Below are 144,179 nucleotides of genomic sequence, written 5' to 3'. Positions count from 1 at the left end.
AAAAGTCCCACTCTGCGATAGCGCTCGCGTTGACGCAATGCGCTTCAAGTCAGTAAACCTTCTACTTCTCCGTGATTTGCATTTCTTGGTTTCCCGTCTAGGCACGTCATCAGATACTTTCGAGGCGCTGTAGGTTAGAATTGTGTCGTCTCCCGTCTCTGTGCGTCACGATAATAGACGTAAGAAGCAGAAACCAACGGAATTCATGACTAAGCACTCTTTTAGCCATTTCAGAACTTGGAACGATGGACGTCGAATATTACGGCGCATGATGGCAGATAGACGGCCTTCTTTTCTTGAATAATTTCCAGAAATCCCCTCATGTGCTTTAATATCCTTTAGGGTAATGAAGCGGAAGTTGGGGTACAGAATGAACATTCTTATGCAAGAATGTGTGCCTTTTGGCAGATAAGCATTGTGTTGTGATGGAGGCACGCCACAATTATACGAAAATAAATTGGATGACCTAATGTTCGCTTATGCAGGGTAACTGGAAAAAAGACAGCACACAAGAACGTTTTGGCCGTTATAAATACTTTCACGTTAGTGATTGCTGGAAAGCGTATTTCAAAGAGCCTGAAATTTATCGGATTCATTAAGTGATCAGGCTATTTAAAAACATAAGAAAAGGTTGATGGTAAAGCGACAAGTTTAGATGGAAGGCGTTACGTATTGATAGGGTGTTGCGCATGAAGGTATCTGGCGCACATTATTGAATGTCAGGGCGTTATGATGACCTTCACTTGATCGATTCATTTGCGTCTGTGCGATAGTTTATGAGGCACCGTTGTGAAGTTTTGTTCATCTTCATCTCCAATGTAATGGACATTCGTTTATCTTCACCACTTTACCTTTTCCTCTAATTACAACGTTACCCTGAGTAGCTCTTTCGCCCACGCCTGGTTATCGTTCATATCCTATCTCGTTCACTATAGCAATTGTTGAAGCGAGTTTCATACTAACAACGTAGGGGGTATTAAACACTAGAGCAACAGCAAAAGAGTAGCTGGTGTCATCGGGAAATCAACCCATTTCAAATATAACGTCGCGGGGAAAAAACCCCTTGACGAAGCCCAGAGCGTAGCCGAAACGTCGAAATTAAATGTGTTTTGCTTTTGTACGTGCGCCTGCAGCTACCGCAGAAATACTTCCTTCACACACACACACACACACACACACACACACACACACACACACACACACACACACACACACACACACACACACATATATATATATATATATATATATATATATATATGTATATATATATATATATATATATATATATAGTAGGCAAAGAGGGTTTCTTCAGGCTACCTTTCAAACGTAAAGAACTTGAGTGGTGCTACAAGGTAAACAGAACAAGTATTTAATTTCGACAGTTTCGATCGGTGGACCGATCTTCGTCAGGGTTTACAAAAAAATGGCAGTTCGGTCGTGGTAGGGAAGACACCAGACCGGGTATCCGGTCGTTCTTACATACATCAATCCGAGAGGAACAGTTGTGACATTGATTGATTTTCGGCGCCTTGGCAGATTTACAGCGGCCTTTGGCAGCTATGCAGGGCAAGAGGAAGGCGGAGTCACATGTATCTAGAGCAAGGAGGTGTGTGAGGAGGAAAAAAGGAAAAAAAAGGAAAAAGGAAGAGAGAAAGAAAACGGAAAGAAAAAGGAAAAAGCACTCAGGAGGAGGGAGACGTAAGACGGAGAGGGAGGGGGGCGGGAAGTAGCGGCAGCTAGGTTCCCGTGCACCCGAGACAAGGAGGGAGGAAGCGGTCGCTCCGCAGCTCCAGTGCGTGGGCTGCCGTTGTAGCGGGAGCGGGTGGCGGGGGGCACAATAGAGAAGGGGCCCAGAAGGAAGACAGAAGAGCGGCAACTTGTAGAAAGAAACACAGTGTCACAGTACAAATATACAAGGCACGGCCCGTTCCGGCAGCTTTGTGGTCCAGCTACGGTGCGAAAAAAATAAATAAAAATAAAATAAAATAAAAAAAATAGTTCCAAAAAAGAATATATGCATGGGATTCGCAAAGCAAGTGCGCCCATGGGCTTAGATTTAGGGAGTCGAGTTAAATAGCCTCCTTGTGGTCCAATTTTTTAACGTTTAACAGACAACCGACATCAAGTCAGCACGTGCGTATTTCAGGAAGGGCAATAGGTCACTCCGAATGACCACTTCAGTGGCAGGGTCCAGGGAACTGAATTTATTGGTTTTCCACTCGCCCCCTTGAGGCGCATGCGGAGGGGTGAGCAAGCAGTGAATAGCCAGCGTCTCAATTGTAGAGTACATAGAATGTATTCGCGTTTCCCACGCGCTTTCACGGCATATCCCGGAGGCACGTCATCCGCCCCGGACTCTCATTAATTCCTTTAGTGTACGTTCCAAATTTATGGATGAAAAAAGATTCTCTCTGCTCGCGTGCACGGGTGTGTTGGAAACCAGATTGCAAGAGCACAACGCTCACGCGTTCGAAGGAGTGATCTGGCAGCCGAACGTGCCTGGAGAAGGGTAAATTGGGGAGACTTTTCACATGCGCGCGGTGATTGTTAAACCGCAGGCGAAAAGGGGTCTCTGTTTGGCCAATATATTCCTGCTTACACACCTCGCATCGAATTTTGTACACGACGTTACTGGAATCACAGTCAAGATTTTCGGTAATTTTATATACGAAGGGCGAGTTCGATGCTTCAGCCGTGTCTGCTGTTGTCATGTGACGGCATACCTTGCAACGAGGTTTCCCACACGGTCGACAGCCCTTGGGCGTGTTTGACTTCTGTGTCCTCGCCCTGACTAACAAGTCCCTTAAATTTTTGTTTCTTCTATACACAACCCGAGGCGGCTGCTTGAAGATAGTAGCGAGTCGGATGCTCTGTTTCATGATATTAAAATCCGTTTTCTTTCTCTCTTCCTTTTTCCTTTTTTTTTCCTTTTTTCCTCCTCACACACCTCCTTGCTCTAGATACATGTGACTCCGCCTTCCTCTTGCCCTGCATAGCTGCCAAAGGCCGCTGTAAATCTGCCAAGGCGCCGAAAATCAATCAATGTCACAGCTGTTCCTCTCGGATTGATGTATGTAAGAACGACCGGATACCCGGTCTGGTGTCTTCCCTACCACGACCGAACTGCCATTTTTTTGTAAACCCTGACGAAGATCGGTCCACCGATCGAAACTGTCGAAATTAAATACTTGTTCTGTTTACCTTGTAGCACCACTCAAGTTCTATATATATATATATATATATATATATATATATATATATATATATATATATATATATATATATATATATATATATATATATATATATAATAAAATCCCTGTAGAATCGCTTGTCAAAGGTTGCTTCACTTTGAAAGATGTCTTACTCCGTATTCCAGCCTACGTTCCCCCAAATCGCCCGCGAGTAAAATAAACATGCTTTATTAGAGGAGCACGGTCACTCTCATCAATGCAGTGGCAAGGAACTGGCATTTAATCTCGCCTGAAGACCGTGGCCGGCGCTCCACTAGCAGAAGAAATCGCATTAAAGCGGGCAACTTTGCATTCGGCAGAAGAAAGGTTATGCAAAAGAAAGGCTTATAGGAGATGTAGGCTATGTCGATAGTTTAATTCCTTTAATGCGCATGCATGCAATGATCGCTGCATTGTACACCATTGAATATTCAGCATTTTCAGCTCCTAAGAGGTTGTACGATTTTTTGGTCTGTAGCGCATTCAACGTACCCTAGATCGTCGAGCTACCGTCACAAAAGACGAAAATTTAAAAGAACCAAACAGATTATAGATTAATGTTTCGGTGCTGTAGCTGGCAACATATCTAAACTGAAAATTTTGGCGCGAAGCTTAAAATTCAGGGGCTTTGCATGCCAGTACCAGGATCCTTTTATAAGGCGCGTCGGAGTTCGAGACTGTGGTATGACCTGGAGTGATTTCAGTGCAATGAGTGCAGGGTACACGGGTGTCTCTTTCTTTTTTTTTTCACACTTAGCCCGCATCCATATGTGGCAGCTTCGACCGGTATTTCATCACACAATTTCGCGCTTGAGCAAAACGAGAACACGGTGAAATCAGGAGACATCGTCTAGAATTTCAATCTCCCTTATTCCCCGTGTTTTCCGTGAATCTGGCGCTTAGCAACGCAACACCATAAGCGTTAGGCCATCGCGGCGGGCTTGGGTAATCTGGCGTTGCAGTCACACAACCCGTAATCTGGGAATGGCAGGTAGTGCGAACGGATGAGCGAAAATTATACGGCCAGAGATTTCCCGAGTACGGCGACATTTTTTCTCCGCCTTTAAGTGTAGCATGATACTTAGGACTGCAGCCTATACTTAGCATCGCACGCTTCATAGGGGAACAGGTAATTTCAGTTGTAAGTGTTTATACACTACGCATAAATTCTGCTCACTCAGGGAGCTTGTGGACGCAGTGCGTTTGCTCACTGGTGTGTTTGATAGTTCATGTTTTTTTTCACCCATGCGAAATTGATTGACAAAGAAAGCTTGATCTTATGCTGTCGTTCTTTATAGCAGACCTGCGATCTGTGAAATCTGCAAAACATGTCTTTCCGTCTGTGGTGCGCTTTTCATTTTTTTTTACCTTATTCGGCCCTTCTTTTCATCGGCAAATATAGGTATCGACATTTCCAAGTATGCACGTCGGTATATTTCTGAATGGATTCTGGGCAGTGACATGCACCATGGCTGAAAATATTGCAATATTTTAAATATTGTTACGTACCGTACTATAAAGATTTGACTCAGTCATAAACTGCAGAGCGAGTGAGGGAGAACTTTTCAATATATAAACAAAATTGAGATAGCAGTGTTGTCCCGTTGTAGTGACGGTGAAAAATTGGAACACTACACGTGCGTGTTGACAGTTTTATCCTTTAATGTGGGAACCAGGACGCACATAATGACAAGTGGCTGATGCGTAAAACAACAGCACCATGCACGGTACCCTGTGGGGGAACATGAGCACACAGGTCAAGTCCGTCTGATATTTAGGCATGTCTTGCGGTACATTGAAAAAAAAAAACCTGCTGTTGTGCGTGGATCTGAAAGCATGTAGTGCTATTCGCGTAGTGCTCTGAATCTGGTTGAAATAAGTAGAGTTAGTGGAAATGTCGGAAAATCTCAGATAATTGAGGAGTCCTTTGAGTCTGAGGAGATTGCGAGAGCTGTAGGAATATAGTAAAAGCAGATTCAACAGAAAATGAGTTAATTATTGTATTTATACTCAGCTAACTAATAAAATGCATATTAGTAGGCAATTATTTTTCTAACACCTAATTGTTAGCATGAAGTTAGAAAAAATAATATAGCTAAAAAATGTAGCGTGGCAAACGAGGGATTATTCTAATATAAGCGCACTTAAATGGCGTATCGTAGATTGGGACGATTGAGCTCAGGAGGGGATTTCTCTCGTTGCTAGCTACTGAAATAAAGGAAAGAAAATTGTACCGCGCAATGGCAAGCGCTACATTTTACTGGTGACCAATGTAAGTTGGTCATACCAAACACTTAGTAAAAACACTACATCTTTTATTCGAGAGCTGTAGTGTTAAACATAATGAAACAAATGAGAGACGAGACATATTTAAGTGATGTAAGAGATGAGGGAAGTTTGAACTTTCATTCCACTCTATACAGATTGTAGGAATGCCTTTGAAATATCGATCACCGCAGCCAGCCTGTGTAGAAACACCACAGAATTAACCCACCCTTGAGTAAAACATTTTCGGCGTGATTTTCCAGTGCAGGGGCCCTATAACGTAAAACTATTCCAATATGTTTCTATTCCAATTTCCTGACGTCAAATTTGCGTAACCACCGACGCAAGCACCGGGCGGTCACCCGCAAGGTTGTCTGAACAGACCAATCAAACGCTCTCCTCGTTCATAGGAGGTCACTTTTGTTTGCTTGAACAACGAATCACATTGCCCACACTGAGCGGCTTGTCGTATCTAATTGGCTGACAAGAGGCGAGGAGAACGCTCAAGTGGAGAGGGATTCACTGAGGCAGAGCCAGTGCACTGAAAGTCGATAACCGCATAAAGAGGGTGGTGCAGGCGCCTGCGATTGGTCGGCTTTCCCTTACTTAGCTTGTGGTGGCTGGTCGAAAATCGCGGCGGCATACAACGGAAACTTAAGAATGACGCTAAAACTGACCCCCAGCAAAGAAGAGTTGGCAGAATGAGGTAGTAAACGTGCCGAAAGTGCTTGAAAACGTTACACGGTCACACAAGAAGTTTTATTATATGCAAATACACCAATGCACTCCGGCAGGTGCGAGTAGCCAGCGTCTCAGCGATCGGCGGCAGCCTTCTTTTATTCCTTTCGGAACGGGGCAGCCTGTGGCTATTCCGAAAAAAACTCAGTTTTGTGGTGCTATGCAGGATGCCCCGAGTTTCTCGTTCACCCGAGTTTTGCCCGAGTTTGCTCGACGGCAGTCAGTGAACGTAGATAGCGCGGAACGGGCCGAAGGTGCAGGCAAAAAAATATGTAGACAAAAAGTCGCGTATGACAACATGAGCGCACCCTGCGCGGCACGCTGCTTCCACGTTTCAAGCGCAGAAGGCTGCACAACGAAACGCGCCAGCGCCGCGTATTGTTATGAACGGATTATCGCAACTTAGCGATACCGTGACTGTCCCGCTGTCTGTCAGCACACTTGCCGTGAGCCGTTTGCCACGCCTTTACCGGGCGCGTCAAGGGCGTGCCTCATCTTTCGGGCGCTATCTATCTATCCTCCATCGAATGCGAACGGGGTACATGCGGCGCATTCTTGCACCTACAATTTCACTCAAACGAATACGTTAAAGTACGACAAATAAAATAACGCACATTTTTATTTCTTTAGGTATCTGTTTTTCGTTTTCAATGCTAGAAATTTGTGATGACAAACGGAGATCGAGCAAATTATTAAATTTTGCTCTTCTTGCCGTGAGTGGCGACAGGGAGGCGAAAGCTTAGAAGCGGTACATTGAAACGGGTCGCACGCACGAGGGCGTTCATACGGTGATAAGTCGCCTAGGGGCGCTGCAGTGCTATTCTCAATAAAGTCGGTCATGATATATAGTATTCTTACACCGTGGTCATGATCCATGGAGGGTCATGGCCACTCTTTCTCGATTAGGGGAATAGAAACGCAGCGCCGCGGTACGGCTGTTCATCGCAGGCGCTTCACTAGGCTATTAAGGTCCCCGCTTTACCCACTAAAAACGAGACAACAACTGTCGCTGTAAAATGGCGGTATGTTATTTTATAGTGCGTAGTGACGCAGTTCAGTGAAAATGTACCAGTTTATCTTTGTGCGCGAAGCCTCTGCGATACATTGCGAAACGTGCGTGCTTCCCCAGCGACAGAATTCATCGCTTGTCATCGCTTGCCCAGTGAAGGCGCCTCTGAGCGCAGTGTGTTGTGCAATCGAAGGTGCTTGCGGATTACCTCTGCTGGAGCCAGCAGCGATCGCAGATGGATATCGTAACGACACCGCAGCACTCGCATTTTGGCAGGTGAGGGCTCTTGTGTGCAGTTATGAAATCAGATTTCGAACGGAGAGAGGTATTGGAACTGTTGAGTGCGCAGTGCTTGTGATGAAGAAATGCCATTGCACTGGGCCTAGAAGAGCGAGCGATTCTCGGACGCTGATCGTGTTTACGACGTTGTGGCTCCGTTTCATCACCGATGACAGAGCAGCCATCTGAAACGACTGCTTCAATACGCACTCCTCAGCATCGTCGTCCCCCTCGACGCCTCGACGCCTTGCAAGCACCTACAGTGACGTGCCGATAATTATTTACTGTGCGCTACGCGCCGCAATGCAGGCAATGAAACCGTGTTGTGCGGCCATCTCAGCCCGAGATGTATGCCAGCGACAGTCAACGCTTTGTTTTCGATAGTGGTGCTCAGTACATCACCGATGACAGTGCGTTGTGCGTGTTTTATGTCGGCGGTCAAGATTGTTGATGCCTCTCAGCTCGACACCGCGTCGCTGTTGCCGGAAGATAAGTTGGGCGTGGCCCAACTGTAGTGGGTGCGCGCGCAATAGTTACATGCCTCGCGCGGGGCGTGACCTCTGGTTTTGATTGACAGGCGAACTCGTGCTAAACTCGTACATCGCGAAACCCCCTCCGAGTTCAACTCGGGAACATGGCGGCGGCAGCAGCAGCCTATTTCATTGCATCCAGCGGCAGCAAGCGTCACTATGACCGTCCGGACCCGTTCACCTGCATGACCGACGGGGAGTTTCAGCGTCATTTTCGCCTGTCGAAGACATCAGTGTGCTGGCTGTGTGACGAGCTAGGCGAAGACTCTCGTCTGCGGAGACAGCGTGGCGGGCTTCATTCGCTCACCGTCGTAGAGCAAGTCATTTGTGCCCTCCGTTTCTACGGGACTGGGAGTTTTCAGGGAAGCGTCGGCGCCGAGCGTTACATCGGACGCCATCAAACTACTGTTAGCCACTGTGTCAGAGATGTGTCTGACGCGCTTATCGATGCGGCAGTGCTTAAGCGGTGGCTAGCTTTCCAGAATACTGCGGCGGAGCGGGCATATGTAAAAGAATGCGTCCCACTTCGTGGGAACATTACGAACGTAGTCGGGAGTGTCGACGAAACGTACGTAGGAATTAAGGCGCCTTGAATGTCAGCGTTAGTGTGATTAACAGATTTTTCGCTGGTTGATCACTTTTTGTCGATTGTTCTACTTATCTGTCAGGGTGCCTTCCAAATGGCTCACTTTCTTGGGAAAGGGGTTAAGTATAAATAGATAAATGGATATCACTAATTGTGTGAAGTAACCTATCAATCCTAATCTCATAAACAACTTGGGGTTCTTCATTGGTGAAGTTACTAAGCATGCACAATGCTGAATTTTGGCCATGCGTAATCTATCGGCCGCACTATGAAACAGCGAGGGATTGCACAATTTGTTGCAGCGCGAGATGTGGATGTTGCGCCAAGCCGGTTGTGCCTATGCATTTGTGGCGAAATGAAAATGCATTGAGAATCTTAGTGTGTTGGCTTGCATGAAGAAAATACTTCAGACTGTTTGCTCTGTTCACTGTCGATGCATGTGCCAGAGGTTCAGTGCATCTTTTTTTTGGGGGGGGGGCGGCGTTATTCTGGATGGATAAATTGTATATTTTCGTCTCATAATGGGGCTCTAATTCTTAAGCATTAGAACAATGCACATCCAATACTCTGCAGAACTCTCTGTACGTGAAGATGTCATGAACCACCAAGGCATTATTACATATCGGGAGAAATGTAATGCAGATGCCAATGAAAAGTGGGTCTTTAACCTACCATGATAAAAATAAAACTTGCAGAGCAAATAGACCATTTGTACAGCTTTAGAGCAACGATTACACAAAACGTGATATGCACAAACGAGTAAACACTTGCCGCATTGCCAAAGTAGGCTGAGTGACATGCAGCATATATTGGCATTGAACATGTCTCGTAACTGTTATTTTTATTGTAAGCCCTCGCTGTCACACCTTTCCCTCCAGCACTCCCTTTACTGAAACGTGGCACTGTCTTTCCATTGGTGTCATGATGATAATGGTAACGGCAGCAGCAAGGCTGGTTAATGCTTGCCTCTTTGATTCCTGTGGGTTTAGTGGTAAAGAATATGGCACGTTCATACATACAGCTGTGCTGCAAAATTTAACATTTGTGATTTTTCGGAGAACTAATTTGTGCTGGGAAATTTCAAAGATGTGCACCATTGTGGCCTAATAACTAGAGCATTGGTGAGGTTAAAGACGGTGTATTGGTATAGAAGCTTGAAGTTTAATTGCACAACAATTCGACGGGACACAAAGAGAAATACACACAGCAGAATGCTTTGCTGTGTGTGTTACACTTCTTTGTGTGCCGTTGAATTGTTGTGCGATCCAACTTCAATTAGAGCATTGGGCTTCTTTGGTGCAGGACCGAGGAAGTGTGAGCTATTCGACAATATGCCAGTGCCTTGCCACACACTTATGGAAGTCGGAAGGTTTGCAAACAAAGCTTTGCTTTCAAATCCACCTGCTCATGTAATACAAGCGCTGATTGAAAGAACCATCACACAAAAATAATGGTGAAATCAATGGCCTGTGAAAAGTGTAATTTGTATATAGACACTGTTGACATAATAGGTGCCATACCGGTGCCATAATAGGTGCCATACCGGCCTCAAAATTGTACTGGACAGAGCAGTTTGTTTCCTATGTGAAGCTCGAACTCCCATTACATGCTGTGCAAATAACCAAGCTCAGTTTGTTTTGACGTGCTACACAACATTCAGTGTAATCTGTTTTTGATTCTAAAGAAGTGCCAAACACCACCTCTTTTTCAAGGACGTCATGGGAATATTTGGCGAGACCTTTTTCAGCCCCTGATAATGGAAGTGTGGTCAGCCAGCTTTGCTTGGATGCCTTTATAGATGTCTGCTCCTGATCATTGTGTGCTATCAAATTGCAGAAGTCTATGCAACTGGTCCAAGGCATTACGTGTTTCTATAGTCGGATACAACTTTAGGAGGCTGCGGAATCTGCACTTTAAGGCAGGTGAACACAAGCCTTCACCAATGGGCACGCACTCGAGACTGATATCGTGCCGCCAGACAGACTAATATTGCTCGTTGGAGAGGGACTATTTCTTTAGACGTGTAGGCAATCGGCTGCTGCGCTTTGGTCATCTGGGTGGGGCCTCTCCTGTCTTCTGAAGTTTTATCCGACTCTAAAGGATGCTGCTTTTCATACAACACAAAAGGACAAAGTGTACAATTATTTGGCCTATGAAATGGATACATCAGAAGTGTGCTATGCAAAGGCTTAAGATGTGTGAAATATGGTACATGCAATTATAAGACAATGTTAAAGAATATGTGGTATCGAACATGCATGTAGTGGCACATTTGAATCGGGGAGTGTTGCAGTCATATGCACAGTCTATAGATGATAGCATTATTAAGCTCCTGCTGTTTCCTTTCTTCATTGTGAATTACACACATCGTTCATCTTGTGGCTAATGAACACGCACTGTATTCTTGCACATAGAAAGAACAAACAGCATGATGACGTGTATGCTGCATTAGTGTATTTTTTATTTACATGGTCCAAGAGTGGCACAGGTTGTCTTACGTTTTTGCCTATTTTGAAGGGACACAAAGTGCATGTTATAAGTCTCCTAATATGCACAGCACAATGTTTACTGCAATAATTTTATTCATGTTCTTGAATAATAAATAATTAAACTGAAAGCTCCTTTATAAGGTGCCTTCTGTGGGCTCGACAGGAGAGCAGTGAGGACACCGATACTACTGTTGCGGAGCAGCCCTCTGGACCTTTGCCACACTCTCAAGAGCACGTGCCTGGCGCTCGCCTACTGCCACCAGGCGGTTGAGTGGCTCCGGCAGCAGAATGTTTTGCTGCAAAAAAGTGTATTGGAATGAATCAGCCACGTACAAACCATTATTTACAAAGAAAAATGCTCGTTGCACTATTAGTACTAAGTGCCCTTAAATATGGAAGCCTCTAGTGTAGTATGCTTAGTAAAACAATGCGTTGGGACAACATTGCTTTATTTTTCAAAACTGGGTTTTCTTTTTCAGAGCCAATTGTCATGTTTATTAGTGTGCCAGCAGCTGAGGTGGCCCTGCACCTTCACGCGTCTCTACTGTCAGCACCACAAACCTATTTTTGTTCGCTGCAAAACAAATGCCTCACCCTACAATCCCGTCCTATACGAGCTGATTGCATCCTATGCCTACAAACATCATATTCTTGTCCCATTACGCAATTTTCTACCATCCTTGGCTGTAGTTCTCTCTCCTTGACATTCATTCTGTAATGCTTATGTAATCACCTGATATGAATTGGCAACAAGTGATCGAATACGTGCATGGCCTGCCTGCCGATTCCTTTCTTTTTTAATCTCAACTAGCATATCAGTTGCCACGGTTTACTACGCCACTGTCTTCCTGCCTTAATGCTATCTGCAACAATTTTTGTTACTTCGCTTTCTACACAGTCCTTGACATCTCAAGTTTCTTTGTTAACCTCCAGGTTTATGTCCCATATTGCATAACCGGTGGAATGCAATGATTCTAGACTTTTTTCAAGGATATCGGTAACGTGGCGATCACGATTCGGTAATGCCTTCCATGTGCTGTGCAACCCATGAAATTTTTGTATAAGTTTCCTGCTTTATATCAGTACTTGCTATTGATATTTCACTTGGATAAAGATACTCTTCCATAAATTTTCTAGCTTAATGTCACTCATGGATTTCTGTTGCCTCACCAAGTTGGTGAAGGTTACCTTCATCTATTCCATATTTTCGCGGGCCCACTTGCACGTAAAAGCACGAACACTCATTGGTTCTCACTGCCTTCTTTAAACTGCTGGACATTCAGTTCGTTACTACGAAAGTGACTTAATCCGTGCACTCTTATTATGCTAAATATGAAACAGTAGAAATATACTTATCTGCAGTTTGTCGAAGTCTCCTTCTCTGTGTTGGTAGCGAGATCCATCGTCGGTACCACCTCGTCGCATCGTAGCTATATAGGATGTCTACCTTTTGCCCACACTATGTAATGTTCGTGACGCTCGCAGTCACGCAGAGTGGAGGAACTCGGCGCACTCGCAGAAGCAGCCCCGGACAAGTTGTTTCTTCAGCACTTTGCCGTGAACAATAGGTGCGCGTTGCGATCTGTAAAATCGCCGAAGCTATTGGCAGTCATATCGGGTGCACGGGAAGATTGCCCACGGAGGAACAGAACTATCCAAGAAATAGTGGCCTTCGTCGAGCCTGATCACTACGTCGCGCACTGCAAGCTCGTTGTACGGGTTTGTTTACACTGGGCCTCTCTGATGGTTAGCCGCCATGCTTGCCCGGTGAATGGACGTGATGACGCCACTACAGCGCTCCCTCGTGGTATAATGCGAAGCGTACTAAATTACAAATTAGTCTAAGACGCATTCAGTGCACATCTCGTAAGCTTCAAAATGCTTCTAAACCACGTTAAAGTAACTAATAATATTGTACTAAGTGCATTTGTTTTACAACTTGCTTCTGCATGTAATGCACTCGGTGGAACGACAAACAAGTGAAAGAAGGCACGACCATGCACCGACGGTATGATCACGTGAGCCCCAGTTTGTCGACCGCCCAGAAGGCAACGCCCAAGGAATGATAGCCAGCCAGAGTGAATCTAGATAAACCAATGAAACTGGAGGCTTGTCGAAAGATAAACTGTGTCTCGGTACCATTAGTGCTTTCATCTTGGGGTGTCGCCAGAGCTCGTGAAGATCCCGAGTTTCGCGAAACTCGACGCATCCTGCATAGCACCCTTGTTCGGCATATTAATGCATCTTTATCGCGTACACGTCACTTTGACGCGGCCAGCTTGTGCGGTTTTGTGACGTCGCGTGACAGGCAGGAGAAGTGGGGGCAGCCCGAAAACTATTTACCAATAGCCAAGGGCTAATGGCGAAAAGGGGTCGAATCAGAAATAACTGTTTTTCTTTTTTCTTTCAAATCATGCATAATCAGTGTGTACACATCATATCAGATGGGGAGGTATTGCGGTTTTCGTGACGTCGCGTGACAGACAGGTGAAGTGGGGGTGGTCGAAAAAAGTTTTGGACCAATCGCGGAGGACTGATAGCAGAATTGGAATAGAAAAGTTTGGAATAGTTTTACGTTATAGCGCCCCTGAACTGTCAGCAGTGCCAGAAAAAAGTAACAGCGAGAAAGAATTTCGATGGGGAATTCGGCACTACGTCGTTCCAACCACAGATGTTGGAGCCATTTTGTTAGGAAGGCAGAGAAATGAGTCACTAAAGAGCATGTCTTTCGATAACCCATCTGTGTCTAAACATACAAGTTTAAAACCATCAGCTACCGTATGTTCTTTCAAGAACCACGGGGGACGTGCTAGTACGTCACGCAACACGCACTGCTTGGCACGAAGACTCTGAAGCCAACGCGGGTTTGGGGGGCAATGTTCGGGGGACTCGCTGCAGCGCATATCTTTCTTGCCCTTCTTTATTTCTTACCGTGTTTTTTATAGCTTTCTTGTACTGTCGCAGCAGTTGACACTTGTGCCTGTTAGTGCCAGAAAGACATGACGCATGATAGATGCGAAGCACCAGCTCTTTTGTCTCGTAAACAGACTAGCACACCATATCGGTCTTGCTGCAAAGAGCTCTAAAGTTGATACGGAAAAAAAGCACGGTGTTTCGTGCGGCGAAGCGAAGATATAATTGTAAGGAAACGGAGCAGCAAGGCTGCCAGCATAACTTAATTTGACAGCCTGATGCCCTTCGACGTGCGCTTACGTACTTGTATCGGTACACCAGCGTTTTTGCCTTTTGCGCCTGACGTGATGAGTCCACTGTAACCGGGGATCGAGCCCGTGTCCTCGTTACGCAATGTTTTAATGGCTAAGCCCACCACTGTAATTTTGCTATGTGTATCTCTCCGTCTGACCAACCGATCTTTATTTTACGGCGTCGCCGTCAACGCTGGCCTGTTAGGTGCGGTATCGGTAGATGTAAAAATTTGCATATGCGTGCTTAGGAATTTCCTGTTCATAATAAACGGAACTGCTCATCGCGGAGGTACAACGAACGAATGGGGAGATGGCGGGAATGCCGCCTTTCTCGACTCTGTTATTCCACATTTCGCATTTTACCGAATCGTTTTACGAAATTTCCTTGCGATAGCGATTATATGGGCACTCTAGGCACATTTCTGCCGTCACCGTCACCGCGAGGTATCGTTTGAGTGGTAGCTTGTGAGGGTGAGCCGACGAACGCGGTTCAATCTCGCGTGCACGAGTGAGGAACATGGCCCAGATGCGTGCCCTTTCCTGTGGCGCGCGAGGCAGGGAGGTCAGGAGAGGGAGGAAGGGCGTTCTGCTCCGGTGGCTGCTAGGATGCCTCGATGTCCTCCTCGCCAGGCACTCCGTACGGAGTAGAGACAACCGCCACGTGTATTGCGGTGTTGGCCACGCTAATCGCGGATGCCGTAGTAGACGCCTTTGGCGAACGCCGTAGGAACACGTTGCCGGCGCTCGTCTGTCTTGAAAACGATCTGCCACGTGACCGAAGTGCGCCCACCCGCTATTGAAAAACCAATCATGTGGAATCAAGCACTGAAGTAATCGGCCTATCACCTAACAATGTCTCTAACCTGTGGCCTACAGGCGAATAAAGGGTGTGCTAGTCGTTTCTTGTAAATGACCTAAGAAATATCTGGGGCTTGTGTTTGCCTCAATATGATTGTGTAAATACCCAATTTTGTTATTTATTTCCACAGAATATACCTTCAGTTTAAACGTTAAACTTTTGTTATGCATATTTTTGTGTACGTATGTCTTGGTGCCCTGGCTCAGTCATACGTGACGCTGCATACTGTGCATGCTGGGAACGTACACGTAGACATGCTGAGAACGGTGCTGCGTTCGTGCTCTTGGACTGTCGTCGGCGTCGTTCATTTCAGAAACAGTGCGTCATATCATGTGCGTATGCCCCAGGTTTGCGTACGATCCATGGATGCCGACTGTTTCCTTTTTAAATATAGGTGATTGAGTGCCTACTGGGGACGAGCTTGCCCTGGGACCACGACTAAAATGTAAATTCAGTAGAAGGGCGTCACATGCGCTACTTGCATTCCCGTGCTGTAGGGGGCTTGACATGGCTCTTTAAAAATTCCACTAAATAATTTACTCAAGTCTTCTGCCAGAATCATCACCGCATATATTCAGCTTTCACTCCTTCTTATTATTCCGGCTTCGAGCAGCAGGCTTGACGAGTGCAACTCAGGCCAACGTCTTTAAGATTTCCAAAAGTAAATTTCTCCTAAAACTTTGCTTTCAAACGTGAAAGACCTGGAGCCTCCCAAACACGTCGATCCCTGTTTAAAGATATGTGCGTTACATCTATTTAACATGCCACGTCTTGAGTGCAGAGTGCTTGAACGTACAACGATGTGTCTAAAATTTCGGATAAAAAGAAATAGAAAAGCTAACGCGTTGGTAATCGTTCCGAAGAGCTAGGATAACATGCTCATTAGCTGTACTTACAGTGCAATGTATGTGCACGTTGCGTTTGGTAATATCCCGCTATCGGTTGAAAGAAAGCAATATAGCCATGCGTTTCTAGCTGGTACAAAAACGAGAAGTATGCACCATTAAAGAAAACCTGCTTTCACGTGAGGATTCGATCATAAAATATAAAATTTATGATGAGTAGAATGAGGATATTGAAACACTGAAGTGATAGTCACCTTTTCAACAGCCCTCTCCTATTAACGTTACTTTATCGGCTGTAGTTTGTCTATTGGATCGGATGAGAAATACAACATTCCCACGGGACACCATCGATTGCGATTGAGCAGGACACCGGTGAATTGAGTGATCTGCTGAAGCTGTAGAAGAGAGCTAATCGCGACGAACCATTCTAACGCAGATTTGGCTACATCACGCAAAAGTACCACGTGTCCCGTGTAAAAACGCTTCAAAGCCTACAACCATTTCAGTGGATTGTTTGCACCTATACGCGTTACCTAAGCTTTATCGATTGCGAGGTTTGGTATATCACGGAGGTGTGCTTTATGTGAAATTCGTTGGAGAGCACTAGATATAATTATCCTTGAGAACTGCATTGCTCACGGTGCAATAAGCCTTCTGTGTTTGCTAGGAGCCTGGTTTTGTATAAGCAAAAGTGATGACGTCCGCCCACTACACGGTTTAGTATTGCAGATATTCCTGTGAAATATTTTCTGGTTTTTCTGTGGCCTTGACGGGGATTGCACCACGAAAAAGAAGGAACGCATGTTTTGCCTTCTGATTCCATTGGCCAATTGGCTCAGTGTCGCATATAATTCGTGCTTCTTCTGATAGATTTGAAGGTCGGCTCGAGTTCAGTACCCATCCCCGAGTACATAAGAGCATTAATGATGATGATGATTATGATGAAGCCTCAGGTAATGGCACAAAACCACTGAGGGGGATAGGCCACGAATCGGGTGGTAATAGGACTCAATACATAAGATAAAATAAATTGGTTAATAAATAAATAACTCGAAAGTAGAAAGGAAAACAAATAATCCAAGATGTAAAATAAACTATGAATACGTGAGATGAAGTATTGATCAATACTATAGTAAGCCTTGCGTTGATAGTAATGTTAAAAAAAAAGGATATACCTACACTTGAGTAAGTTAGATTATGAATAGTAATAGTAAGATTTGAACTGTGAATTTGTGCTTTTACTTTTTGAATTTTCTAAACTACAGTAGAAATAAATCTAATCTTCAAACTAAAGACTGGTTATGCACGCCTGGTTATGGTCCATCTCTTATCTCGCTCACCATAGAGATTGCTGAAGCGATTTTTGTACTGTTAACGTAGCGGTGGATTAAACACGCCAGCAACAGCAAAAGAGTAGCTCGTGTTTAAAATGATGCAATTTAATATATAACGTCGCGGGGTAAAATCTGCTACCGAATAGCACTTGAAGCTCAAATGATTACGTGTCCGATTTATTTCCCAATACGCTCTCGTGTGACAGAGCCAGCACTAATCCACCGCCAACTGCTTTCTCACGCATTGCTGTTCAGACAGACGCCAGAACTTCTAAACAGATTCTTAACCACAGCAAATACATGTTTGCGGCACCGCGGTAATTTGACGTCTGGTTATCAGAAGTGTTGTTTACGGCACACCTCTACGTGTCTGCTAGTATGCAATTATGTGTAGTTTGGTCAGTTATTCATGTGCGAAGCCATTAGGATGGTTAATCGCAGAGGAATAATCACATTATAAATCATTTTATTGAACATTGGCGGCATAGTTTTGTTCGGATAACCAGCGAACGGGAGAAGAGCCGCAGAGGCCTGCAGACTAAAAATGTGCTATGATAAACACGCATGTAAAGCAGGAATACACGTGTATTTCGGCGTCATGAGTGAGTCAGTGCTTCAACCGAAATGATAGGGCAGTTTAGCAGTGCGAGTCACGCTCAATTTAATAAATAGGTGCAAAAGAAAAAAAAAGTTGCAGGTGTTTATTTCCTCGAAGATGCAAGACATGTTACGAGACGTCAACATCAGTCGTCAGCCCAGCATCCTTCATAAATGAGTACACCAGAGGAGTAAGACTCAGTCCTTTGTGAATTCAGGAGGTAGGTGATGGCGTCGAGAACCATTGCGGTTATCATCATGACCGTGCTACGGTAATTAGCGAGGGTAATTAGCGCTCATGAGAGTGGGGAAGAAAGTGGCGAAAAAAGCAAAAAAAGAAAAAAAAGAAAGAATGCCAACCGGCAGAGAAACCTGTAGAGACGCCGAAAACACACCGGCAGTAACGCCACGAGGTTCGTTTGAAACAAGTGTCATCGACGGCAATCTGCCAGTAGGTCGCCCGTAGTTAAATAGAAGCAAAAGAGTTTTACCGTACCGGCAATCCAGAGCGTCATCAGTAAGCGGCAAAGGGTAAACTTTGTTTCTTGCAAATTTTTCGCACTAGCTGCAATCTATACAGAAGAGCCATGTTCCGTTGCTCGTTTTAGCGAGTACGATGGCAGAAGCCCAGGTGTCATACCTCTGGCAACAGAAGTGAAAATGTGCCAAGTGTAGTTTTTAATGACTTGATAGAATGTGTACTCAATTCGCTTAGATAATAAAGCCATACATAAATGTAGACTGATGTAACCTTCTCTGCACTTGTTCCAGGCTCAAAAACGTAAGGTGTGAGCTGTTGCCAAGGTTCAGATCTGAAAGGAAAGCCAGCTTAAAATGGTCCACGCCACTCATCTCTACTACAGGGGGTGGATAACACATCGAGCACCCTCTACAAAAACCAACATTGCCCCTGAAGTTGGCACTTCATGATTTGGGGCAACAATTCGTCTGCACGAGTTTGTGGCATTTCTTCTTCTAAAATACATGCCTATTGTGCCGCAAACTACCCAAACAGGCCGGAGCAGTTTTTCGATATGATTTACGTAATTTTTTTCGTTCCATTGCTCACAACGTTGCTATATAATTTGCGGGTGCTGGAGACACTGGTAAGTAAGAAAACGCTTTATGTAATAAACACTAACGTAAATGGGTTCAGATTGCCCTGAATGTGTTTACCCAGACATATAGAGACAACATATCCGAAAATGTGAAAAACCACGAAGAAATATTTTTACGGCTACAATATTATATGATCACGCGCACTAGTTAGAGCACCATATGCCTTGCTTCCAGGACAAGTCGCGGCATGACCCCGCTTTTCCACTGGGTTCCGTTACATCCGGCGCGGCGAGCGACATCCAGCTAAACGTATTAGAAATCAGTGGTGCACGCTGTTTTGTGTCCGTTTTAAAGACGCCAACTGAACACACGCTAAACTGTTTCCAAACCAGAAAAACAGAGGGCAAGGGCGCTGAACACAAGGCATGTTAATGTGGCAACTACATGGGGAAAGAAGTACTGTGACAGTAGATTTCCACGAGGCAATGTAGGAGCCAGAAAGTGTGTTGGTTTCTTACAAATGTCCAACGTATATTTAGCATGTCGTTCTTTTTTATCCTCATCTTTTATTTTCTAGTAGAGACAGCTTTGACAACTGTAGAAGAAGCCTTGGAAGCATGAAACACTGCACGAAACCAGCTTCAATATATATAATGTGTCTGCATCACATAATTTCATGGCTGCATGAGTGAGCCTACTGGTTAACACGTAAGAGTGTTTATGATGTTTGACATGCATTACAGACTTTATCTGACGGTCAACTCTATCTTGCCTATCTTGTGAGAGCCGGCTTTTGAGAATGTAGAATGAGGAAACACATTGAAAGACAGAACAAGTTGTTGAGGATTTCAGACCAAGAATCTTCAAACCCTAATCCATTTGGAAGTGTTAATATTCTTCTGAAAGTTGTTGATTGTTACGTTCATATGGCGTCCAAGCCTTGCGGTAACAACTGATCCACTTAGAGTAGATATCATGGATGTGCTTCACATAAGCTGGTGGCTTGTTCCTGCATCTTCAAAAACTGGTTTATTGTTCAATTCAAATGTTCAAATCTTGCGTTGTGTATTAGTTGTTGTGTCCTGTTTTCTTTTTCTAGAGCTTAGTTAAACATCTGGATACTGAACACACCTTGACTTTTTGCTTGATTTTCTAGATTGCATGCCTTTTTTGCAAAACAGTTTAACTTTAAAGCTGCTTGCACTTTACTGAAAGAATCACATTGAAGCAGCCATAAGCACCAATAACGTGCACGACATGATTATGAAAGTTCTGATATTGTTTGTTAATCTACAGGGTGTCCCAACCATCATGCACCAATATTTAGAAATACGTAAATGCTCTGTGACTACGCAGAAACAAATTACTGTTCTTTGCCATCGTTTGGAAAAACACAGATAGTTTTGTTGCATTATGCCTGATAACAAATGTATTCTTAATTAGTTATTATACTTCTCAAATATTCAGATGAATAGTCAGATGAAAAGTGTCAATGAGAAAATTGCAGAGCAACATGAAAACCTCCCGGTACTGCTTCTGTTGTTCACTGTGTGCTACTTAAAACTGTTTTTCCAAGAAAGAAGACAGTGATTATAACTTCACCAACCGGCTTTCGTCATTCAGTTGTTTTTACATGGACGTTGTCATATCATTGTCCCCGTACCATCATCGCACAATCCTATCACCACCTTCACCACTTCAGTAACGGTATTACCTGTCACTGCGCCCATTGTAGTCCCGCCACCATGATCGCTTAATCGATATCAACCCTTCATCGTAATTCTATTCTAATCATGCAGCCTTAATTCAATCGTGATTAGGCCATGGTCTTCTTCTTATCGTCATCATTGTAACGTCGTCACACAGTCGCTAAAAGAATCTTAGAAAGAAAGATAATTTGTGAAATTCGAAGTTTGTTGTTTTTTCGATACAAAAATTATCTTCACAGAAAATCACATTGACAAAGTGATTAACGTGACATTTTCCACAAAACCAGGGAAAGCTAGAAAAAAAAAAGTGGATTCAACTTTGCGCCAAACTAGTTTCAGAGGTTGGTGACACTGACCTCTCACCTTTTCTTGCTGCTTCGCATGTATTAGGCATAGCTTTTTGCGCGGAGCAGCTGGGAATTCTGAAGCGTGGGCTGTGACGTCTCTGCCAGCTGAGAGGCGCCTCTTTGTCAAGACGAAAGCGCAGGCTTTAGTTTTCGGCATGAGCTGTTTTCAGCAGCGCAAATCGCTGCAAGAAATAGCAGCGAAGCGCTTGTTTCTTTGCAGTGCCAAACCTGGCAAGCAGTGCTTTGAAATTAAGCGTCTTCGATGCCTCTACCCTGTCCCGACTTATCTATTCCTACAATGAAACGCTTGATCAAAGCGCGGCAGCAAAAAAAGTCCTATTTTCCTAAATGTAAGAATAACAATCCATTGGTGCCAAGTTGATGTTTTACGTTGACCCGCGATGTGCCTGTCCTAGCACATGTACTGTTCTGAGAGGCACAATCGTGAAGGGTGCAACCCTTCTGAGTGATTTGAGGTTTGGAGCCACGTGACCTTTGCAGATTTCCCGGCAGAAGGTTCGAATGGCAGTGGGATGACTCACTATCTGGCTTTTGAAATCTTTCCAAAGGATTACTCACAAAGCTATGCTTATGAAACGCACCAAAGAAAATAAAAATTCGGTATGCCCAAATGATATGTGTCACAAGAATGTGTCATAACAAACTGTAAACTGGCTTAGAGCAAGGGCGCCTGGTCAACTTCAGTTTGTATCGAGTTGTGTTCACTTGGATTTGAACTCGTTGTACAAATCCGCCTGCTCTCGAGCTGATGAATATTATTCAGTTGTATGTTTTCTTTTTCGCTTGAGAAATCTAACCGGGGTCTTGATGTCAGAAACCACTCTCTATTGTCACTGTGTTGTTCTCGTCATTCGTGCTTTGTGCGTATACGCTTTATACTGACACAGTCGCTAACATATTTGTGGCAGACGTAAATCCAGATCTTGTACCTCTCGAACTGCAGCTACGATTTGTCACTGCATTTTTGCGCCTCAACACAAGAGCGACGCAGCTTAAATGTCAAGGAAGGGAAACATTCCTGTTGGTGCTGACTTAGAACTGTGTGCGTCGTAGTGTTGACGAAATGACTGCGTTTCCGAACTCCACAGCAACTATTTACCTCAAGGTCGTCTTGATGGCGTGGTTGGTATGTGGCATTGCTTGCCATATGGAAGGCTACGATGAATAGGTTTACACATTCTCTCCACTTTTATTGGTGACTGAATTTGTTTCCCAACCCTCACCCACATTGACCTGCCAAAGTATCTGTTCTCGACAGGATAACTTAGTAGCCATTGTCCACAAAGAAACTGAAATTACAAAGAAAAAAATCAGTCCTTCAACGGGGAACTGAACCCGGTCGCGTTGCGTGTAGGGCGAATATTTTTACTTGGCACCACACCAACATCTTTTCCGTATATAGTACAAGAAAGAAAACCATAGCACTTGAAATGTACAGTGAACAAATGAATATGAGGTCAAACTTAAACACATGCAATACACGAAACCAGGCAAGAGATTCACTAAAACGCTGGTATACCCTGCATATTTGAATTATTTCTTCCTGTGAGATGACCTTGGCTGCTCGAAATGGTCATGCATGTCCATCTATCATTCAAGCTTTCAGGGGGCTGTGCGGTACAATAATAAAGAGATCGCGAGAAAGGTTCTACTTTTGCAATATCAAGGTATATGACAGGGCTAACTTCTAATTATTTCTTTTATGTTCACAGTAGAAGATCTAAGAAACCGCGCTGCACTAACCAATGAGTGAATGATTATCAGTTTCTAGATTTTTACAGAATGTAGAATTTGTGTCTCCAGGAACGAGAAAGTCCTTCCTTTTCTGCTAACTGTTCGCAGGAAGCCTCGATATATGAAGATTAAAAGAAATTCTTGTTCCCGGAGAAACACGCATATTCTTAACGCTTTTGAACACGTGAAGCAATGGATGATTGCCAAATGTAGAACGCTATACTGGGATGGGAAAGCACGAGCCAATAAAACACATTATCACGTTGCACTGGCTCCCAGGCACTGTGCCAGAAACAGCGGGCAATAAAGCTAAATAAAAGATTAATATTCTTTTGCCCAGAGTGTAGGACTTGAAGCATATTAATAAATTCGATAGAGAAGAACCCAATGCAGACACAACAAAATGCAAAACACAATGTTGTTATAGAAATGGACAACCCTATTTCACCCTAGGCCTCAGTAGCATACCGAAGGTTTGTACAACACTTAGACCAATCTGATGAACTGTTACGAAATTAATTAATGAGTACACTAACGCAATCCACAACACCTGAATACCAGCGAACACCGGCGAACTGTAATGGAATCACTACCCACTAACCAAAATAGAATCTTCTGTACTTGATATGCCTAAGAGTATCATCAGTGGCTGAACAAAACGACTACGTTAGACACATTACTTCTTCGACACTATACTTATTTGAGCACATAAACGCTACATCGTCCGGTTAAGCGAGAACTTTATACGGATTAAGTTCAACGGTCAATGCGCATCACCGTATTCTGCGAAAGGACGCTGAGATCCAAAGCTCCTAGATAAAGAGCGATAAGTACGGACGAAATGGCAAACCCCTGTCTAACATGGGAGCGAACACACATAAGAACTGAGAGGGTGAAACAAACAATCATGTTATTCCAGCAGTGTTGCACATCCCTAATCTGGTAACCAAGATATTCCTATTACTGGGATGACTCAGCAACTGGAAATCGAAGCCATGGCTCACTTTAAAAATGCATAAGCAAATCAACTTAGGTGACAGTCGGGTCCTGACAGTTGACAGGCACTCAAGAATAGAATGTCCCCTGTGTATACTTGCATGTGTGCTACAACCAGGAATGTCGCATGTCTCATGCTCTCCGGCTATATCACGAATGAAAGTTTGTCGTCTATTAGCTAGTAACTTACCGATACATAAATGATAGTGTATGCTACATAAAGATATCGATCGATACTGGATTACGTCACGTTTAACATAAAAAATTCAATTCCCGGACTAAGAACGTTACGTTTAGACCTGCTGGCTGTTCGACATGTTGGTCTCCGTTTTAGTTGTTCTTTTTCTATCGAGAAGACTATGATCATCTCACATGTGGGCGGTAAAATGATAACATCGAAGGCATAGTTAAAACCTTTCAAGAGAACTGGACACAATGTTTTTTCAAGCTACTTATACCACTAAGTTGTAAACCCTTCTAAATTGGGTAATATGTGCTCTTCAAGATATTTACTGCCACTACAAATTCTTCAAAAGATAAGAGGGTTTATCTGATTCCGTTAGCCTACGCATAAGTTACACGACTCGTGCAACTGCACCGCAGATTCTGGTAGTTATTGGTGTACCAGCAAAGAAAGATGCTCCTCAAATACCTTCAAATTGATGTTCGTATATACAATAATTTTGTCTGCACTTACATTTTCAATATTTCTTTGGAAAGTGCTTGAACCAGCACTGCTTCATCTAGAAGGTTGTCCCCAAAGAAATCGCTTCCCATGGAAAAGAATAAATGCACCTCTGTAATGCTATGTGTTAAAAGCCTGCAAGTGAGCTTGGACCAAACTTATCAACTCTGTGTACGAACCGACCCACTCACACTCTTGGTGAGGCAGTATAATAAGCTCTCCTGCGTAATCTCATTATTATCGTTTCCGTTCGACGGCTAAATAAGACAATTATTTTAGTGCCAGGACATTTCCCTCCTGTTTAATCATGTCCCATGTTCAAAACCTTGCGGGTAAATGTACAAATAAATATATCGTATACGCCATCAACAAAGGCATTACAATGTTGTAGGCTGTGGTTAAATTTCCTAAAGTGCCAATGCACTTCGCTGAAGAGGCGTTCAGGTACCCCTAGAAGTGCCGACACGAGACAGTGATTAGAAATAGTATCGGGCGAACTTGAAAGTTTGTTACATTGCTTGCGAAGAAATCGGACAAATAACTTCTGTGAAGGAGTATATGTTGTTGGGCTAGTCACTTAATACTGCTCAGTAGACCATAAATATGATGAATTTGGCGCAAGCAAGAAAGGAGGAACATGAATGGCCCTCACCTTTTTTCCTTCCACCCTTCCTTGTTTGTGTCAAATCAATCATATTTATGGTCTACTCAGCAAATTCTGTCCAGATAAGATGGAGAGGAGCCCCTGAAGTGGGCGAACCAAAGCTTAGTGCGTTCCTGTTCACTCTCATTAGCAAGTCCACTCTCCTTGATCAGGCGAGGCGACGTCGCGGCGCTGCGATCATGTCGATTCTTACGTGTTCCACGATCAGTGTACAGATACCCTTAGAGTCACCGACTATTACAGCGAAGCTGTATACTTCTGGCGTCCAAGGAAATTTTCGTGTCGTTGTTTAAGCGAAAAAGACTCCCCATACGTAGGCCGATCCTGAAGATAGCGCAATGCCGGGCCGACCTCAGGCGGAGGTTTAGGAGGCGTTAAGAACTGTCCATACGTGGGCCATTCCCGAAGATAGCACAATGCCGAGCCGACCCGCGGCCGAGGTAAAACAGGCGTTAAGCAGTCCCCATACGTGGGCCGATCCCGAAGATAGTGCAATGCTGCGCCGACCCACAGCGGATGCGAAGCAAGTGTGAAGTATTGCCCAAACGTGGGCAATACTTAACCTCTTAGCGATGAAGAGCGGATACTTAGCGGATCAAGTGCAGCCGTGGCGTAGAGGTAGAACACCCGCCTCGCGTGCAAGAGGTCCGTGGTTCGAATCCCGGTGCCGGAAATTTTCCACCGGATTAAAAAAAATGAAATAAAAAATCCGCGGGTTGATAAAATTGTAGAGACAGGCCTGGAGTGTGGCCTGATCCCGGTGACCAGAATCGGTAACGCACTCCCTCACCAGAGCAGGATTGGCCACCCTGGTGGAGTACTTGGCCACAACCACCTATATGAACACAACAAGGGTTCTACTCAAATTGAAGGGTTCTACTGAAATTGAGGACGACACAACGAGCTATGGAAAGAAGAATGATAGGTGTAACGTTAAGGGATAAGAAAAGAGCAGATTGGGTGAGGGAACAAACGAGAGTTTATGACATCTTAGTTGAAATGATGAAAAAGAAATGGGCATGGGCAGGACATGTAACTAGGAGGGAAGATAACTGATGGTCATTAAGGGTTACCGACTAGATGCCAAGGGAAGGGAAGCGTAGCAGTGGGCGGCAGAAAGTTAGGTGGGCGGATGAGATTAAGAAGTTTGCAGGCATGGCATGGCCACAATTAATACATGACTGGGGTTGTTGGAGAGGTATGGGAGAGGCCTTTGCCCTGCAGTGGGCGTAACGAGGCTGATGATTATGATACGTGGGCCGATACCGATGATAGTGCAATGCCGGGCCAACCCGCGGCCGAGATGCAACAAGCGTTATACACTCCCCATCCGTGGGCCGATCCCCAAGATAAGGTTATAACGACCCGACTCGCGGCGGAGGTGAAGCAGGCGTTGAGCACTCGCCATACAATGCAATTAAGGAGTTTTACGTACCAAAACCACTTTCTGATTATGAGGCAGACCGTAGTGGAGGACTGGGGAAATTTGGACCACCTGGGTTTCTTTAACGTGCACCTAAATCAAAGTACACGGGTGTTTTCGCATTTCGCCCCCATCGAACTGCGTCCGCCGTGGCCGAGATTCGATCCCACGACCTCGTGCTCAGCAGCCCAACACCATAGCCACTGAGCAACCACGGCGGGTAGCACTCCCCATACGCGGCCGATCCTGAATATAGTGCAATGCCCTGCTGAACCGCGGCGGATATGAAGCGGGCGTTAAGCGCTCCCCATACGTGGGTCGATTCCGAAGATAGCGAAATGCCGGGTCGACCTGCGGCGGAGGTGCAGTTCGCCATTAATGGGCGAACATACACAGCTTCGCTGGTCATCCTTCTTCACAGAGTAGAAGGGCACTCAGTGTTTTTTAATTTAGATCTGTCTGAGAACAGACATGGTGCAAGTGCATCGAAAATGTGTCTCTGTCTCCTACACACTGTAGTGTTCGGCCCATGCACACATATAACTCAAAATATCAAGGTTGCAAGAGGAAAGCGACAACAAATGAGTCGCCATTTCTCATAAAAAACAGCACAAACGAGTAGTAGCCAATGTTTATACACAGGAACACAAGACATCCAGCCGGCATACCCACGGTTTGGATCAAGCACACTTAAATGGGACACAAGAAGCCAACGCCTTCTAGCGGTAATAATCAGATCAGATCTTAATCTCAGCAACCATGTCAACTTTCTCTTTGTGCATCGGCATTAGCAGCGCCTTTGCCGGCATTTTATAAGACCATGGACGTTCAGTGACGTATTGTGTAGGCGGGTGGATTTGGCCGCTGCTGATGACTAAGAATTTGCGACGAATAAACACCGGACTCTAATCCGGAAGCTTGTTTGGTGGCATAAGCAAGTTGTATGACCTGGTCAGTACACCGACAAGCTGCTTTTCGCTACTTTACATAAGAGACACTTTCTCTGCTGTGTCACCCAAACATCATCATCATTACCACAGTGCTAGCCAACGTCAGAGTCCAGCTCTGCAGAAACTTCCATTTTTTAGAAATTGTAAACTTCCTGAATTTGCTTCTGCTTGCGGGTTTGTACACTGTGTGAATGTTGGGCCTGCTCGCAAATCAACGTAGGTTCCGCTGGACGCTGCGCCGGCATTTCAGTGCGATCTTCCGAGTTCCTATCTGTCAGTGCTTTATCTGGCCATTCCAGGGAATTGCCAGCGCAAAGTTTTGTGCGGATGTCATTTAATATTAGTCAGCACCCAAAATTTCCGCAATATCAAACGGACAGGCTTTATCCAACTCAGATAATCTAAGTAACGCCTCCAGATCCACCCACAACCTCTATTACGTCCGTCGGGAGCGCATCGTTCAATTCTTGTGGTCTTGCACGGCGTAGCTTACTGACCTTAGGGCTAACACAAGCTTCAGTGGCGGGACCATACCGTCTGCACTGTGAACAACACGGGGTCCTGCTTTGACAGCGCACATGCGGAACCCTGTTGCAATACTTGCGTCGCAAACTCAATTTGCCCCTGCCCTGTATGGCAACCAGGGATTTATTCCAGCAGTAGTGTACAACTTCTTCAATAGATTTTTTTTCGTTCGCGTGAGTGCCACGGGGCGGATTCTGGTACCCATCTGGTCCGTGTCGTCACGCAGGCGTTTCTCGTTCATAAATTACGGTACGTTTCAAGATCTCTCTAAAATATCAAGGATGCGCCTGGTCTCTAAATGTGGAAGAAGCCTGAGTACCATAAGCGTGATATGTTTTGAGCTACCATTCACGAGCAGGCATTTGAGTTCCTTCACACAGAGTTCACACGGAGTTCCTTAACACGGAGTTCACACGGTGTTCACTTAACTTATCTTGACTCAGCTTATTGCTGCATGTCATCACACACACGCGGTCATCTGATACCGGCTTACAGCCAAGTCCTTTACGCTAACCTCCTGCTTAAGAGGAAGCTTCAGCTCGAGCCCAACTGCAACGCGGCGTATACAAATACATGCAAAACACAAAAATGTTTTTCTAAGACAACCCCTGGACCAATTTTGGGGAAATTTGTTGAATTTGGTGAAAACAGCTTAATTTTAGTGACTGATTCAAGCGGAATTTAGATTTAGGGCCTGAATTTCGTCACATGAGTTTTGAAAAATTCGAAAGTTCGAAAAAGATAAAAGCATGAAATTTAGAAATTAAGAGTTCTGCATAAAAACAGATATAGCGTTTCTGTACACTGCAGCCTTTAGATCATTCAAAGCAGACAAATTCGATATGTCAACTTATATCTTGCACGAATTTATTACGTTGTGTACAAGGGTTCTTCAAAAGATGTATTTCCATATCACTGCTCTTTCTTTAGATTCATATATAACACATGAGTTTTGTCCGCTTTAGATGTACTATGAGATGCGATTCACAGAATGGGAATACCATTTTTCGTTGCTCAGATAAAGAGCTTTGAACTCGATAGTTTCGTTTTCTAAAATTTCTAGATTTTTGCCCTTTTTTAAATAAAAATTGTCATCAATGGAAAATTTGAAACAAACAGTCGCTAGATTTTAAGTATTTCATTTATGTGCAGCAAACCTCTTCCGATTTTGTGCGGTGGTTGCTGAGGATAGGAGCACCGGAGCAAAAGCTTCCTCTGAAGAGGATAACGGAAATCAGGGGCCAAGTGCGGGTGACCACGGATGTTGGCGTGTAGGAATACCAAGCTTAAAGCGACGTTGCCTGTGGGCAATCGGGAAGTAACGATGCGGCAGTCACTGGAATCGCCATCACAAAGTCCAGTAGACCTCGAGTCAAAGCCTATGCGGTGTTTGCACCGCGTTTCCGCATGACGTGGCGAACCACACTGCTTCTCTTTGCTTCTAGACCATTATCGCACACATCATAGGGTTGTTACAATCCCAGGCCATGATCGCGCACCAAAATTTGGGGAAGGGTCTCGTAGTATGCGCGATTTAGGAGCCTATTAAACCGTATAGTGGACGGACGTCATCACTTGTGCTTATACCAAGGCAGGCTCCTAGCAAACAGAGAAAGCTGATTGCACCGTGAGCAATGCAGTTCTCAAGGATAATTGTATCTAGTGCTTTCCAACGAATTTCACATAAACCACACCTCCGTGATATACGAAAGCTTGCAATCGATAAAGTTTAGCTAACGCGTATAGGTGCAAACAATCCAGTTAAATGGTTTTAGGCTTTGAAGCGTTTCTTCATGGGGCACGTGGTACTTTTGCGTGATTGAGCCCAATCTGCGTTAGAATGACCCATCGCGATTAGCTCTCTTCTACAGCTTCTGCAGAGCAAGTATTTTACCGGTATCCTGCTCAATTGCAATTCAAAGTGTCGCGTGGGAATGGTGTATTACTCCCCCGACCCAATAGCCGATAAAGTAGCGTTATTATGAAAGGGCTGTTCAAAAGGTGACAATCACTTCAATGTTTCAATATCCTCATTTTTCTCATCATAAATTTCATATTTTGTGATCGATTCCTCCCGAAAACGCAGCTTTTCTTTAATGGTGCATACTTTTCGTTTTTGCGCCAGCTAGTGATGCATGGTTATATTGCATTCTTTCGACCGATAACGGGATATTACCAAACCCAGCGCGCACATACATTGCACTGTAAGTACAGCTAATGAACATGTTATCTTAGCCCATCGGAACGATTCTCTACTATTTGGTCGGGAATAAACTCAGAGGGTAATAAGTGATGGCGGCCAAAGAGAAGATAGAAGGGTGAGATGCGGGCACTGTCATGACGCGGTGGGTTGTATGCAAATGTGACGAGCGGAAGGGCAACGTTCCAATCATAGTGATCATCAGAAACGTACATGGGAAGCATGTTGGTCAGGGTACGGTTGAGACGTTCGGTGAATCCATTGGTTTGGTGAGGTTGGTCCATTGGTTGAATCCATTGGTTGTATGAGGTTGTAAAGTTGTGATGAGTAGCACGTGATTGAAGGAGATCGTGAACCACACGAGACACGAAGTACCAACCGCGATCTGTGACTACGTTACGTGGAGCACCATGCTGGAGGAGGAAGTCGCACAGTAGGCAGTCGGCTACGTCCGTGGCGCAGCTGGCTGGCCAGGCTCGGTTAAGTGCATATCTCGTGGCATAATCTGTGGCGACCGCAATCTATTTGTTGCCGATCGCGGAAATTGGAAAGGGGCCGATCAAGTCCAGGCCCATTCAATAAAACGGCTCGGTTTGAATTTAAATTGGCTGAAGTGGAGTACCATGTTGAGTCACAGGTTTCTTGTGGCGCTGACACAGATGGCAAGATGTTGCTTAGTGACAAACGGGACGATAAAGTCCCTCCCAGATGAAACGTCGTATGCGATCATAAGTTCTGGAGACGCCTAAGTGCCCGGAAGTAACGGGGTCATGAAACTGGACTAGGACATCTCTGCGTAAATGACGCGGGACAACTAGAAGGAGTTCTGCGCCATCGGGGTGCATGTTGCGTCCGTAAGGAACGTTATCCTGAAGCAATAACATGTTGAATGAGGAGTCGAGGGTGCCGAATCGCAGACGGTCAACGAGAGAGAGCAACGATGTATTTCTACATTGTTCGTTGGCCCCATTGATGAAGTCTGTGATTGCTAACACCTAGATGTCGAGGTCTATTTTAGTGTAGTCGGATGGTTCAACGGGGTCACGTGATAGGCAGTCGGCGTCAGTGTGTAATTTGCCAGATTTGTGCACAACTGAGAACGTGTTCTAGAGTAATCGTAATGCCCAACGGCCGAGCCTCCCTGTGGGGTCTTTATGTGTGAATAGCCCGTAGAGCGCATGATGCTCTGTTATGACTACGAACGGCAGTGCGTATAGGTACCGACGGTATTTCGTGAATGCACAGACGAGGAGCTAGGCGCTCCCGCTCAGTAATGGCGTAATTCTTTTCTGACTGTGACAGGAGGCGACTACTATGCGTAATCATACTGTTATCTCCGTGATGTGTTTGGCCGAGGGTAGCACCTATGCCATGGCTACTTGCGTCGGTGCGAAGTAATGTTCTAGCAGCTGGGTCAAAATGAGCCAGCACAGGTGGTGACGGGAGGGTACAAATTAGCGATGTAAAGGAAGTGGTATAATTCATGCCTGAAGAAAAGGTCGCATTATTTTTCAAAATGTCCATGAGGGGTTTAGCAATGTCCGCGAATTTGAGAACAAAGAGGCGAAAGTAAGAGCGAAGTTCAAGAAGGCTGCGTACTTAATGCGTGGCCCACGGAAGCGGGAACTCATGGACGACACGGATTTTTTCAGGGTCCGGTTTGCCACCGGTAGCATCAACTAGGTACAAAAATAATTTAATCTGGTTGCGCCCAAAGGTTCACTTAGAGGAATTGACCTGGAGGCCAGCCCGGCGCAATATGTCGAGAATAGCCGAAAGACGAGCGAGATGGCTTTTAAAGCCGGCCGAGGAAACGATGACGTCGTCCAGATAACAAAGACAGGTCGACCACATTGGACCGCGTAGAAAAGTGTCCATCATGGGTTCGAAAGTTGCAAGTGCATTAGGCAACCCTAAAGGCATGACCGTAAATTTGTAGAGGCCATCGGTTGTGATGAAAGCGGCATTCCCGCGGTCGCGATAATCGGCGGCAATTTGCCAGAATCCCGAGTGGAGATCTAGCGATTAGAAATATCTGGCACTATGAAGGCAATGGAAAGTCGAACCTCATTGAGATGGGGATAATCGACGCGAAACCGCCAGGTGTTGTCCTTCTTTTTCACAAGCAGCACAGGGGATGGCCAAGGACTAGACGAAGGCTCTATCACATGTTTGTCAAGCTATTTCTCTACCTTTTTTTGTATGACTTGGCGTTCAGAGTGAGAGACTCGGTAAGGTTCCTTGAGAGGAGGGCAGGCGTCCCCAGTGTCGATGGGGTGGGCAACGCCATGTGGACGGCGAATGGACTCTTCTCAATATCAAAAACATCAAGGTTGGAAAACAGGACAGCACGGAGCACTTCACGTTGGGGAAATAAAAGATCGGGGGATGTCATTTTGTTCAGAAGAGCCTTGGCTGGCGCTGGTATGACAGATTGGGGCACGGTCTGGTCGTCAGCATCGAAAGCGGAAACTGTACAGTATTCCAGTTGCGACATTGCGGCTAGAGAAATTTCTTGTTGAAGAATATCGGCCGATGTAGAAAAGTTGACGACTGGAACCATAGTTCTATTGTTTGCAACAACCACTGCAGTGTGAGGAAGTGCGATGTCAGCGCTTGTCGTAGGAGGCATTGGAGCGTAGAACTCATAAGAGATATTTGGGTGCCAGGTATATATTTTACATATATTTTCTGTGTTGTGCTGCTAAATATGATAATTCACTCGGTTCTTAAAGAACTCCCCACTGTAATGTTATGTGTGCGCCTTGAAGGTTGTCATAAATAATCAGAAAAAATAAAAATAAACTGACACAACGGTAATGAACTCTGATTCGCACTTCAAAAGGAGGGTTCTTCCCTACTTTCCAAAGGTGGTAGTTGGCGCAATACACAAATAGCGGCTTTTGATAAGTCGGCGACTTGTTTATTCTTCTTGAATGCTCAATGAACGGTACACGAGACAGAGTTTCTTCATGCAAACACTGGTACCAACGACCTGCAATCATCTAGCGCGGCCTACGCTTTCGGGCCAATAAAGACCGTGACAGCGTTCTTCGCAGCAGCTACGAATGACACCAGGTTACCTCACATCAGCAGCTTGAAAATTGTCATGCGTTTTAATGCGGGGACCGATGTCAAACGCCTTCCACGAAACAAAGAAAAAAAGAGACACTGTCCTGTCATGTGGGACCTTTCGTATGCTCATTGTTAACATGTGAACCCTCTCCCCTACATTCCATTGTCCGCGACTTTTCTCCCTCGCGGACGCGACTGAATGAGCTTGCGTTCACGCATGGGTTTTTCACGAACTGCCTGCGTGTTCTCTGCATTCCTTTTTTTTTTACATTCCTAGGGTGCGATCTTGTACGCGTTCCAAAATAGAACGGAGGCAATTGTATTCGTCTGATATCCGACGACGCGGAATGGTTGACACCAGATATCACGGCGCAATTGACGTCACGGCATTCATCACGGTTCAAATTGACCAATCGTGTGTGTCTCGGTGGAACGGACCGCCTCCGTTCTATTTTGGAACGCATACAAGATCGCACCCCTAATGCCAATGTGCGCACGCTCATGGTTGCATCTATGTTTTCTTCTTTTTTTCATTGACTTTGACAAGAATGAATGTACGTGTCGGTATTCGTGACGTCAATAAATGCACGTGCATTTGTGGTTATAGGCTAGCTACTACTTCTTTATCTTCAATTTTAAAAATTATGGGGTTTTACGTTCCAAAGCCACATTGTGATTATGGGGCACGCCGTAGTGAAGGACTCCGGAAATTTTTACCACCTGGGGTTCTTTAACGTGCACCTAAATATAAGTACACGGGTGTTTTCGCATTTCGCCCCCATCCAAATGCGGCCGTAGTGGCCGGGATTCGATCCCGCGACCTCGTGCTCTGCAGCCCAACACACTCAAAACTCGTTAAACGAGGTATTATAAAGTTATGTCTCATTGACAGCCTCAATAAATCGTGCCCACACCAGATGCAACATAGTCTTGCTGCTCAGGTTGATCGTCTTTCTTGGGCTGGTTACCCTTTGTACCTAATTTCAGCCATAGCGGAACAGCTTCTGAGGCGCACAAAACGTGATGATCCCGCTCAATCAGGGAACCAGCGGGCTGAAGGACGCAGGTTTGCAGTGCTGCCATATGTGCATGATGTATCCCATAGGCTGAAGAAAATTGGGACACTGCCCGTGCGTGTTGAACGTTTTATTGTTTAGTGTGGGAACAAGGATGCACATAATGACAAGCGACTGATATGTAAAACGCTATCAACAAGCACGGTAGCCAGTGGGGGAACATAAGCACACGGGTCAAGTCCGTCTCTAATTTAGCCATGCCTTGCTGTAAGTTAACAAAAAAAACTTGCTGTTCTTAAATATTCCAGCATGTAGAATGCTATGTAGGCGTCGTGATGGGGATCTTGTTGAACGAGTTGGCGAAAACGTCGAAAAACTTCCAGATAATGAAGCAGTTCTTTGACCCTAACGAGATTACGAGAACTGTAGTAATATAGTAAAGACAGAAGCACCGGAAAATGAGGTAACTAATCTATTTCTATCCAGGTACTAAGGTAATGCTTATTATGAGGCAATTATTTTCCTAGCACATAATTGTTATCATGAAGTTAAAAAAAGATAATAAATCTAAAAAAATTGAGCGCGACTTAAGATTGATGATTCTAATATCGACCTACCTAAATGAAGTATAGGAGATTGGGACGACTGAGCTTGGGAGGCAATTCCTCTCGTTGCTAGCTACTGAAATAAAGGAAGAAAAAAATTGTACCGCCCAATGGCAAGTGCTACATTGTACTGGTGACCAATGTGAGGTGGTCATAGCGAGCACTTAGTAAAAACACTACATGTTTTATTCGAGAGTTGCCATGTTAAACATAATGAAACAAATGAGAGGCGAGACATCTTTAAGCGATGTCAGAGATGAGGAAAATTGAAAGTTTCATTCCACTCAATACAGATTCTAGGAATGCCTTTGAAATATCGATCACCGCAACCAACCTGTGTAGAAACACTACGGATGTAACCCTTCCTTGAGTCAAACATTTTTGGCGTGCTTTTCCAGTGCAGAACAGTCATCAGTGCCCGAGAACATCACAACGAGAAACAATTTCGACCGAGAATTCGGCATTACGTTGTTCCAACCATGGATATTGGAGCCATTTTGATAGGAAGGCAAAGAAATAAAAGACTAAAGAGCATGTCTTTCGAAATACCATCTGTGTCTAAACATAGAAGTTTAAAGCCATCAGCTACCGTACGTGGTATTTCAAAAACCACGGAGGACGCACCACTACGTCACGCAAACGCACTGTGGGATACGAAGACTCTGAAGGCGACGCTGGTTTGGAAGTCTCGAGGAATGTGCTTTGGGAGCAATGTTCGGGTGACTCGCTGCAGCGCATATCTTTCTTGCCCTTCTTTATTTCTTAGCGTGTTTTTATAGCTTTTTTGTACTGTCGCAGCAGTTCACACTTGTGCCTGTTACTCCCAGAAAGACATGACGCATGATAGGTGCGAAGCACCAGCGCTTTTGTCTCGTAAACAGACAAGCCCACCATTTCGGTCTTGCTGCAAAGAGCTCTAAAGTTGATGTGGAAAGAAAGCATGGTGTTTCGTGCGGCGAAACGAAGATATAATTATAAGGAAACGGAGCAGGGAGGCTGACAGCATAACTTAATTTGACAGCCTGATGCTCTTCGACGTGCGCTTAAGTACTTGTATCGGTAGAACAGCGTTATTGCCTTTTGCGCCTGACGTGATGAGTCTGCTGTAACCGGGGATCCAACCCGTGTCCTCGTTAGCGCAGTCTCATAATGGCTAAGCCAACCAATGTAATTTTGCTGTGTCTATTTCTCCGTCTGACCAACCGATCTTTAATTTACGGCATCGCCGTCAACGCTGGCCTGTTAGGCGCTGTATCGCTAGATGCAAAAATCTGCATATGCGTACTTAGGAATTTCCTGTTCATAAGAAACGGAACTGCTCATCGCGGAGGTAGAACGAACGAATGGGGAGATGGCGGGAATGCCGCCTTTCTCGACTCTGTTATTCCACATTTTGCATTTTACCGGGTGGTTTTATGAAATTTTGTTGCGATGGCGATTATATGGACACTCTTGGCACATTTCTGCCGTCACCGTCACCATGAGGTATCGTATGAGTGGAAGCTTGTGCGGGTGAACCGATGAACGCGGTTCAATGTCGCGTGCACGAGTGAGGAACATGGCCCAGAGTCGTGCCCTTTCCTGTGGCGCGCGAGGCAGGGAGCTCAGGAGAGGGAGGACGGGCGTTCTTCTCCGGTGGCTGCTAGGATGCCTCGATGTCCTCCTCGCCAGGCACTCCGTACGGAGTAGAGACAACCGCGACGTCTATAGCGGTGTTGGCCACGCTAATCGCGGATGCCATAGTAGACGCCTTTGGCGGACGCCGTAGGGACACGTTGCCGGCGCTCGTCTGTCTTGAAAACGATCTGCCACGTGACCGAAGTGCGCCCACCCGCTATTGAAAAAGCAATCGCGTGGAATCAAACACTGAAGTCATCGGCCTATCACCTGGAAATGACTCTCGCCTGTGGCCTGCAGGCGAATAAGGAGAGTGCTAGTCGTTTCTTATAAATGATCGAAGAAATAACTAGCGCTTGTGTTTGCCTCAATATGATTGCGTAAATACCCACTTTTGTTATTTAATTCTACAGAATATACCTTCAGTATAAACGTTCAACTTTTGTTATGCATATTTTTGTGTACGTATGTCTTGGTGCCCTGGCTCAGTCATACGTGACGCTGCATGCTGTGCATGCTGGGCACGTACACGTAGACATGCTGAGAACGGTGCTGCGTTCGTGCTCTTGGACTGTCGTCAGCGTGGTTCATTTCAGAAACAGTGCGTCATATCATCTGCGTATGCCCCAGGTTTGCGTACGATCCATAGATGCTGACTGTTTCCCTTTTAAGTATAGGTGATTGAGTGCCAACTGGAGACGAGCTTGCCCTGGGACCATGACTACGATGTAAATTCAGCAGAAGAGCGACACATGCGCTACTTGCATTCCCGCGCTGTAGGGGGCTTGACGTGGCTCTTTAAATATTCCACGAAATAATTTACTCAAGCCTTCTGCCAGAATCATCACCGCCTATATTCCACTTTCACTCCTTCTTATTATTCGGGCATCGAGCACCAGGCTTGACGAGTGAAACTCAGGCCAACGTCTTTGAGATTTCTAAAAGCAAATTTCTCCTAAACATTGCTTTCAAACGTGAACGACCTGGAGACTCCGAAACCCGTGGATCCACGTTTAAAGGGGCACTAAAGCGAAACAATAAATCAGTTTAGACTAATGAAGCATTCTTTCAGAACCCTGCAGGGAGTCATTTAAAAAAATAGTTTGATTATTAGATGATAAAATGAAGGGCCAAGTATCAGTATTTGAATTTTGCGGTGAAACCCCAGAGCCGGTACGTCAGCGTGACGTCAGGGATTCAAAAGTATGTTTTCGCATTTGGGCCGCGTTGGCTGAGTAAGGGTTTCTGAAACTTACTGTGTTTAATATTTGGTTCCTTTAGAACACAATGTAGTCAATATGTACCGCTATATAAAATTAGTAGGCCCTAGAAGACGCCATAAAAATCCATGACGTCACAGCCACCAGGTGCGGGAACCTAAGTAGGCGTCGCCACCCGTATTTCGTTCTTGCGCTTTTTCTAGCTTACCAAACGTCTTATTGTTGTAAGAGTGGTGTTTTTGATGTTGTAGAAAGGCAATTTATTGATGCAGAAGAAATTATTTTTCCCTTTAGTGTCCCTTTAAAGTTATATGCATTACATCTATTGAACATGTCATGTCTTGAGTGCACAGTGCTTTAACGTACAACGATGTGTCTAAAATTTCGGATAAAAAGAAATAGAAAAGCTGATGCGTTGGTAATCGTTCCGAAGGGCTAGGATAATTGTTGATTAGCTGTACCCACAGTGCAATGTATGTGCGCGCTGCGTTTGGTAATATCCCATTATCGGTTGAAAGAAAACAATATAGCCATGCGTTACTAGCTGGCACAAAAACGAGAAGTATGCACCATTAAAGAAAGCCTGCGTTCTCGGGAGGATTCGATCATAAAATATGAAAGTTATGATGAATAGAATGAGGATATTGAAACACTGAAGTGATTGTCCCCTTTTGAACAGCCCTCTCCTATTGACGCTACTTTATCGGCTGTAGTTTGTCTATTGGATCGGCTGAGTAATGCAACATTCCCACGGGACACCGTCTATTGCGATTGAGCAGGATACCGGTAAATTGAGTGCTCTGCTGAAGCTGTAGAAGAGACGTAATCGCGATGATCCATTCTAACGCAGATTTGGGTAAATCACGTGAAAGTACCACGTGCCCCGTGTAAAAACGCTTCAAAGCCTAAAACCATTTAACTGGATTGTTTCCACTTATACACGTTACCTAAACTTTATCGATTGCGAGCTTTCGTATATCACGGAGGTGTGGTTTATGTGAAATTCGTTGGAGAGCACTATAGATATAATTATCCTTGACAACTGCATTGCTCACGGTGCAATAGGGCATCTCTGTCTGCAAGGAGCCTGGTTTTGTATAAGCAAACGTGATGACGTTGGCCACTACACGGTTTAGTATTGCATATATTCCGGTGAAATATTTTCTGGTTTTTCTGCGGCCTTGACGGGGACTGCACTACGGAAAAGAAGGAACGCATATTTCGCCCCCTGATTCCGTTGACCAATTGGCTCAGTGTCGCATATATTTCGTGCTTCTTCTCAAATATTTGAAGGTCGGCTCGAGTTCAGTACCCATCCCCGAGTAAATAAGAGCATTCGCTGGCAACCAGCGCTAGTTGCTCTCATACTTCGTTTTCCTTTTCTTTCCAATGAAAAACTATTCGGGTTTGATTCTGTATATCGGCTCCTAAGTGTCACGTATTACGATACCCTTTCTCAACTTTTGATGCGCGATCGTGGCCTGGGATTGTCACAAGCCTATGATGTGTGCCATAATGGTCTAGGAGGAAGGAGACGTAGTGTAGTTCGCCACGGCAAGCGGAAACGGTGGTGCAAACACCACACATGCTTTGACTCGAGCTTCCACTGGACTTTCTGATGGCATTCCCAGTGATTGCCGTGTCGTGCTTTCCCGATTGCGCGCAGGCAACGTCGTTTTAAGCTTGGTGTTCTTACACGCCAACATATGTAATCGCCCGTACTCGGCCTTCGATTTCCGTGATCCTCTGAAAAGAAAGCTTTTGCTCCGGTGCTCCTATCCAAATGCAGGTAAAATGAGAGCTCGATTACCTCAGCAACCACCGCACCAAATTTGACGGGGTTTGCTGCATTGAAGTGAAAAACTTAAAATGTGGCGTCTGTTCGTTTCAAATTTTTGATTGATGTCAATATTCATAAACAAATTCGGCAGAAATAGGAAAATTTAGAAAACCAAGCTATGAAGTTCACAACTCTTTATCTCAGCAATGAAAAATGATATCCCCATCTGTGAATTGCATCTCATAGTACAACTAAAGCGGACGAAATTCTTGTGTTACATATGAATCTAAAGAAAGAGCATTAATATGGAAATACCGCTTTTGAAGAACCTTGAAGATTTAAGTTGACATATCGAATTTGTCTGCATTGAATGATCTAATGGCTGACGTTTACACAAACGCTATATCTGTTCATATGTAGAACTATTAGTTTGTAAACTTCATGCTTTACCTTTACCGAATTTTTGAATTTTTCCACATTCATGTGACGAAATTTAGGCCCTATATCTAAATTCCGCTTACACCAGTCACTAAAATTTAGCTGTCTTTCACAAATGCAACACATTTTCCCGAAATTGCTGCAAGGGTTGTCTGAGAAAAATATTTTTGCGTTTTATACGTATTTGTATACGCTGCGTTAGAGTTGGGTTCGAGCTGAAGCTTCATCTTAAGCAGGAGGTTAGGCTAAAGGACTTGCTTGCTCTGAGTCAGTATCAGATGACCGCATGCGAGTGATCACATGCGGCATAAGCTGAGTGAAGATAAGTTTGGTGAACTCCCTGTGAACTCCGTGTTAAGGAACTCCGTGTGTTTAAACTCCGTGTGAAGATACTCATATGCCTTGTCGTGAGTGGTACCTTAAAACACATCAGGCTTAAGCTAATCAGGCTTCCTGAACATTTAGAGACCAGGCGCATCCTTGATGTTTTAGAGTGATATTGAAAGGTGGCGTAATTTGTTAACTAAAAATGCCTGCGTGACGGTACGGACAAGACGGGTACCGGAATCCGCCCCGTGGTACTCATGCAAAGGAAAAAAAAAACTATTGAACAAATTGTACACTACTGCAGGAATAAATCCCTGGTTACTATACAGGGCAGCGGCCAACTGAGTTTGCGACGCAAGTATTGCAACAGAGTTCCGCATGTGCGCTGCCAAAGCAGGACCCCGTGTTGTTCACAGTGCAGAAGGTATGGTCCCGCCACTGAAGCTTGCGTTAGCCCTAAGATCAGTAAGCTACGCCTTGCAAGACCAGAAGAATTGAACGATGAACTCCTGACGGACGTAATAGAGGTTGTGGGCGCATCTGGAGCCGTTACTTATTCTCTGAGTTGGAAAAAGCCTGTCCGTTTGATATTACGGAAACTTTGGGTGCTGACTAAAATGAAATGACGTTCACACGAAAACTTGGCGATGGAAATTCTCAGTAACGGCCAGATAAAGCAATGACAGAACAGAACTCGGAAGATTGCACTGAAATTCTGGCTCAGCATCCTGCGGAACCTTTGTTTCTTTCTGTTGGCGTATAGAGAGATAAGTTTATTATGATATAAAATGTCAGAGATCGGCCTGAATCAATGTTCTGACCTGCTACTCGGCGTTGCGGGAAGGGGAATGGGAGTAGAAAGAAAGAATAGAGAATTCAACGTTTTTTGATGTACCTTTCTTTATCATCTTCAGTAGCTATGCTAAGGTTCCGCCTACTGGATAGCAAATTGTTGTGTTTGTAGACTACTTTTAAAATATTCAAATAAAGACCGTGATTGCGTGACCGGGACCATGACTACCTTATGCCTGTGTCTTTTAAGAGAACGCAGTCGTGGGAATTGTTCTAGCATGTTAGATGGATTATTCATATTTTGTTCAAGTGTGGGCTTCAATAAACAAGACTCCATCTGTTAGGATGAAAGGTGTAGTTCACTGCCGATCGAAGACCTTTCAGCATAGTTCACTGCCAGGCAAATCTGTCAACGACGAAATGCTTAGGAATGTCATTGTCTTAAAAACAAAGGTTACAGCGCTACGCACACGAGGAGGAAGTGAGACACAAACGACACATACGGACGCCGTTTGTGTCTTACTTCGTCCTCGTCTGCTTAGCACCGTAACCTTTGTTTTTAAGTCATGAACCAACTAGCTCAGCAACAGCTTTTTCACGTACATCGACATTGATCATGGAAACGTTTATGAATAAGGCGTTTGAAAGCATTGAACTTTGCAGCTTTTGCTGGAACACAGGACGTTTCATAGCTATTTCCACGAAATGTAGAATCAAACCTTCTAAGATTCATGCTGGGTGTTCATCCACACAGGACGACCAGAATTAAACGCTACCTTGACTCTTTGTCAGGGCCTGAAGTGTGTTACGTCCGTACGGTGTTCTGTGGCAAACGAAAACTTTCAAAAGGTGTCACTTGGTATATGAACTTGAATTCGAATGACATATGACTTAAGAGTGAGCTTGTTGGTCAGTGTAGCATTCACGGAGATTACTTCTCACACTCCATGGTAAGTTAATAATGGTGAAAGCAACGTTACGTGAGTTTGTGAAAAAGGTGGCTGTAGACACTCTTGGGTTTAACGTACAGCGAGGCTTCGTTGATGGGCGATTAGGAAAAATGCTCTGCTATAAAGGCCAGCAATAATCAAAGCAAGCAAATTCGTGATACATACATGATGGAGGATGTTGAACAATTTTTGGCAATTGAGAGATGTTTGTTGAGGGCCATTTCTAACTATGAAATATGAAGCAGTAGCATCATCCTTTATGTTTAACAGCAGTTTATTTTGCTACGAGAAGGAATCAATGGTCGAAACTGGATATGCCTTGTCAGCCCATCCTCTTGCCTTGTCCGCTCATGTTTTGTCGTCAGGCCACTTTGTCATCCTGAGCCTATCCATTGCCCCAGCGAGCAAGCGATAAAGAGAGAAAAAGCTGTTTTCTGAAAAAGGTAGTAATGAGTGAGCGCATTTTCTCGTCATTGCTACTCTGCGGTGAATGGGATGAAGCCGGAAGAAAGGCCCAAAAAATAGCGTGCACAAAAATAGAAGAAAAATGAACTCATTGTGCTGCGGTTAAAATCAGTGTGCACAGCAATTTGATGAAATATATTTGCAGCCACCTGAGCTGAGATTTTAGGCCATTGTACATCCTCCCACATGCACTTAGTTCTTACTTTCCTTTTTTTTCTTCTTCGGGGCTGAACCAACATAATCCTGGGTAATCCTTTTGGCGTCGTTTGCAGATACTCAGATTTTCTTTTTTGCATTCCGTGTAATTACGTATTTAGCCCTGATTTATTATTCAACTTCTCAAATATTGTTATTACAAATACTGTAACGAGAAAATTTTCGAACAACATGAAAAACTCCCGACACAGCTTTCTGTTGCGGAATACGTGCTACATAGACGTGTTTTTCCGACGGCGAAGCAAGTCCCACGCCGCGCGGGACTGTTGTCAAGTGCCGTTAAACCAGGCGACGAACCTGCCCGAGACAAGACACAAAAGCGCATGGAAACGCACCTTTAACAAGCAGTCACGTTCCCCTAACAAAAATTAAACCAGTGGGCGTCTTAATGCGAAGCCACCGACTGCATAAACAAAAGTAAAAGCGACAATCCTTTTCTTCGCCTTTAAATGTAAGTTGATACTGAGGACAACAGGCTGAAGGTAATATCGCGAGCTTTACAGGGGAACAGTTAATTTCAGTGTTTAGTTTGTATAAATTACGCGTAAATTCTGTTTACTCGGGGAGCCTGTGGTCGCAATACGTTCGCTCACGGGTGTGATTGAAATTTCATGTTTTTTTTTCACTCGTGCCAAATTTACTGACAAAGAAAGCTTGATCTTTTCCTATTGTTCTTTATAGATGAGCTGCAATTTGTGAAAGACGCAAAATATTTCTTTCTGTCACTCGCGTGCTTTTCATTTTGTATAGCTTATACGGCCCTTCTTTTCATCGGCAACTATAGATATCGACATTTCTCAGTGTGAACGTTGGCATAGATCTGTATTGATTCTGCGCAGCGACACGCACCATAGATGAAAATATCAGGCGTACTCTAAATATATTCATGTACCATGATATAAAAACTTGACTCAGTCATAAACTGCAGAACGAATTAGAGAGAACATATCAATATAAACAAATTTGAGATAGCAGTGTTGTTCCGTTGTAGTGACGGTGAAAAATCGGAATACTGCCTGTGCGTGTTGAACGTTTTATTGTTTAGTGTGGAAACAAGGACGCACATAATGACAAGCGACTGATATGTAAAACGCTAGCACCAAGCACGGTAGCCGGTGGGGGAACATAAGCACACGGGTCAAGTCCGTCTCTAATTTAGCCATGTCTTGCTGTAAGTTAACAAAGAAAAAACTTGCTGTTGGGCTTGAATATTCCAGCATGTAGAATGCTATGTAGGCGTCGTGCTGGGGATCTTGTTGAAAGAGCTGGCGAAAACGTCGAAGAAATTCCAGATAATGAAGCAGTCCTTGGACCATGGCGAGATTACGAGAACAGAATCACCTGAAAATGAGGTAAATAATCTGTTTCTATCCAGGTACTAAGGTAATGCTTATTATGAGGCAATTATTTCCTTAGCACATAAATGTTAGCATGAAGTTAAAAAAAAGATATTAACTCTAAAAAAATTGAGCGCGGCTTAAGAGTGATGATTCTAATATAAACCCACCCAAAATGAGGTGTCGGAGATTGGGACGACTGAGCTTGGGAGGCGATTTCTCTCGTTGCTAGCTACTGAAATAAAGGAAGAAAAAAAAACTGTACCGAACAATGGCAAGTGCTACATTGTACTGGTGACTAATGTGAGAAGGTAGTGGCGAGCACTTAGTAAAAACACTACATGTTTTATGCGAGGGTTGTAGTCTTAAACATAATGAAACAAATGAGAGGCGAGACATCTTTAAGCGATGTCAGAGATGAGGAACCTTGGAAGTTTCATTCCACTCTTTACAGACTATAGGAATGCCTTCGAAATATCGATCACCGCAGGCAACCTGTGTGGAAACACTACCGAATTAACCCATCCTTGAGTCAAACATTTTTGGCAAGCTTTTCCAGTGCAGAACTGTCAACAGTGCCCGAAAAAATCACAACGAGAAACAATTTCGACGGAGAATTCGGCATTACGTTGTTCCAACCATGTATGGAGCCATTTTAATAGGAAGGCAAAGAAATAAAAGACTAAAGAGCATGTCTTTCGAAATACCATCTGTGTCTAAACATACAAGTTTAAAGCCATCAGCTACCGTACGTGGTATTTCGAAAACCGCGGGGGACGCACCACTACGTCACGCAAACGCACTGTGGGATACGAAGACTCTGAAGCCAACGCGCGTTTGAAAAGTCTCGAGGAATGTGCTTTGGGAGCAATGTTCGGGTGACTCGCTGCAGCGTATATCTTTCTTGCCCTTCGTTATTTCTCAGCGCGTTTTTATAGTTTCTTTTGTTCTGTCGCAGCAGCTCACACTTGTGCCTGTTAGTGCCAGAAAGACATGACGCATGATAGATGCGAAGCGCCAGCTCTTTTGTCTCGTAGACAGACTAGCCCACCATATCGGTCTTGCTGCAAAGAGCTCTAAAGTTGATACGGAAAAATGCACGGTGTTTCGTGCGGCGAAACGAAGATATAATTATACGGAAACGGAGTAGCGTGGATGCCAGCATAACTTAATTTGACAGCCCGATGCTCTTCGACATGCGCTTAAGTACTTGTATCGGTACACCAGCGTTATTGCCTGTTGCGCCTGACGTGATGAGTCCGCTGTAATCGGGGATTGAACCCGTGTCCTCGTTAGCGCAATGTCATAATGGCCTAGCCCACCACTGTAATTTTGCTATGTCTATCTCTCCGTCTGACCAACCGATCTTTATTTTACGGCGTCGCCGTCAACGCTGGCTTGCTAGGTGTAGTAACGGTAGATGCAAAAATCTGCATATGCGTGCTTAGGAATTTCCTGTTCATAAGAAACGGAACTGCTCATCGCGGAGGTACAACGAACGAATGGGGAGATGGCGGGAATGCCGCATTTCTCGACTATGGTATTCCACATTTCGCATTTTACCAGATGGTTGTATGAAATTTTGTGGCGATAGCGATTATATGGACACTCTAGGCACATTTCTGCCGTCACCGTCGCGACGATGTATCGTATGAGTGGAAGCTTGTGAGGGTGAGCCGACGAACGCGGTTCAATCTCACGTGCACGAGTGAGGAACATGGCCCAGAGTCATGCCCTCTCCTGTGGCGGGTGAGGCAGGGAGGTCAGGAGAGGGGGGACGGTGTTCTTCTCCGGTGGCTGCTAGGATGCCTCGATGTCCTCCTCGCCCGGCGTTCAGTACGGAGTAGAGACAACCGCAACGTCTATTGCAGTGTTGGCCACGCTAATCGCGGATGCCGTAGTAGGCGCCTTTGGCGGACGCCGTAGGAACACGTTGCCGGCGCTCGTCTGTCTTGAAAACGATCTGCCACGTGACCAAAGTGCGCCCACCCACTATTGAAAAACCAATCATGTGGAATAAAACACTGAAGTCATCGGCCTATCACCTAAAAATGTCTCTAGCCTGTGGCCTACAGGCGAATAAAGAGAGTGCTAGTCGTTTCTTATAAATGATCTAAGAAATAACTTGGGCTTGTGTTTGCCTCAATATGATTGTGTAAATACCCACTTTTGTTATTTAATTCCACAGATTGTACCTTCAGTATAAACTTTTAACTTTTGTTATGCATTTTTTGTGTACGTATGTCTTGGTGCCCAGGCTCAGTCATACGTGACGCTGCATGCTGTGCATGCTGGGCACGTACACGTAGACATGCTAAGAACAGTGCTGCGTTCGTGCTCTTGGACTGTCGTCAGCGTCGTTCATTTCAGAAGCAGTGCGTCATATCATCTGCGTATGCCCCGGGTTTGCGTACGATCTATGGATGCCGACAGTTTCCCTTTTAAATATCGGTGATTGAGTGCCTACTGGAGAGGAGCTTGCCCTGGGACCACGACTAAAATGTAAATTCAGTAGAAGGGCGACGCATGCGCTACTTGCATTCCCGCGCTGTAGGGGGCTTGACGTGGTTCTTTAAAAATTCCCCGAAATAATTTATTCAAGCCTTTTGGCAGAATCATCACAGCCTATATTCCGCTTTCACTCCTTCTTATTATTCCGGCATGGAGCACCAGGCTTGACGAGTGAAATTCAGGCCAACGTCTTTAGGATTTCCAAAAGTAAATTTCTCCTAATTCTTTGCTTTCAAATGTGAAAGACCTGGAGCCTCCGAAACACGTCGATCCACGTTTAAAGTTATGTGCGTTACATCTATTGAACATGCCACGTCTTGAGTGCAGAGTGCTTGAACGTACAACAATGTGCCTAAAATTTTGGATAAAAAGAAATAGAAAAGGTAATGCGTTGGTAATCGTTCCGAAGGGCTAGGATAACATGCTGTACAGTGTACAATGTATGTGTACAATGTATGTGTACGTTGCCTTTGGTAATATCCCGCTATCGGTAGAAAGAAGGCTATATAGCCATGCGTTTCTAGCTGGCACAAAAACGAGAAGTATGCACCATTAAAGAAAACCTGCGTTCTCGGGAGGATTCGATCATAAAATATGCACTTTATGATGATTAGAATGAGGATATTGAAACACTGAAGTGATTGTCCCCTTTTCAGCAGCCCTCTCCTATTAACGCTACTTTATCGGCTGTAGTTTGTCTACTGGATCGGGTGAGAAGTACAACATTCCCACGGGACACTGTCAATTGCGATTGAGCAGGATACCGGTGAATTGAGTGCTCTGCTGAAGCTGTAGAAGAGAGCTAATCGCGATGACCCATTCTAACGCAGATTTGGCTAAATCATGCAAAAGTACTACGCGCCCCGTGTAAAAAACGCTTCAAAGCCTAAAAACCATTTAACTGAAGTGTTTGCACCTATACGCGTTACCTATACTTTATCGATTGCGAGCTTTCGTATATCACGGAGGTGTGGTTTATGTGAAATTCGTTAGAGAGCACTAGATATAATTATCCTTGAGAACTGCATTGCTCACGGTGCAATAAGGCTTCTCTGTTTGCTAGGAGCGTGGTTTCGTATAAGCAAAAGTGATGACGTCCGCCCACTACACATTTTAGTGTTGCAGATATTCCGTTGAAATATTTTGTGGTTTTTCTGTGGCCTTGACGGGGATTGCACCACGAAAAAGAAGGAACGCATGTTTTGCCCCCTGATTCCGTTGACCAATTTGCTCAGTGTCGCATATAACTCGTGCTTCTTCTCAAAGATTTGAAGGTCGCCTCGAGTTCAGGACCCATCCCCGAGTACATAAGAGCATTCGCTGGCAACCAGCGCTAGTTGCACTCATATTTCGTTTTCCTTTTCTTCCCAATGAAAAACAATTCGGATTTGATTCTGTATATCAGCTCCTAAGTGTCACGTATTACGATACCCTTTCTCAACTTTTGATGCGCGATCGTGGCCTGGGATTGTCACAAGCCTATGATGTGTGCCATAATGGTCTAGCAGGAAAGAGACGTAGTGTAGTTCGCCACGGCAAGCGGAAACGGTGGTGCAAACACCACACAGGCTTTGACTCGAGCTTCCAATGGACTTTCTGATGGCATTCCCAGTGATTGCCGTGTCGTGCTTTCCCGATTGCCCACAGGCAACGTCGTTTTAAGCTTGGCGTTCTTACACGCTAACATCCGTGGTCGCCCGCACTCGGCCCCTGGTTTCCGTGATCCTCTGAAAAGGAAGCTTTTGCTCGAGTGCTCCTATCTAAATGGATGTAAAATGAGAACTCGACATCTTCAGCAACCAACGCAACAAATTTGACGAGGTTCGCTGCATTGAAGTGAAAAACTTGAAATGTAGCGACTGTGTGTTTCATGTTTTCGCGTGATGTCAATATTTATAAACCAAATTGGCAGAAATAAAAAAATTTAGAAAACCAAGCTATCAAGTTCACACCTCTTTACCTCAGCAACGAAAAAGGATATCCCCATCTGTGAATTGCATATCATAGTACATCTAAAGCGGACAACATTCTTGTGTTACATATCAATCTAAAGAAAGAGCAGTAATATGGAAATACTGCTTTTGAAGAACCTTTGTACACAACGTAATGCATTCGCGCAAGATATAAGTTGACATGTCGAATTTGTCTGTTTTGAATGATCTAACGGCTGCCATTTACAGAAGCGCTATATCTGTTCTTATGAAGAACTATTAATTTGTAAACTTCATGCTTCTACATTTATCGAATTTTTGAATTTTTCAAAATTCATGTGACAAAATTTAGGCCCTAAATATAAATTCCGCTTACACCAGTCACTAAAATTTTGCTGTCTTTCACGAATGGAACACATTTTCCCCAGATTGGTGCAGGGGTTGTCCGAGAAAACTATGTTTGCGTTTACATGTATTTGTATACGCCGCGTTAGAGTTGGGTTCGAGCTGAAGCTTCATCTTAAGCAGGACGTTAGGCTGAAGGACTTGCTGGCTCTAAGTCAGTATCAGATGACCACGTGTGTGTGTTCACACGCGGTATAAGCTGAGTGAAGACAAGTTTGGTGAACTCCGTGTGAACTCCGTGTGCAGAAACTCCGTGTGAAGAAACTCATATGCCGTGTCGTGAGTGGTACCTTAAAACATATCAGGCTTAAGCTAATCAGGCTTTCTGAACATTTAGAGACCAGACGCATCCTTGATGTTTTAGAGTGATTTTGAAAGGTGGCGTAATTTGGCGAAAGGTGGCGTGATGGTACGGACCATATGGGTACCGGAATCCGCCCTGTGGTACTCATGCGAAGGAAGAAAAAACTATTGAACAAATTGTACACTACTGCAGGAATAAATCCCTGGTTACCTTACAGGGCAGGGGCCAACTGAGTTTGCGACGCAAGTGTTGCAACAGGGTTCCGCATGTGCGCTGCCAAAGCAGGACCCCGTGTTGTTCACAGTGCAGAAGGTATGGTCCCGCCACTGAAGCTTGTGTTAGCCCTAAGACCAGTAAGCTACGCCTTGCAAGACCAGAAGAATTGAACGATGCACTCTTGATGGGCGTAATAGAGGTTGTGGGTGCATCTGGAGCCGTTACTTATTCGCTGGGTTGGAAAAAGCCTGTCCGTTTGATATTTCGGAAACTTTGGGTGCTCACTAAAATGAAATGACATTCTTACGAAAACTTGGCGATGGCAATTTTCAGTAACGGCCAGATAAAGCCCTGACAGAACAGAACTCGGAAGATCGCACTGAAATTCTGGCTCAGCGTCCTGCGGAACCTTTGTTTCTTTCTGTTGGCGTACAGAGAGATAATATAAAATGTCAGAGATCGGCCTGAATCAACGCTCTGACCTGCTACTCGGCATTGGGGGAAGGGGAATGGAGGTAGAAAGAAAGAATAGAGAATACAACATTTTTTGATGTACCCTTTTTTATCATCTTCAGTAGGTATGCTAAGGTTCCGCCTACTGGATAGCAAACTGTTGTGTTTGTAGACTACTTTTAAAATCTTCAAATAATGACCGTGACTGCGTGACCAGGACCATGACTACCCTATGCCTGTGTCTTTTAAGAGAACGCAGTCGTGTGGATTGTTCTAGCATGTTAGGTGGATTATTCATATTTTCTTCAAGCGGGGGCTTCAATAAACAAGACTCCATCTGTTAGGATGAAAGGTGTAGTTCACTGCCGATCGAAGACCTTTCAGCATAGTTCCCTGCCAGGCAAACCTGTCAACGACGAAATGCTTAGAATGTCATTGTCTTAAAAACAAAGGTTACAGCGCTACGCACACGAGGACGAAGTGAGACACGAACGACACATACGGACGCCGTTTGTGTCTTACTTCGTCCTCGTCTGCTTAGCACCGTAACCTTTGTTTTTAAGTCATGAACCAACTAGCTCAGCAACAGCATTTTCACGTACATCGACATTGATCATGGAAACGTTTATGAATAAGGTGTTTGAAAGCACTGAACTTTGCAGCTTTTGCTGGAACACAGGACGTTACATAGCTATTTCCACGAAATGTGGAATCAAACTTTGTAAGATTCATGCTGGGTGTTCATCCAGGCAGGACGACCAGAATTAAACGCCACCTTGATTCTTTGTAAGGGCCTGAAGTATGTGACGCCCGTCTGGTGTTCTGTGGCAAACGAAAACTTTCAAAAGGTGTTGATATAACTGGGTATATGAGCTTGCATTCGAATGACATATAACTTAAGAGTGGGCTTGTTGGTCAGTGTAGCATTCACGGAGATTACTTCTCACACTCCAAGTTAAGTTAATAATGGTGAAAGCAAGGTTACGTGAGTTTGTGAAAAAGGTGGCTGTAGATACTGTTTGGTTTAACGTCCAGCGAGGCTTTGTTGATAGGCGATTAAGAAAAATGCTCTGCTATAAATGCCAGCAACACCAAACCAAGAAAATTTGTGATACATGCATGATGGAGGATGCTGAACAATTGTTGGCAATTGTGAGATGTTTGTTGAGGGTCATTTCTAGCTATGAAATATGAAGCAGTAGCATCATCCTTTATGTTTAACAGCAGTTTATTTTGCCACGAGAGGGGTTCAATGGTCGAAACTGGATATGCCTTGTCAGCCCATCCTCTTGCCTTGTCCGCTCATGTTTTGTCGTCAGGCCACTTTGTCATCCTGAGCCTAACCATTGCCCCAGAAGCAAGCTTTAAAGAGAGAAAGACCTGTTTTCTGAAAAATGTAGTAATGAGTGAGCGCATTTGCTTGTCATTGCTTCTCTGCGGTGAATGGGATGAAGCCGGAAGAAAGGCCCAAAAAGATAGTGTGCACAAAAATAAAAGAAAAATGAGCTCATTGTGCTGCGGTTAAAATCAGTGTGCACAGCAATTTGATAAAATATATTTGCAGCCACCTAAACTGAGATTTTAGGGCATTGTGCATCCTCCCACATGCACTTACTTCTTACTTTCCCTTTTTTCCTCTTCATATTCCCCTTTCCACTACCCACAGTGTAGGGTAGCGAATCGGGTGCTTGCCTGGTTGACCGACCGGCCGATACTGTTTTTGCTCACTCTCTCTGTCTCTTTCGGTGAAACAATGGGCATATGGGAGAGGAGCATCCTAAGCATGGAGCTATTGCGCAATAAGAACGGTGGAAAATATTGAAATGTCTCGCTCTCCACAGAGACTGACAGAATAGCGGCATCTGAGCTTGTATTCTGGAGGGCGAGCTGTAGTGGACGTGGATTACGCATTTGTAACGGATAAAAACGATTTATGACAAGACAGCGTGCCATTTGCCTTTGCCATGCTCGCGAAGGCCGCGTCACCGACCTAAAGAAGGCTTACATGATAATCATGCGTAACCCTTAAACCGGATGCATAAGGCGAAAACATCATCAACAACAACAACTACAGCAACAACCAACAATAGATGAAGCGCTGAGAATGAGGTTTGCTGAAGGAAAACATCGCGAAAAGCATAGATAACATCAGTGCCTACAATGACGTTGCATCGACGACGTCGAGTAGTTTACACAGTAGGTCACAGTATTCTCACGTGCCAAGAGCGCTATACTGCATTAACGCAAATGTACGGTAAAAACGAAATTTCTCTAATCTCGTATAAGGCAGTGCGTCGTTTCACTCATAACATCAGGTAGGGTATAAGTCATGGCTTCAGACAATATATAGTCCCTGGTGGGAACTTCAAAAGGAATTTTCGATCCTTACAAGTGTGAAGCCAATACCGTAGCAAATGTCTCATAATGGGGGTAAACAACTACGTACGTAAAACTGAATTAAAAAAATGGCTGTGGCTTAGCTAAGGTTAAGCCCAGGATGCGAAGCATACTAGCCTTTATTTTAGTTGTTGAACCACTGTTTAGCCTGGTGAACTGCTGTTCCTTGGCTATATTTGGTTCGGCTAGACGAAGAAACAACTCATGCGTTACCCTGCTTCGCCTTCAAGAGTGGAACGCGACAGCGTTCCCGTCGACCCGCCAGCGACTACGCGACCCGCATTGGACGCGGTGAGCGTCGAGCAACGCAGCGTTCGGCGCGGCAACGAAATGTGCGCCTGAGCAAGCGTCGCACGCCTGAGCCTTAGAAACAGCTCGTTTCTAAGGCAACACCGCATTCACTAGAGGCGCTTTTGTACCGCTTTGAAGCATCGTACTCGTGGCTCAGTGGTAGCGTCTCCGTCCCACACTCCGGAGACCCTGGTTCGATTCCCACCCAGCCCGTCTTGCAAGAGTTGAGCCAAAGCCACTTCTCCTCTGTCGTGACGTCACGGTGTCACCTGATTTCATGGTCACCGCCGCGCCTGAGGAGCTGGGTTGAGCCCTCGTAATATGCTTCGCATAAAAGAATGGCGAAAGTGACTTCAGCATTGAAGGATATCTCAAAGTCACGCTGAAGTCTCGGCGGGAACTTAGGTGTTTGGACGTTGTCGTACTGAAGGAAGCAAACAAAGAAGTGTGGCTGTATTTCACAACAAAATATAACTAAACATCAAGCATTATTATAATCCTAATTAGATACAGTGATTAGTTAATTGGTTAAAAACACTACCAAAAAGTAGATTAGTGTAAGCCTCTGGCCAGAATCATAGTCCGATGCTGCCAAAGTTTGTAGATGTAAGCACTCCCCGATTCAACCACTATAATTTGACAGTATGAAGAATAGCGATAAAAGTACATATAGTAATAAGCCGTCATGCGTAAATCATTCGCTTTCATTGTACAGAACAATGCGTCGTCTCGATGTCTCTATAGTGCCCACCGATGGAGCAAAAAGATCAGGTGGCCACCCGCTCCGAGGATGGAGCATCAATTGCTGAGTTCTACGAAACCGAAATCGCACACCGTACCCTACAGTGTCACAGAGAAAAGCACATAGCGTGGATTACCATGAAGAAATTTCAGACTCATTTATCCTCCCTACGTTTTCTGGACTATCGCACAACGTTAGTTACTTTTCATATATATACCTATATGCAGGGTGTCAACTCTATCATGCACAAAGCTTTAAAAATATGAAAATGCCCGTTGCGGGGCTGAACCAACGTAATCCTGGGTAATCCTGTTTGCCATCGTTTGCAGATACTCAGATTATTATTTTTTTGCATTCCGTGTAATTACGTATTTAGCCCTGATTAATTATTCAACCTCTCAAATATTGTTATTACAAACAGTGTAACGAGAAAATTTTCGAACTACATGAAAAACTCCCGACGCAGCTTTCTGTTGCGGAATACGTGCTACATAGAAGTGTTTTTGCAACCGTGAAGAAAGTCCCACGAATACGCGAAAAATTGCTGCTCGGGGCTGTTGTCAAGCGCCGTTTAACCAGGCGACGAACCTGCCCAAGACAAGGACACAAAAGCGCATGGAAACGCGACTTTAACGATGAGTTCCGTTCCCCCAACGAAGATCAAACCAATGGGGGTCTTAATGCGAAGCCACCTACTAGATAAACAAAAGTAAAAGCGGCAATCCTTCAACGTAAGCGCAGACTTTCTGAGTTCGCATTCAGGTTTATTTGCACACTGATATAACTGATGTTTCGTGTGTGATGACGCCGCGGGAGCCCGGTGGAAATGATTGTCGCTAGCATCAGCGGAAAAGTGTCAGCTCGGAGTGATTAATGGCGGCACTTACGTTCGCAATTGTGCGTCGGCGCTTGTTCTTCTTAGAATGCGAGTGTTCAAGAAGAACATGTAGACTTAGTTCTCACCTGCAAACGACGGCGCTGTGGAAAATAAAATATTGCGAAACAGCGTCCATCATCGAACCCTGCAATAACCGCTAAACCCACAAGCAATGTGAATGTAACCCGTTACCTTGTCTGGTTCTTTCATAATTGTACGCCGCTTTTTGAGAAAACTCGGCAACTAGAAAGAAGAGTCGCAAGGAATAGAGAAATTAAGCAGTATACTAAAGGCGAGAGCGAAGGCAAGAGCCAAACAGAAACGAAAAGCGAAAATGAGCAAATTTACCCGTTGTTTGTGAAAATAGTAAGGATCAACATCTTTTTATTTAAAAAGCAAGTAAAGAAAACACCAACCAAAATGGTGAGTGATGCGTCGTGTTTGGAATGACGCTTCCACAGTTATCAGCCGAGCCACTTGAGGAAGCCACCTCGCTGTTGTGCTTATGTGGGTGTTGTTTAACCTCCCGCGTTGGGCGCAGTACGTCTACAACCGCAGCGTCCTGCGTTTTACGCTGTCGTACAGGACTGACGGCCACGCACCATTACGCAACTTCCCAAATAGCAATACGAGTCGGTTTTGGCACTTGGTAGAGCAGTAAACGAGATATCCAAAAGAAAGAACCTGTGATTGGGGCAGAAAATGCATATTTCTCGAGAATAATTCCAGAACTAACTTAAAACATACGCAGCTAGAAATCTTGATTTGACAATTTGGTTTCTTCACGTGTTCTTGGCAGAGTTCTACCTACGCATATTTCCTGCGCGAGTGTATTTCATGTCGTTCCTTGTTTGTCAAGAAAACGAGAGATGTACGCCACAGGCGGACTTTTTCTTTTTAGTTTTTCGGGTTTACGCATCTTTATGTCAAACGGTGGGCATTATTCAAAATTTTACTAGTAAAGGTAATCCCCCCACCCCTATTTTCCATACAAGAGTCACGTTGGGTTAAGCCCCAAGGCTACTTCAGGCTCAACGCAAGTTGAGTCCCAAACCGACGTCAACCCAAGTTGAGGCGGCCTCATAAACCCTTCATCATGAATTTGTTGTCCTACCGCTGTCGTGACTCCACCGTGGTCATTTCCCTTTCATCATTCCATCTTGGTCATCTAATTCTCGCCTTGCCATCTTTCTGACGTCATCTTTTACAGTAGTTATGCAGTCGTCATCATGCCTTTGTATTCAAGAGCTGTAGCCATGCCGCGTTCATTGTTAAATAGACGTCATTCCATTTTTTTCACTCCATCGTTATCATCATGATTCCATTGAGTGGTGATATGATGTTGTTGCACAATCTTGGCCATCACCTCGTCCCATATTGACCGTCGTGCATTCAATGTCAAGGTTTCGTCATGATGCTGTAGAGGTCACCAATTATTGTCATTTTCATGTGATCATCTGATGTTCAGAATTGCCGTCTGACAATCGTGATCATCCCGTTTTTCTAATGCCTTCGTCGTCACTCTGTCGTCGTATACCACCACCATCTTTTCATAATGGTCACTGCGCCATCGTTATACATTCGTCGTCATCCACTGGTTGTCATACCATAGTCACGATGCCTTCGTAGTCGCTGGTATGAATTTCACCATCCATGTTTCCTCATACCCTCGTCATGATACAGATATCGTCATGTCATGGTGGTCATATATACGCTCCTTGATATCCTATTGTACCCATGCAGTCGCTTCTCACGCTTTCATTGCAAGATTCTCAACACTGCATAATTTTCATCCCGATACCGCCAGGGCCCCATTAACCTGCCGCTTCCATCTTCGCGAGCTCGTGCTTATAAGAGGGTATTTTAGTAGCTTAAAGGGGAATGCTATAGATCACTGCACGCGGAAAGGTGATTGAAGAAACAGGATGCTCGGTCCCCCAAATGATTGCACGAGTTCCAGAGGGAGTGAAAACGGCAAGGGCGTTCCATAGCTAAACCCTAAGCTTAGGGTTTAGGTACTCACAACCATACTGCGAGTCCTTTAAAGCGATACCTTTAAAGGCCCACTTACGCAGAAAATCAGGTGTCGTCTTCGTCATTCGTGCGTTGAGCGGGCGTTGGACGGCAGCGAAAACTACCAATGGAAGTAAAGATTTGATAAAATTCCTTAACAGTTAAAGGATTCTTTGCAGTAATGCGAAATTTCACAGGGAGATTCCTGTGAGCAAAAGAAAGTAATTCAGCTGAATGGAACATTAAGGTTCTGGCCTAAATCGAACCCAGGACCTTCGGAAGGTGAAACATCCACGAACGCTCGCTGGTTCAAGTGTGTTAGTGGTGGTCGTAGTGAATGCTTTTTGGTCTTTGGCTTAGTGAAGTGTCCTAAAGTAATATACTGGGGCGTGCAGAGTAACTATGAGTACGGTAATGAAAAACGCGCTAATTAGACTGAAATGAATGTTAGCTTAGGGGTCGTTAATTACACTTATATAAATTAATGCGCATCTATCTGTAAGGTATCGATAATCAGATTGTGTTCTCACTCGTTAATGTTCCTTAGAGGAACGTACTTACGCGTGCATGGTAATTGTGAGTGGGCTAATTAGCACTGAGGCAACCAGATTGAAGTGAATGTGAGTGGTGGCTTAAGGATGAATCACAATAACAATAATCACACAATAATTTTATTGAACATCACCGCCAACGTTTAGTTGGGATAATCAGAGAACGGGACAAGGGCGACAGAGGCGCGTAGAGTCAGAAATTCGCTATGATGAACATGTATGTGCAGCTGGAATACACATGTACTTTGGCGTCGTGAGTGAGCCAGCGTGTCAAGCGAATAGATAGGGTAGTTTAACATTGCGAGTGGTGCTCAATCTTATAAATGGCTGCAAAAGAAAAAAAAGTTGCAGGCGTTCATCTCCTCGAAGCTGAAAGACGTTACGAGACGTCAACAATATGAGCCCAGCATTCCTCATAAATAAGTACACCAGAGGAGTAAGATTCTGTCCTATGTGAACTCATGAGGTAGGCGATGGCGTCGAGAACCATTGCGGTTATCATCATGACCGTGCTACGGTAATTAGCGGGGGTAATTAGCGCTCATGGAAGTAGTGAGGAAAATGGTGAAAACAGAAAAGAACGAAAGAATGCCAACCGGCAGAGAAACCTGAAGGGACGCCGAAAGACACACCGGAAGTAACACCACAAGGTGCGCCTGAAACAACTGTCATCGACGATAATCTGCCAGTAGATCGACCGTAGGTAAATGGAGGAAAAAGAGTTTTCACCGTACCGGTAGTCCAGAGCGTCATCAGTAAGCGGTAAAGGGTAAACGCCCTTTCTTGCTAATTTTTTGCAGTAGCTACAATCTATACAGAAGTGGCACGTTGCATCGCTCGTTTTCATCAGTATGACGGCAGAAGCCCAGGTGTCAGATGTCTGGCAACAGTAGTGAAAATGTACCTACTGTACTTTTTAATAATTTGATAGAATGTCGAGGCAATTCGCTCAGATAAATAAAGCCGTAGAATCAATGCAGGGTAAGGTAACTTTCTCTGCACGCGTTGCAGGTTCAAAAAAGTAAGGCGTGAGCTGTTGCCAAGGTTCAGACCAGAAACGAAAGCCAGTATAAGATTATCCATGCCTCTGATTTCTACTACAGGGGGTGGAGAGCGCATCGAGCACCCTTGGCAGAAACAAACCTTGTTCAGGAAGTTGGGACTTCATGACCTTGCGCCAGCACGTCGTCTGCACGGGTTTGTGACATTCCTTCTCCTAAGATACATGCCTACTGTGCCGTTAACTACGCAAACAGGCCAGATGAGTGTTTCTATAAGATTTCCGTAATTGTTTCATCCCATTGCCTACAGCGTCGGTATATAAGTTGCAAGTACTGGAGACACTGGTAAATGAGAAAACACTTTATTAAGAAAACACTTTCGTATATGGGTTCCGATTGCCGTGAAAGTGCTTACCAGACATATAGAGACAACATATCCCAAAATGTCACAAAACCAGGAAGAAAAATTTTTACGGCAACAATATTATATGATCCCGCGCACTAGTTAGACCACCATATGCCTAGCTTCCAGGGCAAGTCGCTACATGACACCGCTTTGCCACTGGGTTCCCCTTGCATCCAGCACGGCGAGCAACATCCAGCAAAACATATTTGAAACCAGTGGCGCACACAGTTTTGTGTCCGCTTTCACGACGCCAACTGAACACACGGCAAACGGTTTCCAAATCAGAAAGGCAGAGGGCAAGGGCTCTGAACACAAGGCATGTTCAAGTGGCTAGTACAAGGCAAAAGAAGTACTGTGACATAGTAGATATGCTCGAGGCAAGGCAGGAGCCAAGAAGACTGCTGGTTTCTTGCAAATAGCCAACGTATCGTTAGCATGTTGTCATGCTTTTATTATTCTCATCACTTATTTGTTTAGTCAAGGCAGCTTTCACCACTGGAGAAGAAGCCTTAGAAGCATGAAACACTCCACGAAACACAGCTTCAATATATCATATATCTGCATCACATAATTTCATGGCTGCATGAATGAGCCTACTGGTTAACACGTCAAAGCGTTCATGATGTGTTCCATGTATTATAGACTTTCTCTGCAGGTCAACCCTATCTTGCGACTCAAGCTGATGTTCCTTTTAGTGAAATTGTGGCTGCGAGCTTGCTTTCTGAGAGCCGCCTTGTGAGAATAAAGAATGAGCGCAACATATTAAAAGGCAGAACAAGTTATAGAGGATTTCAGTTCGAGAATCTTCTAAGGCCAAACCATTTCGTGGTGTTGATATTCTGCTGAAAAATCTTCATTGTTACATTCATATTGCGCCCAAGCCTTGCGGTAAGAACGGACTTACTTAGAGTAGCTAGCAAGGGTGTACTCCACATAAGCTGGTGGCCTATTGCTGCATTTTCAAAAACTGTTTTCTTGTTCAGTTCAGATTTTCAAATTTTGCGTTGTTTATTAGTTGTTGTGTCCTGATATTTTTCTGCAGCTTATTTAACCATCTGAATAGTGAACACAACTTGATCATTTGCTTGATTTCTAGATTGCATGCCTTTGCTGCAAAACAGTTTATTTCAAAACTGCTTGTACTTTACTGAAATAATCATTTCGAAGCAGGCATACCCACCAATAACGCGCCCGACATAATTATGAAAATTGTGATATTGTTTTTTGATCTACAAGGTGTCCCAACTATCATGCACCGACATTTAGAAATATGTGAATTATCTGTAGCTAGACAGAACCAAAGCGATGTTATTTGACATCGTTTGGACATACACAGACATTTTTCTGCATTCCGCCTAATTTAAATATTTATTTCTAATTAGTCAATAAACTTCTGAAATATAATAGTCAGATGAAAAGTGTCAGTGAGAATATTGTAGAGCAACATGAAAACCTCCCGATGCAGCTTTCTGTTGCTCATTGTGGGCTACTTAAAAGTGTTTTTCCTAGACAAGACGGCGAATATACGTAAAGTGCCTTGAGTGGCCAGTAACAGGGCAATGTTGTGTCGAAAAGCTACGAGTACAAGCTAAAAGGCTTTTTTTAAGAAATAGACAGCTCAGAAAATTATCATTTTTATTCAGCCTGTGAAGAGAAGGCTATGGCCATCAAGAAAAAGGCCGAGGCCATGGGAGTTGAATGCAGAAACCAAGACAAGTTGTTCTTTTAGTGGCCGCGAAAAGGTCCCTTGGGGCGCAAGTCTAATTCGTCGCAACCACCTTTCTCCTGTAGCTTTTCTGCTAATTAGCTAACCATATGGGTCAAATATGGCAAAGAGAAAGGGAATCAACAGCTTCAATCGAAGAACTTCCTCAATCTCAATTCAGTTAAAGTGTGAAGGTTTTCCCTTTGCCAAAAAAAAACAGGAAATAAATAGAAGCCTTCATATGGACATATGTTTCCCGCAAAGAATCAGCAGTGAAAAAAGCAGCTAATGAAGGCTTTAATATCGGTCAGGATGATTTGTCGTAGATAAGGATAATGATTATGAAAGTTTCTGGTGAAGGCAGTAGCGGTAGTAGACTGAATTGTCGAAGACTTTAGATATAGATTACAAGAGAAATTTCAATCGAGTCCCAGAATGTAAATCATCCCAATGGTTCGTGTGTTTATAATCTATGCGTGTCGAGCGACAGTGCGTCCTGCTAAAGTGTTTCTCGCTTATATCGTTCTTATGCTCCATAATTCGCATGTTTAAATTCCCTGTTTGTCCCATACAAGTAAATTTATATTCATTATAAGAAACCCCTTAATTATTTTGGGAAACTTGCTGACGAGATCTGAGGATGGCATGTACCCGAGGCTTGGATACGAGTTCGAGAACCTCGTATTTTGCAAACTCCTGCTAAGGATCTTTGTTATTTGCGATTGCGAATTTGACTAAATTGGGAAAGCATACAACCTAAAACAGGTCAAGTGATATCGCTGACGATGCCTCCACATTCGAACTGAAATAAATAAAAATAATATACCACCAAATTGAAGAACCGTTCGCCTGATGTCATTCTTTCAGTGGAATAAAATCTGTCTCCCGATCTAAATCTAGAATCCTTTATGTATCAGCCCACTAAATACCTCATGAGGTTTGCCGACTCAAGTTTACAGGTTGTATTTAATCCTCATTTTTACTATAAGACACGACAATGCTCAAACAGCACTCAAAGCACTGAGATCACAGTACCTATTACTTCATATTGCTCCAGAAATCACTTTCTCTGCCGACTGCAACATCCCCCACTAAAAATGTTTGACAGCAAATGTGGGACAGAAGGCACATAACACTTAGGATGGTGCTATTCTCTTTGATTACTTGGTAACGAAGATCATAGTGTACGTGTCATGACCCTACGTGTCATTACCTCTAAGCAACAAAAAGGGGGGGGGGTTGCGTTTCGAGAAACTGCATGGAGGTATTTACCTTGTGCAGGTTAAATTAGAAACCTTCACAACTGATACTAAGTGGCCTCTCCACAGCTTTAGGCTACACAGGTGCACTAGTTTACACAGAACACACTCTTCACCTCGTCAAGGCCCAGGTGGCGATTCAGGTTCTTCAAAAGTGTATGATTGTATGGGATGATACACAGTGCTTCACTCATTTGCACAATATTGTCTTTCAATTGTCTCATAAGAGATAAAGTCATTAGAGAGTTTTAACTTGCCCTGAATGTATTACAGCTGTGTACCGGTAAAGTGCAGGCAGCTTGCAGTTCCTACAGCTTGTGGAAACACAATTTCAACTACTATATTATATGTTACTGCTAGAGAAGAGGCATAGGAAACAGTTATTGTTAGGGTACCGTAGTTTCTTTTCCTCTGCAGTATCCATCCCCCCGCAGAAAATAAAGTTTTTCCTCCTCCACTTCTACCAGTTGGTAAGGTGAAGTGGGGTCTTGCATAAACTGAATAGGCATTTCTTCTTGTCTGCGCCACAAATCATTGTTGCTATGACTGTAAAAGCATGGCGCCTATTTACAGCACCCATAGAGAACAGTGTGGGAATCTTTAAATAAAAGTAAACATAATGAATAATGGAATAATTTTCTTTTTTCAAAAAAATTGGCACTCGTTGCCTTCCGCTGTTGTGTTTTTCATAAAGTTGGTACGTCTGCACAAGGTTTGACTGCAGGATGTGATTTTGCATGCAAGAATGCATTTGTGCGCATTCCACCTTGTCGGCAATGTTCTGCTGCATAAAATGTCATGAGGTTTCGTATGCAGCGGTCACCATCTGGCGAACCAGCTGCTGCTTTTTCAGTTCAAATGTAGCATTAATTTAAAGCACATTTGATGTTCTAACAAAAAGAATTGTTCCCTCTGGTCCCCTAGTTCTCCTCACTTGATGCGTAGTGTTGTAAGAGCATGACGACACCGTGAGAGTCAGTGTAGTGTATAATTATTGTGCACATGATGGGGGGGGGGTGTAAAATTATTTCAGCAACTTTACCGGATAACTTGAATCAGTAGTGTGGAATGCTGTTAGTTTCTTTCACTCATTCTTACCAAACTACACTGTGGTTGTGGCAACAAGTACAATGTAGTTTGCTAGCGCTCCGGCCGACATATACAATGTGCAGGCATCTGTGTTGAAAAAGAAAGAACTGCTAATGGTTTGCCAGAAGCTAAGGTCCTTTTAGACCATCAAAATTTGAGCTGTGGCCTGTACATATTACTGCTTAATAAATGCCCACACAGGCGAATAGCGCATACCATTTCCGTTCATTATAGTAATGCTGAAGCTTTGAACTGCATTTGAAATTGGACTTCTTTAAAAATGACCCATTTACTTGCTCATGTAAGACATAAATTCCACAGGAAGATAGAAACTTGAAGCCATAATCAACAGCGTGAACAGAAACAGTGCCCAACGTTTCACACCTGGTTGCAACAACGTTGCACCTGGTTATCATATTGCTCATCCCATTTTTTTCACAGGCTGTTCTGTAGTCTTGTGATCACGCTTAATTTAATTTCGATCTCCTTATCTTTTTATATTTGGTCAATATATTTTTCTTCATCGGCTTTCAACAAAATATGTATTCGCCATATGCGCCTTCATTTACCATTTCCACTGATCTTAACCAGGTGCACCTTGATACAAAATTTATTTTCCTTATTCTTCGTTACATTTTCCAAATATGCAAGCTGATTTATATTGTTCTGCGAATATCCTTTCTTGCCGCTTTCTTTAAGATGGGAATTCACGAATACAATTTCTTTCTCCTAACAGCAGCAAGTTTATTCCTGGAAGTAGCTTTGGGTCAAGGACAACTTTCACGTAGAATAAGTGCAAGACGAGTGATTGAAAAAAGTATAATCGCTTCTGTGATGTAAAAATCTTGAGGACTGAAATAGTGCACCTTATTGCAGATATCTTATGCAATGCATTCATATCACAAAGTGCAAAGTGTTTTATCTTTTCAGTTCGGTCAATGTGTTGGGAAGAAAAGTTTTTCAGTGGTGATCTACTGTTTCGACGTTGAGCTGCCTTCATTACGATTGCACTAAAGGATGTGTACTATCGTGGACTAAAGTCACCTGGAAGTGCGAGCGTCGACCAAATTGCATCTCTGCGTTCGAGACCGTTGGAAACAGTGCTGCACGTAGAGACCTTCCAAACACAGATGTTAGCGCGGTTGATCCCAGCTGATAGTGAACCAATAAGTTCGGTCAGCGCGCGCGTCCTGGGCGTTTCGGCCTCGTTGGTACATTCTCCAAACAATGGATATGCTGTGCAAGACCAAATACGGGATGCACCTGTACCTTAACGGATATAGTACAGATTTAGCCTACAGAGTCTTTTGTTTTCTGAATACAAGAAGCACCTGTATTTTATTGGCTGTAGTTGGTACTCAACATACACTGTGTTCCATTTTCTGAATAAGGGAATCACCTGTACTTGAATGGTTACAGTACAAATTCAGCATACACACTTACGTTTTCTGAATACGATGGCAGTCATATTTTGTATTACGGTCTCTTTTACGTCCATTTGTTCTACGAGAATGGCCGTTCTTTATTTACAGAAATGTGTTCTTTATTTACAGAAATATACTGGTAATGTGTCACACATTACCAGTATATTTGGCGAAAAACCAGGAACATTTTTTTAGATTATAAAATTCACATTGTTTTTACAATACTCAGCGGATAGCTAGCTTAACAAGCGTGAAATATGCCTAAAACCTCTCTGAAGCCGATGCGGAGTAGCACGACTATGATTTTTATTAGAGATATTTCATTAAACATTATTATGCGACAGCCTACGTGCTTCGCAGTCATACTTATCCTACCTACTTGATCATAGAAATAAAGTGGGCATAAAACATAAAATGAAGACCTTTCCTCAGTAATTCATTTCACGCACATTTTTTAAACAGGGATTAACTACCTCAGACAGGCTGGCCAACGTTTCGATAGGTGGACCTATCTTCGTCAAAGGCGGCGTCGTCATCCTCGGCGTGTTAGTTTTAAAGGGTTAGTGCAGTGACGTCACGTGCGGGTGTTGTCGCTGGCGGCTGGTTTTAAAGAGAGAGATTACAAGAGGGAACAGGCGCTGTCGTCCAACGTCTGTGAGCCTCATTCTCAAGACGAGGGGACAAGAGCGTGAGAGTGGGCTCGCGGGAAGGAAAAAAAGAAATAGAAGCAGAAAAAAGGGAAAAAAGGAAAAAAAGGAGGGGGGAGCCAGGGCCGTACCAAGAAACAACAAAGGGGGGGGGTGAAGGAAAAAGAAAGAGAAAAATGAAATCTTTAAGAAATACGGGGGCTTGGGAGCGTGTTGGGGATGCGAAAGGGTAGGAGGTATTCAGGGGGAGTCGTTGGCGGCATGTTTTTGAGGCATTAGAACGGCCGGTCAAGCAATAGGTCGAGTAATTTTGAAAAAGTTAAGGTGGCGACGAGGAGTCTGCGGTGCAATGTGTGGGGTGACTGAAAGGCAGCGGCATGGTCTTTCAAGGGGCACTGCCCCACGCGCTTAACGTAGGTGTCGTTACGGCGGCATCCAGAAGGCGATACTCTGGGTTGAGGTGCCGAAAAAGGCATATTGACTTCGGAATGTGTTGTCGAGGGGGTTTCAAAAAAAAGACTAAAAAAGGGGGCAGGGGGAAGGCGGGGGCGAAATCGGTATAGCAAACAGGAGGGTGAGGCGTGCAGAAGCGGGCGGGGGCAAGTGTACATGGAAGAAGGGGATCGTACAGTTGGTATAGAAGTAAAATCCTGAAAAAGTACATTAAATTGAGTAGTAGGCAGGATTTTTTTTCCCGAAATGGAAGAGTAGGTGAGGCTAAGAATTAAAGTTGGCTGGTGGCCTAATGTGTTTTGTGTATTGGTTGATGATATGAGAGTTTCAGATTTAAGTTACAGCTTTTAAAGATTCTAAGTTGCCGCGTGCCAAATTAATTCCTGTCGGGTGTAGGCAATTAAACTTGTGTATGAGGTATGATTCCGTGTACTTCCTTTGTGTACTTTGTGTACTTCCTTTCCTTTTGTACTTGTCCTTTATTAAGGACAAGTACAGAAAAACTCTTTTAATTTCCACCTCAAATACCACCTCCACCAACTCTGCGGAACGTGCAACCGCGAACAACACAACTGTGACAGACACTTCGAGGACACAGGGAATACAGACAGTGGAATGTGAAGCAAGCCACTGCACAAGTGAAACAGTCAACACAAGAACAGTTGGAACACAGACAGTGGAATGTGAAAAGAACCAGAAGGCACACACACCACCAAAAATGACATCAACCACCATGCAAACAGACACAATGGCAACAGACAACAGAAAATCCACCAGCGAAGTCTACACACAGACCCCCACACGCCTGCCTGCACACACACAAACTCAAACAGAGACCGAGATCGAATTAAGCCAGGCACACGATAATAAACCGGCCGAACGGAAAAACACCCCACGCAAATCTGCCCGCAAGAAGACAAGTAAATGACAGACATCGCAAATCAATAATTCCTCAATGCCACGAAGCACCGAATTCCTACAGGCTAGAAAACTTACCAAAAAACATGTGAGCTACACCTCCCATCTGAAAACCTACACAAGCTGCACCGAGAAAAATATAATTCCTAAAGACCTAACACTCAAGGCTGTACCAGCTCTAGGAACACTCCCACCACACCATCGCGAAAACTGGCAAACAACATTACATAATGCCTCACTTTCACTTTTGAATATCCTCAAAGAACACTGCGAAGAGCAAATCGAAACTTTTAACCACAGACTTAGGAACATAACCCTGACACCAGATGAGAAGAGAGATTTAGAACATTACGGCGAAAAACAATCTAGAAAATTGGTTCAAAAACAAAGGAAAAAAGCAAATTTTAATCAAAAAACAACCTTCCAGCCAAACAGCCACCACACCCAAACAAGAGGGACCTCGAGCTTAGAAGGACCAGACAGTAAGGAAATTTCCACAGAACTAAACCGCTCCAATGTTATAGACATTTCTAAAACATTAAGTCAAAAAGAAATAGCCGTACTCAGCAAGGGCTTAAACTTTTGCCCCACGAACAACACAATAAATGAATTCGAGCTTCACAAGGACCTCTCAGAATTCTCCCGACGAATGCGTACCCGACACTTTTTTGCAGACACACTAGACACCGGGACGACACCACTTAGAGCCCAATCCACTTGGACTCCCGAACCAGAACAAGCCATAGAACTTGACATATACCTTAAAACTATCACTAAAGAAATTATGAGCCAATCCAAGACATCTAAGCGACCTAAAAACATAACTGCGTCGGAGAGTCATATCATTTCAAATCTGAGCTGCCGGAATGACATTGTTATTAAGGAAGCAGATAAGGGTGGAAGTATAGTTACTTGGCCAATAGAAAAATACAAGCACGAGGCTTACAGACAACTAAACAACCCAGAACATTACCGCAAACTAGATAACGATCCGACATTGTCCTATACAGTGACAATTACCAACAGGCTTAAATCACTTTTGGCTGATGAATTGATAACACCATCAGAATACAAATTTCTTAAACCAAGCAACAAAACTGCCGGACGTTTTTACCTCCTTCCGAAAATTCATAAAATTCCATCCGCTGAACTATACACTGCTATTATCCCAGGCCGTCCGATAGTATCAAACAACAACACCCCGACAGAGAGCATCTCCACATTCCTTAACCACTACCTTGGTAACTTGCCGAAAACACTACCGTCATTTGTACAAGATACGCCCCACCTGCTGAGAATTATAGAAGACATTAATACTAAAGGCACACTACCCCACAACACAATTCTCGCAACACTAGACGTCACGGCGCTGTACACCAACATTCCAATCCCTGATGGTTTATCTTCGACAAAACAAACGCTGTCTAAACACAGTGCACAACACTCTACTGAAGTTTACCTGTCTCTCCTTGAATTAGTTCTCACACATAACTACTTCGAATTTGAAGAGAGTTACTACCTACAGATACATGGTACAAGCATGGGTACGCCTTTTGCACCAACCTACGCGAACATATTTATGGGGATTCTAGAAACAGATTTCCTATCGCGTTGCACTACCAAGCCCCACACATACCTACGATACATAGACGACATACTCATAATCTGGGGACATGGCCAAGACAGTCTAGATAAATATGTAGCCTTTCTAAATTCTGTTCACCCAACAATAAAATTCACATCAGAATCCTCAACTGAGCGCATAAACTTTCTGGACACAACAATATACATTGACAATGGTGAACTAAAGACAACGCTGTATAGGAAACCTTTCGACAAACAACAGTACCTAGAATATACCAGCCACCATCCCAGACATTGCAAACAAGGCATCTTTAAAGGCCAAGCCACACGACTACGTCGCATTTGCGTTGAAAACCAAGACTACATAGATAGACTCGATCACCTTAAAGAAACGCTATCAAACAGGAACCACCCAAACAGTGACCTTCAAACAGCTTTCATCGCTGCAACCAAACTTGATCGAGCCGAGGTCCTCAAGCCCCGCCCGAAGATCACAAGAACAACAACGCCTCTTCTTACTACTAAATTCTCAAACGCACTCCCAAACGTGAATAACATCCTAAGTAAATACTACCCGATTCTCACCAGCAACCAGAAACTTAAGAAGATTTTTCCCGACCCTCCCAGAGTGGCCTACAGACGCAACACTAATTTTAAAGATGTTCTTGTGCACGCCAAACTACAGAAAAAGAAGAAGTTGGGAACCAATCCCTGTGGTCGCCCCAGGTGCTCTACATGCAAACACATTCAATCCACTACTACAGTAAAAAGTACAGCGTCGAATTACACACACAAGGTAACTTCGGCTTTCATCTGCACATCAAGCAATGTAGTCTAGTGTCTAGAATGCGCCGCTTGTAGCAAACAATACATAGGTGAAACCGGACAACAAATCAATACAAGACTCAATGGTCACCGCGCGGACACAAAACACAATTTACCCAAAGCAGTAGCCTGCCACTTTAATGAACATGGACATATGTTTGACAAAGCAAGGCTCTATATACTACAAACAAATTTCCGTTCCCCTCGCGAAAGGAAGTACACGGAATCATACCTCATACACAAGTTTAATTGCCTACACCCGACAGGAATTAATTTGGCACGCGGCAACTTAGAATCTTTAAAAGCTGTAACTTAAATCTGAAACTCTCATATCATCAACCAATACACAAAACACATTAGGCCACCAGCCAACTTTAATTCTTAACCTCACCTACTCTTCCATTTCGGGAAAAAAAAATCCTGCCTACTACTCAATTTAATGTACTTTTTCAGGATTTTACTTCTATACCAACTGTACGATCCCCTTCTTCCATGTACACTTGCCCCCGCCCGCTTCTGCACGCCTCACCCTCCTGTTTGCTATACCGATTTCGCCCCCCCCTTCCCCCTGCCCCCTTTTTTAGTATTTCTTTTTTTGAAACCCCCTCGACAACACATTCCGAAGTCAATATGCCTTTTTCGGCACCTCAACCCAGAGTATCGCCTTCTGGATGCCGCCGTAACGACACCTACGTTAAGCGCGTGGGGCAGTGCCCCTTGAAAGACCATGCCGCTGCCTTTCAGTCACCCCACACATTGCACCGCAGACTCCTCGTCGCAACCTTAACTATTTCAAAATTACTCGACCTATTGCTTGACCGGCCGTTCTAATGCCTCAAAAACATGCCGCCAACGACTCCCCCTGAATACCTCCTACCCTTTCGCATCCCCAACACGCTCCCAAGCCCCCGTATTTCTTAAAGATTTCATTTTTCTCTTTCCTTTTCCTTCACCCCCTCTTTGTTGTTTCTTGGTACGGCCCTGGCTCCCCCCTCCTTTTTTTTCCTTTTTTCCCTTTTTTTCTGCTTCTATTTCTTTTCTTTCCTCCCCGCGTGCCCACTCTCACGCTCTTGTCCCCTCGTCTTGAGAATGAGGCTCACAGACGTCGGACGACAGCGCCTGTTCCCTCTTGTAATCTCTCTCTTTGAAACCAGCCGCCAGCGACAACACCCGCACGTGACGTCACTGCACTAACCCTTTAAAACTAACACGCCGAGGATGACGAGGCCGCCTTTGACGAAGATAGGTCCACCTATCGAAACGTTGGCCAGCCTGTCTGAGGTACTTAATCCCTGTTTAAAAAATTTTATACCACAGTGTGCTATTCCATCTGTCAGCCCCTTTCTTGTTTTTGGATTTCACGCACATGGTATGGTTGAAACATTGTCCCTCGGTGTTGTTGCCACAATTATTCACGATGCATTGTCTTATTCTATCGCTTATAATTCGTTAGAATTATTTACTATAGTTATTTTTGTGTTATTCTCCACTGTCATATCTGAAATATATTCAGAGGGTAATAAGTGATGGCGGCCAAAAAGAAAATAGAAGGGTGAGATGCCGGCAGTGTCATGACGTGGTTGGTTGTATGCAAATGTGACGAACGGAAGGGCAACCTCCCAGTCGTAGTGATCATCAGAAACGTACACGGAAAGCATGTCGGTCACGATACGGTTTAGACGTTCGGTGAATTCGTTGTTTTGAGGGTGATATGAGGTTGTGAAGTTGTGATGAGTAGCAGGTGATTCGAGGAGATCGCCAATCACACGAGACAGGAAGTACCAACCGCGATCTGTGAGTAGGTGACGTGGAGTACCATGTTGCAGGATGAGGTCGTACAGTAGGAAGTCGGCTACGTCCGTGGCGCAGCTGGCTGGCAACGCTCAGGTAAGTGCATATCGCGTGGCATAATCTGTGGCGACCACAACCCATTTGTTGCCTGTCGTGAAAATGGGAAAGGGCTGAAGAAGTCCAGGCCCTTCCAATAAAACAGCTCGGTTCGAACTTCAATTGGCTGAAGGACACTACCAGGTTGATTCGCAGGTTTCTTGCGGCAATGACTCAGGTAGCAAGATGTTACGTAGTGGCAGACGGAACGATAAAGTTCCTTCCAGAAGAAACGTTGTATGTGATCATATGTTCTGGAGATGCCTAGTTGCCGGTAGTAACGGCATCATGAAACTGGACTAGGACATCTGTGCGTAGATGACGCGGGTCAACTAGCAGGATTTCTGCGCCGCCTGGGTGCATGTGGCGCCGGTAAGGAACGTTATCCTGAAGCAAGAACATGTTGAGTGAGGAGTCGATGGTGCCAAATCCCAGACGGTCAGCGAGAGAGAGCAACGATGTATCTCTACGTTGTTCGTTGGCCACATCGATGAAGTCGGTGATTGCTAAGGCGTAGGTGTCAAGGTCTATTTTAGTGGAGTCGGATGGTTCAACGGGGTCACGTGATAGGTACTCGGCGCCAGTGTCCTATTTGCCATATTTGTACACAACCGAGAACGTGTACTACCGTAATTGTAATGCCCAACGGCCGAGACTCCTTGTGGGGTCTTTAGGTGTGGATAGCCAGTAGGGCGCATGATGGTCTGTTATGAACACCAACGGCAGCCCATATAGGTACGGGCGGAATTTCATGATAGCGCAGGCGCTCCCGCTCAGTAATGACGTAATTCTTTTCCGACTGTGACAGGAGGCCACTATCATACGTTATCAGCTATGCGCTGTTCATAACAGAAATCGCATTGATGCTGTTAGCGTTTATCCAAAATTACAATACCATGCCTTGCTCTTCTTTTTTTGAGTAATTATCAGATATAAATTATTTACCTTTTTAAATGTAGCTTGAAACGTTCAGGCGTCAATAGGGAAGGTCTGGAGTTCCACAAATATTGCCCAACCCAGGCACTTCCAACGAGATAGACTAAGCGTGGCCATTTTTATCCGGGTAAAACGAAAGACCGCGAAGTTTTAAAAAATACCACGTGACAGCACGCTCTTTGCGCCCGAATGCGCCACGATTACAGCGCTCTCAACCGTGCTTCGTAAAAATGTCGGTCGCTTCGCGCTATTCGTGCTGCCTACGACAAATCTTCGCGTTGTGCTTCTTCGCGAGATAAAAGCCAGTGGGTTCTGGTCGCAGTTAAAACACAGCACGGCTCCCGTTTCTGCGGCGATAATTGCACTCTCATGCTAGCAGAATTTATGCGGAGAAAGAATGACAAGCTCATGAGTTCGAATTTTGGAGCACGCATCATAAGAAACATTATAACAAGCTTGATAGCGTCTTATGAATTACACCGTTTGTCACTAAAGAAATAATTGTAAACTGACACGGAAGGTTGCTTTTTAGCTACTTGTCCATTCGTTGTACAAACGTCGTATGCTTCTTGTCCGTACGTCGTGCAAAAGTTTCAGCCTGAAGGCTCTTTTGATGGTTAACGGCTGTAGAGATATATATGTCTGTCTAAAGTATGTGTTCAAAGAAGTCAAGTAATACTCTTGCTTGGGCTAGTTGGTTCATGCTTGAAGTAGTAAAGGCAAGGCGCAGAAGACTAGGACTCAGGAAGAAGAGCACAAACGACAGGACCGGCGCCACTCACAACTAAGTTTATTTTCGCAACAAGCTTGCCTTATATAGGTTATTCACGCCAAGTCACGCACAAAACTTTAGAAGTAAAAAACACAGCAATCTATCTTCCACTCAAGAAAGTTATCTGGCACATATCAGATGAGCAAACAAGAACCACACGTGGATCAGCATAGGAGGCAATTGATCTAGTATAGATCTAATGCTATATATAGTATATAGATATAGTAGAATATAGTAGATATAGTAAAGAATATAATGCTAGTACGGGATCTAGCATTATTCCCATAGTCGTGCGGGTTTTATCACTGACTGGGCCTTAGGCGTTTGAAGCGTGTCTTCTTGTGGATAGATTGGTTGGTAGTGAAGTGTAGACGGTACGTTTTATGTCTGGTTTTTTGTCCCCATTGGCTTGAAAAAAAGACTATACTAGATCAATTGCCTCCTATGCTGATCCACGTGTGGTTCTTGTTTGGTCACCTGATATGTGCCAGATAACATTCCTGAGTGGAAGATAGATTGCTGTGTTTTTTGCTTCTAAAGTTTTGTGTGTGACTTCGTGTGAATAACCTACATAAGGCAGGCTTGTTGCGAAAATAAACTTACTTGTGAGTGGCGCCAGTCCTGTCGTTTGTGTTCTTCTTCCTGAGTCCTGGTCTTCTGCGCCTTGCCTTTACTACTTCAAACAAGTCACCCTCTGCCATATTCAGGGTTTCAACAGAATAAGCACCAAAAATGACAGCACACAAGAAGAAAACCAGACAGGACAAGGCGCACTTGCAACTGTTTATTGAAATGACAAGTGGCTTATTATATAGCCATGAGGAGAGGAGAATGAAAAAAGAGGGACACTGGATACTTGAATGCGCACGTGCGAGAACACTGAAGATATAGGGAATCACGCTTAATCTAAATAGAAAACTTGTCTAAAAACATGCATTCATTCGTATATATATTCAAAGACGGGGTACTGACACAGTTATCCCCTCTTTTCTTAATCTCGTTGGCCTCCAACAACTCCCGCGCAACAGAATCTTTACTTTTATACATGATTGTCGTATCTTGAAGCCTTGCTTCACATACCCGTTCATCCTCATTTCCACAGGCCTTACAATGCAGCGGCAAGTTAGAACCATATCCATTTTTCAATGATAGCTTATGCTCGTGCAGGCGTTCATTAATACATCGGCCTGTTTGGCCGATATACTCTTTTCCACACTTCAATGGAATGTGGTATACTACCCCTTCTTCACATTTAACAAAAGGGTTCGTATGTTTAATAGAACGCCCTACTTTTTTAGAGTCATCCGGACCAATCAGGCGGCAGAAAGTAGCAAGCTTTCGCGGCGCGGAAAAAAAACAACAGGAATTTTGTATTTCACGGCGACGTAATTCAGATTATGCGCCACTTTATGAGAATATGAAATCACCACCGCTTTATCTTTCTTTTCGACTGATTGACCTTCTTCACTTCTTTTTCTTTCTTTTTTCAGTTTTTTCAATAACGCCTCCGAAACTGCGCTTAAAACCAAGCAAGGAAAGCCAGCCTTCCTCAACTTCAAAATCTGGTCGTCAAAGCTTGCTTGTGCCTTATGACAGCACGATTTTCTCAGCGTGGATTCGAGGCACATAGTAGCCATTGCTCGTTTGACAGTCTTGGACTGTGTAGACTTATACGGCAACACCTCCTTGCGGGCACGGGGTCGGTACATCCAGCAGGAGCCTTCGTCAGTAAGGGTTATGTCAAGATCTAAAAACTGCAAGCTGTTATCCTTGGCTAGTTCGAAAGTAAAATCTAAGCCTTTTCCTTGCTGTTTAAAATCAGTTAAAATGTCCTGCACAGTATGCGAGTAAGTCATGGAAGATCGTTCCGTCAGTAAAATTAAAAAATCGTCAACATACCTAAAAACCTTGAGCACTTTGCCTCCGTCAAACACCTTCGATAGCGCTCTGTCGATGCCCGCAAGGAAAATTTTGCAGAGTACGGGAGCCACGCATGAGCCAATACAAATTCCTTTCCTTTGCACATAAAAGTGGCCTTGAAAACACACAGCTGTTGAGCACAAATAAAACTCCAAGAGTGTCATGAAGTTATCCACGGAAATTCCTGCGGTATTCTGAAAGGATACCTGCCCGTTCATCTCAATGCAACTCAGTATGGCAGCTAACAGTTATTTTTGCGGAATATAATAAAAAAGGTCAACAACATCTATTGAAAACAAGCATCCTATCGAATGGGACTCACGTAAAAAGGCTATGACGTCAAAACTCAGAATATAGGTACGATCTTACGCTCTTAAGCTTGCAGCTCAGAATACGGAATTTCTATGGCGTAAGACTCTACCTGTTCTTCCTAAACGAGGCGAAACCAAGGAAACCAGCAGCCCGGCGCTGCAAGTTGTTGGCTACACCATTGCAGCATTATTCTGTAACTTGCTTCGATCTTTCATTTTTTCGTTTTTTTTTGAAAGAAGCTTGACGATCTAGGGTAAGCTGAATACGTTACAGACGAAAAAAACCCTACAAGCTCGCAGAAGCTGAAAATGATGAATATTCCACGCTGTGTAATGCCGCGATTATTGAATGCGTCCGCTTTAAGCATTTCTTTTCTTTCGCATAAACGTTGTTCAGCCGAATGCAAAGTTGGCCGCTTTAATGTAAATTCTCGTGCTATCGGAGTGCCGGTGATGGCCTTCACGCGAGAATATATGGCTGTTCTTTGTCACTGCATAGATTAGAGTCCTCGTACTACTCTGATAAAGCACGTTTATTTTACTCGCATGCGATTTGCATGGATGTAGGCTGCAATTGGGAGTAAGAAACTCTCCAAATGGGGCAAGGTTTTACAAGCGGCTCAAAAGTGATCTTTGAAAAATTATTCTAAAATATTTATTCCTACGTCACATACATAAAATATATATACAAGGTGTCCCAGCTAACTTGTACCAAGATTTTGAAAAAAACACCTATGCGTTCTTCAGAACACAAATCGTGCGCATGTTGTTAGCGTTTATCCAAACTTACAGTTGAATTTTCAGGCTCGTCTTCTTTTCACTTTTAGCCGGCAATTATTAATTAACTTTTTAAACATCGCTTGAAACGTTGAGACCTCCACAGGAAACTTGTGTAGCTTCACAATTGTTGCCCAGCCCAGGTACTTCCAACAAGACAGACTTAGCCTGGATGTTTTTATTCGGGAAAAACGAAAGCCCGCGGAGGTTGAAAAATGCCACCTGACAGCGCGCTCTGGCGCCGGAATGCGCCGTCATCAGACCTTTTCTCTGATAGGATGAGAACAATATTTTTCCAGCGTTAAAGTCGTTGCCCAATAGAAAAAATACACACAAAACATGAATCATACATCTTGTACATATGCGAGAGAGAGCACCATTTGTTACAACGCCGCTGTTCTTCCAAGCTGTGCAGGCGGCTAGATGCATGCGAGCTCGGCTGTCAATTATGGTCGTGCCACGCAACCGCTTCGAATAATTTCTTGGCAGTGCCTAAAGCATGCCGTACTCAAGTGAGCGGAAGGCCAACATGGTCTTAGCCTTGGGAGCGGTACGGGGCGACAAGAGGAAAGCTGCCAAGGTATACCGAAATTGGCAATGTAGGTGAAGACCTTGCGCGAACAAAATTATGAGGGTTTACGTGACGCTTAAACAGGGAGCTTCAGGAAGACGCGGCACAAAATGGGGACCATCAGTGAAAATGCTAAAGGAGACAAGTTGGCTTTCATGATTGCAAACCCTCATTCCAGCGTGCGTGATCTGAATGGTGAGGTCGGCATTTCAAAGACTTCAGCGTCAAGCATTCTTAAAAAGGCTGAAATGCATTTGTATCACCTCCAACTGCATCAAAAGCTGCAAGAAAGTGGCTGAGGGTTTCAATGGCGGCTTGATTTCTCAAATTGGATCCTTCTGATCAGTGACTAAATACCCGATTTTGTTAACAAAGTGCTCTGGACAGATGAGGCAACCTTCTGCAGAAATTTTCAATTCAACATCCATAATGCGCATTGATACCAACCCGCATTGGGTGATGCCAATGGTCATTCAGTGTATGGTGGGGTATCTTTGACGGAATAAAAATTGGTTTCATATTTTATGAACACAAGCTCACTGCTCAGCGGTACATGAACGACATCTTGGAAGGCCCAGTCAAAGATTTTCGCTGGGATGTCCCTCTTGCGTTTTTAAAGCGAACTTGGTATCAGCACGACGGTAAACCAGATCACAGCAGCAGCCTTGCCCGAGCCTGGCTTGACGAAGCCTTCAAACGCCAGTGGGGTGGGCGTCATGCACCAGTCGCATGACCTGCAAGGTCACCGGACTTGACACCTCTTGACTTCTTCGTGGGGGCACATGTGAAAGACCGAGTGTACCGCAAACCTACAACTACACCAGAAGCGCTAAAGGCAGAGATTGCTGAGGCCCGCAGCGAAATACCACCTTGCGTTTTCAAAAAAGCTACATCCGATTCACTGAAAAGGTGCCAATACTGCATTATGGCAGAGGGTGACTTCTTTGAACACATTCTTTAGACAGACACCACGGCGGAAAAATCTCTACAACCATTATCCATGAAAAGAGCCATCTGTGTGAAACTTTTGTACGACATGTAAAAGGTACGTAAGTAATTTGAAATTACAAATTCTCTGCTGACAACGAATGGCCAGGAAGCTAAAAAGCAACCTACCGTGTCATCTTACAATTCTTCATTTTCTAGCAGCCAGTGTAATTCACAAGATGTTATCAAGCTTGGTATAATGCGTGTTTGCTTGTTGGAGTCTTGCTTCCAAATTCGAACTCATGAGCTTGTCATTTTTCCTTCGCGTACATTCTGCTAGCGTGAGAGTGCAATTATCGCCGCAGAAACAGGAGTCGCGCTGTATTTCAAGTGCCGCCCGAACCCACTGGCGTTTATTTCGGAACCAAGCACAACGCGAAGCTCTGTCGCGGGAAGCACGAAAGGCGCGAAGTGAGCGACGTTTTTTACAAGGAACGGTTGACAGCGCGGTAATTGTGGCTCATTCGAGCGCACAGAGCGTGCTGTCACGTGGTATTTCTTAAACCCCGCGGGCTTTCGTTTTTCCCGGGGAAAAATGGCCACGCTAAGTATATCTCGCTAGAAGTGCCTGGGCTGGGAAATATTTGTGGAGCTCCCCAACTCTTCTATTGACGCCTGAACATTCGAAGCTACATTTAAAAAGGCAATTATTGTACTTCAGCAAATTACTTAAGAAACGACCAGAAAAGATATGGTACTGTAAGTTTCGATAAACGGTAACAGCATCCACGCGATTTCTCTTATGAAGAATGCATAGGTTTTTTTAAAATCTTGGTCTAAGTTAGCTGGGACACCCTGTATATATAATATAATCGAAGTAATTCTTCGGTAGCTGGAGGCGCATGTAGAAGAGCAAAGCACCTTCAATTTCGCCGCTTCGCCTGGTGCCTGGGCTTCAACGAGGTTGCGATTGGAGGGGCACACAAAGTTAAATTCACACATTTTATCCATAACAGTAAAATTGAAAAAAAAACGCCGTGGTTTCTCAGTGGCTATGGTGTTGGGCTGCTGGGCACGAGGTCGCGGGATTGAATCCCGGCCACGACGGCCGCATTTCTATGGGGGCGAAATGCGAAAACACCCGCGTACCTATGTTTAGGTTCACGTTAAAGAACCCCAGGTGGTCAAAATTTCTGGAGTCCTTCACTACGGCGGACCCCATAATCAGAATGTGGTTTTGGCACGTAAAACACCATAATTTTTTAAATTGAAAAAAAAAACAAAGTAGTAGCTAGCCTATAACCACAAATGCACGTGCATTTATTGACGTCACGAATACCGACACGTACATTCATCCTCATCAAAGACAATGAAAAAACGAAGAAAACATAGATGCAACCATGAGCGTGCGCACATTGGCATTAGGAATGTAAAAAAAAGGAATGCAGAGACCACGCAGGCAGTTCGTGAAAAACCCATGCGTGAACGCATGCGCATTCATTTGCGTCCACGAGGGAGGAAAGTCGCGGACGATGGAATGTAGGGGAGAGGGTTCACATGTTAACAATGAGCATACGAAAGGTCCCACTTGGCAGGACAGTGTGTCTTTCTTTCTTTGTTTCGTGCAAGGCCCTTGACACCAGTCCCCGCATTAAAACGTACGACAATTTTCACGCTGCTGATGTGAGGTAACCTGGTGTCATTCGTAGCTGCTGCGAAGAACGCTGTCACGGTCTTTATTGGCCCGAAAGCGTAGGCCGCGCTAAACGGTTGCAGGTCGTTGGTACCAGTGTTTGCATGAAGAAACTCTGTCTCGTGTACCGTCCATTGGGCATTCAAGAAGAATAAACAAGTCGCCGACTGATGAAAAGCCGCTATTTGTGTATTGTGCCAACTACCGCCTTAGGAAAGCCGGGAAGAACCCGCCGTTTGAAGTGCGAATCAGAGTTGATTACCGTTGTGTCAGTTTATTTTTCTTTTTTGCTATTATTTATGACAACCTTCAAGGCGCACACATAATATTACAGTGGGGAGTTCCTTAGGAACCGAGTGAATTTTAATATATAGCAGCACAATACAGAAAGTATATGGTAAATATATACCTGGCGCCCACATATCTCTTATGAGTTCTACGCTCCGACGCCTCCTACGACAAGTGCTGACATCGCACTTCCTCATACTGTAGTGGTTGTTGCAAAGAATAGAACTATGGTTCCAGTCATCAACTTTTCTACATCGGCCCATATTCTTCAACAAGAAATTTTGCTAGCCGCAATGTCGCCGCTAGAATATTGTACAATTTCCCCTTTCGATGCTGACGACCAGACCGTGCCCCAATCTGTCATACCGGCATCAACCAAGGCTCGTCTGAACAAAATGACATCTCCCGACGTATTATTTGCCCAACGTGAAGTGCTCCGTGCTGTCCTGTTTTCCAACCTTGACGTTTTTGATATTGATAAGAGTCCACTTGCCGTCCACACTGCGTTGCCCACCCCATCGACACTGGGGACGCCTGCCCTCCTCACAAGGAACCTTACCGAGTGTCTCACTCTGAACGCCAAGTCATACAAAAGGAGGTAGAGAAATAGCTTGAAAAAGATGTGATAGAGCCTTCGTCTAGTCCTTGGGCATCCCCTGTGGTGCTTGTGAAAAAGAAGGACAACACCTGGCGGTTTCACGTCGATTATCGCCATCTCAATCAGGTTCGACTTTCGATTGTCTTCCCGGTGCCAGATATTTCTAATCGTTAGATAACCACTCGGGATTCTGGCTAATTGCCGTCGATGACCGCGACAATGGGAACGCCCCTTTCATCACACCCGACGGCCTCTACAAATTTACGGTCATGCCTTTAGGGTTGCCTAATGCAGCTGCAGCTTTCGAACCCATGATGGACATCATCTACGCGGTCCAATGAGGTCGACCTGTCTTTGTTATCTGGACGACGTCATCGTTTCCTCGGCCGGCTTTAAAAGCCATTGCGCTCGCCTTTCGGCTATTCTCGACATATTACGCCGGGCTGGCCTCGAGGTCATTTCCTCTATGTGAACCTTTGGGCGCAACCAGATTAAGTTATTTTGTACCTAGTTGATGCTGCCGGTGGCAAACCGGACCCTGAAAAAATCCGTGTCGTCCGTGAGTTCCCGCTTCCGAGGGCCACGCATTAAGTACGCAGCCTTCATGGGCTTGGCTCTTACTTTCGCCTCTTTGTTCTCAAATTCGCGGACATTGCTTAACCCCTCATGGACCTCCTCAAACAGTATGCGACCTTTCCTTCGGGCACGGATTATACCACTTCCTTTACATCGCTAATTTGTACCCTCACGTCACCACCTGTGCTGGCTCATTTTGACCCAGCTGCTAGAACATTACTTCGCACAGACGCAATAGCCATGGCATAGGTGCCAGGCACGTACCCAGGGGGGGGCCCGGGGGGGCCCGGGCCCCCCCCGAAATCAGATGGCATACACCCCCCCCCCCCTCCCCACCCACGCCACCACTCCTCACACTTTCCTAAAGCGCTGCCAGATCAATGTTGAGACTTGGCAGCTATTCATCGGTCAGCATTATGCTGCCTTTTTCACTCCTTTTGGATGGCGGTAGTTATCAGCATCTCTTGGGATGTGAAGGCCAGTTTTCTCATAGATTCGGCGCCCGCGAGATTAACTCGAGATGCGTTCATTTGTCACCATCCATTCAACTGTCACGCGCATAGCTGTTGCTTTTGTTAGTTCAACCTTCTTTGTTTAGGCTCATCCTGGGACCAGGAAAGGGATGCGGCTGTTAGTCAGCTGGTCTGTACTCTCGTGGAACGAGTTGCCGGCGGAGAAAACGCCGATTGCGTTTAACTTTTCCTTTTGCTTCATTATTTCCTTGAATGACAGCTCGTCGCGACGCTGGCAGATGCCCGGAATCATATACAGGTGATATGGGTTAGATAAGGTGGGAAATAAAATAATGTGAAACAGCGTCCATCACGAAAAGCTGCAATAACCCTCAAACCCATAATCAAGATGACTGTCACCCGTTACCTCGTCTGGTTTTTCTTTAATTGTGTAGCACTTTTCGTGCAAAATTGGCAACTGGAAACAAAAATCGCAAGGAGTTGAGAAATCAAGCGATCTACTAAGGGAGAGAGCCAACGCAACAACCAAACGGCAAGGAAAAGCGAATTTAACAACAAATCTAACAAATATAACCGTTGCTTCATAAAAGAGGTATGGATCAACATCTTTTTATTTAAATAGGAAGTAGAGAAAACGCCGTCGGAAGCGGAGAACAATTACGTGTTTTGAATGACGCTTCTACAGTTATCGGTCGAACCGCCTCACGTAGCCACTTCTCTATCGTGCTTATGCGGGTGTTTTTCTAACCTTTCGCGGTGGGCGCAGTACGTCTACAATCGCAGTATCCTGCGCTCTACACGGTTGTATGGGACTGGCGGCCACACAGCGGTACGCAACTTCCCAAATGACAACACGAGTCGTTTTCGCACTTGGAGCAGTAAACGAGGAATCCAAAAGAACTGTGATCGTTCCGCAAATATATATTTCGCTGTAATTCTTCCAGAGCTAATACAAAAAATGCTACTATAGTCGGAGACAACTTAAGTCTACAGTGAAGCCTCGCCCACGCCCTCATTACAACCAGCCACTGTGCCTCCACGAGACTGCAAATAATCCGTACTTCAAACTTTTCCTGTTACCCAAATAAGGCGGTAACCACAGGAAAGTAAAATTATTAGCGCTTAATTTTACACGTTTTCCCTCGCCTATTACAGTGGAATGACGAAAGCCTAATTCTTTATTGAACTGAAATGCTTGCTTCGCTGCAACTATTTATTGTCAAGCTTCACTTCAGTTGGCAGTGAAGTTTCATGAGTAAACCGGCTCAGCAGTGAAAAGAACTGTACCGCAGACTTTTGAAGAGTGAAATATACTCAGACTCCGTACACTCTGTCCATGTCTGTTGCATACCTCATTGGTTCCGCCGATGGAAAAACTCTTCAAGAACAGCGGACGATCCGGAGCTATCAAGCACGACGCCATTTTGATAAGGCCGCATGACGATGATTTTGTTTACTTCTGTGATTAACTGGCGGAGTAATATTGCTACATGGGTGTGGTATTTGTTTGAACGAGGCGCGTGGGTGCCATCACTCCAGAAAAGAGGAGGAAGAACGAACTGGGCTCGCGCGGTGAATCTAACCGGTCAGCGCTGCAAGCGTTGTTGTAAATATAACCTATAAATAGTTTCTCGTCTTACTGACTAGTCTTTCGCGTAAGAATATCTACAGAGGTTCTACAGCTACCTTAATTCTACACAAGAAAAGCAGGGAGATACCTATAGAGAAAGGGGTGAGACAGGGAGACACAATTTCTCCAAAGCTATTCACTGCTTGCTTAGAAGAATTCAAGCTATTAAGCTGGGAAGGCTTAGGAGTAAAGATCGACGGCGAATATCTCAGCAACCTTCGGTTTGCCGATGACATTGTTCTATTCAACAACAATTCAGACGAGTTACAACAAATCATTGGAGACCTTAACAGAGAGAGTGTAAGAGTGGGGTTGAATATTAATATGCAGAAGATAAAGATAATGATAAACAGCCGGGCAAAGGAACAAGAGATCAGGATCACCAGTGGCCCTCTAGAGACTATGAAGGAGCACGCTTACCTAGGTCAATTAATCTCGGGGAACCCTGATTATGAGAAGGAAATTCAGAGAAGAATAAAAATGGGTTGGATCGCATACGGCAGACATTGCCAGCTCCTGACTGGAAGCTTGCCATTATCATAGAAAAGTAAGATGTGCAATCAGTGCATTTCGCCAATGCTGACATATGGGGCAGAGAGTCGGAGACTGACAAAGATGTTTGAGAGCAAGGACCACGCAAAGAGCGATGAAACGAAGATTGCTAGGCATAACATTAAGATACAGAAAGACAGTTGTTTGGATCAGAGAGCAAACGGGTATAGACGATATTCTAATTGACATCAAGAGGAAAACATGGAGCTGGGCAGGTCATGTAATGCGCTGGTTAGATAACCGTTGGACCATTAGGGTTGCAGAATGGGTACCAAGAGAAGGAAAACGCAATCGAGGATGACAAAAGACTAGGTGGAGCGATGAAATTAGGAAATTCGCGGGCGCTAGTTGGAATCGGTTGGCGCAGGACAGGGGTAATTGGAGATCGCAGGGAGAGGCCTTCGTTCTGCAGTGGACTTAAAACAGGCTGATGATGATGATGATGATGACGACGACGACGATGATGATGATGATGATGATGAAGGTGGTGGGCCCCCCCCGAAAAAAAATCCTGGGTACGTGCCTGATAGGTGCTACCCTCGGCCAAACACATAACAGAGATAACCGTGTGATTGCGCATGGTAGTCGCCTCCTGTCATAGTCAGAAAAAAATTACACCATTACTGAGCGGGAGCGCCTAGCTCCTAAAGTCCCTTCCAGATTAAACGCTGTCATATGCGATCATAAGTTCTGGAGACGCCTCAGTGCCCGGAAGTAATGGGCTCATGAAACTGGACTAGGACATCTCTGCGTAGATGACGCGGGACAACTAGAAGGAGTTCTGCGCCGTCGTGGTGCATGTTGCACCAGTAAGGAAGGTTATCCTGAAGGAATAACATGATGAGTGAGGAGTCGAGGGTGCCGAATCGCAGACGGTCGAGAGAGAGCAACGATGTATTTATACATTATTCGTTGGCCACATTGATGATGTCTGTGATTGCTAACACGTAGGTGTCGAGGTCTGGTTTCGTATAGTCGGATGGTTCAATGGGGTCACGTGATAGGTAGTCGGCGTCAGTGTGTAATTTGCCAGATTTGTAAACAACCGAAAACTTGTTCTCCTCACAATTTGAGTAGCCGCAAATGCTACTCAACAATAGACCATATTCACACTATCAATCAGGTGATAGAAAAATGTGCACAATATAACCAACCTTTAGATATAGCTTTCATTGACTACAAGAAAGCGTTTGATTCAGTCGAAACCTCAGCAGTCATGGAGTCATTGCGGAATCATGGTGTAGACGAGCCGTATATAAAAATACTGAAAGATATCGGTAGCGGCTCCACAGCCACCGTAGTCCTCCATAAAGAAAGCAACAAAACCCCAATAAAGAAAGACGTCAGGCAGGGATATACGATCTCTCCAATGCTATTCACAGCGTGTTTACATGAGGTATTCAGAGACCTGGATTGGGAAGAATTGGGGATAAGAGTTAATGGTGAATACCTTAGTAACTTGCGATTCTCTGATGAAAATGCCTTGCTTAGTAACTCAGGGGACCAAATGCAATGCATGCTCACTGACCTGGAGAGGCAAAGCCGAAGGGTGGGACTAAAAATTAATCTGCAGAAAACTAAAATAATGTTTAGCAGTCTCGGAAGAGAACAGCAGTTTACGATAGGTAGTGAGGCACTGGAAGTGGTAAGGGAATACATCTACTTAGGACAGGTAGTGAAGGCGGATCCGGATCATGAGACTGAAATAATCAGAAGAATGAGAATGGGCTGGGGTGCGTTTGGCAGGCATTCTCAGATCATGAACAGCAGATTGCCATTATCCTTCAAGAGAAAAGTTTATAAGAGCTGTGTCTTACCAATACTCACGTACAGGGCAGAAGAGTGGAGGCTTACGAAAAGAGTTCTACTTAAATTGAGGACGACTCAACGAGCTATTGAAAGAAGAATGATAGGTTTAACGTTAAGGGATAAGAGCAGATTGGGTGAGGGAACAAACGCGAGTTAATGATATTTTAGTTGAAATCAAGAAAAAGAAATGGGCATGGGCAGGACACGTAATGAGGAGGAAAGATAACCGATGGTCATTAAGAGTTACGGAAAGGATTCCAAGGGAAGGGAAGCGTAGCACAGGGCGGCAGAAAGTTAGGTGGGTTGATGAGATTAAGAAGTTTGTAGGGACAACATGGCCACAATTAGTACATGGCAGGGTAGTTGGAGAAGCATGGGACAGGCCTTTGCCCTGCAGTGGGCGTAACCAGGCTGATGATGACTATGATGAGAACTTGTTCTACAGTAATCGTAATGCCCAATGGCCGAGCCTCCCTGTGGGGTCTTTATGTGTCCATATCCCGTGGAGCGCATGACGGTCTGTTATGACCACGAACGGCAGTCCGTACAGGCATGGACGGAATTTCGTGAATGCACAGACGAGAGCTAGGCGCTCCTGCTAAGTATTTGTGCAATCCTTTTCTGACTGTGACAGGAGGCGACTAGCATACGCACTCACACGGTTATCTCCTTTCTGTGTTTGGCCGAGGGTAGCACCTATGCCATGGCTACTTGCGTCGGTGCGAAGTAATGCTCTAGCAGCTGGGTCAAAATGAGCCAGCACAGGTGGTGACGTGAGGGTACAAATTAGCGATGCAGAGGAAGTGGTATAATCCGTGCCCGAAGAAAAGGTCGAATTCTTTTTGAGGAGGTCCATGAGGGGTTTAGCAATGTCCGCGAGTTTGAGAACAAAGGGGCGAAAGCAAGAGCAAAGCCTAAGAAGGCTGCGTATTTAATGCGGGGCCTGGGAAGCGGAAACTCACGGACGACACGGATTTTGTCAGAGTTTGGTTTGCCACCGGCAGCATCAACTAAGTACCAAAATAATTTGATCTGGTTGCGCCCAAAGGTTCACTTAGAGGAAGTGATCTGGAGGCCAGCCTGGCGCAATGTGTCGAAAATAGCCGAAAGACGAGGGAGATGGCTTTTATAGCCGGCCGAGGAAACGTTGACATCGTCCAGATAACAAAGACAGGTCGACCACATTGGACAGCGTAGAAGAGTGTCCATCATGGGTTCGAAAGTTGCAGGTGCATTAGGCAACCCTAAAGGCATTACCGTAAATTTGTAGAGGCCATCGCGTGTGATGAAAGCGGCATGCCCGTGGTTGCGGTCATCGACGGCAATTTGCCAGAACCCCGAGTGGAGATCTAGCGATAAGAAATATCTGGCACCATGAAGGCAATCGAAAGTCGAACCTGATTGAGATGGCAATAATTGAAGTGAAACCGCCAGGTGTTGTCCTTCTTTTTCACAAGCACCACAGGGGATCCCCAAGGACCAGATGAAGGCTCTATCTCTACCTCCTTTGGTATAACTTGGCGTTCAGAGTTAGACACTCGGCAAGGTTCCTTGTGTGGAGGGCAGGCGTCCCCAATGTCGATGGGGCAGGCAACGCCATGTGGACGGCAAGTGGACTCTTCTCAATATCAAAAACGTCAAGGTTGGAAAACAGCACAGCACGGAGCGCTTCACGTTGGGAAAATAAGAGGTCGGGGGATATCATTTTGTTCAGGAGCTTTGGTTGACGCCTGTATGACAAATTGGTGCATGGTCTGGTCGTTTGCATTGAAAGCGGAAACTGTACAGTATTCCAGCGGCTACATTGAGGCTAGTGAAATTTCTTGTTGAAGAATATGGGCCGATGTAGAAAAGTTGAGGACTGGAACCATAGTTCTATTGTTTGCAACAACCACTACAGTGTGAGGAAGTGCGATGTCAGATTTTTGTCGTAAGAGGCGTCGGAGCGTAGAACTCATAGAGATATGTAGACGCGAGGTATATATTTTACATATATTTTCTGTATTGTGCTGCTATATATTAAAGTTCACTCGATTCCTAAAGAACTCCCCACTGTAATGTTATGTGTGCGCCTTGAAGGTTGTCATAAATAATAGCAAAAAAGGAAAATAAACTGACACAACGGTAATGAACTCTGATTCGCACTTCAAAAGGAGGGTTCTTCCCGACTTTCCTAAGGCGGTAGTTGGCAAAATACACAAATAGCATCTTTTCATCAGTCGGCAACTTGTTTATTCTTCTTGAATGCTCAAGGGACGGTACACGAGACAGAGTTTCTTCATGAAAACGCTGGTACCAACGACCTGCAATCGTCTAGCGTGGCCTACGCTTTCGGGATAATAACGACCGTGATATCGTTATTCGCAGCAGCCACGAATGACACCAGGTTACCTCACATCAGCAGCTTGAAAATTGTCGTACGTTTTAATGCGGGGTTCGACGTTAAGGGCCTTGCACGAAACAAAGAAAAAAAAGAGACACTGTCCTGTCAAGTGGGACCTTTCGTGTGCTCATTGTTAACATGTGAACCCTCTCCCCTACATTCCATTGTCCGCGACTTTTCTCCCTCGCGGACACGACTGAATGAGCTTGCGTTCACGCATGGGTTTTTCACGAACTGCCTGCGTGTTCTCTGCATTCCTTTTTTTTTTTTACATTCCTAGGGTGCGATCTTGTACGCGTTCCAAAATAGAACGGAGGCCATTGTATTCGTCTGATATCCGACGACGCGGAATGGTTGACAGCAGATATCACGGCACAATTGACGTCATGGCATTCATCACGGTTCAAATTGACCAATCGTGTGTGGCTCGGTGGAACGGACCGCCTCCGTTCTATTTTGGAACGCATACAAGATCGCACCCCTGATGCCTATCTATGTTTTCTTGTTTTTTTCATTGACTTTGACAAGAATGAATGTACGTGTCGGTATTCGTGACGTCAATAAATGCACGTGCATTTGTGGTTATAGGCTAGCTACTACTTCTTTTTCTTTCAATTCAAAAAATTGTGGGGCTTTACGTGCCAAAACCACATTCTGATTATGGGGCACGCAGTAGTGAAGGACTGCGGAAATTCTGACCACCTGGGGCTCTTTAGCGCGCACTTAAATATAAGTACACGGGTGTTTTCGCATTTCGCCCCCTTCGAAATGCGGCCGTCGTGGCCGGGATTCGATCCCGCGACCACGTGCTCAGCAGCCCAACACCATAGCCACTGCGAAACCACGGCGTTTTTTTTTCAATTTTACTGTTATGGATAAAATGTATGAATTTAACTTTGTGTGCCCCTCCAATCTCACCCTAGTTGAAGCCCAGGCACCAGGCGAAGCGGCGAAATTGAAGGTGCTTTGCTTTTCTACATGCGCCTCCAGCTACCGAAGAATTACTTCGATTATATTATATATACAGGGTGTCCCAGCTAAACTGGACCAAGATTTTGAATAAAACCTATGCGTTCTACACAAGAGAAATCGCGTGGATGCTGTTACCGTTTATCGAAACTCACAGTACCATATCTTTTCTGGTCGTTTCTTAAGTAATTTGCTGAAGTACAATAATTGCCTTTTTAAATGTAGCTTCGAATGTTCAGGCGTCAATAGAAGAGTTGGGGAGCTCCACAAATATTTCCCAGCCCAGGCACTTCTAGCGAGATATACTTAGCGTGGCCATTTTTCCCCGGGAAAAACGAAAGCCCACGGAGTTTAAAAAATACCACGTGACAGCACGCTCCGTGCGCTCGAATGAACCACAATTACCGCGCTGTCAACCGTTCCTTGTAAAAAACGTCGTTCACTTCGCGCCTTTCGTGCTTCCCGCGACAGAGCTTCGCGTTGTGCTTTGTTCCGAGATAAACGCCAGTGGGTTCGGGCGGCACTTGAAATACAGCGCGGCTCCTGTTTCTGCGACGATAATTGCACTCTCACGCTAGCAGACTGTATGCGGAGGAAAAATGACAAGCTCATGAGTACCAATTTGGAAGCAAGACTCCAACAAGCAAACGCGCATTATAACAAGCTTGATAACGTCTTGTGAATTACGGTGGTTGCTAGAAAATGAAGAATTGTAACTGCCACGGAAGGTTGCTTTTTAGCTTCGTGGCCATTCGTTGTCTGCACAGAATTTGTAATTTCAAATTACTTACGTACCTTTTACATGTCGTACAAAAGTTTCACACAGATGGCTCTTTTCATGAATGATGGTTGTAGAGATTTTTCGCTGTGATGTCTGTCTAGAGAATGTGTTCAGAGAAGTCACCCTCTGCCATAATGCAGTATTGGCACCTTTTCAGTGCATCCGATGTAGCTTTTTTGAAAACGCAAAATGGTATCTCGCTGCAGGCCTCAGCAATCTCTGCCTGTAGCGCTTCTGGTGTAGTTATAGGTTTGCGGTACATCGGTCTTTCACATGTACCTTCAAGAAGAAGTCAAGAGGTGTCAAGTCCGGTGACCCTGCAGGCCATGCGACTGATGCATGACGCCCACCCCACTGGCGTTTGAAGGGTTCGTCAAGCCAGGCTCGGGTAAGGCTGCTGCTGTGAGCTGGTTTACCGTCGTGCTGATACCAAGTTCGCTTTAAAAACGCAAGAGGGACATCCCAGCGAAAATCTTTGACTGGGCCTTCCAAGATGTCGTTCATGTACCGCTGAGCAGTGAGCCTGTGTTCATAAAATATGAAACCAATTTTTATTCCGTCAAAGATACCCCACCATACACTGAATGACCATTGGCATCACCCAATGCGGGTTGGTATCAATGCGCATTATGGATGTTGAATTGAAAATTTCTGCAGAAGGTTGCCTCATCTGTCCAGAGCACTTTGTTAACAAAATCGGGTGTTTAGTCACTGATCAGAAGGATCAAATTTGAGAAATCAAGCCGCCATTGAAACCCTCAGCCTCTTTCTTGCAGCTTTTGATGCAGTTGGAGGTGATAGGGATGCATTTCAGCCTTTTTAAGAATGCTTGACGCTGAAGTCTCTGAAATGGTGACCTCACCATTAAGATCACGCACGCTGGAATGAGGGTTTGCAGTCATGAAAGCCAAATTGTCTCCTTCAGCATTTTCACTGATGCTCCCTATTTCGTGCCGCGTCTTCATGAAGCTCCATGTTTTAGCGTCACGTAAAAACTCATAATTGTGTTCGCGCTAGGTCTTCCCGTACATTGCCAATTTCGGTATACCTTGGCAGCTTTCGTCTTGTCGCCCCGTGCCGTTCCCAAGGCTAAGACCATGTTGGCCTTCTGCTCACTAGAGTACGGCATGCTTTAGGCACTGCAAACAAATTCTTTGAAGCGGTTGCCTGGCACGACCATAATTGACAGCCAAGCTCGCATGCATCTAGCCGCTGGCACGGCTTGGAAGAACAGCGGCACTGTAACAAATGATGCTCTCTCTCGCATATGTTCAAGATGTATGATTCATGTTTTGTGTGTATTTTTTCAATTCGGCATCGGCTTCAACGCTGGAAAAATATTGTTCTCCTCCGGCCTGTCGGAATAAAGGACTGACGACGGCGCGTTCCTCGGCGACATGTGAGAGCGGCTGTTGACGAAGCGCTATTTCGGAGCGCCCGTCGCCAGCCACTGCCGGTAATGTCAGAGCCGAGCAAAGGTTGAAGCCCCTTCTCGTAAGTGAAGGGAAGGCGCAGTGCTGGCGATGTTTTTACAAATCACTCATGAGAGCGCTGTAAGCGCGGTGCATTTGGGCGCACAGAGCGCGCTGTCAGGTGTCATTTTTTAACCTTCGGGGGCTTTCGTTTTTCCCGAATAAAAACGCCCAGGCTGTCTATCTCATTGGAAGTACCTGGGCTGGGCAAGAATTGTGAAGCTCCGCAAGTTTCCTGTTGAGGTCTGAACGTTTGAAGTGATATCTAAAAAGTTAATTAATTGTTCCCGGCTAATTACTGAAAAGAAGACGAGCCTGAAAATGGAACTGTACAAGTTCCATTTTCAAGGTAGAAGTTAGATGGGATGCCCTGTATATATATTTTATGTATGTGGCGCAGGAATAATTATTTTAGAATAATTTTTCAAAAATCACTCTTGAACCGCTTGTAAAACCTTTCCCCATTCGGAGAGTTTTCTTACTCCTAATTGCAGCGTACATTCATCCAAATCGCATGCGAGTAAAATAAACGTGCTTCATCAGAGGAGTACGAGGACTCTAATCTATTCAGTGACAAAGAACAGGCATTTAATCTCGCCTGAATGCCATCACTGGCACTCCAAAAGCACAATAATATACATTAAAGCGGCCAACTTTGCATTCGGCTGAACAAAGTTTATGCGAAAGAAAAAAGAAATGCTTAAAGCGGGTGCATTCAATGATCGCGGCATTACACAGCATGGAATATTCATCATTTCCAGCTTCTGCGAGCTTGTAGGGATTTTTTTCTCTGTAACGCATTCAGTTTACCCTAGATCATCAGGCTTCTTTCACAAAAGACGAAAAAATCAATGAACGAAGCAAGTTACATATTAATACTGCAGTGGTGTAGCTAACAACATATTTGCACTGAATATGTTGGAGCGAAGCTTAAAATTCAGGGACATTGAGTGCCGGAACGACGATCCTATTATTAGGCGCGTCGTACTTCGAGACTACTGTATGACGTGGGGTTTTCAGTGCAAAAAGTGAAGCGTACACGGGTGTCATTGTTTTTTTTTTGCATTTCGCTCCCATACAAATGCGACCGCCTTGACCGGTACTTCGTCACAAAATCTCGCGCTTAGCAACGCAACACCATAACCACTAGGCCACCGCGGCGGGCCAGGAAAATCTGGCATTGCAATCGTACAGCCCGCAATCTGGAAATGGTAGGTAGGGCGAGCCGCTGAGCGAAAATTATACGGTCAAGGAATTTTCCGAGAACGGTGACATTTTTTCTTCGCCTTTAATTGTAACTCGATACTGAGGACAGCAGCCTGGAGGTAATATCGCGAGCTTTACAGGGGAACAGTTAATTTCAGTTGTTAGTTTGTATAAATTACGCGTAAATTCTGTTTACTCGGGGAGTCCGTGGTCGCAATACGTGCGCTCACGGGTGTGTTTGATATTTCATGGATTTTTTTTCACCCATGCCAAATTTACTGACAAAGAAAGCTTGATCTTCTCCTATTGTTCTTTATAGCTGGCCTGTGCTCTGCGAAAGCTGCCATATATTTCTTTCTGTCACTCTTATTCGGCACGTCTTTTCAACGGCAACTATAGATATCCACACATCTCAGTATGCACGTCGGCATAGATCTGTATTGATTCTGCGCAGTGACACGCACCATAGGTGAAAATATCAGGGGTACTCTAAATATATTTATGTACCATGTTATAAAAACTTGACTCAGTCATAAACAGCAGAGCGAATTAGAGAGAACATATCAATATAAACAAATTTGAGATAGCAGTGTTGTTCCGTTGTAGTGACGGTGAAAAATCGGAACACTGCCCGTGCGGGTTGAACGTTTTATTGTTTAGTGTGGGAACAAGGACGCACATAATGACAAACGACTGATATAAAAACGCTAGCACCAAGCACGGTAGCGGGTGGGGGAACATAAGCACATGGGTCAAGTCCGCCTCTAATTTAGCCATGCCTTGCTGTAAGTTAAAAAAAAAAAACTTGCTGTTGTGCTTGAATATTACAGCATGTAGAATGCTATTTAGGCGTCGTGCTGGGGATCTTGTTGAATGAGTTGGCGAAAACGTCGAAAAACTTCCAGATAATGAAGCAGTCATTTGACCCTGGCGAGATTACGGGAACTGTAGTAATATAGTAAAGACAGAATCACCGGAAAATGAGGTAAATAATCTATTTCTATCCAGGTACTAAGGTAATGCTTATTATGAGGCACTTATTTCCCTAGCACAGAAATGTTAGCATGAAGTTAAAAAAAGATATAAATCCAAAAAATAATCAGCGCGACCTAAGAGTGATGATTCTAATATAACCCCACCTAAATAAGGTATCGGAGATTGTGACGACTGAGCTTGGGAGGCGATTTCTCTCGTTGCTAGCTACTGAAATAAAGGAAGAAAAAAATTGTACCGACCAATGGGAAGTGCTACATTGTACTGGTGACTAATATGAGGTGGTCATAGCGAGCACTTAGTAAAAACACTACATGTTTTATTCGAGAGTTGCAGTGTTAAACATAATTAAACAAATGAGAGGCGAGACATCTTTAAGCGATGTCAGAGATGAGGGAAGTTCGAAGTTTCATTCCACTATATACAGGTTCTAGGAATGCCTTCGAAATATCGATCACCGCAGCCAACCTGTGTAGAAACACTACGGAAGTAACCCATCCATGTGTCAAACATTTTTGGCGTGCTTTTCCAGTGCAGAACTGTCATCAGTGCCCGAAAATATCACAACGAGAAAAAATTTCGACGGAGAATTCGGCATTACGTTGTTACAACCATGGATATTGGAGCCATTTTGATAGGAAGGCAAAGAGATAAAAGACTAAAGAGCATGTCTTTCGAAATACCATCTGTGTCTAAACATACAAGTTCAAAGCAATCAGCTACCGTATGTGGTATTTCAAAAACCACGGAGGACGTACCACTACGTCACGCAAACACACTGTGGGATACGAAGACTGAAGGCAACGCTGGTTTGGAAGTCTCGAGGAATGTGCTTTGGGAGCAATGATCGGGTGACTCGCTGCTGCGCATATCTTTCTTGCCCTTCTTTATTTCTTAGCGTGTTTTTGTAGCTTCATTTGTACTGTCGCAGCAGTTCACACTTGTGCCTGTTAGTGCCAGAAAGAGATGACGCATGATAGATGCGAAGCACCAGCTCTTTTGTCTCGTAAACAGACTAGCCCACCATATCGGTCTTGCTGCAAAGAGCTCGAAAGTTGCTACGGAAAAAAGTACGGTGTTTCGTGCGGCGAAACGAAGACATAATTATATGGGATCGGAGTAGCGGGGGTGCCAGAAAAACCTAATTGGACAGCCCGATGCTGCTTGACGTGCGCTTAACTACTTGTATTGGTACACCAGCGTTTTTGCCGTTTGCGCCTGACGTGACGAGTCCGCTGTAACCGGGGATCGAACCCGTGTCCTCGTTAGCGTAATGTCATAATGGCTAAGCCCACCACTGTAATTCTGCTGTGTCTATCTCTCCGTCTGACCAACCGATCTTTATTTTACGGCATCGCCGTCAACGCTGGCCTGTTAGGTGCGGTATCGGTAGAAGCAAAAATCTGCATATGCGTGCTTAGGAATTTCCTGTTCATAAGAAACGGAACTGCTCATCGCGGAGGTACAACGAACGAATGGGGAGATGGCGGGAATGCCGCCTTTCTCGACTCTGTTATTCCACATTTCTCATTTTACCGGATGGTGTTACGAAATTTTGTTGCGATAGCGATTATATGGACACTCTAGGCACATTTCTGCCGTCAACGCCGCCGTGAGGTATCGTATGAGTGGAAGCTTTTGAGTGTGAACCGATGAACGCGGTTCAATCTCGCGTGCACGAGTGAGGAACACGGCCCAGATGCCTGCCCTCTCCTGTGGCGCGCGACGCAGGGAGGTCAGGAGAGGGAGGACGGGCGTTCTTCTCCGGTGGCTGCTAGGATGCATCGATGTATTCCTCGCCACGCACTCCATACGGAGTAGTGACAACCACGACGTCTATTGCGGTGTTGGCCACGCTAATCGCGGAAGCCGTAGTAGACGCCTTTGGCAGACGCCGTAGGCACACGTTGCCGGCGCTCGTTTGTATTGGAAACGATCTGGCATGTGAGCAAAGTACGCACCCGCTATTGTAAAACAAAGCATGTGGAACAAAACTCTCAACTCATCGGTTTATCACCCAAAATTGTCTCTAGCCTATGGCCTAAAGGGAAATGAAGAGAGTGCTAGTCGTTTCTTATAGATGATCTAAATATAACTAGGGCTTGCGTTTGCCTCAATATGATTGTGTAAATACCCACTTTTTTATTTAATTCCACAGATTATACCTTCAGTATAAGCTTTCAACTTTTGGTATGCGTTTTTTATGTACGTATGTCTTGGTGCCCGGGCACAGTCATACTTGTGCATGCTGGGCACGTACACGTAGACATGCTGAGAACGGTGCTGCGTTCGTGCCCTTGAACTGTCGTCAGCGTGGTTCATTTCAGAAACAGTGCGTCATATCATCTGCGTATGTCCCAGGTTTGCCTTCGATCGACAGACGACGGCCGCTAACCTTTTAAATATAGGTGATTGAGCACCTATTGGAGACGAGCTTGCCCTGGGACCATAAGACGTAAATTCAGTAGAAGAGCGACACATACGCTAACTTGCATTCCCGCGCTGGAAGGGGGTTTGACGTGGCTCTTTAAAAATTCCTCGAAATAATTTACTCAAGCCTTCTGCCAGAATCATCACTGCCTATATTTCGCTTTCACTTTCCCGCCTTTTGAGAATACAGAATGAGCTCAACACTTTAAAAGACAGAACAAGTTGTTGAGGATTTCAGCTCGAGAATCTTCAAAGCCCAATCCATTTCGAAGTGTTAATATCCTTCTGAAAGTTCTTGATCGTTACATTCATATGGCGTCCAAGTCTTGCGGTAACAACTGATTCACTTAGAGCAGATTTCATGAGTGTGCTTCACATAAGCTGGTGGCTTGTTTCTGCATCTACAAAAACTGGTTTCTTGTTCAATTGAAATTTTAAAATTGTGCGTTGTTTATTAGTTATTGTGTCCTGTTTTCTTTTTCTTCAGCTTAGTTAAACGTCTGAATAGTGAACACACCTTGACCTTTTGCTTGATTTTTTAGACTGCATGCCCTTGCTGTAGAACAGTTTAACTTCAAAACTGCTTGCACCTTACTGAAAGAATCAGCTTGAAGCAGCGATAACCACCAATATCCTGCACGACATGATTATGAAAATTGTAACATTGTTTGTTGATCTACAGGGTGTCCCAACTATCATGCACCAATATTTAGAAATATGTAAATGCTCTGTAGCTACGCAGAAACAAATAATGTTCTTTGCCATCGTTTGGAAATACACAGACACTTTTGTTGCATTCTGCTTAATTACATATTTATTCCTAATTAGTTAATAAACTTCTAAAATATAATAGTCAAATGAAAAGTGTCAATGAGAAAATTGTAGAGCAGCATGAAAACCTCCCGATACAACTTTCTGTTGTTCACTGTGTGCTACTTAAAACTGTTTTTCCAAGAAAGAAGACGGCGAATATACGTAAAGTGCCTTGAGTGGCCAGTAACGCGGCAATGTTGTGTCGCAAAGCTACAAATACAACCTAAAGGGGTTTTTTTAGGAAATAGTCTTAGCTCAGAAAATGATCCTTTTCTTATTGAGCCTGTGAAGAGAAGGCTATGACCATCAAGAAAAAGGCCGAGGCCATGGGAGTTGACCGCAGAAACCAAGACAAGTTGTTCCTTTAGTCACCGTGAAAAGGTCGCCTAGGGGACACGTCTACTTCGTCGCAATCACCTTTCTCCTGCAGCTTTTCTGCCTAATTAGCTAACCAGGTGAGCCAAATGTGGCAAAGGGAAAGAGAGTCAACGGCTTCAACCAGAGAACTCCACAAGGTGATTTACGATTGCGAATTTGCCTAAACAGGAAATACAGTTATTCTAAAACATGTCAAGCGATATCGCTGACGAGGCGTACACATTCTAACTGAAGTAAATAAAGATAAATATAGCACCAAATGCGAGAACAATTAGCATGATGCCATTCTTTCAGTGGAATAAAATCTGTCTGCCGATCGAAATCCGGAATCCTTTATAATTCAATCTATTAAATGCCTCATTAGGGTTGCGACATCAAATATACATGTGTATTTAATCGTCATTCTTAGTGTAAGACCTGCTGATGCTTAAACAGCAGTGAATGCACTGAGATCACAGTACTTATTACATTATATTGCTCCAGAAATCCCTTTCTCTGCCGACTGCAATATCCCACACTAACAATATTTGACAACAAATGTGAGACAGAAGGCACATAGCACTTAGAGTGGTGCTATTCGTTTTGACTTTTTGGGAATGAAGGTCATAGTGTACACGTTAAGGCATACGTGTGATTACATCTAAACAAAATAAAGTGGGTGGGGGTTGTGGTACGCAAAACTGCATAGAGGTTTTTACTGAGTGCAGTTTAAATTAGAAACCTTCACAACTGATAATAAATGTCCTCTCCACAGCTTTAAGCTATACAGGTGCACTAGTTTACACAGAACACACTCTTCAGCTCATCACGGCCCAGGTGGCGATTCAGATTCTTCAAAAGTGTTCCATTGTATGGGACGACACATAATGCTTGACTTATTTGCAGAATATTGCCTTCCAATTGTGTCAAAAGCCATAAATACAGTAGAAAGTTTAAACTTGCCCTAAATGTATTACAGATGTGTACCGGTAAACTGCAAGTAGCTTGCAGTAACAACAGCTTGTGGAAATAGAATTGCAACTGTCATACTATATGTAAATGCAAGTGCACATCCATAGGCAACAGCAATGGTTAGGGTACACTATTCCCTGCTACTCAGCAGTATCCATCCTCCCACAGAAAATAATTTTTTTTCCACCTCCTCCTCTGCTAGATGGGAATGCGAAGACAAATCTTGCATAAACTTCATAAGCATTTCTGCTTGTCTGTGCCAGAAATAATTCTTGCTATGACTCTAAAAGTAGGTTCCCTGTTTTCTGCAGCCATAGAAAACAGTCTGGGAATCTTTAACGAACAGTAAACGTAATGAATAATTGAATATTTGTTAATATATATTGTACCCAAATATAGCATTTGTTATGAACCACTTAATTCTTTTGTTTAGTGAAACCAAAACCTTTGCAATAACACACTTATGATTATATAATGTATTTATATTCTTTGTTCGCAAAGACGACCATATGTACTTGCCCTTCCTGTTATAATCCCATAAGGGAGTGACAGTGACAGTGACAAGAACTTTATTGTAGTGTCCTGAGGAACTTGATTAGGGGGCAACCGAAGGCTCCCCGATCAAGTTGGTGGCTCCACCCACGACGGGACAGGGAGATGGTGACTCTCCGCGACGTCGCGGGCCCTCTGGACGGCCTGTAGTTGGCGTGTGAAATCCGAGCTCTTCAGCAAGGCGTCCCACTTGGACTCGTTATGAAAGTCGGAGCCCGCGTTGTACGGGCACAGCCAGAGCATGTGGTCGAAGGAGCAGCACGCGTGACCGCATTTGGAGCACGATTGCGGAAAGTTCGGGTCTATCCAACTAAGCGCTCTCGGGGTGAGGTACGATCTCGTCTGTAAGAGCCTGAAAGTAACAGCCTGAGCCCTGTTCAGTTTCGGACTGGGGGGAGGGAATTTTCTCCTGCTGTGTCTGTAATGTGACTTAATTTCGTGAAAGGTTGTAAGTTTATCTTTGAAGGGGCAATCCTGCGGGAGAGCCGGAATGCTAGCTCTGGCGCGGTTCGTGAATTCACGCGCCAGGCAGTTGGCCCGCTCGTTAGGGTTGCAACCCGCTCGGTTAGTTGCATCGTCCATGTGTGCCGGGAACCATGCTATGTTGATATGACCTGCAGTTGAGTGACAGTGTGTGAAATATATAAAATACATCAATATTTTAGGTTTTTTGAACAAATTGGGCACTCGTTGCCTTCCACTGTGGTGCTTTTTTATGAAGCTGGTACGTCTGCACAAGGTCTGACTGCAGGATGTCATTTTGCATGAAAGAGTGCATTCGTGCGCATAACACGTTGTCGGCAACGTTCTTCTGCGCAGAATGTCGTGAGCTTTCGTATGAATCGGTCACCATCTGACAAAGCAGTTGTTCCTTTGTCACTTGAAATGTAGCCTTAATGTAAAGCACATTTGATGTTCTAGCACCAAGAATTGTTCCCTCTGGTTCCCTAATTCTCCTCACTTGATGCCCAGTGTTGTAAGAGCATGACGACACCATGAGAGTCAGTGTGATGTATACTTATTGTGTGCATGATATGGTGGGGAGGTACAGTAATTTTAGCAACTTTTCCGGATGACTTGAAGCAGTAGTGTGGATTGCTGTTTGCTTCTTTCACTCATTGTTACCAAACTTCACTTTGGTTGTGGCAACAACTATAATGTAGTTTGCTAGCGCTCCTGCCAACACAAATAATGTGCAGGCATCTGTGTTGAAAAAACAAAGAACAGCTAATGGTTTGCCAGAAGCTAAGGTCCTTTTAGACCATAAAATTGTGAGCTTACACCTTTGCATATTACTGCTAAATGAATGCCCACCTGGGAGAATTGCGGATCACATTTTCGTCCATTATAATAATGCTGAAGCTTTGAACTGCGTTTGAAAATAGACTTCTTTAAAACGACCCATTTCCTTGCTCGAGTAAGACAAAGGTTCCACAGGAAGACAGAAACTTGAAGCCATCAGCAGCAGCCTGAATATAAACAGTGCTAAACGTTTCACAATCTTCCACTCGGTTATCATATTGCCCATCCCATTTTTGACAGGCTGTTATTTACAGTTTTGTGGTCATGCCGAATTTAATTTTGATGTCCCTATTTTTAATATTTTGTGAAGATATTTTTTCTTCATCAGCTTTCAACAAAATGTGTATTCACCATATGTGCCTTCATTTACCATTTCCACTGATCTTAACCAGGTGCATCTTGATGCAAAATTTATTTTCCTAATTATTTGTTACATTTTCCAAATATGCAAGCAGCTTATCTTAATTCTTATTTTGATTTCTGGAAGGTCTAGGTCTACTAGATTAATAATTGCTTACATGAGTACATCGTTTCCTGTATCGGTCACCCCTACTCTTTGTAAGAACTGACAGCGGCGCCCCTACCCGCTTCATCACAATTCCCTGTACTAAGCACACCCTTCCTGTGTTTGTTTTAACACTTTGGCTTCTCTTGACCTAATATATAAACTAGCTTCTCCTCTACCATGACGGTAGGGTCTGAGAGCTACGCACAAAAGGAACGCTGCCAAGGAAAACAGTTGCTACCCTGATGACAATCGTCTTTGTTTTAATGTTGGCTACCGCAACATCCCTTGTTCCAACAATGTTGGTCGACGTACATGGTTTCTAACACATAAGTTGCTGTGTTGTGTTCTGTGAATATACGTTTTTGCCGCTTTCTTTAGGATGAAAATTCACGAATACTGTTTGTTTCTCTTAACAGCAGCAAGTTTATCGTTGGAAGTCGTTTGGGGTCAAGAGCAACCTACACAGAGAAAGTGTGCAAGACGAGTCATTGAAAAAAAATATATTGGCTTCTGTTTTGTAAAAAACTTGAGGACTGAAGTTTTGCACCCATTGTATATATGCTATGCAGTGCATTCATATCACAAAGTGCAAAGTGTTTTATCTTTTCAGTTGTGTCAATGTGTTGGCAAGACAAGTTTCTCAGTTGTGACCTGCTGTTTGAACGTTGAATAGTTGCCTTCATGACGATTGCATTAAAGGATGTGTACTATCGTGGAAAAAAGTAGCCTGGAAGTACGAGCGTCGACCAAATTGCATCTCTGCGTTCAAGACCACTGGAAACAGTGGGTCTCGTAGGCACATTCCGAACGCTAATGTTAGCGCAGCTCATCCTAGCTGAACTGAAGTCAGACGAAGCGGACTTTTTCAGGGCCCGGTTGGACCCAAGCAGCACCAACTAGGTGACAAAATAATTTGCTCTGGTGGCGCCCAAAGGTGCACGTAGAAGAACTGACATGGAGGCCAGCCCGGCGATATATTTCGGGAATAGCTGAAAGACTATGGAGGTGGCTTGCAAAGAGGAAACGAGGACGTCGTCCAGATAACAAAGACAAGTCGACCACTTAGGATCGAGTAGAAGGGTGTCCATCATGGTTTCGAAAGTTGCAGGTGCATTACACAACCCGAAAGACGTGGCGCTGAATTGGTAGAGGTCGTTGGGAGTAATGAAAGGGGTCAACTCGTGGGCGCGTTCATCGACTGCAATTTTCCAGTATTACAAACGGGCGCTACATCTTTTATTCGAGAGTTGTACTGTACAACAAATGAAAGGCGAGACATGTTTAAGCGATGTGAGAGATGAGCTACTTTCGAAGTTTCATTCCACTCTATACAGACGGTAGGAATCCCTTTGAAATGTCGATCACCGCAGCCAGCCTGTGTAGAAACACTACATAAGCAACCCATCCTTGAGTAAAGCATTTCTGGCGTGCTTTTCGAGCGCAGAGCTATCGTCAGTGCCAGAAAACAGTCACAGCTAGAAAAAATTTCGACGGGGAATTCGGCATTACGTCGTTTCAACTATGGATATTGGAGCCATTTTAATTGGAAAGCAAAGACATGACTAAAGAGCATGCCTTTTGAATTGGCATCTGTGTCTAAACACACAAGTTTCAAGTCATCAGCTACCATACTTGCTACTTAATAAAACCACGAAGGAGGCGCCAGTGCGTCACGCAACACGCACTGTGTGATACGAAGACTCTGGAGCCAGCGCTGGTTTGAAAGTCTCGAGGAATGTGCTTTGGGGGAAATGTTCGGGCGACTCACTGCAGCGCATATCTTTCTTGCCCTTCGTTATTTCTTACCGTGTCTTTTAGAGCTTTTTTTGTACTGTCGCAGCAGCTCACACTTGTGCCTGTTAGTGCCAGAAAGAGATGACGCATGATAGATGCGAAGCCCCAGCCCTTTTGTCTCGTGAACCGACTAGCCCGCCATATCGGTCTTGCTGCAAAGAGCTGTAAACTTGCTGCGGAAGAAAAGTATGGGTTTTCGTGCGGAGAAACGAAAATATAATTATGAGGAACCGGAGTAGTGGGGATGCCAGCATAATTTAATTTGACAGCCTGATGTTATTTAAGGTGTGCCTAAGTACTCGTATAGGTACACCAGCTTTTTTGCATTTTCTTCCCGTCGTGATGATTCTGCTGCAACCGGGCATCGAACCGGTATCTTCGTTAGCGCAATGGCATGATCACTAGGCCCGCCACTGTAATCTTGCCGTCTCTATTAGTCCGCCTGACCACCCACCCTTTCTTTTATGGAGTCGCAGTCAACCCATCAGGTGTAAAAATCTGCATATGCGTGCTTAGGAATTTCCTGTTCATAAGAAACGGAAGTGCGTATTCGCAGAGTACTGCGAACGATTGGTGAGGTGACGGGAATGCCTCCTTTCTCGTCTCCGTTATCCCACATTTCGCATTTTACCGGCTGGCTTCATGAAACCTTTATTGCGATAGCAATTTTATGGACATTCTAGGCGCATTCCTGCCGTCGGCGTCGCCGTCGTCGTTAGGTTTCGTATGAGTGAAAGCGTGTGAAGGTGAGCCGACGAACGCGCTTAAATCTCGCGTGCACGAGTGAGGAACACGGCCCACATGCGTGCCCTTTCCTGTGGCGCGCGAGGCAGGGAGGTCAGGAGAGGGAGGACGGGCGTTCTTCTCCGGTGGCTGCTAGGACGCCTCGATGTTCTCCTCGCCAGGCACTCCGTACGGAGTAGAGACAACCGCGACGTCTATTGCGGTGTTGGGCACGCAAATCGCGGATACCGTAGTAGACGCCTTTGGCGGACGCCGTAGGGACGCGTTGCCGGTGCTCGTCTGTCTTGAAGGCGATGTCCCACCTGACCGAAGTGCGCGCCCGCTATTGCAAAACTAAGCATGTGGAGCAATACTCTCAACTCACCGGGTTGTCGCCCAAAAGGGTCCCTTGCCTGTGGCCTACAACTCAACTCGTCTGTTTATCACCCGAGAATGTCTCTATCCTGTGGCCTAAAGGCGAACCAAGAGAGCGCTAGTCGCTTCCTAAATGGTCTAAAATGAACTAGGGCTTGCGTTTGCCTCAATATGATTGTGTAAATACCCACTTTTGCTATTTAATTCCACAGATTATATCTTCAGTATAAACTTTCAACTTTTGTTATGCATTCTTTTGTGTACGTATGTCTTGGTGCCCTGGCTCAGTCATACATGACTCTGCATGCTGTGCATGCTGGGCACGTACATATAGACATGCTGAGAACGGTGCTGCGTTCGTGCTCTTTGACTGTCGTCGACGTAGTTCATTTCAGAAACAGTGCGTCATATCATCTGCGTATCTCCCAGGTTTGCGTATGATCGATAGATGCCGACTGTTCCCCTTTCAAATATAGGTGATTGAGCGGCTACTGGAGACAAGCTTGCCCTGGGACCATGACCAAAATGTAAATTCAGTAGAAGAGCGGCACACACGCTACTTGCATTCCCGCGCTGTAGGGGGCTTGACGTGGCTCTTTAAAAAATCCCCGAAAGAATTTATTCAAGCCTTCTGCCAGAACCATCATAGCCTAAATTCCGCTTTCACTCCTTATTATTCCGGTATCGAGCAGCAGGCTTGACGAGTAAAACACAGGCCAACTTCTTTAAGATTTCGCAAAGTAAATTTCCCGTAAAACTTTGCTTTCAAACGTGAAAGACCTGGAGCCTCTGAATCACGTCGATCCATGTTGAAAGTTATGTGCGTTACATCTATTGAACATGCCATGTCTTGAGTGCACAGTGCTTGAACGTACAACGATGTGTTTAAAATTCCGGATAAAAAGAAATAGAAAAACTAATGCGTTGGTAATCGTTCCTAAGGGCGAATATAACAGGTTCATTACCTGTAATTACAGTGCAATATATGGGCGCGCTGCGTTTGGTAATATCCCGTTATCGGTTGAAAAAAAGCAATGTAGCCATATGTTACTACCTGGCACAAAAACGAGAAGTATGCACCCTTAAAGAAACCTGCGTTCTCGTGAGGAATCGATCATGAAATATCAAACCTATCATAACCGGAATCAGGATATGCTTGCCTTTGAATTGAAACACTCAAGTAAGTGTTGCCTTTTGAATAGCCCTCTCATATCGACGTTACTTTATCGGCGTTAGTTTGCGAGACCCTCTCCCAAGTTTGAGTGCGCGATCGCGGCATGGGATTGTCACAAAACTATGATGAGTGCGATAATGGTGTAGGAGCAAAGAGAAATAGTTTTGTTCTCCACGTCATGCAAAAACACGGGTGCAAACACCGCATAGGCTTTGACCGGAGTTTCTACTGGACTTCCTGATGGCGTTTTTAGTGATTGCCGTATCATTATTTCCCGATTTCCCACAGGTAACTTCGTTTTAAACTTGGTATTTCTACACGCCAACAGTAGGGGCGTTCTTCTCCGGCAGCTGCTATGATGCCTCGATGTCCTCCTCGCCCGCCACTCCGTACAGAGCGGACACAACGCGGCGTCTATTACGGCGTATGCCACGCGATTCGCTGACGCCGTAGTAGACGCCTTTGGCGGACGCCGTAGGGACGCATTGCCGGCTCTCGTCTGTCTTGAACGCGATCTCCCACGTTTCCAAAGCGCGCGCCCGCTATCGCAAAACAAATCATGTGGAACAAAACTCTCAACTCATTGGGTTATCGCACAAAAATGTCTCTAGCCTGTGGCCTACAGGGGAATAAAGATAGTGCTAGCCGCTTCTTATAAATGATCTAAAATATTACTAGGGCTTACGTTTGCCTCAATATGATCGTGTAAATACCCACTTTTGCTATTTATTTCCACGGATTAGACCGTTGTTACGAACTTTGAACTTTGTTATGCATTTTTATTTGTACGTATGTCGTGGTGCCCTGGTTCAGTTATACGTGACTCTGCATGCTCAGAACGGTGATGTGTTCGTGCTCTTGGACTGTCGTCAGCGGCGTTCATTTCAGAAACAGTGCGTCATGTCATCTGCATATGCCTCAGCTAGGCGCGCAAACGGTGGACGCCGACTGATTCCCTTTTTAGTATAGGTGATTGAGCGTCTACTGGCGACAAGGTTGTACTGGAACCGTTATTAAAATGTAAATTCAGTAGGAGAGCGATACATACGCTACTTGCATTCCCGTGCTGCGGGGGGCTTGACGTGCGTCTTTAGAAATGCCCCGAAATAATTTATGCACGCCTTCTGCCAGAATTCCGCTCATACTCCCTTCGTATTTTTCCACCATCGAGCAGCAGGCTTGATGAATCAAACTCAGGCCAATCTTCTTACGATTTCTAAAAACAATTTTCTCTTAAATCTTTGCTTTCAAACGTGAAAAAGCTGGAGCCTCCTAAACACGTCGACTATAGCGGCTCCACAGCCACCGTAGTCCTCCATAAAGAAACCAACAAAATCCCAATAAAGAAAGGCGTCAGGCAGGGAGATACGATCTATCCAGTGCTATTCACAGCGTGTTTACAGGAGGCGTTCAGAGACCTGGATTGGGAAGAATTGGGGATAAAAGTTAATGGAGACTACCTTAGTAACTTGCGATTCGCTGATGATATTGCCTTGCTTAGTAACTGAGGGGACCAATTGCAATGCATGCTCACTGACCTGGAGAGGCAAAGCAGAAGAGTGGGTCTAAAAATTATTCTGCAGAAAACTAATGCTTAACACTCTCCGAAGAGAACAGCAATTTACAATAGGCAGCGAGGCACTGGAATTCGTAAGGGAATACATCTACTTAGGGCAGGTAGTGATGGCGGATCCGGATCATAAGACGGAAATAATCAGAAGAATAAGAATGGGCTGGGGTGCGTTCGGCAGGCATTCTCAGATCATGAAAAGCAGGTTGCCATTATCCCTCAAGAGAAAAGTGTATAATAGCTGTGTCTTACCAGTACTCACCTACGGGGCAGAAACCTGGAGGCTTACGAACAGGGTTCTACTTAAATTGAGGATGACGCAACGAGCTATCGAAAGAATAATGATGGGCGTAACGTTAAGGGATAAGAAAAGAGCAGATTGAGTGAGGGAACAAACGCGAGTTAATGACATCTTAGTTGTAATAAAGAAAAAGATTTGGGCTGGGGCAAGACATGTAATGAGGAGGGAAGATAATCAATGGTAATTAAGGGTTACGGACTGGATTCCAAGGGAAGGGAAGCGTACAGGGGGCGGCAGAAAGTAAGGTGGGCGGATGAGACTAAGAAGTTTGCAGTGACGACATCGCCACAATTAGTACATAACCGACGTTATAGCGTCCCAGGTCTAATTCTTTTGTAGGTCGCAGTCTAGAGTATCTTCTTCCTATAAGGTATTTGCGTGCAGAATATCTTGGGCCCTCTATGTGCACCCATACGTGCTGTGGCTTTGTGAAATGTGTTGTTTCTTTCTGTTGGCGTACAGAGAGATAATTTTATTATGATATAACATGTCAGAGATTGGCCTCAATCAACGTTCTGACCTGCTACTCGGCGTTGCGGGAAGGGAAATGGGGGTAGAAAGAAAGAATAGAGAATACAACTTTTTTTGATGTACCCTTTTTTATCACCCTAAGTAGGTATGCTAAGGTTCCGCCTACTGGATAGGAAATTGTTGTGTTTGTAGACTACTTTTAAAATATTGAAATAAAGACCGTGACTGCGTGACCATGACTATGACTACCTTATGCCTGTGTCTTTTAAGAGAACGCAGTCGTGGGGATTGTTCTAGCATGTTAGATGGATTATTCATATTTTCTTCAAGCGGGGGCTTCAATCAAAAAGACTCCATCTGTTAGGATGAAAGGTGTAGTTCACTGCCGATCGAAGACTTTTCAGCATAGTTCACAGCCATGCAAATCTGTCAACGACGAAATGCTTAAGAATGTCATTGTCTTAAAAACAAAGGTTACAGCGCTAGGAACACGAGGACGAAGTGAGACACAAACGACACATACGGATGCCGTTTGTGTCTTACTTCGTCCTCGTCTGCTTAGCGCCGTAACCTTTGTTTTTAAGTCATGAACCAACTAGCTCAGCAATAGATTTTTCACGTACATCGGCATTGATCATGGAAACGTTTATGAATAAGGCGTTTGAAAGCACTGAACTTTGCAGCTTTTGCTGTAACAAAGGACGTTTCATAGCTATTTCGTCAAAATGTAGAATCAAATTTTGTAAGATTCATGCTGGGTGTTTATCCAGGTAGGACGACCAGAATTAAACACAACGTTGACTCTTTGTAACGGCCTGAAGTATGTGATGTCCGTCTGGTGTTCTGTGGCAAACGAAAACTTTCAAAAGGTGTTTATATAACTGGGTATATGAGCTTGAATTCGAATGACATATAACTTAGGAGTGAGCTTGTTGGTCAGTGTAGCATTCACGGAGATTACTTATCACACTACAAGTTAAATAATAATGGCGAAAGGAAAATTACGTGAGTTTGTGAAAAAGGTGACTGTAGACACTCTTTGGTGTAACGTCCAGCGAGGCTTTGGTGATAGGCGATTAGGAAAAATGCTCTGTTATACAGGCCAGCAACATCAAAGCAAGAAAATTAGTGACACATGCATGATGGAGGATGTTGAACAATTTTTGGCAATTGTGAGATGTTTGCTGACGGCCATTTCTAGCTATGAAATATGAAGCAGTGGCATCATTCTTTATGTTTACCAGCAGTTTATTTTGCTACGAGAGGGGTTTAATGGTCGAAACTGAAAATGTGAAAATGCCACGTAGCGGGGCTGAAGCAACATAGTCCTGGGTAATGCTGATTGCCGTCGTTTCCAGATACTCAGAATATTTTTTTTGCATTCAGTACAATTACCTATTTAGCCCTGACTCATTATTGAAGTTGTCAAATATTGTAATTACAAATATGGTAACGAGAAAATTTTCGAACAACATGAAAAACTCCCGGTACCGTTTTCTGTGGCGGAATACGTGCTATATAAGTGTTTTTCCGAGCATGAAACAAGTCCCGCAAATACGCGCGAAATTGCCACCCAGGGCTGTTGTCAAGCTCGGTTCTACCAGGTGAAAAACCTGCCCGAGAACAGAGAGCGAAGCTCTCGGAAACGCGCCTATAACAATGAGTTCCGTTCCTCTAACAAAGATAGAACCAGTGGGGGTCTTAATGCGAAGCCACCGACTAGATAAACAAAAGTAAAAGCGACAATCCTTCTAAGTGAGCGCAGACTTTCTGAGTTCGCATTCAGGTTTATTTGTACACCGATATAAGTGATGTTTCGTGCGTGACAACGCCGCGAGAGCCCGGTAGAAATGATTGTCGCTAGCGTGAGCGGAAAAGTGTCAGCTCGGAGTGATTAATGGCGGCGCTTACGGTCGCGATTGTGCGTCTCCGCTTGTTCTTCTTAGAATGCGAGTGTTCCAGAAGAACATGTAGACTTAGTGCTCGCCTACAAAGGACGGCGCCGTGGAAAATAAAATATTGCGAAACAGCGTCCATCATCAAACCCTGCAATAACCGTTAAACCCATAAGCAATGTGAATGTAACCCTACCTAGTGTGGTTCTTTCATAATTGTACGCCGCTTTTTGTGCAAACTTGGCAACTCGAAAGAAGGGTAGCAAGGAATAGAGAAATTAAGCAATATACTAAGGGCGAGACCCAACAGCCTTATAGAAAGGAAAAGTGAAAATCAACAAATTTAACATTTGTTTTTGAAGATATGGATCAACATCGTTTAATTAAAAAGGAAGTAAAGAAAACGCCGCCGGAAGTGGGAGGGATTCCTCGTGTTTTGAATGACGCTTCTACAGTTATGAGTCGCGGCGCTTGACGTAGCCACTTCTCTGGTGTGCTTATGGGGGTGCTGTCTAAGCTCTGCGGTGGGCGTAGTAAGTCTACAACCGCAGCGTCCTGCGCTTTACGCTGTCCTACAGGGATGAGGGCCACGCACCGTTACGCAACTTCCGAAATAACAATACTAGTCGGTTTCGGCACTTAACTTGGTAGAGCAGTAAACGAAAGATCCAAAACAAAGAACCTGTGATTGTTCTGAAAATATATATTTCTCGTTAATTCTTCTAGAGCTAACTTATAACATACGCAACTAGAAATCTTGATTTTACAATTTCGTTTGTTCACTTGTTCTTGGCAGTGTTCTTACCACGCATATTTTCTGCGCGACCCTTTTACGTCGATCCTTGTTTGTCAAGAAGAGGAGAGGTGTATCTCACAGGCGTGCCTGTACGATACACCTTATTTCATTTCTGTTTTGCGGGTTTACGCATCTTTATGTCAAACGGTAGGCATTATTGAAAATTGCACTAGTAAAGGTAACCCCCCCCCCTCTATTGCATACAAGAGTCACCTTGTGTTGAGCCCCAAGGCAACTTGGTGTTTAAAATTTCCTGGGTACGTGCTGGCGTCCGAAACTCTTCATCACGGATCTCTTGTCCTGCGCTGTTGTGACTCCGCCATGGTCATTTCCTTCCTATCATCTCATCTTGGTAATCTAATTCTCGCTTCGCCTTCTCTCTGACGTCATCTTTGTTATACAGTAGATATGCAGTCGTCATCATGCCTTTGTATTCATGCCGCTGTAGCCATACCGCCTTCACTGTTACGTGGACGTCATTCCATTTTCCGTCATTCCATCGTTATCAACGTGATTCCATTGAGTGGTAATATGACGTCGTTGTGCATTCTTGGCCATCACCGATTATCGCCATTTTCCTGTGATCATCTGATGCTCGGAATCACCCCCTTACACACGTCATCGTACAGTTTTCCTGATGCCGTCGTCGTCAATGGGTCATCCTATAACACCTTCATCTTTTCAGCATCGTCATTGCGCCATCTTCATCCATTCTTCATGATCCACTGGTTGTCATATTATAGTCACGATGCCTTCGTTGTCGCTGCTTGGTCGCTATGCGAATTTCATCATCCAAATTTTCTCATACCCCCGTCATCTTGCAGACATCGTGATGTCATCGTGGTCGTATATACGCTCGTCCGTATCGAGTCGTTTCTGACACTGCCTTTCGAAAATCCTCAATATTGCATAATTTGCATCCCAATATCGCCGTGGCATCATTAACCTAACACTTCTATCTTCGCGAGCTCGTGCTTATCAGAGGGTATTTTAGTATATTAAAGGGGAATGCTATAGAGCACTGCAAACGGAAAGGTGATTAACGAAGCAGGATATTCGGTCCCCCAAATGATTGCACAAGTTCGAGAGAGAGTGAAAACGCCAAGCGCGCTCCATAGCTAAACCGTAAACTTAGGCGTTTGGTACTCGCAACCACAGTGCGAGTCCTTTAAAGCGATATCTTCAAATGCATACTTAAGCAGGAAATGTGGTGTCGTCTTCGTCATTCGTGCGTTGAGCGTGCGTTGAACGGGAGCGAAAACTACCAATGGAAGTAAAGAATTGATAAAATTCCTTAACAGGTAAAGGATTCTTTGCAGTAATGCCAAATTTCACAGGGAGATTCCTGCGAGCAAAATAAAGTAATTCAGCTGAATGGAACATTAAGGTTCAGGTCTGAATCGAACCCAGGACCTGCGGAAGGCGAAACAGCCACGTAGGCTCGTCGGTTCAAGTGTGTTAGAGGTCGTTGTAATGAATGCTTTGTGGTCTTTGATATAGTGATGTGTCCTAGAGTTATATACTGCGGTGTGCAGCGTAACAATGAGTGGGGTAATGAAAAACGCGCTAATTAGACTGAAGTGAATGTTAGCTTAGGGGTCGTTAATTACTCATATACAAATTAATGTGCGTCTATCTGTTAGATATCGATAATCAGATTGTGTTCTCACTCGGTAAAGTTCCTTAGAGCAACGTACTTACGCGTGCATGGTAATTGTGAGTGGGCTAGAATCATGCTTATGCTTCGCCCTCCAGAAGTAGCAAATGACTCTAAGTATAGGAAATGTGTTTCCTTTTTCTTCACGTTTCATTCCATATAGTGATCGCCAAACATTTCTAAACATCTATATATTTCTTAAAGAAAGACTGTAGAGTGGCAAAAATTGTGATCAGGAGCCTTATAACGTAAAACTATTTATTAATGTTTTTATTCCAATTTCCTGACGTCAAATTTGTGTAACCGCCGAAACAAGCATGGGGCGGTAACCCGCAGGCTTGTCTGAACAGACCAATCGAAGGCACTCCTCGTTCATAGGAGGTCACTTTTGTTTGCTTCAAGAACGAATAAAATTGCCTATGCTGAGCCGCTTTTCTTAAATAATTGGTGGACAGGAGGTGAGGCGCACGCTCAAGTGGAAAGGGATTTGATGGGGCCGAGCCACTGCACTGAAAATCGATAACTGGACGAAGAGGGGGTGGCGGCGTCTGCGATTGGTCCACTTTCTCTTATAAACTCGGGGTGGGTGGTCGAAAATCGCGGCGGCATGCTACGGAAGCTTAAGAATAACGCTAAAATGGATCCTAACCAAAGAAGAGTTGGCAGAACGAGGTCGTAAACGTGCCAATAGTGCTCGAAAACGTTACACGGCCACGCAAGGAGTTTTACTATACGCAAATAAACCCATGCTCTCCGGCAGGTGCGAGTAGCCGGCGCCTGAGTGATCGGCGGTAGCCATCTTTTATTCCTTTCGGAAAGGGGCAGCCTGCGGCTATTCATAACCAAACTCAGTTTTGTTCGGCATATTAATGCATCTTTAACGCGCACGCCTCACTTTGATGCGGTGAGTTTTTGTGGTTTAGTGACGTCGCGTGACAGGCCGGTTAAGTGGGTGCAGCCCGAAAGCCTATGGCCAATAGCCGAGGGCTAAAGGCGAAAAGTGGTCGAATCAGAATTAATTATTTTGCTTTTGTTCGGTCAAATCATGCATAATCAGTGTGCACACATTATATCAGATAGAGAGCTATCGCGGTTTTCGTGACGTCCCGTGAGAGCCAGGTGGAGTGGGGGTGGTCCAAAAGATTTTAACCAATCGCGTGGGGCTTATTGCACAAATGGAATAGAAAATTTTGGAACAGGTTAACGTTATAGCGCCCCAGGTCTAATTTTTTGTAGGTCGCAGTTCAGAGTACCTTCTTCCTATAAGGTATTTGCGTGCAGAATCTCTTGGACCCTCTATGTGCACCCATACGTGCTGTGGCGTTGTGAAATGTGTTGTTTCTTTCTGTTGGCGTACAGAGAGATAAGTTTATTATGATATAACATGTCAGAGATCGGCCTGAATCAACGTCCCGACCTGCTACTCGGCGTTGGGGGAAGGGGAATGGGGGTAGAAAGAAGGAAGAGAATACAACTTTTTTTGATGTACCCTTTTTTATCATCGTCAGTAGGTACGCTAAGGTTCCGCCTACTGGATAGCAAATATTTGTGTTTGTAGATTACTTTTAAAATATTCAAATAAAGACCGTGACTGCGTGACCGGGACCATGACTACCTTATGCCTGTGTCTTTTAAGAGAACGAAGTCGTGGGGATTGCTCTAGCATGTTCGATGGATTATTCATATTTTCGTCAAGCGGGGCCTTCAATAAACTAGAGTCAATCTGTTAGGATGAAAGGTGTAGTTCACTGCCGATCGAAGACCTTTCAGCATAGTTCACTGCCAGGCAAATCTGTCAACGACGAAATGGTTAAGAATGTCATTGTCTTAGAAACAAAGGTTACAGCGCTACGCACACGAGCACGAAGTGAGACACAAACGGCACATACGGACGCCGTTTGTGTCTTACTTCGTCCTCGTCTGCTTAGCGCCGTAACCTTTGCTTTTAAGTCATGCACCAACTAGCTCAGCAACAGCTTTTTCACATACATCGACATTGATCATGGAAACGTTTATGAGTAAGGCGTTTGAAAGCGCTGAACTTTGCAGCTTTTGCTGGAGCACAGGATGTTTCATAGCTATTTCCACGAAATGTAGAATCAAACTTTGTAAGATTCATGCTGGGTGTTCATCCAGGCAGGACAACCAGAATTAAACGCCACCTTGACTCTTTGTAAGGGCCTGAAGTATGTGACGTCCGTCTGGTGTTCTGTGGCGAACGAAAACTTTCAAAAGGTGTTTATATAACTGGGTATATGAGCTTGCATTCGAATGACATATAACTTAAGAGTGAGCTTGTTGGTCGGTGTAGCATTCAAGGAGATTACTTCTCACACTCCAAGTTAAGTTAATAATGGTGAAAGCAAGGTTACGTGAATTTGTGAAAAAGGTGGCTGTAGACACTCTTTGGCTTAACGTCCTGCTAGGCTTTGTTGATAGGCGATTAGGAAAAATGCTCTGCTATAAAGGCCAGCAACATCAAGGCAAGAAAATTGGTGATGCATGCATGATGGAGGATGTTGAACAATTTTTGGCAATTGTGAGATGTTTGTTGAGGGCCATTTCTAGCTATGAAATATGAAGCAGTAGCATCATCCTTTATGTTTAACAGCAGTTTATTTTGCTGCGAGAGGGATACAATGGTCTAAACTGGATATGCCTTGTCAGCCCATCCTCTTGCCTTGTCCGCTAATGTTTTGTCGTCAGGCCACTTTGTCATCCTGAGAGAGAGAGAAAAGGGAAGGAAAGACAGGGAGGTTAGGCAGTGATCCTAACCATTGCCCCAGCGAGCAAGCGATAAAGAGAAAAAGAGTTGTTTTCTGAAAAATGTAGTAATGAGTGAGCGCATTTGCTCGTCATTGCTACTCTGCGGTGAATGGGATGAAGCCGGGAGAAAGGCCCAAAAAGATAATGTGCACAAAAATAAAAGAAAAATGAACTCATTGTGCTGCGGTAAAAATCAGTGTGCACAGCAATTTGATAAAATATATTTGCAGCCACCTAAACTGAGATTCTAGGCCATTTTGCATCCTCCCACATGCACTTAGTTCTTACTTTCCCTTTCTTCCCCTTCGTATTCCCCTTTCCCCTACCTGCTGTGTAGGGTAGCGAATCGGGTGCTTGCCCGGTTGACCTACCGGCCGATACTGTTTTTGCTCACTCTCTCTGTCTCTTTCGGTGAGACAATGTGCATATGGGAGAGGAGCATCATAAGCATGGAGCTATTGCGCAATAAGAACGGTGGAAAATATTGAAATGTCATGCTCTCCACAGAGACTGACAGAATAGCGGCATCTGAGCTTGTATTTTGGATGACGAGCTGTAGTGGACGTGGATTACGCATCTGTAACGGATAAAAACTATTTCTGAAAAGACAGCGTGCAATTTTCCTTTGCCATGCTCGCGAAGGCCGTGGCAGCGACCTAAAGGAGGCTTACATGATAAACATGAGTAACCCTTAAACCTGATGCATAAGGCGACAACATCATCAACAACAACAACCACAGGAACAACCAACAATAGGTGAAGCGCTGAGAATGAGGTTTGCTGAAGGAAAACATCGCGAAAAGCATGGATAACATCAATGCCTACCATGACGTTGCATCGACGACGTCGAGTAGTTTACACAGCAGGTCCCAGTATTCTCACGTGCCAAGAGCGCTGTTCTGCCCTAACGCAAATGTATGGTAAAAATGAAATTTCTCTAATCTCGTATAAGGCACTGCGTCGTTTCACTCATAGCATCAGGTAGGCTATAAGTCATGGCTTCAGAGTATATATAGTCCCTGGTGGGAACTTCAAAACGAATTTTCGATCCTTACAAGTGTGAAGCCTATACGGTAGCAAATGTCTCATAATGTGGCTTAAATAACTACGTACGTAAAGCTGAATTAAAAAAAATGGTGAAAGCTACTTCAGCATTGAAGGCTATTACAAAATCACGCTGAAGTCATAGTGGGAAGGTATGTGTTTGGATGTTGTTGTATTGAACGAAGCAAACAAAGAAGTGTGGCTGTATTTCACAACAAAATATAACTAAACATCAAGCTTTAATATAATCCTTACAAAATACAGTTATTAGGAAATTGGTGAAAAACACTACCAAAAAGGTAGATTAGGGTAAGCCTTTGGCCAGAATCATAGTCTGATGCTGTCAAAGTCTGTATATGTAAGCACTCCACGATTCAACCACGATAATTTGACAGTATGACGACCAGCGCAAGAAGCACATATAGTAATAAGGCGTAGAACGACAGAAAGCTGAGCTAGTTGGTAAGGATTCATTATACAAAATAGAAGTGAGGCGTGCAGAGAGGACGCAAGAGTAGAGAAGTGCTCAACACGAACGCTACGTTCGTGCTGTCCACTTCCCTACTCTTCTAGTCTGCTCTTCTTCCCTAGTCTGCACGCCTGACTTCTATTTCGCATAATAAGGCACCATGGTTAAATCAGTTGCTTTCATCGTACAGGACAATGCATTGACTCGATGTCTCTATAGTGCCCGCCGAAAAAGCAAGAAGCTCAGGCAGCCACCCACTCCGAGCATGAACCGTCAGTCACTGAGCTCGATGAAACCGAAATTGCACACCGTATCTTACAATGTCACAGAGAAAAGCAAGTAGCGTGGATTACCATGAAGAAATTTCAGACCTCATTTATCCTCCCTACGTTTTCTGTACTATCGCACAACGTTAGTTACCTTTCATATATATACATATATGCAGGGTGTCAACTCTATCATGCAGAAAGCTTTAGAAATATGAAAATGCCCTTAGTAGGGCTGAACCAACGTAATCCTGGGTAATGCTGTTTGCCGTCGTTTGCAGATACTCAGATTTTTTTTCCATTCCGTGTAATTAAGTATTTAGCCCTGATTATTTATTCAACTTCTCAAATATTGGTATTACAAATACTGTAACGAGAAAATTTTCGAACAACATGAAAAACTCCCGACACAGCTTTCTGCTGCGGAATACGTGCTACATAGAAGTGTTTTTCCGACCGTGAAGCAAGTCCCACGAATACGCGCGATATTGCGGCCCAGGGCTGTTGTCAAGCGCCGTTAAACCAGGCGACGATCCTGCCCGAGACAAGGACACAAAAGCGCATGGAAACGCGACTTTAACGATGAGTTGCATTCCCCCAACGAAGATCAAACCAGCGGGGGTCTTAATGCGAAGCCACCGACTAGAAAAACAAAAGTAAAAGAGACAATCCTTTTAGGTAAGCGCCGATGTTCTCGGAGTTCGCATTCAGGTTTATTTGAACACCGATATAACTGATGTGACAGCGATGGCACCGATGTGATGTGGGTAGTGACTGTGGATCCGGATCATGAGACGGAAATAATCAGAATAGTAAGAATGGGCTGGGGTGCGTTTGGCAGGCATTCTAAGATCATGAACAGCAGGTTGCCATTATTCCTCAAGAGAAAAGTGTATAATAGCTGTGTCTTACCAGTGCTCACCTAGGGGGCAGAAACGTGGAGGTTTACGAAAAGGGTTCTTCTCAAATTGAGGATGATGCAACGAGCTATGGAAAGAAGAATGATAGGTGTAACGTTAAGGGATCAGAAAAGAGCAGATTGGGTGAGGGAACAAACGCGAGTTAATGACATCTTAGTTGAACTCAAGAAGAAGAAATGGGCATGGGCAGGACATGTAATGAGGAGGGAAGATAACCGATGGTCATTAAGGGTTACGGACTGGATACCAAGGGAAGGGAAGCGCAGCAGGGGGCGGCAGAAAGTTAGGTGGGCGGATGAGATTAAGAAGTTTGCAGGGACGGCATGGCCACAATTAGTACATGACCGGGGTTGTTGGAGAAATATGGGAGAGGCCTTTGCCCTGCAGTGGGCGTAACCAGGCTGATGATGATGATGATAATGATGATAACTGATGTTTCGTGTGTGACAACGCCGCGGGAGCCTGGTAGAAATGATTGTCGCTAGCGTGAGCGGAAAAGTGTCAGCTCGGAGTCATTAATGGCGGCGCTTACGTTCGCGATTGTGCGTCTCCGCTTGTTCTTCTTAGAATGCGAGTGTTCCAGAAGAACATGTGGACTTAGTGCCCGCCTGCAAAGGACGGCGCTGTGGAAAATAAAATGTTGCGAAACAGCGTCCCTCATCAAACCCTGCAATAACCGTTAAACCCATAAGCAATGTGAATGTAACCCGTTACTTAGTCTGGTTCTTTCATAATTGTACGCCGCTTTTTGTGGAAATTTGGCAACTGGAAAGAAGAGTCGCAAGGAATAGAGAAATTGAGCAATATACTAAGGGCGAGAGCGAAGGCAACAGGCAAATAGGAAGGAAAAGCGAAAATGAGCAAATTTACCCGTTGTTTGTGAAAATAGTAAGGATCAACATCTTTTTATTAAAAAGGGAGTAAAGAAAACGCCGCCGAAAGTGGAGAGTGATTCATCGTGTTTTGAATGACGCTTCTACAGTTATCAGTCGAGCCGCTTGAGGAAGCGACTTCGCTGTTGTGCTTATGTGGGTGTTGTGTAACCTCCCGCGGTGGGCGCAGTACGTCTACAACAGCAGCGTCCTGCGCTTCACGCTGTCGTACAGGACTGACGGCCACGCACCATTGCGCAACTTCCCAAGTAGCAGTACGAGTCGGTTTTGGCACTTAACTTGGTAGAGCAGTAAACGAGAGATCCAAAAGAAAGAACCTGTGATTGGGGTAGAAAATGCATATTTCTCGATAATTCTTCTAGAGCTAACTTAAAACATACGCAGCTAGAAATCTTGATTTGACAATTTCGTTTGTTTACGTGTTTGTTTACCGACGCATAATTCCTGCGCTAGTGCATTTCATGTCGTTCCTTGTTTGTCAAGAAAACGAGAGGTGTACGTCACAGGTGTACCTTTTCTTTTCTGTTTTTCTGGTTCACGCAGCTTTATGTCAAACGGTGGGCATTATTCAAAATTTTACTAGTAAAGATTCCCCCCCCCCCCTATATTGCATACAAGAGTCACGTTGGGTTAAGCCCCAAGGCAACTTGAGGCTCAACCCAAGTTGTGTCCCAAGCCGACGTCAACCCAAGTTGAGCCGGCCTCAGAAACGCTTCATCATTAATTTGTTGTCCTACCGCCGTTGTGACTCTTGGTCTTCTAATTCACGCCTTGCCATGTTTCTGACGTCATCGTTTACAGTAGTTATGCAGTCGCCATAATGCCTTTGTATTCATGCCGCTGTAGCCATACCGCGTTCATTGTAAATAGACGACATTCCATTTTTTTCACTCTATCGTTATCATCATGATTCTATTGAGTGGTGATATAATATTGTTGTTGCGCAATATTGGCCATCACCTCGTCCCATATTCACCGTCGTGCATTGAATGTCAAGGTTTCGTCATGTTGTTGTTCAGGTCACCGATCATCGTCATTTTCATGTGATCATCCGATGCTCAGAATTGCCGTCTGACAATCGTGATCATCCCGTTTTTCTGATGCCGTGGTCGTCATTATGTCCGTATACCACCGCCATCTTTGCATAATCATCACTGCGCCATCTTCATACATATGTCGTCATCCACTGGTTGTCATACCTTAGTCAGGATGCCTTCGTAGTCGCTGCTTGGTCGGGGTACGAATTTCATCATCCATGTTTCTTCAGACCTTCGTCATGATACAGACATCGTCATGTCATGGTGGTCATATATACGCTGCTTGGAATCCTATTGTACTCATGCAGTCGCTTCTCACGCTGTCATTGCAAAATCCTAAACATTGCATAATTTTCACCCCAATATCTCCATGGCGTCATTAACCTACCGCTTCCATCTTCGCGAGCTCACGCTTATCAGAGGGTATTTTAGCAGTTTAAAGTGGAATGCTATAGAGCACTGCACGGGGAAAGGTGATTCAGGAAGCAGGATGTTCGGTCCCCGAAATGATTCACGAGTTTGAGAGGGAGTGAAAACGCCAAGCGCGCTCCATAGCTAAACCGCAAACTTAGGCGTTAGGTACTCGCAACCATAGTGCGAGTCCTTCAAAGCGATACCTTTATATCTTATATATCCTATATATCTTATATCTTTACATCTCACATTCACATGTTTGCTGACGATTGCGTGGTATATCGTGAAAAAATTACTAAGGACGACACTAACGCTCTTCAGTCTGACTTGGACTATGTGATTGATTGGTGTAACACCTGGCTAATTGAACTTAATATTAATAAATGTAAGGTTATGCGCGTGCAGAGGAAAACCACTACTCTTCCTACCTAATATCAAAATAAAATTCCTCTAGAACTCGTTAACTCGTACAAATACTTTGGAGTTCATATAACAGAAAAACTAACCTGGAACCTTCACACTGAGTGCGTCATAAGTAAAGCTACTAGCATGCTCGGTTACTTACGCGATAAGTTTTCCAAAGCACCACCATCCATCAAATTATTACTTTACCAGTCGTTAGTGCGTCCTAAATTGGTATACGCTGCAGCTGTGTAGGACCCGTACCATGAAAACCTTATTACCTCACTGGAGCTTGTCCAAAATAATTCAGTCCGATTCATATTTTCAAATTATAACCATACCGCTAGCACAACATCAATGAAAGACAATCTATCCCCTCCATCACTTGCATCTCGTAGAGCAATAGCACGTTTGACACTGTTTCACAAATTTGATTGCCATTCTTCCCTCCACAGCAACTTCATTTCTCAACCTCATTACCTATCGAGCCGCATCTATCATCGCCATAAGGTCGGACTTCAAACTGGCAACACTAACACCTTAAGTCAATCTTTTTTTTCCCAGATCATCACGGCAGCGGAACCACCTTCCCTTCCAAATTGTATGTATTTCGACAACAAACTCTTTCGTAAGGCATTAGCTAACATTGGAGAATTATGAATTATTAACTATTATTTGATTTACTTGTCGTACTCACAAGCGACTAAGGATGACACTGGTTAACATTGTACTAGCAGGAATTATCAAGATTCTATTTTGTTTACATTGTCTGCCGTACTCACAAACATTAGGCAAGATATTACATAGTACAGTTTAATTAGGAATTACTAACACACTAAAACAATGTAGTGTGTTAGTAATTCCTAATTTTCCGTACTTCATTGTTATGCGAAAAAGCCCGCTAGGGGGCCAAGCAGTGCTGACGCACTTCGCATGGGCTCCTGCATTTTTCGGCAATTTTCCGGACACCTGCTTTTATTCATCGACACTGTGGCATCGACGGAAGCGGCACGGGAAGCGGTACCGGAGGATATCAAGTTTATGAGCGGTACGTGGAATTCTCGTCATTTTTTGCCGTTTGAAGGTTTCACGCCACGCTAACGGAGCTAACCCTACAAGGGCAAGCGGCCAGCCGAACGCGCGTGACCCGTGACCCGCGGAGCGTATCCCGTGGCTCGTGAGCGCTCGTGAGCCGCCGCTCGCTCTCTTCGAGAGCAACTCGGCGCTGCTGCTGTGTACCAATGACTGACGCATCCGACGCAGCAAGTGCACGAGAACTGAGCCAGGAAAACAACAGCATTGAAATGCAGGTGGAGACGATACAAGGGCAGCAACAACTGGAAGCGTGGTGGACGTATGACGTGAACAGCGGAAAGGCGATAAACATCCAGGAAAAATGGCACACATGGGAGAGGAGAGGCAAGAAGACCCAGGTGCATACAAAACCCACAGCCGAGGAAGCAGACCAACTACGAACGCAGCAAGCGGGACCAACAACACCTATTGCGGGAAACATGCCACATTATAGAAAACCGAGACTTCCGCCTTTGCCAGTGGACGACACGAAGATAATCTACAGACCTAAGGCGGGATTACAACTCTCCAAATGGACATTGGTGGCAGTGACACATGCCATCGGCCGAGCTAGCAAGTTGTCCCAGAAAGACTTCTACGACAACATCCGGATTCAAGTGCAACATGCCGAGAATATAATCATCGCAAGTACACCAAACAAAGACATAGCGTACGACATGCTCCTCAAGATCACCAGCATCCAGCTTGGAGGGTCCATTTACGAAGTCAAAGCACATGTCAGGACCCCAGAGGGCATCAGCAAAGGCGTAATCTACAACATCCCGCCAGGCACGAGCGAAGAAGAACTACTACAAGGACTACGAGTATCCGCAAGATACACGGTTCTCGCAGCACGCATGCTGGGAAGATCGTCAACAGCACTCATCTACTTCGACGGACCGCACGTCCCATACAACATCATATATAAATGCTGTGACTACCGCTGCAAACCATACAGGAAATCTGTGCAGTACTGCAGAACCTGCGGAGAACTAGGGCACCGGCAGGATATCTGCCCGAAACCACTTATCAACTTCTGCTACATGTGCGGGATGGAAAATCAACCGGAAGAACATGACTGCCAACCCAGCTGTAAAATCTGTCAACAACCCCATGAGACAGCAGGGAAGGGGTGCCGACATAAACTGAAGCCAAATCCACCACCGTACAAGATCAGACTGCAATGGGAAAACAAGATCCAAGAGCAGCAACGCAGATGGAACTCAAATTCAGACTCAGACTTTCCGGCACTATCCGAATCGAGCAGTACCTCACTACGGAGTCCACACAGATCCAGAAGTGACTCCAAATCATCAAGTGGTCAAGCAAACGATGGACCCCGGTCAAGATCACGATCTGGATCCCGTACACGCAACCCACAAAAGCGTGTCACGTATGCAGACGCTGCAGGAGGAAACACACGAGCACAAGAACCCACGGAAACCGAACGAGACCTGCGAGCACAACTCCAAAATCAGCAAGTCCTCATTGACAAGCTCATACAAAGGTGCAAAGAACAAAACACCGCCAATCAAGCCTCGAAACCTCAAGGAATGCCAAACATCCCACCACCCCTTACGGAAGAAAGAATCAAGGAAATCGTAACAATGGAGGTAAGGAAGCAGATACAGGAGGCCATGGCCACTTTTGCCAAGGAGATAACACAACAGCTCCTGGAACACATCACCGCTCAGCTAGCCCCTATCCATGCTACCCTCGAAGACCTCAGCAACTTCATGTCCTATGCAAAGCAGAACCACGTAACGAAAGCCACAGTAGAAAAGCTACTCAACAACACCGACACGGCTCGCAAGAAAGCCCGTAAAGACCTCCACAATGCAGCCAGACCGGAATCCATGGCCCGGGGCGAAGAGAACGATATCGAACAAGATGGCGAGTAATACTAAGAAGAGATTACCACAACTCCCAATAAAGCTGTGGCAATGGAACTGTCGCTCTATTCGAACCAAAAGAACAAACCTCCAAGAACTGATCAAACTGGAACAACCAGATATCATCGCTATCCAAGAAACCTATTACACCAATCTGCGCATACAGGGATATGATACACACACCGGATCTCAGAGAACAGCCATCCTGACGAAGAAAAATCTCACCACGCAGGATCACGCAATTCAGGGAACAACCGTGGAACACACCCTAGTGGAAGTGCTACCTGAGAAGAAGACACACCAAAGACTATTCGTACTATGCATATATAGCCCACCCAGGGATCCGTTATCCGACTTTGTAAACATCATCACGCAAGCCAGAAAACTATCTAAAGGACATAAACTCGTAATAATGGGGGATTTTAATGCCCCCCACACAGCATGGGGTTACCAGCACACGACCAAGAAAGGAGCGCGAGTGCACGATTCGGCGCAACAAAATCACCTCACCCTCTGGAATGATCCTAAACTACCGACTCGAATAGGCAACAGTGTGTCCAGGGATACAAATCCCGACCTCACCTTTACAGTAGGAATATCCAAGGCGGAATGGACCCGACTGGAAGAAAATCTCGGCAGCGACCACCACATCCTTCAGCTTGAAATCCTGCACCATAAGAAGCCGAGTAGAACAGGAACGGCGAAGCTGACGGATTGGAAGGCCTTCCGAGAACATGACATAGAAGAAAACATCGAAAACATTGAAGAGTGGCTAACCGAAGTGGTCAAGGCGGCGGAGAAGCACACTAAAGTCATCCAACTCACGATGGACACGCCGGCCGTAGACTCTCACCTCCTACATCTTTGGGATGCCAGAAGAGGACTACTGAGGCGGTGGAAAAAGATGAAACTTAACCGCAAACTGCAGAGACGGATCGCTCACATAACAAAGCAAGCGGAAGAATACGGAGATCAACTCAACAGGCAGAATTGGCATAAACTGTGCGACCAACTTCAAGGCACACTAAGCACGAAGAAGACCTGGCATATACTGTGAGCTCTTCTAGCTACCACCAGAACCAAGACCCAGCAAAGACATGACCTCAAGAAAATCATTAACTCCCATCCAGGAACAGACAAACAAATCCTGGAAGAAATCAAGCGTAAACTTGTCGGAGACAATGCCCCCAAGGTTACCGATCCCCGACCGTACAAAGGCGAACCAAATCTCACCCTCGACAGCCCTTTCACGCTTCCTGAACTCCATGCCGCCCTTGCCAAATTGACCCGTAACACATCGCCAGGAAATGACAAGGTGACCAACAATATACTACGAAACCTCCCAGACAAGGCCCTAAATGGACTCCTCGACTACATGAATAACTGCTGGGAAAAAGGTGTGCTCCCAGCAGAATGGAAGCACGCAAATGTAATTATGATCCCAAAACACAACAAGCCACTACAAATCAGCAACCTAAGGCCCATCTCCCTTACTTCCTGCGCTGGAAAGCTGCTCGAACACATGGTTCACAATCGCCTCACCACATACCTCGAAGACTCGGGACTCATGCCCGACACAATGTTTGGCTTCCGACAGCTCCTCTCAGCACAAGATATACTACTACAGCTCAAGGAAGACCTCTTGGACCACCTAGAACGCCACAAAAAGTTCTCTATTTTGACAATAGACGTAAAAGGAGCCTTCGATAATGTGAAGCATGAAGCAATCCTCCAAAACCTCCAAGATACAAACTGCGGAATCCGGACCTACCAATACGTACACGACTTTCTCAAAGATCGCACGGCTACGGTGGGTATAGGCAACATCCGAAGCGACAAGTTCGAAATGCCCAACAAAGGAACTCCACAAGGGTCAGTCATTTCACCTTTGCTGTTCAATCTCGCACTGATTAAGCTCCCACAACAACTCGATGGCATCGAAGATTTAAGCCATGCAATATATGCCGACGATATAACGTTATGGACAAAAGCGTCCACAACCGGCCAACAGCAAACTACCCTCCAAGAGGCAATCGATCAGATAGAACAGTACCTCTCAAAATGCGGTCTCCAGTGCGCCCCCGAAAAATCGGAGCTACTTATACTCAAGGCAAGGACCCGGGGAAGACCACCAGGCTACGTCGCTCCAGATCCCAACGTCGGACTCAATGGAATCGATATCCCTCAAGTTGGCTCCCTCCGCGTCCTTGGCCTCACAATACATAAAGACGGTTCTGGGGCAGCTACAAAAGACCCGAAGCTTCAAAAGACCCTAACACAAGTAACCCATCTCATTCGGCGTATAACCACCCAAAGAAGAGGACTTAAAGAGCAAGAAACCGTCCAATTAATCCAAGCACTCCTTATAAGCCGGATCACATATGGCACCCCGTATCTACTCCTCAAGAAAGCTGAAATTGAAAAACTCAACATCATCATCAGAAAAGCAATCAAGAGCGCACTAGGACTCCCCAGTACGACCTCAACAACGACACTCCTCAAACTTGGCCTCCATAACACCTGGGAAGAAATGAGCGAAGCGCACAGAGCCAGCCAGCTGGAACGCCTTAAGCTGACTCAAACAGGCAGAGCAGTACTTCGCAAGCTCGCATACAGCGAAAACTTCATAGCAGACTCAGACGCGAAAGCCCGATTGCCGCCACTTCTTCGTGACTCTATCTCAGTCGCTCCAATACCTCGAAACATGCATGCAACATACCACAAAGACAGAAGACAAGCAAGAGTGAGAGCGCTGAGCAAGAAATACTCAAAGAACCCGAACACGAGATATACAGATGCGGCAAAATACCCAGGTAGAAGAGCTTACGCAATTACCGTGACCAACAATCAAGGGAAGGAGCTAATCGCTGCCACCATACCGGCCAGAAATCCAGAAACGGCGGAGGAAGTGGCCATCGTCCTCGGCATCGCCACATGCAAAGATACAGAAATCATCTTGAGCGACTCGCAAACGGCATGTAGAAACCTACGAAAAGGCCGAATTTCTGCCGCAGCAGTGAAGATTCTAAAAGAAATAACAAGACGCCAAGAACTACCCGACACCTACGTCGCATGGACCCCAGGCCACGAACACCTGGCAGGAAACGAAGCAGCACATGCTGCTGCCCGAGAGCATACCAGCCGGGATTTCCTGCCGCATGGTCTTCGGAAAGCGACGAGGGTGGAGGACATTCCCATCAACTACGCCGTAATATTGCAACATTACCGACTGGAAAGAAGACAATATCCTCCACCTGACCCAAAATTAAGCAAGGAAGAAGCCACCGCCCTCCGCAGACTACAAACAAATACGTATGTACACGGAATTATCATGCACAGAATGCACCCCACCAAATTCTCATACCTATGCCGGTATTGTGACGTTCCAGACACGCTCCCACACATGGTGTTGGTGTGCCCACACCGCGAGAAAAACAGTGATGATGATGCCTCAGAACCGCTACAAGCGATCGAAGAAACGTGGGAGGCAATGTTAAAGGCACAGAGCCTGGACGATCAGCGAAGTCTGGTGGACCGGGCCCGGGCTGCAGCATTAGCCAACGGCTTTCTGGCCTGAGAGAGCCGCCCACCTAGGGCGAAGAAAGGACACTTTCTCGCTGTTTCTTAAAATAAACGTTCATTCCTCCTCCTCCTCCTCCTCCTCATTGTTATGCTTCCCGTTTTCCCACGCCCCTCTGTAAGGCCTTCGGGCCTTGAGAGTACCATAAAAAAAATTGCGCCCTCGAATTTCCCAATATCATTGCCTCAACTAGTATTCTACCGTCCTCGAATGAGCTTCCCTTCTCTTGGCACCCATTCTATATCCCTAATGGGCCACCGATTCTCTAGCCTACACATCACATGGCCGACCGAGTTCCATTTTTTCGTTTAATGTCAATTAGAATGTCCGCTATCCCTGTTTGCTCTCAGATCCATACCACTCTCTTCCTATCTCCTAACGTTCCGCCAGACATTCTTCTTTCTATCGATCTTTCTGGGGCCCTTAATGTGTTTTCAAGCTTCTTTGTCAATCTATAAGTTTCTCGCCCACATTATGGCAGATGTAGAATGCACTGATAGTACACATTTCTTTTCAATGAGAATGGTAAGCTTCGTTTCAGAATCTGACAGTGTCTGCCGTGTGCGCACCAACCCATCCTTATTCTTCTGTAAATTTCCTTCTCATGATCAGAGTCCACTGAATTATTGACCGAGAAAAACGCAGTCCTTCACAGACTCTAGAGGCTGAATGGCGATCCTGAATTCTCGTTCTCTTGCCAGGGAATTGATCATTGTCTGTCCTCTTCGTATTGATCATGAACTCCACTCTCACACTGCCTCTATTAAGGTCCTCAATAATTTGTTGCCGAGCATTACCTTTAAGCGTAGGGGGAACGCCTATTTTGCCTGCGTAATGGCGGTTTTTGCCCCCGCTCGGGTGTCGTCGCCACTGTGGCTCGGCGGAATATCCTTTTCTTTTTGTTAAACAAGCGCTCCAGATGAGTGTTGAACCAAGGAGCTCAGAAGGTGAGTGTCTTACGCACTGGGCTAAAAGGGTCAAGCGTGCCAGCCCGTTCGCAGTCCCGCTAGGAGTTCCCATCTCGAAAGACCACTCAGTGGCGTTGAATTGTACAATAAAGATTTCGCATTCACAACTGCACACAATTTGCGTAGGTGTCCTCTTATTATTTGTATGTCGCCTCCCACTGCTTTATAGTAATTTCTTAGACATTCATTAGGAATTTTGGTTTGTCCTAGTGGTAAATACAAATTTGACCATCATTACTAAAAGTGAAGAGTCATGCTCATGCTTGGATCTCCAGATATAGCAAATAACTGTACGTACGAACAACGTGTCTTCTTTCACTCGACCTTTGGTTCTTTACTGTGGTCGTTAAACATTTCTGAAGAGTTATACATCTATTGAAGAAAGACTGTGTAATCGGATTATTTGGGATTATGCCTAATAGTTTTGGATGTTGCATTCGAGAGCATTTCGTTCTTATGAAATATTTATATGTGTAATCGCTTGGACCCTCTGCGTGTACCAATCCGCGCTGTGAATTTGCGGAATGTACTCTCTTATTGTTAGCGTTCAGAGATATGATCAAATATATAAATCTGAGCAGTCGGCCTGCTTCTATGTTCTGACGTCCTACTCGACATCGAGGGAAGGGGTGTTGAAAGAAAGAATAGAGAATTCAACTTCTGTTAGAGTTCAGTTTTCTATCATCCTCGGTTGGCATGCAAAGCCTTCCGAGGATGATATTGGATATTAAATTGTCGGGTCGTTAGACGTCATTCGGAGTATTCAAAAATGCACATTGACTGAGATAGATGCTTGCTTCTTCGATGAGAATGCAGTCGTGAGCATTGTTCTAGTGTCTTAGATCGATTATTTACGTTTCCCTCAAGCTGAGGGCTTCAGTAAACAAGACTCTAGCTGTTAGGATTTCATTTCCAGTTCACTACCGATCGAAGAATTCTGACTATTATTTGCTTCCTGGAAGCTGTGCCAACGTCGAAGCACCTGAGTATGTACATGCGTCATGCGCCTCAACATCGAATTTTAAGTTTTATCCGTAAGGTGGTGGAAAGCGCTGCACTTTGTAGCTTTTTGCTCTTACAGGGGTCCTATCCTGGCTATTTCGGCACAATGGCCAATCTTATTTTTCGAGTGCCATGCACGAGGTACGCCGAGGCAAGATGAACGAATTTAGACGCCATCTTGACTCTTTACAAGGGCCTGAAGTATGTGACGTCACATTACGTGTACAGTGCTAAACAGAAACTTTCAAAAGATGTTTATATTACTCGGTAAATATCAGTTTGGATTGGAATGACACATTTTTCTGAAAGTAACATTTTGGCGAATGTTGCATTCAAGGGAAATACTCGAGGGTAATTCAGACTGCTGATCTCAAAACAACAAATGCATGCAGAAGACAAGCTACAATTTTTTTTCATTAGCAGCTGATTCATGTAAAATCATCAAGATTTCTAGTAGCTCAATCTGCGAATTCAAATATGGGACATCAACTATTATGAAATATTTGAAAATCCAAATTATGTAAAAACTCGGTTGCCAGATAGGAACACAAGATAAGGGATGCTAGCGTAATTTCAAGCGCACAGCTATACACATTTTGAAAGACCGCGTGCAGATCAAGGGCCTCATTTTCAAAGTGCATGCTGTCTACATGTATCTAATAAAATTTTGTTTTTTGAGTCATGAGAGCGTTAAACTCACAAAGACGCGTACAACACCACAAAAGATTTCGAATCGTAAAACAGAATTTCTCGCTTCGTAAATGGTAGTGATATAAAAATTGTTCAAAGTTGTACACCTGCTTACTTGTGCCTTTCGCCTACGTCGGTACAATGATTTGTTCTAGGTGTTCAGGCCTCTTTGCTACTCGTACACGTTTTCAATCCTAGCGAAAAGCAAAACTGTTATTGACGTCAGCATGAAATTCAAATTCTGTTGGACCTGTGTCCAAATTCTGTCCAAATCCTTGCGTGGGAAGGTTTATATATAAACAATATTATTGATTTTGTTGCGGTACGGGATCCAAAGTCACACCCCTTGTTATTTTCACTTGGACGCGGAATACGTAAATCCTTCGAGTTAGTACCACTTCCCTATGGGGGCAGAGTTAATTACCTCTGTCTAGTAAATGAAGGTCAGAAAAATAAAACAGATAGTTGGAAGTTGGGTAGATATGAATGTTGAGAACAATATTACTCCTCCCACTGGTAACCTCCAAGTTCATAATGGTGAAAGCATAGTTATGTGAGGTTGTGGAGAAGATGGTTGTTGACAATGTCAGGTTGAACATCGGGCGACGCTCTGTTCATATGCGATGAGGAAAAAGGTTCTGTTATGGGCCAGCAAGCTTCAAAGCAAGGAGATTGGCAATACATGATGGAGTGTTTTTGAACAATATTTGGCATTCAAAAGATGTTTGTTGAAGGCATTTCTCGCTATTACCTTCAATTTGTTTTATAACGAGAGGGTTTTAATGATCGAATATCGATTCTTTTTGCGCCCCATCCTCTTGCCTTTTCCAATCATTTTTGGTCGTGCGGCCACTTCGTCATATCGAGCGCAGCCATTGCTTCTACGAGCAGTGGGAATGACAGAGAGAGAAAGAGGATGTCTATTTTTGAAAAATGCAGGATTGAGCGACCGTATTTGGCCGTCTTTGCTATTCAGCAGTGGACGGGATGAAGGGGAATAAATTTCCTAGATGATAGTGTGCACCAGAATAAAAATAAATAAATAAACGTATTGCGCTGGCGATGAAATCAGTGTGTACAGCACTTTGTTAATGTTCTCTGGAACCACCCACACTCAGATTTTAGACCATGTCGGTGAAGCAATGTGCATTTGTGAATGGAGTGCGCTAATCATGGAGTAATTGCGCAATAACAGAGGTGGAAAGTTATTGAAGTGTTTTGCGTTACACACAGATTGACAGTATAGCGGCATCTACATGTGCTTGTATTTTGGCGTAAAAGCTGTAGTAAACGTGGATTATGCATCTGTAGCGGACAGGAATGGCTTCTGACAAGCCAGCGGTGCGTCCTTGCGCAATATTTTTTTCCCGTGATCGCGAAGACCAGGTTGCTGATACGAAGGAGCTGTATATTACAATGATGATAAGTGTTAAACATGATACATAAGGCGGCAACGTCAATAGCAACAACCAGAGCAACAACAAACAATAGAGAAAGCACTGAGAATGAGATTACTGGTAGAAAATGATGTCCAAAGCATGGATAACGCCAATGGCAACAGCGACTTTGCATCGACAACGCCAAGTATTATACAGTAGCCAACAATGATCGTAGGTGCAAAGAGCCCTAGACGGTAGTAACGAAAATGTGAGCTAAAAATGATAATGCTGAAATCTCTTAAAAGGCACTGCGAAATTTCACCTATGATATCAGTTAGGGTATAAGTCACGACCTCAGAGTCTGCAAAACCTCTGGTGGGAGCCTCAAAAGGAATTATCGATCCTTACAAGTGTCGAGCCGATTCCCTAAGAAATGTCGCAGAATGTTGCCTAAATAATTATATACTTAAAAGTGAATTATAAAATAATGGTGAAAGCGACTCCATTGAAGGTTGTTTAAATTCCACGCTGATGTCATGGCGGGAAGGTGAATGCTTTGACACTATCTTACTGAACGAAGCAAACAAAGAAATGTGGCTTTACATATATATATATATATATATATATGTGTGTGTGTGTGTGTGTGTGTGTGTGTGTGTGTGCGTGTGTGTGTGTCCATGTGCGTAATGTAAATAAAAAAAACATAAATCATTATTATAATGCTAACGAAATATTGTTATTGGGAAATTGGTGAAAATTCGCTACCGAAAAAAGTAGATTCGTACAAGCCTTTCGACAGACCTCTAGGCCGAGGCTGCCGAAGTCTGTAGATGTAAGTGCTCAGCAATTCAATCACGATAATAAGACAGCATGACGGGCTAGGTCAAGAGGAGGTATAGCCATAAGGTGCCATGCGTAAAGCACTTAAGTTCATCGTACAGAACAATGCGTCGTCTTGATATCCCCAGTGCCCACCGATATAGCAAATAGCTCAGGCAGCCACCCAGTCCGAATATAGAACATCAATCACTGCGGTCTATGAAACGGGAATTGCACCCGATACCGTACAATATCAGAGAGAAAGCAGTAGCGTGGACGGTCATGAAGAAATATCAGACCTCATGGCATCCTCCCTACGCTTTCTGTACTATCGCAAAATCTCATTTACCTGTCGCAATGTAATGAATGAATGAATGAATGAATGAGTGAATGAATGAATGAATGAATAAATAAATAAATAAATAAATAAATAAATAAATACAGGACGTCGCGACTATCATGCACAAAGATTTTAAAAATATGCAAATGCCACGTAGCTGGGCAAAACCAACGTAATCCATTGTAATCGCGTTTGCCGTTGTTTGCAGATGCTCAGAATATTTTCTTGAATTCCGTTTATGTACATAATTATCCCTGATTAATTGTTCAACTTTACAAATATCGTAATTAAGTAAAAAGTGTCAACGGGAAAATTGTAGAACAACATGAAAAAATCCCGATACAACTTTCTGTTGCAGAATACTTGTCACATAAAACTGTTTTTCCAAGCGTAAAAGAAGCACCACGAATACGCGCGAAATTGTTTTACGCGGTTGTTGTCAAGCGCCGTTCAAGCAGGTGATGAAACTGCCCGAGACGACGAAGGAAAAACGCTTCAAAACGCCCCTTTAACGATTAGTTCTGTTACCTTCATGGATATCAAACCAGTGGGGGTCTTAATGTGAAGCCGCCGACTAGATAAACAAAGGTAAAAGAGACACTCATTCTTGGTAAGCGCAGACGTTCACGCAGTTCGTGTTCTGTTTTTTTTTGCACACCGACCTAATTGACGTTTCGTGAGGCATGATGGAACGAGAGCCCGGTAGAAAGGATTGTCGTTAGCGTGAGCGAAAAATGTTACCTCAGCGTCAGCAACTCTCGTGGCATGTACCCGAATAGGTGACTCACTGAGTGCTGTCTGCCTTGCACACAACTTGCGAAGTGGGCGTGTGCCTGAACGCCATTGGTCATTGGTTAGGTGCGACTAGATATGTGCTCAATACTGTTTTAGCACCTAGTTTGCACAAATGCAGGAAGGGACACGAATGGGACAGGCGCTAGTGGTGTATGCCATTAGGAATGTGCCTATACTCTCGACTATTTTTCCGTAATGGTTGTGTCATTGTCACACGAGGTGTACCAACGATGAGGTGTATTCAGACGTGCATTTCGTACTTCTCTGTGCGCACACTTTTGACCAACATCCTTTACTCGGTTGGTGTCATACATCACCTTCATCCTCGTGACGCAGATAGCTAACAGCAGCAGGTGACGCGGCGATGTTCGCGTCGTCTCCTGTTGCCTCATGGCCAGTAACTCAAACAGCTACGGGTCATTTGAAATTCTTTAAGGCATTATCCTTGCGCATGTTATTTTCATTAACATTCTTAAGGTACTTCGCACGCTTTCAGGGTACTGTCTCGCTGTGTGCCTGTCGAATAGCTATGTCTCTAACCTTTTTCCCTCCAGCTGTAGTGTAGTGTCTGTAGTGGCTAGCGCGTCCGGTGGAGGAAACTCGGTTCGAAAACAACAGTAGGAATCAAATTGGGTGCCTGGTGATGTGGCACTCGGTATGCGCCACTCATCAGTTAACCTCCAGGCCACTTTCCTCTGGTCTACACTTGGGCGAAAATTGGTCCTACTCAGACTACCGGTGACACCTCGCCATACTTTAATGAGTGCGGATGTGATCAGAGAACAAGGTTCAAAAACAGCTGTCTCACCAACGTGTTTCACCCGGCATGTTCCTCCTCAGTGAAGCCAATTTTACGTTACTGGGTGTGAGTCGCTCTTAACGACAAAAAAAAATTACAATTTCGCCTTTTCGGAGCGAAAACTTGCTGCGACATGTGCAATGCACACTGTTCGATTATAAAATTACACAAGTGCCCCATGCAAAGTTTTGCAGTGGCGTGCTTGGTGGCGCAGCTTGTTCCGTGGGATGCGTGAGATGGGAGCCTAGCATCTGTGCACGCCTGGTATATGATACATTTCGGCATTGGCAATTACTGCGTATCATTACATTGCTTCAGTACCAACTGCTTTAACGTCGACATTCATCATGAGAAGGGTCCTGCCGGAATGTGTTTATTACTATTACTGGATCTCACGCGAGCAGCCGGAAATCAGGGACAATAAAGAAAAACATATAATGTATGAACTTTTCCGAGCTATTGTATTTAAAGGGAAGGAGGGGAAATGATTGCGCATTCCTGTAGATTCAGGGTCTGGCTATTCGTGGCACGTGCCCTCCTGAAAGGAAAAGTGTTGCATGTAGCATTCGGACTTAAATTTGATTCGACCTTTATTAATAAAAATTGGATTGAAAGTCACGCGCACTTATTTATAACATCAAATTTCTACTAGAAGAGAATGTAGTTCTTTTTCCATTTCTGCGAAGCGCCAATTTTCACACGCGCACTAAACAGGAGTAGAGATGCCTTGTAAATAAAAAAAACAGCAGGAACAATTCACCACACACTGAATAAGCACTATATTTGTATGAGTTATTCGTACTTTATGCATACTCTTTGCTTCGTATATATCAGGAAGACTAGAAATATTCTACACACAATTATGTGGGAGGCCTCCCCACGTGGGAGGCCTAGGCCCAGCCTAGGCCACACACACACACACATACATACATACATACATACATACATACATACATACATACATACATACATACATACATACATACATACATACATACATACATACACACACACACATACATACATACATACATACATACATACATACATACATACATACATACGTACGTACGTACGTACGTACGTATGTATACATACATACATACATACATACGTACGTACGTACGTACGTACGTACGTACGTATGTATGTATGTATGTATGTATGTATGTATGTATGTATGTATGTATGTATGTATGTATGTATGTATGTATGTATGTATGTATGTATGTATGTATGTATATAGAATGGCTCGTGGTAAAGTCAAGAGTTCCGGGGCCATGTAGCTTCAGAACCTCGTGAAGTTTCAGACATTTGCTAGAAAAATTAAGTTGATTTGACTGTTTGTACAAATAAAGGTATTGATACTTAATTGGGCAACGTATTGCTTTGCTCAATTATTTGTCAAACTCGTCAATACGATCGGCGAATCACCTGCTGTAATTAAACCTCGAATCTCGCACAATAGAACAAACGTGAAGCAAGAGCAGCATCAAAAACGCCTCGTTCTCGTCGTGCAGCTTGTGCGATTCCGTCCTATAGATTTCGTAACTGTGTCCACAAGCGACATGACCGAGAATGAGAAGGTTGTGTGCAGACATCGATCCTGTAGTTCTAATTAGGAGAAGTTGGCGTGCTTGAACATGAACATTTGCACCGAGCGAAAATGATGATGAAGTGCGGCAGTGAAGCACATGGCTCGTTAAATGCGCTGTATTAAGAAATAGCGTTTTGACATAATCATTAATGTTCGCATTTTTATGTGAATGTGTGTGTTCGCATTTTTTATGTGAACCTTTTGTCTTCTTTTATTTAATTTACCCAAGTTTATGGGCGAAGAATGCGACAGCGCGTAGATATAATTCTCGCATATGCCTGACGGAAGTTCCTGATAAATGCGACTACCTCTGATCTGCCGTTCTGCAGTAAGTACTGCTGACTCCTTATAAATTGCTTCAATCCACCTATCAGTCTATAAGCCTGAATTGGAGGACGTCCGTCGCAGTTGACACGAGTGATGCCCTCCTCCGCCTAATTCCCACTGCCTATATGTGCGATTCATTGGCAAGTTGGGAGAAAAGCGGAAACAATGCTTAGACTGACTTTTGTCGAGTGCACGCGCCTAGATTTAGTTTACCCGGTATAGTTGTCTTGGTGTGCGCAAACTGCGTGTTGCAAAAACATTTTAATACATCGAACACGTGATTTACAAGTTACAGATGGTGACCAATGGATATATTGCCCAAATGCCTTCTTTACATTGAGATCACTGTTCCTCGACATGAACATGCTTCATGGTGTGCCCGTTAATTTCCATTGTGGAGTGCATCTGAGAAAACTGCGAGGAACGGTGTTTCATGATCGTAAGTTTTTACGTCTCGACTGGTCTGTGGATTACACGGGTCCTTCTATTAGCTCGTACTGTTGAAATATGGTTCTTCGCTATTCATTTTTTTATTGGTTGCTCACCTTAGTTGTTGTTTCCTCTAAGACATATCCACTTTGACTCACCGAAGTAGGAGATTCATTCAAAATCCCATCCTCGTTTTCTTGAAGCATCTATATTGTAGAAATGTATTTCTCATCTATGTATGACTTTTCTTCTTCTAAAATATGTCCGACTGCATAACAAGAAGAGAGCGCCAGCGCCTACTGTCTTGAGCGAATAGCCAAGGCCACCCTGGGCGGGTTCAATACGAGTATGCTGTGAGCTCTTCCAAGCACCGCATATACCTAAGATTTGCATTAGTTTTCTATTGTTGGTGTGAAAAACGTTCTGTCTTCAGTGGTAGGCGAGGGGGTCTGTGCTCTTCTAAAACCAAGAGCCTTGAAAACAGAAGAAGGGAAACGGAACAATACAGTGCGCTGTGTTATCCAGATTTTTATGTGTCTGTGTTTACGTGTTTTTTTTTCTTTTCTGCGTTAGTTTTAGCAGTGAAAACTAGCGACTGCAAAATTCCATTCTCGTGGTATAAGCAAGCGTGAGAAAGAAGCAGCGGAAGACTCGAAAAAACAGGGAAGATAAAAGTTTTCCCACCTTGTATAGATGCCAAGGTTCGCGTTTACATCTAAATTTTCAAAGGTAACAAATACATAATTTTTTTTTTAAAATCAACCTTTCCGTTTTCGACAGGAACTCCTCCAGTCATAGGGAACCATATGTAGCCGTTTCCCATTTGATTATGTTTTTTTTCCCTTCTCAGCTGAAAGGGATTGCGGTTTCATCGAAGTATATCATTCTGCCTTGATCAGTCCTCACTTGTGAAAACAGCTTCGGAAAGCATCATCTCTCACGTTTTTGATACAATTTTCAGCAAACGAAACATCAAATTTCGATGCGCAGGAAACAATATGGACAGGACATTTTTCGCTATTTTATTTATTAGAAAATGGCTAGGCCAAGCGTAAGCGCTTTGTGCCATTCAACGGCCTGCTACTACCTTTTCTTGGACATTCCAGGAAGCTTTCCGTTTTACGCTCGAAGGCACTTCACTCTTCACCGCGACAGAGGCTCTTCCAGCGGCTATACCAACAGCTCCACTAGGCGCGAATTTCACTCTCGCATGGACCGCGTGCGGCACAATAGCGAATTTCGCGATGCATTCAGCGACCACTGCTATTCTGATGCTATCGCTATTCGATATTTCACCGCAAGCAGCAACAGGCCGGCTTTCCAATGTTTTGTGCTCACACTGTCCGCAGATGGAGGGCCTACCGAAGTTTTGCAGGAGCAGCTCTGCCATCTCCTTTTCTTCCAGCTCGAGAATGACTTCTACCCCAACAACATGAGTAACTAACACTTGCGTACTCTCCAGGCAAGTCTTGTACTGCCAGACGGTCTACTTTTGGAGCTCCAACTTTTACAGACCCCGCCATCTAACAGAACCTGCGGCAAGTCGCGATTTCGCACTACGGTGCCATTGTCGGTGGTCCTACAGCGCTGGTAGCGCGGCCTGGTGGCTCTCTCTCGGAGTGTGGGAACCCGACATTAACAACGACGACACCAACTGCAGGCTTTACCTGGACTCCTTTACTTGGACTTTACCATTGGACTTTACTTCAATCGAGACTTGCAGTAGGAGTGAGCCCCGGTAGCGGCGCAACATTCACTTCAAAAGCAGGCGAAGAAGGTGGATCAACGTACATTGAGAGGGAGATGGGACACGCCAGCGGGCTTGACCCGACCGGCTGCGGTGTCGGCCGCTCCCAAGATCTCGCTATGCCGTGGCTGGCCGGTGTATATAAACCGTGGCTACGGCGGCTGCCTCTTGGCGCCGCTACCCAGATGTATTATCGTCATTATGTCATCCTCAGACCAGGCACGCTCCCAAGGTTGGGCGGGGTCCTGCCTAGACCCCCAAAATTAGGCGGCATACCAACCCCCCCTCCCTCGCCCACGCCATCACTCCTCACACACGTTCCTAACGCGCCGCCTAAGTCATCTAGAGACTTGACAGCCATTCGGTGGTCAACATTTTGCAGCCTTTTTCATTAATATTGGATGGCGGTGGTTATCGGCATCTCATGGGGTGCGAAGGCCAGTTTTCTCATCGATTCAGTGCCCGCGCTATTAACTCGATATGCGTTCATTTATCAGCATCTATTGTGTAGTGAAGAGGAGGACGAAGTTGCTTGCCGTAGCTTGCAGTTGCTCAGATAATTCTTTTTTTTGCATTACGTCTATATAAATAATTATCTTTGAATATTTATTCAACTTTTCATATAGTGTAAATAAATGAAAGGTGTCTATGAGTAAATTGTAGAACAACATGAAAAACTCCCGATACAGCTTTCTAATGCGGAATATTTGCCACATAAAAGCGTTTTTCCGAGCGTGAAACAAGCACAGCGAATGCGCGCGAAATTGCCGGGCGCGGCTGTTGTCAAGCGCCGTTCAAGGAGGTGACAAAAGTGCCCGAGACGGTAACAGATAAGGGCTTGGAAACGGGCCTTTAACGATGAGTTTCGTTCCCCTAACGAAGATCAAACCAGTGGGGGTCTTATGGCGAAGCTAACAACGAGATAAACAAAAGTAAAAGAGACGCTCCTTCTTGGTAAGCGCAGATGGTCTCAGAGTTCGCATTCAGGTGGTTTGCACACATACATAACTGATATTTCATGTGGGATAATGCAGCGAGAAACCGGTAGAATTGATTGTCATTAGCGTGACCAGGAAAGTGTCACCTCAGCGTCATTAGAGACTGTTAGCTTGTACGCTATTCAGGTAAACGGGAACGGTTTGCGCGGATTACCGGATGGTTGGGGCGTAAACGTCTACGGTGAAGCCGCCTGGTGTTGTAGAGCTCAACCAGACAAACGCACAGCTAAAACTGCAGTAACTCACCATATCCTGCTTCGCCACTCGTGCAAATTTTTGGCAGCGGCGTAATTGTGAACACGATTACGCCACTGTCGAATATTTACCCCAGCAGCTAAGCAGAATACAATAATTAGCTCTGTGTTTGTGTGGTGGAGCTTTGCGCCACCAGCTGGCGCCACCAATCTGGCTGCTCACCTTGACGCCCCCGCTAAACCGGAAAACCGCCCGTGCTTGCCCGAATTACGGACACGCTAAAAGTCTCTAATAATGGTGGCGCTTACGTTTGCGAATGTGCGTATCCGCTTGTACTTGTTAGAGTGCGAGTGCTCCAGACGCAGATGTGGAACTAGTGCTCTCTGGCGAAGGACGGCGCTGTGTGGCAGAGCTTGCGCAGCGATCTGTATCTGCTATTGGAACTCAGCATTATTTGAACGAACATCCAAATGTGCGCATGCCGGTCAATATTTTGCTAGTAGATGAATGCAATAAAACCCGCGCCGCTTCTGTTTCGCAAGAGCAACGACATCAATAACAATAAGAAAGGCAGATGAACAACTGGAACGAAATAGCTGCCGTCCTGAAATCACTAGTAGAATACCAGGGCTTGTCCGAAATGTAGGTTGTATGCTAAAACTTGTAGGGAGCCTCAAAGGAGTGCTCTACGACCAGCTTTGTTACGAACGGCTTTTGCAAGAGTGAATGAAAAAAGGAAATCAGTTTATGTGAGTCGATGGTAACAGCAAGCGAGCTACAATCACTCTTAGCTAAGGCTTTCTCTCAGTGCCTCGGCCAGCGTTCGCTGTTTATTCCAATATCAGAATTTTGGGCGCAGTTGACGCATACGTCCCAAGTCCTGCTGCTTTTTCTATCGCTTCTGCCTTTCTGGCCGAGCGGCACATTTTTATAAGTACTCATCAATGGTCGGCCATTTATGGAAATCCCCGCACTCCTAGTGTTTCTGCTGGCTGTGTGTGCTTAAGGCGTGAGCCATGACATGTAAGTCGAACGCTATTAGGTCGTGCGCATTGGCTTACAATAGAATTTCTAAAAAGATCGCGCAAGCTTTTACTTGAATGTTCTGCTGTGTCCCTAGTGTACATTTTCGCAGTGGCTCAATAGTATTGCGTGATCGAGTGTCCACCATGCGATTGTCTGCGCACTATAACGATGAGAGGAACTGAGGCTGGTAACTGAATGCGCAGGCGCACAAATTTCAGCATGCGAATCGAGTCCAACGATGTTAACACCTGCAGGATGCACAGGCAGCAGATGTCATCTACGCAGTCCCCGTATGTGAACAGCCGGTGTGAGAACAAGAGTAGAATAATATTTTTTCTTTGCGAGGCGCTCTCTAGCTTTAAAGCGAACCTCTCTTGGCCTTGTCCCATGTTCTTGTGCGCGGGTTCATTTCCCGGCTGGATACATTCTTGGATTTACATGAACTTCTTGAGCTTCTGGGTACACTTTCACGTAGTAGTGACGGTGAAGAAAACAGTGAAATTGTGATTAACGAAACAAGTGTTTTATTGGACGATAATGTGCCCTCGAAAAACAGGCTGCACTCAAAGAAGAACGATAGCGGCGAACACACTCGGTGGTCGTCGAGAATCTGATCAGCGGGTCAAGCGCGTCGGCTTCTGTACATCAGTAATCGAAGGTTCCAGAGTAATCGCTGGGACCTGCGTGTCTTTCAGAAAGTTCATCATTCGCGTCGCGCGATGAAATCAGATCGCACAATGCTCCGTGACAACAGACAGCTGTAGGAGACCATCGATAACTTTCAAGCAACTTCCGATACATGCATGCGCGTCCTGCGCTGTGCGATGACATTTGTTGGGGGTGAAACGTGGTCACCCGATAAAGGTAAACAAGTACACGTGTCAATACGTTAGCTGCCATCCTGCCAAGTAGGCAACGTTGCCGTCGTGGCATGTACCCGAGTAGATGACGTGCGGACTGCCATCTGGCCTTGTACACAACTTGGGAACCGGGTAAGTACACGAATGCGATACTTCTGCACTGGGTAGGTGCGACTATGCAGGTGCTTACCATGGTTCGGGCGCAGAACTTACAGAATGCAGAAATGGACACGAATTGTAGAGACGTCTGTGGTATGTGTCATGGGGAATGTGCCTATACTGTCGACAATTTTCTCATATTGGATGTTCCACTACCCGACGAGGTGTAGCAATGATGAAATGTGTTCAGATATGCGTATCGGGCTCATCTACGCGCACACCTCCGATCAACGTTCTTCACTCGACAAGTACATACGTCAGCTTCTTCCTCGTGATGCAGATAACTTAAGGCAACAGACAACCAGGCTGTTCTCGCGTCATCTATAACTGTTGCTACTTCACTACTAACTCAATCCGCTACGGGTCATTTGAAATCATTTGATGTGTTATCTTAGCGCATTTTAGTGTTTTTTTAGCATTCATAGGGTACTTCGTACACTTTGAGGGTTTGTCTGGCTGTCCACCTGTCTAGCAATGTGTATAATGCTGGGTAACGCACCGGGCGGAGGAAACTCGATTTGAAACCAAGCATCGGACCAACCGGGTCATGTTGCGGTCGGTATGCGCCCCTCTTCAGTCAACCTCCTCGTCACCTTTCTCTGGTCGACACCTGTGGGCAACTTCTTTTTACTCAATCTGTCGGTGATGGCTCGCCATAATCTTATGAGTGCTGATGTGCTCAGAGATGAAGGCTTAAAAAACGACTACCTCACCGACGTCGGTCAATTGGCTTGTGCCACTGGGCTAGTGTTCCTTTTGAATTTTGAATCGCTCTTGAGCGACAAAAAAAAAGAATTCATTTAGCACTTCGACTGTGCAGGGCTGAGTTGAGCTAGTGACATATACAATGTCTCAGTCTTCTTCGATTATACATTGAAAAATGCGCGATGCGTCAACTTTCGTGGCGGCGCGCTAGATGGCGCAGTATATTTAGTGGGATGCGCGTATAGAGGAGCCATACTTCAGTGCAGGTCTTGTATATGATACATTTCGGCATCGGCAATTGCGGTGTGTCATTTCATTGCTTCAATGCTAACTGCTTTGACGTTGATATCTATCGTGAGGTTGCTTCTGCCGGAATGTGTGTCTTATTACGAGAATTGACGCGTGTGACCGGGAAATTGAGGACAACGAAGAAAAACGTATTTTATGAGCATGTTCCAGCTGTTGTAATTAAATGGAAGCACAGGAAATAATTGAATGAATCGTGGGTTCCTTAAACGAAAAGCGTCGCAGCTAGCATTCGAACTGTGAATTGATTCGCTTGCATGCGCGTACTTACGCTGATCTCACGGTTTCACGAAAAGATCAGCGTAAGTACGCGCAAGCAAGCAGCAGGTCCACGACGCCGCCAGGAAACTCAACCTCCCGGTTCCGTCGTGGGAGGCGCCCACTCCACGAGAGCCCAAAGCTCTCGTGGCCTGCAGGACCTCGAAAAAAGGTGATTTCCTTCCTTCCTTCATGGTTTCACGCCATGAAAAAGCGCTGACATGGCGTGCATTTAACGCTCCTACTTTGTTACTAAAAATCGAAATGAAAGCTCTCGCGCGCCCATTTAGAGCATCCATTTTCATTAGACAAGGATGTAGTTCCTTTTATTTTTCTGTGAATTAAAAACTTGAAGACACGCACTAAAACAACGTAGAGATGTCATGTTATTAATGAAACAACATGCACGATTCACCACACACTAAAAAACCGCTATATTTTTTGTGAGATATTTGATCTTTATGCAGACGCTTTGCCCAATATAGGCAAGGTAGACAGGACATATGCTACACACCATATGTTGCTGATCTAGATCTGCCACGCACTGCCGATTTGGCCTATTGAAAAACTTTTTCCATTGCAGTTCCATAGTATATATATATATATATAGTACATAAATACCCAAGAAAGTGGATGAGAAAACGGTGCCGTGGTAGCTCAATTGGTAGAGCATCGCACGCGAAATGCGAAGGTTGTGGGTGCGGTTTCCATCTGCGGCAAGTTGTTTTTTCATCCACTTTAATTTCCAATAATTTATCGTTTCTTTATTTCATTTATTAAGCACAAGTAATTTCCCCTATGTTGTCCTTGGTGTCAGTGTTTGTTGGCTTCAAAATGACATGACTAATTTATATATATATATATAAAGAATGCTCCATGAATTATTAAAGCGTTCCGGGCACAAGCAGCTTCGGGCCTTGCGAAGTTTCGGATCGGAAAACATTTATTGGGTTCTAGAAAAGGGATCTTCGTGGCTTCAGACGGCCTCTTCCATCTTCTGATGGATTCTTCTGTCTGCACTCACAGGGTTGGTGCCCTAGTCCAAGGCTCCACTGAGTATGGCCAACCCGCGAGCTCGCTCTACTAGGCGCTTTTGGCCGTTCAAGCTTACGCTGGAAAGCATACTCTCCCACTGTTCCGCACTCGGGTTTTTCATTTTATAGATAGTTGGGGACTCAATATTTTGACAGGCCCATGATATGTAGTATAGATCTGGTTTCTCTCCGCACCATGGGAACTTAGCCTCATACTATGTATGTGCGAAGTTTCAAACGTCTGCGTGGAAAATAACATTAGTTTAAATATTTGTACAATTAAAGGTACTGATGCTTAATTGGGCACCGCATTGCTGTGATTAATTTTCTTTCAGAGCAGAGAATGCGACTATCAGAGGAGTGGGTCGTTTTAGACAAACCTCGAATCAGGCACAATGAAACAATCGTGAAGCGAGTGCTGTATAAGAAACGCGTCATGCACTTCGCAAAGCTAGTGCGATTACGTTCTATTGATTTCGTAAATGTGTTTATCGGCGACATCATGGAGAAAAGGAATGTTGTGTGCGGGCATCAATGCTGTGGTTATAGTTAGAAGTACGCATACTTGAACTTCAGCATTTCCACTGAGTGCCAACGAGTGTGAAGTGCGGGTGTGATGCATGCGGCTCGTTAAACGAGCTTGATTAGGAGAAAAGGCGCTTTGCCATAATCATTCACATTCGTTTTTTTTTCTTCCTTGAAATGATCAACATAACAAACCCTATTTTGCTTTCGACGAAGGAGCACAGCCTAACGCACGAGTATTACTTGAAATTTGACCGAACTATTGGACGCTTACTAATGCTTGCCTTGTTCAACAAATGTGGCTGGCGGAAGATTACGTATTGAGGTGAACTCTTCGCCTCGTTTTGTTTCATTTCCTCAAATCGATGGGAGTGGTATGCAACTGCGCATTGGTATCATTGTCGCATACGCCTGATATAATTCCCTGATAAATGCGACTACGTCTGAACCACCATCCTACAGCGAATACTGCTGACTGATTACAAATCTCTTCAATCCACCTGTGAGTCTGTAAGCCTCAACAGTAGGACATCCGCCGCAGGAAAAGCGAGGGATACCCTCATTCGCCTAATGCACACTGCAGAAATACGTGCATCGTTCGTAAGATGGGAAAGCGCGTAAGGAATGCTTAGACTAGCTTTTCCCTAGAGCGCACACGCCTAGTTTTAGTTTATCAAATATAGCTATCATGGTGCGGGCAAACTGCCTTTTGTGGAAACCCTTCAATACATCGAGTACGAAGCAACGCATTTGATTTGCAAATTATAGAGACCAAACAGCCGACAAACTGCACGAATGCCTTCCCTTTTGTGATCATTGTTCCTCGACCTAAAGATACATTATGTTGCGTCCAAAATTTTCATTTGAGCGTGTCTTTGAGCAAACTGTGACGAACGGTGCCTCAGAACCATCAGTTTTCACATCTGGACTGGTCTGTGGATTACATGCGTCTTTCATGTTGCTCGCACTGTTCAAGTATGGCTCTGTGCCATTCATTTTTTTATTGGTTGCAAACCCCAGTTGTCGTGTTCTCTCAAGCATCTCCAATTTGACTAACCGAAATGCGAGTTCCTAGCTTCATCTTTTGTGATGAATGGCTCTCATTCAAAATCTCATCCTTTGCCTTTATAACTCAACAATGTATTCCTCGTCTATGCCGCTTTTTTTTTTTCAAGACTTCAAGCTGCATAGCAAGAAAGAGAGCGCCAGCACCTACAGTCCTGAGCGAATAGCCAGGGCCACCCTGGGCGTGTTCCTTCCAAAGGTGCGGCAAGCCTCTGCGCGCATGCCTTATACCTAAGATTTACATTCGTCTACTCATGTTGGCGCCAGCAATGTGCATGCTTTAACGCTAAGACTGTTAAAGGACCGTTAAAAATACAAAGACCGTTAAGAATACAAAGACAGTAGAAAGGAATCTCAACAACACAGAGCACTGTGGTATTCGGTATTCTGTGTTGGTTGTTTTTTGTGTTATTACATTTAGCAGTGAAAAACAAACAACTTCGAAATTCCATTATCATGGTGTAAGCACAGGTAAGACGGCAGCAGCGGAATACTCGAGAAAAATAGGGGAAGAAACCGAATGTTGTATCTTCTATAGACGTGTGGTTTGCGTCTGCGGCTTTTTCTGGAGAACATTAGTAACCGTAAGTGATAATTTGAAGTAAGGCAGTTTTTATGGAACCTTTCTGTGCTCCCCAAAAGCTCCATCAGCAATAGTAAGCCATATTTACCATATTTCCATTTCTCTGTCTTTATTATTCATTTTGAGAAAAGGGATTCAGCCACCACTGCAATACATTATCTTTATTTGATCAGCCCTCACTTGTGAAAACAGCTTAGGAAACGCATGAGAGATCACTTTCGTGCTATTTACAATTTTCAGCAGACAAAACGCTTGAATTTTTGTGTGAAAAAACAGCGTCAAAATAAGCTTTTTTTCTTCCATTCTACTGGCAAGAAGCAAAAAGCGTATGCGTAAATATAATTATGGGGTTTCATGTGCCAAAACCACGATCTTCTTATGAGGAGGAGGAGGAAAACCTTTATTTATTATTCAGATGGGAAGAGGGGAATAAGGAAAAGGGTGGGGTGGCAGGGAAGTGGCTGGGTGGGTTCCTATTCCAGGACACCAGTGACCCTGGCTACTCTCTACGCCTGGTGGAAGCGGGCCTTTTGGGCCCCTAGCCCTGGCCAGGCGAGGAGGATCTCCCACGGCTCCCAGCTATAGGTAAGCATCTCAGGCGAGTTTGCTTCTTGTGGTCTTTTTGTGCATTCCCACGTCGTATGTGGTAGAGACCGCCATGCACCGCATTATGGACAAGCTACGACATGTAGCGTGGGATTCCTGTGGTGCGCTTTTCCCGAGTGGGGATAGGTGTGTGCTTGTATTCTGTATGCGCGGGCTTCTTGTACCCGCACGTGCTGATGCGAGGGAGCAAGGCGCTCTCTCGTGCGACGTTAGTGTTCGATGATGTCTCGGGCAGTAAGTAAGTGGATCTTGGAAAGGCCTATGATTCCCCGCTTGGTTTGTGAGTTCTCGGAGTAGGGAGTATGCCTTCTCATTGCCTGGGATGCCCTCGTGTCCCGGACACCACATGCTTCAATGTTCTTCTTGGATGAGGCTCGCCGCAGTGGGAGATTTTGGAATGATTTGGATCACCCGGGGTTCCTCAACATGCACTTAAATATACGTACGCGGGTGTTTTCATATTTCGCCGCCATCTAAATGCAGCCGCCATGAGCGGGATGGATATATGCATATGTATGTGTATACACATACATATAGATATATACAGATGCATGCACTGTGACGAAGGCTGGTCCACCACCAACACTCCCAAAATGTTGTCGTCGATTTCCTGCACACACACTCACACGTAAATACATATATATATATATATATATATATATATATATATATATATATATATATATATATATAATCATTCTCTTCCGACCCTTCGACCGGGGTCCAGCTTTCTTAAGTAAGTAGGCGACTAACGCGACTGATTCCGGTCGTCCTGCCTGGATGAATGACCGGCATGACAATTACACAATGACATTGTCCTTCGCCTGAAAGAATCAATGACAGGTATCTTCTTCGATCAACACAACGTAC

Source organism: Dermacentor albipictus, unplaced genomic scaffold (assembly GCF_038994185.2).
Source record: "Dermacentor albipictus isolate Rhodes 1998 colony unplaced genomic scaffold, USDA_Dalb.pri_finalv2 scaffold_35, whole genome shotgun sequence".
Lineage (NCBI taxonomy): Eukaryota > Metazoa > Arthropoda > Arachnida > Ixodida > Ixodidae > Dermacentor > Dermacentor albipictus.
Note: the sequence above shows the minus strand (reverse complement) of the source record.